The sequence below is a fragment of the Syngnathus scovelli genome, chromosome 6, assembly GCF_024217435.2.
Source record: "Syngnathus scovelli strain Florida chromosome 6, RoL_Ssco_1.2, whole genome shotgun sequence".
In the NCBI taxonomy this organism is placed as follows: domain Eukaryota; kingdom Metazoa; phylum Chordata; class Actinopteri; order Syngnathiformes; family Syngnathidae; genus Syngnathus; species Syngnathus scovelli.
Window position 1 is genome coordinate 10,990,296 of NC_090852.1, and position 131,477 is coordinate 11,121,772.

General features: G+C 40.8%; 2 protein-coding genes across 5 annotated transcripts in view; both read right to left on the reverse strand.

The window, feature by feature from the left end:
* Positions 1-32,692: 32,692 nt before the first annotated feature.
* Positions 32,693-112,445, reverse strand: LOC125971303 (neural-cadherin). The gene is made up of 33 exons (XM_049724414.1): positions 111,260-112,445; positions 85,556-85,753; positions 83,833-84,058; positions 82,703-82,907; positions 81,705-81,816; positions 79,712-79,961; positions 77,802-77,944; positions 76,487-76,659; positions 74,327-74,495; positions 73,216-73,386; positions 72,670-72,842; positions 71,332-71,499; positions 68,821-69,070; positions 65,665-65,792; positions 65,005-65,191; positions 62,828-62,971; positions 61,235-61,518; positions 59,146-60,754; positions 58,430-58,523; positions 57,391-57,575; positions 56,421-56,650; positions 55,667-55,944; positions 53,063-53,277; positions 51,040-51,167; positions 50,574-50,701; positions 48,750-48,873; positions 47,969-48,161; positions 47,552-47,718; positions 45,145-45,409; positions 44,356-44,539; positions 41,919-42,169; positions 37,385-37,539; positions 32,693-34,465 (listed from the first exon to the last, which is right to left on the reverse strand). The coding sequence occupies exons 1-33, from the start codon at positions 112,251-112,253 to the stop codon at positions 33,908-33,910; spliced, it is 8,739 nt and encodes a 2,912-aa protein (XP_049580371.1). The 5' UTR covers positions 112,254-112,445; the 3' UTR covers positions 32,693-33,907.
* A 6,433-nt stretch (positions 112,446-118,878) lies between these two features.
* mtss1la (MTSS I-BAR domain containing 2a) overlaps positions 118,879-131,477 on the reverse strand; it is a 22,041-nt gene continuing 9,442 nt past the window's right edge. Inside the window, exons 4-15 of one of the 4 annotated variants that reach the window (XM_049724415.2) lie at positions 126,413-126,497; positions 126,155-126,246; positions 125,983-126,057; positions 124,523-124,680; positions 124,290-124,397; positions 123,838-123,935; positions 123,050-123,182; positions 122,569-122,643; positions 122,238-122,393; positions 121,744-121,920; positions 121,023-121,188; positions 118,879-120,218 (exon numbers count right to left, since the gene is read on the reverse strand). In XM_049724415.2, the coding sequence (XP_049580372.1) occupies positions 119,437-120,218; positions 121,023-121,188; positions 121,744-121,920; positions 122,238-122,393; positions 122,569-122,643; positions 123,050-123,182; positions 123,838-123,935; positions 124,290-124,397; positions 124,523-124,680; positions 125,983-126,057; positions 126,155-126,246; positions 126,413-126,497 (2,105 nt within the window). In that variant the 3' untranslated portion in view covers positions 118,879-119,436. Of the gene's footprint in view, positions 120,219-121,022; positions 121,189-121,743; positions 121,921-122,237; positions 122,394-122,568; positions 122,644-123,049; positions 123,183-123,837; positions 123,936-124,289; positions 124,398-124,522; positions 124,681-125,607; positions 125,960-125,982; positions 126,058-126,154; positions 126,247-126,412; positions 126,498-131,477 lie in introns of those variants that run through there. The other 3 variants (XM_049724416.2, XM_049724418.2, XM_049724419.2) reach the window with 3 other exon arrangements.

Here is a 131,477-nt window from a genome sequence, read left to right on the forward strand (position 1 = left end):
CATGACACATGTTTATAAATAGTCACACTTCAGGACAAAAAATGTGTAATGCAGTTCAAATTATAGAGGAATGGAACCCAGCATTCAGGTATCCAAACAGAATTGACAAGAGTGAAGTGATTATGGTATGTCTTAAAACAGCTAAAACAGCAAGTTAGCTAAAAAGTTCAATAAATAGGAATATAAATACAAGAAAATAAAGAAGATACCCAAACAGGCTGTATATGTATATAAATAGTTGCGTTAAAACATGGCATACTTAATATTTGTGATATTTAAAAAAAAACAAAGATTTTCTGAATATAGAGACATTCTCTTCAAGTGCCGTTGAGGTTGTGCTCTGGAATTCTGAGTGTTGTAGAGAAGTGGGAAACAATGCAAAAGCACGGTAGATTGTCAAAGAGAGATTTATACACTGTTCAGGAGGTGCACATGGTGAGTGTGCTTTTTGTTTATTTGTTTTTTATGCTTATTCTTTACGCTTGATATCTTAGGTCTTGTACAGTTTATTATTAGCATTGGCATCAATGACTCATCCCAGCCTATATTTTACTTTTCTACGTTATCTTATGATTTCCTAACGTGGAGAAATAAAAAGTAAAATCTGGACATCGGTCTGAATCCTGGCCTTTTTTTTCTTTTTTTGCCGGACCGGTGTAGTTACGGCTTATCTGTGTATTCACGGGGGTATGTTGATGTGTGGGCGTGGGTACGTAATGCATGGCTCCGTTGAGAAGAGTGATTGCTTCTCTCCTGCCTTGTAGGTGCAATGGGGACTGGGGCTGTGTCTTTGGGCAGCTGTATGGATGGCTTGAGGAGGTCTCCATCATTCATAAAGTGCACTCTTACATGTAGAATTGATCTTGCAAAGAAGCAGGGTGGCAATAGTACTTCATCAGTCTTGCCTAACCACAAATCACCTGGAGGTGTCCCCCTCCCCAAGGAAAGAGTAGACACAATTGTCAGCATTGCAGCCCCCTCAGACAACAGAAGGGGCAGGGCAGGAACTTTCGCTCACGTCGGGGGCCAAACTGACCGGTGAAAGACAAAGAGCAATCTGCTGGCGACAATATTATTGTTGTATTTTTTGTGGTATGAATTTGAATAGAAGAATGATGCACATAACTATTCTCTGAGAAAAATAGCTAACAAGTATTCCAAATTGATTTTAATTACTTTAATTTTAATTACTTTAATTTACTTTATTACTTGAATGTACTTTTACCTGACTAAATGCACCCGTACGGCAGACAGTTAAGTCAAACAGGTTTCATAAAGTATGCATAATTAAAGCTACTTTTACACATAGTGTTTAATAAATGCCTCTCTAGCTATTAATGTACCAGGTAATTCATCTGTAAAAATCTTCAACGGATGGCACAGACAAATTTCCACTCTGTGAAGTGAATCGGGGAGATGAAGCAGTCTCCTTTGGCCTCGGCTTTGTCGTTGCGCTCATCTTACATTAAGACGCAAGTGTCTCCTGCTGCAGTACCGTTTGGACTTTTTGTCATTGATCTTCATTCTAAAATAATCTCTTATCGTTTCTCATTGTGAGCCTGCAGAGAAACCTTTTTCAAATCCCAATTCATTACCTTCACTCTGAAAATAGAACCGCTCAGGGAAAGGTAGGCATGCGAGGGAGGTTTGCAGCGAGCACCCTTAAAATATGTCCTCCAATCCACCTTAAACACTTCTGATATTCTTTAAGCTTTTTGACCAGCCGCATATTTCATCAAGTACTGCATAAGACATTATTTAGCTACTGTAATGTCTTTTTACTCCCGTGGTTTCACCCTCGCCATCAAACTACAGAGTTCGTGTCTTCATTAAATAACTTTAACATTCACAAAGTGAAGGGGTCAGACAGTGAAAAGGTCTCTTTAACATTTGCCAACGCTTCTCCGCAGACAGTCAACACGCAACTCTTTCTTCATCCAGACCGCAGGCGATAAGACACAAGACAAAGAACGTTTTTATTCATTTGGGGCAATTTATGGAAAAAATCTGATAAGGTTGCTCCTTTAGAGCAGGCAGATGACTCTACACCATTTCAATTAGCGCACCTCTGATTGTAAGGGCTGAAGTAAGACAATTGATCACGTCTCTCTCTCCCTTTTCGTGCCCAAAAGACCCTTTTAAAATATTCAGCTAGGTTATGAATGGTTACACCCCTATCTATTTATATCCACTTTATTGACAGTAGTACATTTATATGGCGTCAAGGTGGGGGGTTTAATTTAAGATGACTGCAGACCTGCTCAGAATATTTAGCGAAGGTCTGATTAAGAAACCTCATTTCATACTGTTCGCTGAAAGCTTGCGTTACCTGTAGATTTGCGATTGGAACACTTCTCAACATCGGAGTGTCTAATAATCATCAACGACCTTGTGAATGAAATTCCTAGCTACGTCTGGCACATTGCTCTTGTGATTTTCCGTCAGTCTGCCTGACTGTCAACATGTCTTTGATAGGCTGATCTCTCTCTTTGCCCTTCCCGCTCAGACGGCTAACATAAAAGGAAGGATGTTTATGATGGACGGGCAGCTTTTTTAAAGCGAGGCGTCACATGGCGCTGGATGGGAGGGATCCGAATCAGGACGGCCGTGATGTGACGAGACAGACAGGAACATCCTTCTCGTCATGTCGAGATGTCAAGCAGCGGGAGTCTTAGCAGAAAAGACAGTATCATCAGTCTCCCAAGTGAAGCAAGAATTGCAGAGAGGGCGTCATTTCTGCTGCCTTTTTCTATTTTCTTTTTCTTTTTTTTATGATGATGTGCAGTCCTCTCAAGGTGATCACTAACTGGCAGTCAGGGAAATCAGAATGAAATTTGCAACTTGTCAAACAACAACTCTAAGGCTCTGCTTAGTTAGAGTATCTTGGATAATTTTTTTTTAAAAAAGGTTGTCACCTTGACAGAGACACCAACCAGACGGATTATTTTTCATTCAAGTCTAGTATTGTTCATTACACAGTTTTAACAAAAATGGATATCTCATTTTGGCCATTTGTATGCATGATGACAGCATTGCAAGATCGGTCTGTGCATGTCCAGTATAGTACACAGTCAAAACTTTTTTAGTGGGGAAAGCAATGTTGTGTTTGTGCTAATAACGCTTCTCAATTTGAGTAAATATTAAGGTCCGATTTGCAGTACGTGTCTGCTTGGAAGGCATATCCTCTAAATAAACCAACAGTAAATGTTATGTGTTGCACAGCTCTGCAGTGCACCCAATTTTTTATTTTATTTTTTTAAACAGGAAACATTAATGCATTATTGTTGTTATAACCTTACTTATTCCACATTTTTTCAAACAGTTTATTTGACTCACAGTTTTGGGAAAAATAACCCAAACCCAAATAATTTACCTAGAAGTTCATCTCTAGTGCAGTGGCAGTCCTTTGACAATGGGCAGTGTTTTGTGTAACCATGGTGACACCTGTTCCCAAAAATGTCAGTGAAAATTCTCATTAAAAAATCATGTGATTTAAGCTAACTAAGTCTGACTAATTTGACATTTCTCACACAAGTCCACCGAAATGCACCTGTACCTCTTACAGTAGAATTTTACCTCATGGAAGAGCTGTGATGAAAACCTGATATGAAACTTCCATTAAAAGTCGAGCTATTTTTCCTGTTCTGTATGGCGTCTGTATTGTTAGTCAAATAAAAAATCTCTTCTCATATAAAATCCTCTGTAATTGATAGGATACGTATTTGTTTTTTATGTCCAGCGAGTGGACCCATGTCAATACGACACACTTTATCTCTTTCTGAAATAAACACAAACCCATGAAATAAATAAGTAAGTAAACCTACATGCTTTGCTGCTATTCTATGAATAAACAAGTGGTGTCCTTTTGAATTTGAGCCTTGCATAAATTTGCACCAATTAAAAATGCGACTCTGCTCTCTCTCTGGCCTCCCTGCCTCTTATCCTGGTTGTAATTAGCCTTTGACCATCCAGTGCTCACACAGACGTCTATAACGAAGGATGGACGTAGTTTAAGCAGTTGATTTGTCTGAGACATTTCTCATCAGGCTGAAAATCTTGAGGGCAGAGCTCTGCATTTATGACATTATGGAGTACATTAAGCAATATTATCACTTAAGAAGGGTTAGGGACGTGTCAGTGCAGAGTCTGGCTTTGGCTGTGGTTCCAACTCCATTTGCCAGGGTTTTACAGCATGCCCCCTGACACTGCCATGTGTGGATAAGCACTAGAAGCCGCTGATGGGTGGTAAGTCCCTTGCCTGTTGGCAGTGATCAGAATTCATATTAGCATCTATGCACGCTGATGGCAGCCTGTCACTCCAGGTGCCAAGTGGTCCCTCTGGGGACAGTCACTCACAGGGAGGAACATTTTTAACACAATTGCTGATATGCAACATTGGAGAGGATTTAGGCCCATGCTGTCAAACAATTTTCAAAGATAGAAATGCAAATGAAAATTATGATAATTAATCCAAATTGTATTTCTAGATGTTTAAGCTCGAAGGTGCTTTTTATTCCTAGATTCAGAAAACTGCAGTTTTGGAAAAGCAACTGCTCAATTTTGATCTTTTTCTTTTATTTCCAATGCTTCCCTGAATCCTGAAACAGTTTGATGCGAGCTGAGCCAAGTTGGCTTTAATTTTGTTTTTATATTATGCCGCAGGCCAACAACAAAGAAGCTGCAGGCCATGACTGGCCACTTTGGACACTCCTTCGTGAGGTACATATAAAAGCAAAATATAAGAATAATCTGTACATAATACAGTTTCAGTCTATACTACTACAACAAATAACTGCCCGATAAACATACTAAAATGATATTTTTGTGATCATTATTATTTTGGAAAAGCAAAGGCATTTTTTTATTAAAAAAATTATTTGAAAGTTTTCAAGTATACTTCAACTGCATCTCATTCGATTAATATGAGAGCTACTATCTTCTCTGCTATGCATGTACTGTATATTTGCAGTGTGGACTTGCCCATGATTGGATATTTGCAGCAAATCTATACAGCAAAAGTGGTCTTTCTCTAACACCAGCTGGCCATTGTTTTGTATCTTTTTTGTAATTTCAAAAGATTAATGACACTGTCACACACTTGTGAAGCATCCTTAACTAAGATTCAGCAGCATAATGTCCACTCCATCTTTGTTTCACTTCCCTCACTCAAAATGTGTTCCAATCAGCATTAGGCCATCTTGAATACCTCCTCATTCTGGCTACTGCACAGCTACGGCGTGAATGTTTTTTGCCAAACAGATGGAAAAGCGTCACTGTATTGCACACAGACACACTGACTTCCCCTTGTGATAATTCCGCAGCCCACACTGACATACAGTCATTCATTACAAACAGAATTAATGTGCCAGAGTTGTGGATTCCCTTTAAAAACAGATGTCTCGCGTACATCTAATTAAGCAACACACCAAATTCTCCACTCTTGCACCAAATCCTCTCCCCTTATTTATTGTCGGCACTGCATCGGGAGTGTACACATAAGCAGCATTTTGTTGTACGTGTGGTGCTGATGACCTTGGTGCCTGGTAACCTAAATCACATTTTAATATATTCACACAATAATGACATTGGAGCACTCAATTATGAACATTATTGCTGAGAAATGGCTCGGCTGAGGTGAAGGATAAGTCTTATCTTTGGCTGTCAGCGGGAGCATTAGTCATGGTAACGGGTCCTTCAGACCTGTGTTTAGCTTTTCATTGAGCTTTGCAAAGCAGATTTATCACAGATCGCCAGCGGATGTCGACATCCTCGCAGCCACATGTGATGACTGTCTAACTGCTTCACGATTGTAATTTAAGGGCTGCTTGGTAGGTAGGGCATCTCAAGCAGTCCGCGTAGCTCACTTGACTCAATATCAGCAAGCACGAAAAATAACTCTGGAGAAAAACAACAATCCGTATAATAATAATGATACCAACGACAAAAACACCAGCATTTTGTGAGTAAAGGACTTTGATTTGTGACTGACGTCCCTTCGTACTGTTTGACATGAAGGAGCTCTAACATTAGCTGCCTGTGTTAGCCACATTTTGTCAATATGCATGAATACATGAACCCATTTTTCATCCTACTTGCAGAGAGTTTTTGAGGGGTTTGACACGTGCTGGAATTGTCATCAGTCAATCACAGGGCGCAAAGAGGAAAACACTTATTCACACCTATAGACCTTAATGAGGCATCAATTAACACAGCATGAATGAATGAATGTAAGTGGCATTTATATTGTAGAACGCTGACAAGACCCGTGCAAGCATGAGAAAGAAGAACATCCATCGATCCATAATGATTCAAACTTCGTTATGCTCACAAGGGTCGCGGCTGTGCTGGAGCCTATCCCAGCGGTCATGCAAACTCTAAACAGCCAAGATTCAAAACCCAGACCTCAGAAATGTGAAGCAGATGTATTAACTACGAGATCACTGTGCTGTCCAATATGAATCCAAGAATTAAAAAAATATAGACCCCTTCATGGCCTACGTTACGAGACGTCACAGTGTTAGCTGGAGGCAAGAGAAACTGACGCTGGAGGCAACTGAAAGGAAGCCAGGAATAAACATCATCATGTCATCTTGTTGTGTTTTTTGTTGCCAAAACTGTAAATGCAAAAACAAAAATTTGAAACACAGCCCAACCTCTGCCAGTCAGAGAAATTGCTGTGCGATTAGGAAAAAGGATAGGATTGAGAATATCATCAACAACACTCAGTAACATTGGCAGCCACACTTCATATCAGGTATGATTTAACATGAACTGTTGAAATTGATAACCACCCATGCCCAGTACATCCTCGTCTTCTGTTCCTGACTTGGCAGAAGTATGTCCGCACGACACAAAAGTCACCACTCAAGTTGATTCATTTCTACTACTACTTGTATGTAAATAGTTAGTGTTAAAATTAATTGGCTTTACAACCATGTGGTTAACACTTGGAATGAATGATTGCAAATTTACTGATTTTGATAGGAATTGTTTGTTTCTTTGTTTGTTTTTAAATCTGCAAAATCCGAGGTTGACCGGCCGTCACAGATTGAATTAAGTTTGGCTTCAAAAGTTGAACTCTAACCAATATGGTTTAAATGTGCTGTCAAATTCCTTGTGATGACAGCCAGACCTAGGACCCACTTGGACATTAACAAAGACATTTACTGCTGCCCAAGAGCAAATGAAAACTTCACAGACAGGAAGAAACAACTTTCCATTCAAAGCAAACAAGGCAGAGGAACTAACCGTGTTTTCACTGCCATTGCTCTTTTTTCCCTGCTGCCAAGAAGCCAAACTCAATTTATGTCAAACAAGGTTTAAAGGACCTTGGGATTAAAGCCATAAACTGGCTGCTGTCAGACCTGAAGCTCTGCTAACAATTTAGTGCCAAAGCGACGTTGTTCAATATCATTTCATATTATATCATGTCACCACATGGTGACAGCTACACATCAGCCCAGTCACAGCTGGTTTGCCCTGAAGTACTCCTCCAATGTCGGCTTCAATCGAAGCTCACTCTGCTATGCCGCGATCTAAAATGGGAAATCTATCTGAAGTACTCTGCGGGGAGTCCATCCAGCTTCTGGAATGTGAACAGATTGATTCAGTAATAAAAGAAGATATTTGGATGATGCTAGGTGTGGTGTTGATGTCTTGTGCAGTAATCGGCCAGCCAAAACCTCACATTTTTGCATGGTCACCTATGCAGGCATTGAGACATGACAACGTTGCCCTAGTTGCGATTTAAATGTTTACGAAACCATATTTTTTTACCTTTTCATAAAACAGTTGCCTAACAAACATAAAATGGAGAGTTCACCGCAAATCACAAGGCAAATGTCCCTACCCACATCACACTTCAAATATTTGGATTCACACCAGTGACACAACAGCATGATTTTCAAGGGCACAGAATGAAGCAACCATTTTTACTTTGCCCCATCGGGAGAACTATCTTAGTATGCAGTCTATCTCCAACTCCGACTGCACTATGGCTAACCAGAATTTTCATTTGCAACCACCGCCTGGGACTGATTTACTAAAATTACTCCATTAAATTGCAGGAATGTGATGTGTAATAATTCATCTTGACAATGCAACAGAAGCGACATATTCAAATGTCATCTCTGGGGAAAGAAAGTCAAGCTGTCATGAAAGACAACATTTAAAAGGGGACTTTTAGGGGAGTTTTCTAGCTGCAAGCAAGATTTGAATGTAGCCTCATTTCACTCCAACCTCCACAGTCTTTGCCCAAAGACACACCCATATCAATTATCAATGCATTCAGTGATGGAAGTTGCAGTTTGCAGTGGCAGTGGTTTCATGGTAACACTACAACATCACACTGAGCGTCGTTTCATAATTTTTCTGAAACCTTCTCATGTAGCTCTTTGATTTGAAGTAAGTTAGATGATGATAGTTGGTGAATTGGACCAAGGTTTCATGTAACTAAAGGTGTAAAGTACATGGACGTAATGACAAAAAAGATTCAGTATATTTTCCAAAATATACAGAACACTACATAGACTGGGAAGACACATATTGCACAAGTTTTATATTTTATGTTGCGGAACTTTCCTTTCATACTGTAATAACCATCAGTCGTTTCTGTGGTCGGTTAAAGGTAAGATCCAGAGAAACTCTTCTGAGTCTTGCATTTCATGACACTGTTAGTTAATGTTTGTGTGTCTGTTGCTACGTATGAGTCACTGGAAATGAAATGTTTTCTGCAGAGTGCAGGAGGAAAAGGTGGGAGGCGAAAAAGGCAACGGGACTAGAAGGACAATAGGATGACTTGAACGATGGCAAACGATGGAGTGTAAAAACCTCCAAGTGTTTGATGGCTTTTAAAGACATCGCTTCCACTAACGGCCATGAAGAGGATGGCAACATATTTTGCATGACGAGTGTATTTGTGAAGGTTGTCTTCACACAACGACGTGACACTTTGAATCAATAGCAGCTATTATATCTCTTCTGGAGTGTGCAAGATTTGGGAGTGTGTGGAGTGACTCTCTCAAGACGTGACCTTATCAACGTGAAGTGGTTTACATCTCTCAATAATCCGAGGGGCTACTTTGTCCTGGGCTTTTGCCCACTTGTAAATTCACTCAAGTCAAACAAGTCTCAAGTTTGGGACCAGGACCAGGCATATTTTGCTTGAATTGCAAAGAATGTGGGTCGCCTGGGCCTCCACTACCACTTGCTAAATGGGCTGTACTTGTATAGCACTTTCCTAACTTTAGTCCTCACACTGCTCCCTCGTTCAACTCCTGCATCAGGAGCAATTGGGGGTTCAGTGTCTTGCTCAAGAACCCAAAACTCTGGGTTGGGAGACGACCACTGAGCCATTGATGGCATGCGCAACCTGAAGGGGGAAACTTGGGGTCCCCTTACCATGGGCTCGCCACAATGGGAGGGGTCAAGGGGCACAGGCACAGCAATCCAGAAGCAGGTGTGCGAGACCAAGTGGTTTGTGATGCGGTGTTGAACAGTTTGCTTCCTGGCTTGATGCCAGCCATTGTGATTCACCTCGGTGAACCTGACTGCCTCTTCGGATGGGGGGAACGGGTCCTGAATGCATTTGTGCCTATTCACCGAAATCTTTCAAATGCCCAACCTTTTTTGATTCTTTAGTGGGCACTTCAGTCCAGTACTGCTGAAGAATCTCTTGTTCTGCTCGGGAACAAAGATTAAAACTTTAGGTGGAACACTTTTGTCATACCACTTGAATTGAATTAAGGGGTATCTGATAAATTCATTCAGAACATACATTTATCTATAGCATCCTTCCCTTCACTTTTCCTGCTCAGTTTTATCAATGTGAGTGAAAGGGGGCTCTTTCTTGCAAAATATACACGGTTGTAATTGAATTCAACTCTTCAGCGTGAACCCTCGTGATCTTGTGGTCTGGCAGGTACAGATTTCTGGACACGCACTACACGCACCACTGTCGGTGTGCATTGCACCTCACTCCATCTGTTCTGCAATCTCTGTGAATTAGGTGTTAGTTGGAAGTCTTTTTTGCACTTGTTTCACACTATAATTTACAGCATTTTTCTGCTTTTATTACTTGCTCTACGTCTCCCTTGTTGATTGTTGAACTTTTTGCTATTCTCCCTATTTGATATCAGAAATTGCTTATGTTTTTTGTACTTTAGATTATTATTTTCCTCTACAGAAGCGTTTTGTTTAAAAGTTTCATTTTATGATTATTTTCACACTTATAATAATTTTCTACTTACTTGGCTTTATACACTGAAAAAATGGTGGTCGAATTAACTCAATTTTATTTGGTGGTTGCATGAAATGAAATCATCCGTATCCAGATACATTTTTCTAGTACAGATACAGTAAATGTATAGTCTAGGTATAAAATACATTTGGATTCAGATGATTTTATCTTTTGCAAACGCTTGATAAAATAAAGTTATGTCAATGATGCTGAATTTTTTTTCAGTGCATGGTACCATATTTCTTGCTTTCTCAGTAGCACCTGATGGTAAATAAACTTGGATTGATTTTTGGTCAGTATCTAATACCAATGTTCCCAAATCAATTCAAATAAACGATCATAATTGCAAATTATTGCTTTTTAAGCAAAATATTTATATTCAATTAATTACTTACCAAGACTTTTACTGAGGACTGCCAATCATTTTAAATTAATGCCCCCCTTTCAAATCATGACTAATTGCATTAAATATGCATATTGCTGTCATCCCTGTCGCTCAGAAATCATCACTTTTCAGGACAGCATATTTCTTCAACCATGAGCAAGAGCGCAAGGCATTTTCACCTCTTTAGTTTCGTCAATAATGAGTACAAATATCTGTAAGGCATGTGGCCTGCCCAAAAGTATAAATTTGTTGGAAAAAAAAAAAGAAATTTACCAATTTTTGACAAAGAAGATTTAGTCCAATTGCCAGCAATATGTAAAAGATGATACATCCTGTTACTTTCAATCCAAAACAACGTGGTCGTATTTGTTTTAACTGTGGCCGTCAGCTGAGAAGTCAAAGTGCAGGTCATGTGCATGTGCAAGTGCATGGTCATACACAGACACAATAATCACTATAGAGGAGACGCTTTTCTTCAGTGTTCAGTGGAGCAGATGATGCAAATATTGAGCATGAATGCATGTCATCGACACTTGTTCTGATATATTGTCTTGTAAATCTCAAACTGTACTGTGTCCTGAAAGCGAAAGAGGCATGTAGCGTGTGAGCCGAGTGAATTGTCCACATTTAGCCACTCACACGCATTTGAGCGGTCTCGCAGAAGCTGTCGTCAACATCCTTCTCATGTGTGGTCCTCCCAGATACAGACCATCAGCTGTGCAATGCACCATATTCCGCTGCCAGGCTAATAAATGGCTTGTGTCAGAGGCTGAGTCAGTCTATTGGTTGCTCATTTGGAGTTTGTCTGGAGGTTGAGTTTAGAACTTTGCATTCTCCGTTGCTCTGCTCAGTGACTGGCAAAGTCCTGACTTTATTGATTTCCTTCTTCAGTGCTCTTTGTCAAAATATCCAAGTGCGGCTCTTAAAGACCTCTGCCATTGCTTGACGTCTCTAGCCTCACAGAACTCCTCTTCTACAACTTGACCGTGGTGCTTTGTTTTTGAAGCAGGTGGGATGAGTGGAAAATGATTGGAGAACACAATCTACACCCTCTGCATCTCTCTCTATTGTTTTTTCCCCTCTGTATCTCTCCCTCTTTCTATTCTGACACAGAGAAAATATTGTACACCGACTGGCGTCCCATTGAATCGGCGTTGTGATTCATCGCCCAATTTCAAACTGCCAAGCAGCTAAATTGCGCCGGGTCTGCCAAAATTCATCTCAGGAACACGCAGGAGATGTGAAAAATTAAATGTCATGGCGGCACAGTGGAAAACTTTCACCTCTCGTCGGGCAGAATATGCTCGCTTCATTCTGTCCTGATGGATGATAGCCTGGGGCTATACTTAACCTACTTAGTAATGTCATGTACTGCAGAATGTGTTTACTTTTGAAAAATAGCGCGCAAACATAAACTCTATCAGAGCTTGGCATCTCAGCAGTCTTCCGCCAAATAAAGTGGCTTTTTATGTTGATGCAGCGATTTATTCCCTTCCTCGCTATCGCCGGTAGGTCACCCATTAACAAACACTGGAGGCGAAAATGAATATTAGAGAATGCCTGCATTGTTCTGTATCAAAGAGAGTGATTAAGAATGTTTTCACATGGATACTCTCTGGCTGCCAATTTGAGGTTTTATGAGGGAAAGCGACATGCGGACATGTGAGGAGATAAAGGTACATTATCGAGCGTGAATGAGAGCGAGGGCGAGGGACAATGGGCGGAAAAAAGTGGAGAAAGGATGAGGTTGGGAGGCAGGGAGAGGGTAGGAGGGCTGAGCGATGACTGGCTACTTTAGCAATTAAAATGTGGGGCAAAGACACAGAGGCTCGGTTTGACCGAGAGACTGCGCCATTCATCATCCCAGCTGCCATAAAACAGCAGTAGATGGAATCTTTGATTTGAGCTTCACAGGAACATAAATCAAAATCCAAACCATGGCCTGTCAGGGCCATCGCCAGAATAACCCATCTGAGAGAGAGGGAAAAGGCAGAAGAGGCGAAAGGTAAGGTTGGAGAGAGGAGAGGAGTTACTTTTCTGGTCCCACACACACACACACACACACACACACACACACACACACACAGATGGATGCAGCTCACAAACACACACCTGCATCCTTCCATATGTATTTGAAGTTCATCCGCAGCTGCCTCACAGCGCTGCACAATATCCCAACCCGGGGATCATTGATCAAGTGGCTGGCTCCTGTCAGTGGCCAGTGGTTTGCCTGACCTGCCCCGCCCTGCCAACATCCCCCAGCCCACCCTCCTCCTCTCCTCATACCCTCAAATACAAGGCAGAGAACAAGGAAGTGAGGTCATGCCGCATGTACACCCATCCATCTAAATAGCATGACAACGACAGCTAATAAATCATTCATTCATTGTTTAATCTATTGTCTGCCTGGGCAAAAGTCATGCAGCTGATATGAAGACAGATTTACCCCATGCAGGTGGGGCCCGTTGAAGAAGCATTTGTACCCTTTCCTTATCAAATTGTAATGTGTTCATTAGATAGCTCGGAGCAATTAAAACCAATGATGATTGAAATAACACGCAGACTCTTTTATCAAGTTAATGCCAAAGTAATTTAAGACAATTTAGTCGTACATTTTATTTTGCCGGAGGCCTCCTTCTTTGGAAAGATTATGATTTACCGGGGCACCCTTGACTGAAAGATGAATGATTGTTCGTTCGCGAGTATGCGCAACATTCTACTCCCGTGCAAATACACACTGATAACGTTTTCACCTGGGAGGTAGAGGGGTGACAATGGAAGGTCACAAAAGCTTCACTTTAAATGCAACACACATCAGTGGAAGGATGAATATTTTGGCTCATCATCCACAGAGAGCCGTGTTTAATATATGATAATTCGACCAAATCTGAGTGAGGTAACGTACCTAACATAACCCTATTATGGAGGGTTACGTTTCCCTGGTGCGGAATCATTGTACAACACGTGATCTGCAGCGGCTCGGGGGCAGGTTAATGAGGCTGCATTTGGGATATGCATCTCATTACAGTAGCCGGAGGGAAGGTTACTAAACAACATTGTTTGCATCCCCCTGCGCTTGAAAGATGTATGCGTTAATCTAGGGTGAAATGCAGAGCAACGCCGCAGTTTGGCACATTGTTAGGCTTTGAACTAAACACACAAAGCGACCCAAAGTCTCATACAGAGAGGTTATACACGAGGATGCCTCACAAGCACCATGTTTGACCTGTTGTTAAAGCAACGGTTTCACGGCAGATGAGTCTGATGGAGACTATGATTTAGAAGCCATTAAAAGCGATGAGGTAGTGTTGATCTCTCAGACAGCCATCTTCAACTGATGGATGATTGAGCTCGGGACGGGCTCGAAAGTGACAACGGGAGGTCAAGAGAAGGCGTATGTTCATTTATGTGACGGCGTATCGCAGCTAAAAGCGCTGTGTGGCACACTTGTCTGTGCCCGCATGCGGAGCGTGGCATTAGTCAGAGTGTGTAAAGCCCTAGCGGTCAGACAGGAGATGGGTTGAGGGAGATGAATGGGAGGCAGGTTCACTTTATTACTGTCACTCTGCTCTCTCCTAGGCTGCTCCAACCTTCCCACTACCACCCGTCCATTAATCACATGTTAGGGCCTCCTCTCCCGCCCTCTTTCAATGTCTAGATCTCCTCCTTCCACCCTCCTCCGCCATCAATACCGCTTTCCAAACTCTCACTTTCTATTCCCTTCCGGTTTTCATAGCTAATCTGCCTGTCTTTTCTCTGCATTGCCCTCCGGCTGGCCATACACTGCTCCATTTTAGATGTGTGTTTTTATTATTATTATTATTATATTCTTTTTACAATAGTTAAACTCGCACAGCAGAAATAAACAGCCTGTGACGGATGCTAAGGATTTATTTGCTCACATTGTACATTATGTTGATGCTGTTACACTCAAGGTGGCTCTAATGTAGGCTACATTTAAAATTGTTGGAGACTGAATAATGTTGAGAAGGCATTTTAGCCAAAAGTGGACTTAAAGCAGTGATGTAAAAAAAAAAGAAAGTGGCAATAAATCAATCTGGGGAGAATAATTTTCCGGTAAGCAAATCAGTGCCAGAATTTAGGCACGTGGATGTTATTGTAACTTTAATGTGTTGCAAACAGCCACACGAGAGGTAAATACAACATCGTCGAGTCTGGATGTAGCCTGTATCGTTCAAACTGACGTTTGTAAGATGGGACAGTATTGATGTGCGGTAAAAGGCAAGGACGACAGTACAAGCAAAATGGAAGATGTTTCTCTGCATCCGTTCTATTCTCACGAAATATCTCAACGGTAGATCGTATGCCAGTTCGATTTATTGAATGTATAGTCCAGGGCGTTTCAAGCTCTTTTATGTTCAACTTGTTTTTTGCAGAATTTCGTTTAAAACTTCTCGGAAGTACAGCATGTGCAGTATATGCTTTTTTTTTTTTTTTTTCAATCGGTGAATAAGGGTAACAATAAAGATAGAAGTCTCTTCAGTTGTTTAACAAAGTTTTGCCTCATAATTCTGAACATTATTTTCATGACGGAGGTAACTGGTGTTTTAAACAATTAGCTTACATTATTTATTTCATATATTTTGCTTTGCAGGCACAATTTGAGGCTGGTGAGCGGGAGAGTATTTATTCCTTCACCATCAGCGAGTGCTTTGCTGCTCTTGTGTAGATTTGTTGGCTCTCATTAAATATAAGGAGCCTGGTCCTAAACCTGCTCCATATGAAAAGTGCCTTGACATAACTGTAGCAGTGACTTGGTGCTATATAAATAAAATGGAAGTATACAGTACAGTATATCAGCCTGAATCAGAGAGTGTTTTGCTAGTCCATAAACATGCAGACTGAGTTGAGCAGTAGTAGCATTACCCCTGCAGCGATGCCACCAGCACTCCCTGTGGCCCAGCAGCTATCAGCCTCGCTGCAGCTCCCATGGGCCACACATCACACACCAGTGTTGTGTTGATGCTTTTGCTACGTTCTGGAGGTATATATATTTATATGCCACTGCTGCCTCTCACGGGCACCTGGATGGGCCACGTGTTACGTACATGGATACCAGGGCGGAGAGAGAGAGGAGGCCCCCGTAGGCCGGCTGCACTGCCGCTCCCCGGTTCCTTTCGGCTAATGGGTCGGCAGGGATTTAGGAAGGAGGGTGGAGGTGGACATAGACGGATGGCTCCTGACAAACTCTCACTGACAACCAGTGAATACAGGGCAGCCTAGCAGAAAGGTCAGAGCAGGCATGGATAAAGGACCGCTTGACTTTCAAAGTTCCACTCCGCGAAAGGTTTTCAGCTCGTCTCTTGGTTTTGTTTGGTGTTTTTTTCCCCCCAGATCCCTTTAATAACTTACATCCTCTGACTAAATGACCATTATTGTACTCTTCCTTTTGAAAGTCAAGCCGCATACAGTATATGCAAGAAATGGCCTTCACATCAGTATTAAGTATAGCTAGTAAGCTGAGTACTTACTTGGAGAAAGAATCAAATTCTCTCTAAATGAACTCATCTGACGTTCACCCCAGGGGCTTGGTTGCTGTGTGTTTGTGTTTGTGTGTAGGTGATGTGTTTATTGACTCCGGCGGAGGAGTGGATAAGAGCAGCGCCTCAGACGGAAGAACACTGATCCAGTCAGATGTCACAGGCCCTCAGAACTGCCTCTAATGGGGCCCCAGGGACACTCTATCTTTCCTTCCTTCACCCTCTTCTACTGTCTGTGCTTGTTTCGCTTGCTCCCTTTAACTTTAAGCCGTATATCAGGGCTCTGGCTGTCTGCTCTGTATAGTGCTAAATACAAACGCTGCTAAATCAACTATGCGATGTAATGTCAATCAATAATGTGGCGCTAACAATGATTTGCATCGTATACTTATATAACCAAGTGACCTTGGAGTGTATCCTATTGTGGATTATATGGACACATTGCAGGGAGGAATAAACAAACAAACAAACAAACAAACAAACAAACAAACAAACAAACAAACAAACAAACAAACAAACAAACAAACAAACAAACAAACAAACAAACAAACAAACAAACAAACAAACTTTGATGTCATATAATATTTTGTAAAATATCTTTGGCTGGCAATACTTTCATGTGAATTAAGAGAGCACTTGCGGTATGTTTAAAAGCAGATAGTTATTTAGCTGTAATGGACAAATAGTATGAAACCAATTTACAAAATACTTTGTAGAGGTGTGTCACATATGCCAGGTCCATTCAGTTATTGTGTATTTCCAGATAAAATTGATCAAGTTATCATTATGTTTTGCCATATCATTCTCCTCACATTTGGGCAATTTATGGCTTCATGACTTGCACAGTGCATTTTCCAGACTAAGCTATAATAGCTTATTGCATTGTTGATTTATTCACACTTAGTACAAAGCAGCCAGGACAATGACTTTTATACATATTCCAACATCTCAATATGTCCTACTTTTGAGATTCTTAACATGTATCCATAATTGGTCGATAGTTAAACAAAAAAAAAAGATACCTCAGAGTAATCCTATAATGCTCACTTTGATTGGAATATTTTTTGTTGAACTATCACTACTATTTTTATGTCTTTCCTCATCACGTTATATTGTCAGAATGTAAACTTTTGATTAAAGATTAAAGATTAAAGTCCCAATGATTGTCACACACACAACTGGGTGCGGTGAAATTTGTCTCTGCATTTAACCCATCCCCGAAGGGAGCAGTGGGCAGCAGCGGTGCCGCGCCCGGGAATCATTTGGTGATCGAACCCCCCAATTCCAACCCTTAATGCTGAGTGCCAAGCAGGGAGGCAATGGGTCCCATTTTTATAGTCTTTGGTATGACCCGGCCAAGGTTTGAACCCACAACCTTCCAGTCTCAGGGCGGACACTCTACCACTAGGCCACTGAGCTGAGGTTAACTTTGACAGTAAAAACTACTAGATGCTATGATACTTAGTAATAAGCAATCCTGATATGCTTGAATCTGTCATTGCTGCTTAAAAATAGTTTGGTATGAGTAATTGCCACGCAGATGTTAATTTTGTTCACAATGACAAGAGGCTACTGCCTGAACTGATTCTGTGTGAAAGTGTCCACACGTATCCGTATTTGATTAGCCTACTTAGCGTGAGCCTCATCATGTGCGATGAGCGAAGACATTGCCCGTCAGCGGCCCAAACAAACGGGAAGGGACAGTTCTCGGCAGGGCACCCATTCCTCCCACCGCTCCTAGAAGGCCATGCTTCAGCCATGTGTCCATCAACACGGTTGGGAGGCGTCCATTTTTGAGTCCTCATGTCCACCGTCTGAGGCACCCCTGTCTCTTTGACGAATTGTGTGACCTTTTCCCAACGTCAGGTGTCGCGCCCGGTTACGTCAGAGTGGCGGCACAGTGTCAAAATGTGGTTGCGTTTGAAACTGTACACTCCATTAATGGTTTTACCCAAAGAGCACTGCTTTGGAGTGAAACACAATTCGATAGGAGATGACAAGGGTGGGTGACATGGGCGGGGCAAGTCAGACTTTATCCAATTGGGTGGCTCTCGTGTTGCTATTATAGAGGGATTATTTAGGGTTCAACATGATGCCTTTGATTTACTACCATACAGACACTGTATGTCTCATCTTCTTCATTCATTTTTTTTTTTTAAACCGTAGTTGGAAACCCTAACCTTAATTCTAAAACCTAGTTTGAAACCCTAGCCTTAGTTTAAAACCCTAGTCGGAAACCCTAACCCTAGTTTTGAAAGCCTAGTTAGAAACCCTAATCTTCGAAACCCTAAAAGTAGTTGGAAACCCTCGTTGGAAACCCTAACCCTAGTTTTAAAAAGTAGTTGGAAACCCTAACTTTAGTTTAAAACCCTAGTCGGAAACCCTAACCTCCGTTTGAAGCCCTAATCAGCAATCCCAAAACTCGTTGGAAACCCTAGTCGGAAACCCTAACCCTAGTTTTGAAAGCCTAGTTAGAAACCCTAATCTTAGAAACCTTAAAAGTAGTTGGAAACCCTTGTTGGAAACCCTAACCCTAGTTTTAAAAAGTAGTTGGAAACCCTCACCTTAGTTTAAAACCCTAGTCGGAAACCCTAACCCTTGTTTGAAACCCTAATTAGCAATCCCAAAACTCGTTGGAAACCCTAGTCGGAAACCCTAACCCTAGTTTTGAAAGCCTAGTTAGAAACCCTAATCTTAGAAACCCTAAAAGTAGTTGGAAACCCTCATTGGAAACCCTAACCCTAGTTTTAAAAAGTAGTTGGAAACTCTAATCTTAGTTTAAAACCCTAGTCAGAAACCCTAACCCTCGTTTGAAACCCTAATTAGAAATCCTAAAACTCGTTGGAAACCCTAGTCGGAAACCCTAACCCTAGTTTTGAAAGCCTAGTTAGAAACCCTAGCTTTAAAAAAAATCAATTATTTAGGATTTGTTAAATGCTCCCTGCCCTTTTACTGAGGATGTGACAACCTATGTAATTGTTTATTCAGGGACTGAGTTTATTAGCAACAATTGCACCAAACTCATCAAGAATAATAGAGCAGTGTGGATAAAATGTTCAAACTCTGGTATCAACTGTTTCACTTGGTCATTGTCGTGTAAATCCTAAAAAACAGCTTTTGCCAACTCAGCATATCAATACTTTTGTTTTCTAACCAGCATTGCTTCCAGCACAACTTCATACCGTAAGTCTTTTTTATAGTAAAGTTACTCAAGTGAAACACATTCGTTAGTGATGTTTTTTTTTTTTTGGTTTGTTTGTTCTGGTGTTGAACGTGTTTGAAGCCTGCAACGGTTGCCGTTAATAGGGCAGAACGGCATGGGTGTTTTTGATAAGCACAGCAGCTCCAGTATGACATCCCCAGCCAAACGATGGCTCCCAGCTCTGCAAACAACCACCACACCCTCGATCCATTTTTATTGTATTTGAGCAGCAGTGTTATATTTCCTGGCCTCCCCTTAGCACCACACACACAGGGCACTCCAAACAAAAAATCCATACTATCGACCCGCCAGTGTCACCACAATTACTCTTCCCAAACAGCCATTGAGGACAAATTACATCTGCACTGCCTTTTCACCCGGTCACTATGGCTGAGGAGTAGCCCCCCTTGCAGCGCCAAGTCCTCCCCCCTCTCTCCGTCCCTCCATTTGCCACCTAAGTGGAGCTATGAATACGAGGACGACCGGGGATTGAGGGTAGAAAGTGTGTGGATTTAAGCATAACATACACACTTCCCCTTATTATTTTATTTCAGGTCTTGTGCAGCTGTCATAGAAGTTCCACTCCCATGGCAAGTAACATGCCTCCAGAAAAATTTCCTTCTGTTTATATTTTTGACATGTATCCAAATATCCTTGTCCTATGCTGTGCTTTGTATCTTTCTATACCCTTAAAACTGCTGGATTAAAAATTCCACTGACCCAATGAGTTGAATCCTTTATTTTAACACAAATTGGGACATTTTTAAGGGTGCATACACCAACACACACACGCACACACACACACACACACACGGTAAGACCTCCAGCAATGAGTGGTACGCTCGCTCTGGTGTGAAGAAAACCACATCTCGTGTTTACATGAATAGAGAAGCCCAACACCACAGAAATCCCTCCGTTATTGATTTTCGAGTCTGTATACACTGCCAAAATCATTTATTCACTATTGGCAGCGGTGCTAGCAACAACCGCCGTTTAATGCTCTTAGCTATTAAGTTTCTTTGCAAGTAATCTCCGGGAATGTTCTACCCCTCTGACATCAAACAGGGTGATTACATTTTCCTGATGTTATGATGGCCCAGGAGGACATTGAAATGATTTCTGGTGCAGGTGGTGTATACTGGCTTGTCTGCACTTGATTCTTTTTCTTTTTCCTTTTTTTTTTTTTCAAATTGGTGTGTAGGTCCCTTTTTGAATCAGGATCATCAGTCACCACCTACACATGTACGCTCAAACACACTCATGGGCAAACACAAAAACACACACGGACACCCACACACACACATGCTCACTTAGACACACATTGCCTTTCATAAAGGATGGCAGGTTCTAACACTGTTTTAACTGTGATACTGCGTAGTTGCAGTGCCATTAACGCAATATTTCTCTTCTTTGCAGCGCTAGTGCTCTAAGCCCCATGTACTCAACTTCATTCCTGGTATTAAAAGGTTATTCTCTCCACTATTAAAGCAGAGATAAACCAATTTTATGAAATCACAGATATTTCTTGTCAATTCAGATGGCAAATCTGGTGATAATTCTCTTAGCAGACATGATATATATATATATATATATATATATATATATATATATATATATATATATATATATATATATATATATATATATATATATATATTCTTATGAACGACTGACTTTGCCTCTGAACTTCATGTCATTACATTGAGGAACTTGCAGAAAGCCCACACTAACACAGGGAGGATATGTAAACACATTAACCTCTTAACTGTGAGGGCAAAATGCATGCTCCCCTGAAAATAACATCAATAAAATGTTTTTGTTTCATAGAAGACCGAGTAATATCAAGCCACATATAAATCAATATTATCAATTCTTTTTTTGTATTAATAATATATAGTATAATATATATACGTAGAGCCATGATCAAAATTAGTTGTGAGGGAAACAGTCTGTTTTAAATACGTCTTAAAACATTTGCGGTGAAATCATCATACAGCCTGTAAAGAGCCATTGATAACAGAAACAAAGCACACATTTTTGGATGTCTCAGGCAAAAAAGCAATAAAAGTGTATCCAAATAAATCCAGGGAACTCCAATTCACTTGACAACCTATTACACTCCTTTTTGAATCCCACATTAATGCACAAATCTGCATTAGAACACTAAAGCCCCACCAATCAAGACGCCGTGTGTGTGAGTGAGTGTGAGTGAGTGTGTGTGTGTGCGTGTGCGTGCGCGTGTGTGTGTGTGTGCGCGCGTAGAACATTCATGCATCTGCGAGTGTGTACTTGTATGATATATGGTGATCAGTCACAGGAGGGGTTTTTACTGCGTGATTATTTCTGCTGTGACACTAACGAGCTTTGGCTGCAGATCCACTGCAGACCAATTACACAGGAGAGGAGGCGGCTTGCTTATTACAGACAGATAATCAGCAGGTTTTACCCTGCGTGTTACAGCTCCTGCTGCATACATGAACATTTGATTTTTGCAGAACATGCATGACTGAACAAACGTCTGCGACATTTTTACATTCATGACTCTGGCGTGTGCAGAACGCAAGCCTGCTTTTTAAATGGAAAAGTAACCGCTGCCTGATGCAGTCCTCTCTATATTAAGGGCGAGTCTAGCTTTCTGATTTATCACTCCTGCATTGTCTCAATTGTATACTGGGTGCACCAATATGCCACCTCTGCACATATCAGATTGCGTCCGTGCTCAGTATGAAGGATTTGTGACTGCAGGGGCAGCTCACAAACAAGGACAAGACACATCCAAATCTCTCCCCGCTCACTTTTTGCTTTATTTCATAGGCCGCTGTCAGCACTTTCCACTAAGTGGTAAAGTTAGGAAAGGGAGACTTTTTGATTTTAATGTCCGTGTTTGCACATGATACACTGTAATCATTTTAATTATTTCCTCTAATTACCTGCAAACAGCTAATGAATTCCTCAGGAATTCTATCGTGTGTGTGCGTGTGTGCATGTGTGTGTGTGTGTGTGCTCATGTCCGCGTCCATTTGGCATGGCTGCCATTAATTTTCTCATAAACAAATACAATTAGCAGAAAATATTTCATTACATGTTCATGGTCCTGGTTTGAAGCATAAAACACACACACACACACGCACACACACGCAAACACACACACACACACGCACACACATAGTCTTTTGTTATTTTTTTTTATATTCTTTCCTACAATTTAATGTGCACAATGGAACAAGAACAGTTTAGAAGAATATGCAACGTTTGTTGTCTTGGGGGATATGTGTACCAACATGCATGTTTCCACACTTTTTTATTTGTGTTTTGTTTAAAGGTTATTTTTTTTGGTGAACAAACACCCCATTCAAGGTCGACCGCAAAAGAGGTACCTACAATAGACTCAGGCCTAGGTGGACTGATGATGAATGTGTACATTTCCTGACAACAAAAGCATAATGACCTTATTTTATAATGAATGGATTCATCATTAAAAATCTCTGGCCTGCGGCAAAGTCTTTTTTGCATATTCTGATGTCACCTCCTCTCTGCACATAACATGCATTTGTAGTGTACGCCTCTCGTGTACTTGGCGTGTGGGTGGGTGGGGTGGGTGGGTTGTGTGGTATGTCTAATAGTGTTTGCATTTACTATGTCCGTTTGTGTGTGTGTGTGTGTGTGTGTGTGTGTGTGTGTGTGTGTGTGTGTGTGTGTGTGTGTGTGTGTGTCTGTGTGTGTGTGTGTCTGTGTGTATGATTTTTTTCTCGGCTTAAGTGGTGCCACATCCGTCCTGACAGAGTTAAACACTAACACTATACGAACAAGAAATAAGAAGCCAAACATACTTGCTCCACCAACGCGGTGTTAAGTAACACTTTATTTATTGCCAAGAATGTGTGCAAAACAAACAGAGAATTCGCCGCAGTACGTCAGACTTGGTACATCATGAAAACATATTAAATTAGGGCAAAATGAGGTTGAGAAAGTAATGAATTCCAAATCATAATTAAAATCAGATGATAATAATAATAATAATAATAATAATAATAATAATAATAATAATAAATACCCAAAACCCTCAGTGCACAGTAAATGCAAGGCACAGAGCTTTGATGCATATAGTTTGCTCAGAAGCAATTATACACATGTGCCGTGTTGGGGATGAGATCAACTGCAGAGGGTTACTAACTATTTTGTGGTGTAAGGCGGTGTTTCCCAACCAGTGTTCTTTTTTCAGTTCATATGACTTCAACCAGTAGGTGCCGGTAATGCGCATTGAAGCTGGTGCCACCTCGCCGTAAATCAAAACGATGAAGAAAATGACGCACCTTCCCGTTCACGAACGAGTCGTGAATTGCATTTCCCGTTCAACAGCTGAACGGATCTGTGAGTGAACCAGTCAGTGATTTGCATTTCCAGTTCATCGCGAGAACGGATAAGTGAGGGAACGAATCCTGTCTTTCCCGTTCGCGAACGAGTCAGTGGGTCAACTGCCTTCCTTCTCGTGCATCAACGGATCAGTCAGTGAACGTGTTGCGTCTCCCTCCTGGCGTGAACTGTGTAAACCAGAATGTAGTAGATTTACGATTTGCCAAGGAAAGAAAGAAGCACTCACTGAAACACCACTTCTTTCACTTCTTTTATGCGCATTTTCTCCAAGCTAACGGCTAATTTCTTGCTTGAAGGGATGCGCCGTTATGCAACAACGGGGAGATTATGCTTCTCTTTGGGTGATCTTGATTTTATAACACTTCTAGTAGTTTTTAAATAACGTGTGTGCATATATACGCCTAAATATTGTTATCCAATATATCTACTGCAATTTCACATTGGATTATTGGTTTGAAATTTACTTTTAATATTATTATTATTTTTTTAATAAACATTCATGATAAAAATTGTCTGGTGTTTTATTCCTTGTTTTTATGTTCGCCAATTAAAGCATAAAAATCAGACATTTGGTTAACTGCTTTATATGACAATACGTGTAGGTACACCTCATGGACACTTCAACAGGTACACTACACGAGGTAAAAAAAAAAGAAGAAATAAATGAAGGGTTAATTGCACAATAAAAGTACGTTGAGGTAAATTCTCACACATGGGATCGAACCACGTTCTTGCGGAGTAAGAGCCCGTGTTACTAACCAGGCAGCTATTTCGACCTGACAGCCCATGGTCGTCTGCACTGTTTTATACTAGTAATGTGCATTTCAGTTATTAAGTGAACTGGATCTTTAGAATCGGTTCACTCAAAATATTTGTTCAAAAGAATCGTTCACCAAATCGTTCACTACACTTTCTTGGACACTCCATTAGGTACACCGCTATTTTTAAGTGTACCTAATAACAGGCCACTTTATTAGGGAAATATCATGGTCAAAGCTCACAGGTGTCAAGCTCTAGTCCTCAGGGCCGCGTTCCAATATGTTTTCCAAGTTACCCTCGTTAAACACACCTGCGTGAAAAGTTTTAGCCCCTTTTACGTTCCGCAGGAGCTAAAACTTTTCACGCAGGTGCACTTAACGAGGCAATCACACGGACACTCCATTAGGTACACCGCCATTTTCAAGTGTACCTTATAACAGGACACTTTATTGGGGAAATATCATGGTCAAAGGTTACAGGTGTCAAACTCTAGTTCTTGGGGCCGCATTCCAACATGTTTTCCAAGATTCCCTCATTAATGAAGGCCCCAAGAACTAGAGCTTGACACCTGAGACCTTTGACCATGATATTTCCTTAATAAAGCGGCCTGTTATTAGGTACACTTGAAAATGGCGGTGTACCTAATGGAGTGTCCCTGTGATTCCCTCGTTAAGTGCACCTGCGTGAAAAGTTTTAGCTCCTGCGGAACGTAAAAGGGGCTAAAACTTTTCACGCAGGTGTGTTTAACGAGGGTAACTTGGAAAACATATTGGAACGCGGCCCCGAGGACTAGAGCTTGACACCTGTGACTTTTGACCATGGTATTTCCCTAATAAAGTGGCCTGTTATTAGGTACACTTAAAAATAGCGGTGTACCTAATGGAGTGTCCAAGAAAGTGTAGTGAACGATTTGGTGAACGATTCTTTTGAACAAATATTTTGAGTGAACCGATTCTAAAGATCCAGTTCACTTAATAACTGAAATGCACATTACTAGTATAAAACAGTGCAGACGACCATGGGCTGTCAGGTCGAAATAGCTACCTGGTTAGTAACACGGGCTCTTACTCCGCAAGAACGTGGTTCGATCCCATGTGTGAGAATTTACCTCAATGTACTTTTATTGTGCAATTAACCCTTCATTTATTTCTTCTTTTTTTTTTACCTCGTGTAGTGTACCTGTTGAAGTGTCCATGAGGTGTACCTACACGTATTGTCATATAAAGCAGTTAACCAAATGTCTGATTTTTATGTTTTAATTGGTGAACATAAAAACAAGGAATAAAACACCAGACAAGTTTTAACATGAATGTTTATTAATAAAAATAATAATAATATTAAAAGTAAATTTCAAACCAATAATCCAATGTGAAATTGCAGTAGATATATTGGATAACAATATTTAGGCGTATAAAAACTTTATTATACTTAACTTTAACTTTACTTGCATACACGTTATTTAAAAACTACTATAAGTGTTATAAAATCAAGATGACCCAAAGAGAATCATAATCTCCCCGTTGTTGCATAACGGCGCATCCCTTCAAGCAAGAAATTAGCCGTTAGCTTGGAGAAAACGCGCATAAAAGAAGTGGTGTTTCAGTGAGTGGTTCTTTCTTTCCTTGGCAAATCGTAAATCTACATTCTGGTTTACATAATTCACGCCAGGAGGGAGACGCAACACGTTCACTGACTGATCCTTTGATGCACGGGAAGGAAGGCAGTTGACCCACTGACTCGTTCGCGAACGGGAAAGACGATGAACTGGAAATGCAAATCACTCACTCACTGACTCGTTCACTCACAGATCCGTTCAGCTGGTGAACGGGAAATGCAATTCACGACTCGTTCGTGAACGGGAAGGTACGTCATTTTCTTCTTCGTTTGAATTTACGGCGAGATGGCACCAGCTTCAATGCGCATTACCGGCACCTACTGGTTGGAGTCATATGAACTGAAAAAAGAACGAATCACTTTAGGAAGTGATTCGTTCACTCTCGTTCACTGAAACAAAATTGTTCCTTTGAACGAATCGTTCACTTACGAGCCAACACTAACAGCAACACACACAAAGTGAGCATGTGCCGATGCCACAACATGAAATCACAAGATTCTCCGATTTGCCACGCATGCACGATTAGCAAATGGCTGACCAGGCCTTACGCTAACTGACCTGTGGTTTGGCGATCCTGTTTACAATGGGCTCGGTATTTAATGTTGGACAATTTCCCACGGCACACATCTCTCACGGCACACCAGTGTGCCATGGAACACTGGTTGGGAAACACTGACCTAGATAGTTATGTTTATTAAAGAACCATTTCCCCCCCAACACACTAATATCTGCATTTTGTTGCATTTTATTTGGATGTATTGCTTCTTGTGATACATTTGTGGCAGTCTGCACGTATTAAAAATGAAATGTAAGACATTTTACTCCCCAAAGATGATGATCGTTAAAAATATTGTTTTTGTCACGATGTTAGATTGACAAATATTGATCTGCTTCAGATGATGTACAAGGCTCAATTGAATGCTGTGGCATTCTTTTGTAGTGTTTGAATGGTTTCCATAATTGCTATGTGATGGTGCGGTATAAAACTATTCAAGGTGATGTTATAGATGTTCTAGCCAATTTGTGAAGCTGCTGAACCTAAAATCAACCCTTAAAAAAATTGAAGAGCTTCTAGAATTTGAGGCGCACAAGCCTTGCCTTCCAGTAATATACAGAAATAGTCACTCTGTTTCAGTTGACAATGAATCTGTCCACAAAATGTGATTCCAGACCATAATCTATCATTTTTGTGTCAAACTTGTGATGGATGGACAGTTGATCTGTCAGCTCTGATGGTACAACATTAATTTAACGACATATAATTGAGGTTGAAGTTTTCAGTAGTGTCAGAGTAAATAAATTACTAATGAATATAGTTCCTCTCAACTTTCAGTGTGTTGCAAAATGGTAACATTATTGTTTGAATAATGGTATGATGTTCAAAATCAAATATGAGCATAAAGGCTAAATTTTGAATTATAGACATTGTGTGTGGCTTTCCTTCACGTCTCTAAGAAGAGACATCTAATGGCTGCACAAGCACAGCACAGATGGATTGACAGTGGTCAATTATTGGAGCCTCTCTGTACTTTATCGATCCCCGGACAAGATTAGTATCTTTGTGCGGGTTGCCGTCCTGCAGGTCATGGAACATGCTCTAACCCTGCCACGGATACAAATGGCACATGCATCTCCCGAACATCTCCAAATGTCACCTGTCAGACACAACAACACAAGGAGTAGAGGTCACCCTGTGGCTTAGGCTAAAAGCACATGTACACCGTATGCCCATTTTCTTTAAATGGCAAACTTGTTTGCATCCCCTTCTCATAGAAAGTGAACCGAACCGAATCAGCCCGTCATAAAGTAAACATTTAGTAGCAAAATCCTAATACGTTCGTGGAAGAAGAAGCCACAGCGGATGTAAGGTGCGTCAATGAGGGAAAGTTGAGAATGGTGAGCTCGCTCTCTTGTCTGCAGTCAGGTGGGATGACAGGAGATTGCTGCTGGGTGGCTCTGCGGCACCTCTGACAGCCTGTCACAGGGAGATCACTGCCACATGCTTGTCTGTCCACAGTGCTGACGGCTGACCCATCCAACACTGACTAGCCCGACGGTCATGCCATCTCTGTCTGCTGTCGGACATTTCTGACAGCTGACAAGACACCCGGGACCCGAGAGGTAGGGGGCACCGCTCTGCTACCTGTATTGACATCGGCATGGACTGCAGAAGAAAACTGTTCTGGCGAGCAAAACATGGCTGTATTTGCAAACATCCTAACATTTTAGCGCACAAGGGATGTAGCTCATCTTATTTGCAAACACAAACGCGTTATCTTTCTGTGGACAAAATGAGTTTTAATTGTGTTTGCACAAAGCGCATGTTCAAAGCACACAAGTCCCTTTTGAAGCAGAGACAAAGAAAGCTGGCGGCGAGAGACTTTGCTGCAGAAACATGTCATTTATCATGACTGCTGCTGAAGGAATGAGAGACCGTCACGAGCTTGGCATTGATCCGTGCACTGCTCCACCATTGTTCCCAGCAGCACCTGGTGGACTTCTAATGGGGGACAGACAGCCATTTATATACACATATATAATATATATGCACCACAACAATACATATATCAATAATGATTCCTTAGTCCTTGATTTGTGTGAGACATTTTTGATATGCTTGCTTTGGCATTTTATGGTCTTATTAATGTGCATGCGTTTTCACTAATGTGACCAGTGGTATATGCAAATCTTGCTCAAAACAGTGATAATTAATATTGTGGGGAAAGCACAAAGTACAAAAAAAATAGAAGATCGTTGGGTTTTTTTTTCTTCATTTTTTGCAACGTGAGGCCTTGTGCAGGACCATGTGCACTTGTATCAAAGTAAAGCCCACATGCATGTGACTTATGTTTTATTGTGTGCTGCTGTGAAAGCGGTGATATTTTCACCTGGCTTTGTTAAAAACACATTTGCTCACTCAGCATTGTCTGTCTGCAGTAATTCATCACACGAGCTTTGGGCTATTGATGGAACCAGCATCCGTTTGCAGGCCGCTGTCAATGATTCACTCACTAAGCCCATCTGTCAGGCGTTCTGTGCTCTACCCGCTCTTCCTCACCAACACTATTCTGCTCCACCCTCCTCTTCCTCGTGATGGATGGATCAAGTCGCTGACAGCCTGAAATGGCCACGATCAACATAAAAACACCTCCCAGATTTCAGTGTCGGTGGTTCATGTAATCCCTGCAAATATCCAATCCATTTTTGTCCCAAAGTCACCCGCAGCGCCATGGGGGGACCATTTACAACTTTGGAGAAAGAGAGGCTGTGTAGCAAGGTGATTTCTGGAGGTGATTGGTAACTGTTTGAGTATTCACAGCTTAGCCGGGGGGACTGATCGATAAATCAACGGCTCGCAGAATCCATCTCGATTGTGCCATTAAATGCTCTCAATACAGTCAATGATGGAGTGTAGCCTACGCATTTCTGAGAGGTGCTGCTGGAGTGCCGGAGCAATGAAGCACAGGCCAAGTGGAAACAAAGCTGAAGGTCTTGACGTGAGCACTGATCAGTGGCCTGAGTCAGAGATCAGCAGTGGCGAAGAGTGCCATCTTTGGGTGGAAAGGTGCAAACGCATGATGGTGCCCCAAAGTGGAACGCACAGATTAGTTTGGCAAAAAAATAAACTTGGCAAAATGCTTTCATAAATAAAATTGGACAATATTTCTTTTTTTTTTTGTGATGACTGCAAACCTCCAAAGTGGCAACAAATAATACTTGGTGAAATTAGTCTCCAATGTAATATGCAAATCAAATTTTATATCATACCTATATTTACATAGATTTATTTTACATTGACAGCTGGGATAGGCTCAAGCTCACCTGCGACCCTAAGTGTGCTCAAAAATGGATGCTTGGTTAAATAACACTCAGAAGTGAGCTCTATGAGCTTTCATGACAAGCCCAGGTTCCTCTAGCATGAGGGTGACAACAAAAGACCAAATGAGGTGTTCTATAGTTGCTACGTCTCCAGCTGTGTTGACATCACCGCAGCTTTCAGTCTTTCTCGTAGAGGCCGCGCCTTGAGCAGTGACCCCCTCCCATCAAAGTGGACTGCTCACGTCCTTTCTCGAATTGGAGATGTCGTGTAGGCTGTGTTGCTTTGTCACTAGACGTGTCCCACATTTGCGGTCGCCATCGCTGGCCAGCAGTATGAGTGTCTGTCAGGAGAGCTGACACGCATGCCACTTCACGGGGCGACTGACAGAGGGCCACGCCACGCTGTCACTTCTCCCACATCTATCGCCCGAGGATAAACATGGCAGCATGCAGCACACACACACACATAAAGAGCATCACATGCACTCATACGTTAATAACACTAGAGTAAACAGAGCTGGAATCATTGAGGGACTTGACTGACAAGTCTGGCCCAGGCTGAGAAGGCCGTGTAGCTGTGTCAGGCCTCATTCTTACAATATCCAGCTGTCACATCAAACATGCTGCTCCACCTCCTCACTCACGGCCACCATCACAACCTCCCCACATCACCCCCACCTGAAGCACTTGATCATAAATGCATCTTGTCATGTACCATCCAACCTATTGGTGAATAAATATCACATTTTATTGTTGCATTCCAAGATACGTGTTGGTAGAGTTTCCAGATTTAATGCATGTTCCCAAAGTGTAAATATCAAGGGTCAAGGCAGGGTATCGCAGTAGTATCTTGCATTACCTCTCCAGTGTCAAGCTATTGCACCTTTGAGGTCTCATGGCTTAACCCCATGCAAGAAACATTTAACTGTTTAGACCTAAAATTAGAGAAAGATGCAGCTAAAAATAACAAAGTTCAACCAGATTATTGGTGGGACAAAACAGCATCAATATAATTTTCATCACTCCCTCATGGTTCACGACCGTCTTTTGTCATTGTGTTTGTTTTTTTGTGTACTTTCTTTGCCACTTTCTTATATGAATATTGTATAACCATTAACAGGAATACCCATGATAAACCAAATTGTCTGATGTGTTTGCCCCCCCCCCCTTTTTTTTTTAAGTTTTACTTTTAATAGTAGTTTTTTTTTGCAAAACACTTTGGCAAAAATGTACTCATGCCAAAATTTGAAACATGAAAATATTTGTTTAAGCTGATTCCAAACACACAAGCTCTATTTATATAATGTTTTATAGGGAAAATAAAAATGAAATCGGAACCATTCGTAAATTGTTTCATCTCTCCACTATATAGTCTTCAACCGCGAGTTTTTCTATAGTTATTTTTTCCCCTATCATGATTATCTACACTTAAATTAATTGTTCAGTGAACCTAATGGAGAGACCTTTGATAATACTATTCCTAATAAAACGAATCAAAATCAAAGGTAAAATTCGTGTTGAATAATGATTATTATTATTATTATTATTATTATTATTATTATTATTATTAGTGGCGGCCATGTCTCCTCAGTCAAGCGGGTCGTTCAGAAACCGGAGGGTGAGGTTCAGTGTCGTTGCGTCCTTGGGCAAGACACTTCACACACCCTGCTTCAGGGACTTCATATGAAAACCAGCCCCTTGGCTAATTCTGGTGCAGCTACAGAAATGTTCAATGAGGTACTCTGTCCCTGTCAAATAAACAAATAAAATAAAATAAAATAATAATAATAATAATAATAATAATAATATTATTATTATTATTATTATTATTATTATTATTATTATTATTATTTAATTTCTCATTAAATTATCTTGTTTTTACAATTTGCGGTTTTCCCTTCTGTTGACTTACAGTGCCCCCTAAAGCCCTCTCGATTCATTCGCGCATTATGGAGGTCAACATTTACAGCTGCATTAAAAATGTATTATGTTTTCATTTCAATAAACAAATCATGCACTAATTTCAACAGAGTTGAGTTTATAATTGTTTTATGTGATCAGAGATCAAGCATCCTGTATTCCACTTATATCTCTTCAGTAGCGCCTGTTTAGTGTGGTTACAAATTGTTGTCAACAGAGGGCAGTATAAACTAAAAAATACCATGGCAATAGTAAAACAAACATTCGTCTTAATAATATTAATAGGAAGCAGATGTACTGTTCCATCATATCTAATCTGATATTACTTATGCATAGTAGATCCATTAATCCTAAAATGTATAAATGTAAAGCTACTTAAATCTTTCAGGGAGTAGGCCATCAAACCATCCTCTTAGCTACTTCGATCTGGCCGTATGAAGCAGTGTTCACATGAGGGTATCTACAAAGAGGCATGCATAAACTCTGTCTCGCTGAGGTTTAATGTCACGACTGCTCAAATCGAATGCTGGCAAATTAAAGGTTCGGTAGATCCACTGGGACTTCCAAGCATCGCCTGAATTTAGGCCACAAGGTTACACTGGCTTTAGATAATTCATCCTGAAATCTTTCCTTTTTTTAAAATTTTTAAATTCAAAGGTATTGTAGCCGGTAAACGATATACACTGTATTATTTGTGCTGATGCCGTTCTCAGTCATTCCCAGTAATGAAGGCAGACAGATTAACTGGAGCGGATTATTCATACTATGCAGATGATGAGATGCAGTGTCTTGTTCTTTTTGTCTGGTAAGCATTTTGCGCTTCTTGTTCAAATCAGAAGAAATCCGGAGTTGTGTAAATTTGTGTGGATCAAACTCCAAATAGTATCAAAGCTGTTCGTTTATTTAAAAGGACATTGATAAAGCAAATGAAGAAAATGATTTGCTATCACATAAATGTCTTCATGAGTCACTAATCATGAAACTAAGTATATGATGGTAAATTTGCCACTTCACTTGCAGACTTTTACGCAAACAACTTTGAAGACAAATACACTCAACAAAATCATCAACACTTTGGTTTTGACTTGCCGAGACAGATTCAAGATATCCATCCTTCTATTTTTGAGAATCGTTGTCCTCTATATGGTTCTGCGTGAGTTCCCTATCTCAGCTGACCGAGGGTGAACGGAAAAGGCAGCTGAACACCCTGGACTGGTTATCAGTCAATCACAGGGCACATAAAGACAAACAACCTTTCATATTGTTACATTGACACCTATGAGCAATTTTGAGTGTTCAATCAAGCTAACATGCAGGATTTTCAAATATGAATGGAAGCCAGAATACCCGGAGAACATGCTCAACAAGCCATTCGAACCCAGATCTTTCAAACTTTTCATCAAGGATAGTATTACATTTAGCTGGTAGATGTGTCAAGATTAGCACCCTGGACTGGTCTATGGTGTCAGTAAATTGCTTCTGTCCTGAACTAAAGCTTCAAAAAGAACATTTTCAGGAGGCAGACAACCTGTCAATGGCTGCTATGACCACCATTTGCATCATGCAGGGCCACACAGCGCGACACTTGGCTGTTCTGGTCACTGTGCTGACAGGCGCTCTGCCGATTTTAAACGTCAAGCTTTGACTTGAATAAAGCAGTTTCCTTAAACAGTATTGCGCATTTTATGCAATAATGACCTTCTTGAGGCAACATCATCTGTAGTCTCCCAATGCAAATCAACTACTTTTGTATTACCATAGTGCATCTGATTATAGGTTTGAGAAATTTAGGAACCAACCAAGAGACAGAGATGTAAGCCTTGAATAAAATCACAAAGATTGCGCTAATGTTTTTGTTGAGTGTACCTTTGACACAAGGAGCTTCCAAAAGTGCTTACAGTAGAGGCTTTACTATACAGTGCAATGCCTGGTAAACAATACATCACATGAGATCATTCATTTGATATCCAAGAACATCACGGGCTCAAAGTTTCAGCAATCCAGGACATTGATAGCAGACTTGACTCAGACCTTCGGCAGCACGCAGCTTCAGCGACCTCAGAATGTCTTCACCTTCTTTTCATTGCCCCTTCATTCATCCACTCTTTCCGCAATCCAGCTGCCCTCTGCTCTCCTTCACTTTGTCTCTCTGGCTCTCTGACGACTTGGAGTCTCCTCGAAGGTCACTGACCACAGCTCTGAAGGTTCTGAACTTCTCCATCCTGCTGCTGTGGGACCCCTGATTCCTGATATCTGAACCCTGAGATGCACTGAGGGAGCGCACCGCTGCCAGGCCGCGTTGCTTCCCAGATGGACGACGTGGTGTGGTTCTGATGCCGAGATCCTCCGGGTGCTCCATGTCCCTGATGACCTCACACAGGTAGCGGGCCAAGTCCTGGCTGGAGAAGGAGAGGGGCTTCTTGGAGCGACGGAGTGTCAGAGGGGACGACAGGGTCTCGGTCTCTGAAGGGGGTACGGCCAGACGCAGAGCTATGATGGCGCTGCCGTTCCCGTTTGGCAGCCCCTTTCCTCTGTCCTCGTGGGGGGGCTTATTCTCGGGCCGGGAGATGATGCCTTGCGGATAGCTGCAGCGGAGCGACTGTGCCGGGCTTGGATGGAGGGAACGCTGCAGCTCCATCATGTTGAAAGCGTTCTGAAAGAAGAGCAGCAAAATAATTTAATACAGTAGTAATCTTTGAGGAACTTAAACGATAATAGGAACTAATAGTGGCACATGACAGTTCTGTGGAAGCAAATGAAGCTGCTCTTGACACAGAGATGAAGATCCAGCTGGATGGGGGAGACACTGACAACAACAGCACCATTGATTAGACCATTAATTAATTATCTGATTGCTAATCGTGAAAACAGCTATTACCGGCACTACTAAAATAGTGGAATTAGCAGCCTTTTGTATGGCTCAATTTCAGCTAACTGACTTACACGCCAGTCTCGTAGGGAGTTGATAGTCGGCTTTTCCCTACAATGGGGATCGTGCAATCTTAAACTGAAAGATCCTGCTCGGGGATAAATTTGATTGTTTTACAAACATTCGAACCCCGTAACCGAAACAACACTTCAGAGGTCAGACCATCATAATGTAAGGCTTCAACACTAATTGAAAGAAATAAAAGATCCATCAACACTCAAACACAAATCTGAAGCTTCCATATATTTATGCCACCTTCTTCATGCCATTATAAAAGATTTCTCTTTTTCTGTTTGAAATCTCTATTCAAGCTCCATGTGGCCTTTATTGACTGTGTATAGTACTCACACCTCACATTTAACATTCACAAGTGTGTTGTCTTAAGTGACTTGAGTGTTACTTAATTCCTCCTCCTTCTTTCGCAGGTCTACTTAATCTCTCTTGCAGCGAGACCTGTCAGTTAGCTGCACACAGATGAACGTGACGTATCAATCATATGTAAATCCAGCATCAAGGAATTGAATGGCAACAAAGATGAATTGAATAATTCCATTAATTAACCCCATATTCATCAAAAATAATGTTCCAAACATATTTCAAAACAAAACGGTAAAACGGTTCACAGGGATTTACACATGCATCACTGTGTGGCAATTGATAGCAGCATCCTGTGGAATAATAACTCTATAAGCATGTGGATACCTTAAAATGTATTATTATTATTATTATTATTATTATTATTATTCAGAATAGGTACACGATAAAAATATTGGAAAGTAGGCAAGAGCAGAATGCAATTTATGGCATGTTACAGTAAACAAACAAACAAACAAACAAACAAACAAACAAACAAACAAACAAACAAACAAGGAAAAAAAAAGCCAAACTGTCTGCCAAATGTCACCACTGATATAAAAATCCGGAATGAAAACTGAATAAGTAAGACAGACATCAGTCAGTATGTGTCCACCTCCTACTGCTGCTTGGTGAGTCATTGCCTGCAAGCATATAACTATATTCACTTTCAGCTAAATTTACATTAACGGTCTATAAAACTAGAATAGAATAAGCAGATTTTATTTCAGGAATCATTACTGGGACCACAGACCCGACCAGTCCCTGCTTGTGAGATAATTCCACTTCTAATATGTATTAATGCATATGAATGGGTCCGCAAATCAAATTTATTTTCTTTATCCACTTAAGACACTGCTGTAAGTCAAGCTCCAATATTTGTGTGAGGCCGTCAACTCTGTTTCACTTCCACTCTTGTTGAAGACGGCAGCATAATTTTGCCCGGCGGCGTTCTGTAAATCAAAGGCAGCGAGGCTGCTCCCAATGGAGTGGAGCTCGGAATGGAAATCAGACATGCTGCCATTCAACAGGTCTGAGTCAGAGCTGACAATGCAGGTATGCAGATTTTGCCATCAGCTAGTGGCCAAGTCAGAATGAACATATCCAAAAGAATGCAACTTCTCTCCTAGATATGCTGGATTCATACTTTTTGGATGGATTTAATACAAAGCATTTGCACTGTTGAAGACAAGACCAGATTTTCTTGTTGTCCTTAACATCATGGGCATAAGCAAATGCAATGCATGGAAATTAAAGTCATGAAAAGTGGCTAACACCATAATTACAATGTTACTCGGCCAAATAAATGAAATAGCCTGTGCAGTGTATACAGCAATGCAATGTTTGAATAGTAATGGGGCCATAATCTCTGAACAACTGAAAAAGAAATTTATTGTGTTGACTTTCTCTTTATGTTGGCGACTTGCTGCTATTCTGCTTAGTAACAGACTTAGCAATGAAAAATTTAAACTAAAGTCACGCATAAAACTTTGTTTTCCATTTGGGAAAATGGAGGCATCTCTTTGTTTGTTTCCAAATGAGAGCACCATCATCTTTATTCACAATGCAATAGACATAATTAATGTGTTGGTGGACCATGCGCCTGCTGACTTATTTAGGAAGCATGACAAGGTGTTGCATTCCTCATGAGCTCTGTACCCAACCTCTGATCTACTCCTCTCATAACCTTTTTATTTGTTTGCATGTGAGTGTTTGGGTCCTTGTGCGTGGTGAGATGGTGGTGGTGGTGGGGATTTTACCAATTGAAAAGCACTTTGAGTTTTGTTAGGATGTATTCAGACTAGAAAAGTCCTTTAGTCCGCTTGTTTGGTCTGGCCCAAAGGTGGACTTCATTTTTTTTGTTTGGTGCGGTTCCTATTCAGACTGTACATTTTGCAAGTGAAGTATACGTATAGTATTTTGTAAACACATCCACGTTTGTGAATATCTGTGCTCCCATTGGACAGCAATGACCAGGGCGGCACACAGAGCACAGACCCGGAAATGGAGGAAAACATACGAGTCCTACGTGCTGCATTCCTGCCCTGCATATTTGTGTTGTTGGTTCGGATCTACAGTGTTTGTATTCACACCTGAAGCGAACCGCATCAAAGTTCGTTTCGAAGCGAATCCGCACCAGGATTCGTTTCCGTGTATTCACACCAAAGGTGCTCTTCAAATAAGGTTTGATTGATAGATTTGTCTGCTCACCATTGAGTATGCCTATGTAGAAAACCTGTTGTAATACATGCACTTCAAACAATAATGGGTAATTAAAACGCTTGCTACCTGGTCCTGCTCCCCTCCTCCTTCCTCGTCGTAATTGAGCACATTCTCTCGGATGTCCTCCCACTCGCCATGGTGCGCCGACGCGTGGTACACGCCATCTTTTAGGCCCTTGTGTCTCCTCCAGCAGGAGTACAGAAAGAGGCCCAGCATCAGCACTGAGGGGTGCCACAAAGCAGGTTAATTTTGGGTTGCACCCACCAGAGACATCCAAGAAGTACACTAAAGTCAAGGTGTGAATGAAACGCACAAGATGAGTGGAAAGTGGTGAATAAAGCGGCAAATTGAATGAAGAGTGTGTATTTCTCACCCGATATGACCGTTTTCAAGAAGCAGAAAGTACATGGCCACGTCTGAGACTTTTCAAGCTACAATTAGTCAAAAAAGACCTATAAGTGATTCCGATTGTACAGGTAGGATACACTAATAGGTCACAGACAGGCACTCGCACCCTTTACCGATATGTTCCCTGTCTTATCCAAGACAGCAGGCCCCCGGGGGCTTCTTGACCAATTCTCTACCCGTCCCTGCTCTACGTCAAAGCCTCGCTGGCTCGACTGAGAGCACAACGTGGAATCCTGCCAGAGCCCAACGCGGAAAGGTCCTGAAGCATACGTATCAATCAAAGCAATTGTGTGCTGAATTATACAACATGGTGGAGTGACCTTTAAAGTCAATTAATCGAAACCAGTGTCCCTTTCCTCACTATATATTTTATTAGTTACCACTGACACTTGTTTTTTTTCCATTTTTCTTCTCTCTGTAGTTACACTGGTGGTTTCCTCACCAAGTCATTAGTCTTTAAGTAAGACAGTACTCTTGTTTTTTAGCACCTCTCTGGCCTCTACCTACCCTTGTTTTTTCTTTCATCTCCCGCACAATATGAGAACCATTTCCAGAGTTCGAGGTGTCGGATTAATTGGACCTTGTCAGAGCAACGCGGGGTAATCACTCTAGTCTGCTGTTCCAATCTACAGTCATCACTTCAAAATGAGAAGAGCGCAGCAGCAGCAGCAGCAGCAGCAGCAGCAGCAGCGTGTTGTGGCCATGAGGTTATACATAATCAAAACAACACGCAGAAACGTCTTCCCTAATTCCAATCTACAGTATTAAGCGTGACTTCACTTTCACTCCTCTGTGCTGGATTGGGCGCTAGTTGTCTGAGGGGACACAGATAACATCACCAAAAATCTCACAATCCTGATGAGTGCCACTGAGACTTCAGATGAGCTCCTGGTTTGCTGGAAGGAGCTGATCATAAAAGAATATTATATATTTCATGCGCAATGCAGAGCTGCTTGTAAAGTATGGACAATTTTGCCATGAGCTGCCTGCATTCCCCCATCCAGGGTGAGATGTACAAAAGTTGTGTGGTGTGATCAATAATCATTCAGGGTGGACACAAACACCACAGCCATCCATCCATCTGTAATGATGCTGCCTCGTTGCCTTCTAAGCATGAGCACAGCCTGTGCCGCTTTGTGCATTATGGATGAGTGGGTGAAAACAACCACAACGTCTTGATCAAAACACTTGACCCCCGCTGGCGAGAACTGCAGTCTCAGGTTAATTAGGAGTGGAGCACCCCGAAACATCAGAGGACATACAGGGGGACGAAAGAAAATTGATGAGAAAACGGAAGGAAACGAGACAGGTGAGAGATGGGCAGGAGTTGGGAAAACATCATTTAGTTTCAGGGGATAAAACAGACACTTCCATGGCCCATATGGGAAGTTAATTTGCCCCACTCTTCGCTCACAAATGGGCAGATTTGACGACGGACTAATGAGGCTTGGCTATCCAGACATGAGCCCGACTCAGTCAATAGCGCGCGCCGAATTCACACTCCAGTCCATCTGTGATGCCTTATGTAAAGTTTAATAATGGATGATCATTTTAACTTTTAATGCTCACTGAGGCAGAGCAGGAATCCCCCCTTTAATTTAGCACCAAGTGAGTAGAGTGTGCACGGGATGTGAGCTCTTATATACGGCTGTGCTTCCTGTGGTGACAAGGTAGGCCATTAAATAGCTACATACTGTACAACCGGACGATCATTCGTTCCGTGGCATAAAATGGCTTCAATTAGGGGACTATATTTATTCACCTTGCTTTATTAAAAGGTGTGGAAATGTAATAAGTCACAAAAGACTGCTCATTCCTTATTTCATTGTCTTATATTATGCACTGGTCAGCGTTGTCTGCTTCTCTGCCAGTGTGTCAGCCTCGCTTAAATGGACAGCACTTTTTGGGAGCGAACGTGTGCTGGTAGAGCATGATTTGAATCGATTATCATATGTCGGGGTCTGCTTTATACATTCCACACTTTCAAGTGCGGCAATAAGAGTCCCAACACAAGCCACACGCCCTGGAGAACAGTCTGTTATGGAGGCAGGGGCCGTGTACCGAGCTGGCCAAGCGTTTTATAAGCCTGTCTCTGATACTAAGACTCATAAACAACCTGGTGGCCCTATAGAGACCAGTGAGAGCAACAGCATTCAAGGCACTCACACACACACACACACACACACACACGTTTGCCTTTCTGCATTTATGAGGACCAGACATATCCCAAAAGACCCCCGGAATTAACTTAACCATGACCAAAAGTGTTAGTTTGTCTTTTTAAGTGCCCTGTGTGCTACTGGGGCATCAGCGCATACATATTTAAAAAGGCAACAGCAGTGGATGTGGTGGGTTATATAATGTAAACCTTCCAAGATCTTACACAAGTTACGAGGCCATCCAGCTTCACTTTTATTGGATTGTTTTCACTGGTGGACTGTGTATCATTGCTGGGCCCTTCGTAGGGGAGAATTTATCTGACACTATACTTGCAATATTAAACACAAGAAAAATAATAATATAGAGCTGATGGTATTATTAGAATTAAACATTTTATTAACAATATGCTCTCATTTCCAAGTAAAATAACAAAGGGGAAAAATACTTATGTTATCTATTTCAATGTTATATCTACTGAAATAATAATATAGTTTCATCTGGATTGCATTGTAAATTAGAAAGTGAGCTCCCCCGCCTCTCCAAATTGATGGTGCTCGCAATGTAAACATCACATTATGGTGCCAACATAAAGTACAGTGTTAAGTATTACAAAAAAAAAAAAAAAGAAAGAAACTCAATCACTGCAGTTTTCTGTCTACACTTTAGTAAAATATATGGTCTACCGTTCTGGCCTCTATAGTTTTTGTATAATTACAATTTTTTACCTTGCACGTATATGAACTTCAATCCTCAACCTACAAGAACTACAATGCTAACGTGAATCTTGTTTGGTGGAGCAAGCTTCTCTCACCTAGTATGCATTTTCTTTCCGTCCAGATCAAGATTGATCGAATTTCTTACAGACATTTCCTAAACTCATGGCAGAAACTTTCAATTATTGTGAATTTACTGTTCAACCAAGTGATTAAGCAATTGTAATTCATTCCTTCATCATCCGAACCGCTTCTTCTCACAAGGGTTGGAGCTTTGGCCAGTATTCCTCGAGCCGTACACCCTGAACCGGTCACCAGCAGGGCACATTTAGACAACCACTCACACTCACAATCAAACCAACGGGCAATTTGATACCATTTTAAAAGTAGACTGCTATTGGGTACTGTACCATTAAAAGTATTTGTATCCAGATGCTTTTATTACAGCAACGATTTGTTGAAATATAATTGAGTAAATTCAACACAATTTCTTTCAGTTGTAGATCAGATATCACAAATTGAGTGAAACCATTTTCATTATACAGGATTAATAAACATTGTGAGCTGGTGGATATTTTTTTCTTATGGAAAGGTCAACACAAAACGAATGTTATCATATATTGTGTTATTATTATTATTATTATTATTATTATTATTATTATTATTATTATTATTATTATTATTATAACACCATAGTTCTGAAACGCCTAAAAATCTGTGATTCTCAGATCTGCTATTCCATGTGCTTTAATTAAGAGAAACTACTTATTTTGAGCCTTGCTGTACCCTGTAACCCATACATGGGACAGGACAGAAGTAAGACAAAAACATTCCAGGGAAAGTGAATGAAGCAACACTTGATGAAATGTAAGGGTGAGAGTGAAAATGACTTTTGAATCCAGAGTGTAACATTGGAACCGACAGGGCACATGGCAGAGAGGAGAAAGAAAAACAGAAAGAAGGATATTCTCTGCATACTTTTAGCATTTTCCTGTCATTCACAAATGAAGACATGCACTCTTGCTTGTTCTATTGCAATTCAGATATTTGCTTACCCTTTTGCATTATTTATAATCGATGCATCTCAATACAACAAACTGTTTTTATGTACCACATACAGACACACACGCACACACAGGGATGGCAAATTAAAACAAGACATTCTGGATAGCAGCATTAAGTTAACAAAGAAAGTGACAAACCAATTGATTATTAAGACAAGAAGGCAAACAAACGTGTTTCAAGATGAAATGATAAGACATGAAATGAAGAGATGAAGAGTCACCACAAGTAGAAAAGCACATAATCAACATAGCTACCTAGAAAGGCCATCACACAGATGCTGATGGCAAACATGGAGCTCAGGCTCAGGCTATTGCCATCTTCATTGTGGAACATGGCGAGCGTCACCTCGCAGTGCCGTCCACGGTATCCTTCGTTGCATTGGCAGGTGTAACGTGATGGTGAATGAGCCACGCAAGTGCCGTAGTGACACGGACGGCTGGCGCACAGTGTGTAGATGCATGCTTTACCCGAAGAGACCTCCTTAGTGATGTGACCTGGAGGGCACCTGTTTAGAAAGGAAATGAAAAATTAAAGACTTTAAGTTCGAACATACAGACCTGCTAATTCAATCAGTACAGTTTTGCATACATCTTGCTAGCGGTTTTAAAGCTGTTTGTTTATTTTCTGTTTGTCTTTCTCAAGGCGACTCATCTTGTTCGTGGGCCGGTGCCCTTTTGTCCCCCATTAACCAATTGCTACTGATTTGAAGGTAATATGGTGCACAACCTCATAATTATTTCTTAGTATTGTTTCTGAGATTGTCATACTTTCAATCGGTCAATATTATAAATCACGACGGGCACCACAAGAATAATTTGCGAGGCCTCTGGCATTCTCTGGTCTTTTATATTCCAGACTGAAGAAAGCTGGCAGTTGAGTGGAGTTTAATGACCTACTTTATGTCTGCCGTGTTGGTGTGTCATAATTTTGGAGATAAACATGATGATAATGATGAAGATTTGAATTTATTTCCATCTGGTAACCATGCAATGGGACCTCCAATGTAAAACCTTACAGATGTAATGTTTCTAGAAGATAAGATGATGAAGTAGGGCATCATTAAGCACGAAAAGCAAAACAAACCAATCATACAAAAACAATTCTTCAATTTAAAAAGAAGAAATGAATCTGCTAGCTCACCAGCAAATAAAGTGCATGATTGCATATTTTTCTCCTTGGTGAGTAAACATTGGGTCAGTTCAAGAACACTTTTAAAGAGGTAGATATATCATTGTCAAAGTCAGTAACCGAGAGACGCCTTCATGAATGTAAATACTGAATGTTTACTACAAGATGCAAACTACTGGTAACACTCAAGAACAGAAAGAAGAGATTACAACCTAATGGAAAACATCTTAAAAAAAGCACATGCTGAATACTGAAGTGTATTGGGCTACTTGTATCAGCGTCTGCTAAATGTTGCAAAACTGATAGGATGGCCCTCTTGAATACAGACCGATAATGACCTAAAACACACAGACTGAAAGTTTCTCGGGGAAAAGCGACAAGGTAAACAAACCGGAAGGTAGAGAAGGTCTCAGAAAGAATAAGCAGCAAGTTGGTCTACAATTTGACTGCTAATTTGACCAATTACCTTTGTTATAAATAAATTAGAGGTGAATTTATTTTTGCAAGGGTCAGATAAAAAAGTCGCTAAATGCTTTTGGAGTTTCATTCACATTCAAAGATTAGCTCTTGAAAGCAAGTCAATTGTTCACTGTCTGAAAAAGGTGGAAAGGAACAGAGAGGCAAAGATTGGCTTCTCAGCAGTTGTCCCTCATTATATTCATACAAAACCTCTGAATATTTTTCACCTCTTGTCTACACTCTGCTTGCTCTCAATGCCTTGTGCCCTGAGGCTGCGCCGTAATCACAGAATTTGGACATCCGGACACCGTGTCAAGGCACTTGCTGCTTTTTGCTGACTTTAAACGTGTTGCCAATACACTGACAACTGCTGCTTAGTGCTTCTTTTTAAGGAAGACAACATAATAAACTCTTGTGTGTCAGAACTTCTTCACTGTCTGTAGCTCTTTGAAATACGCTCATATGTGTTTTTATTATTTTTGAGCAATCTGAACAGCTGCATCAAAAGTTCAAATGTGTCAGTTTACCTCCAAGCAGAAGTACCAGGAGGTCACCTTTGATTTCATGTATTATACTCAACATGTTCTATCACGGGGATATTCAACTCATACCCTGGCAGTAGAGCATTTGCACAGACAACAAACATGCAAGAAGAGAGATCAAGAGTGAAAGTGTAAAATACGTATGCTGAACCTGAGGTTGGGTGCCTTGCTCAAGGGTACCTGAATAGTAGCCAGGAAGAAGACTAGCATTGTTCCAAAATTTTGGTAGCACTTTTCATTTTGTCCATAGCAGTACTGGTGCGAGAGAGAGCAGACCTCTATGTAGTCTGTCACTCTTGTCCATGATCCGGTTCCTCCCCATGTTTCATGGAAATCACTGCTTGTTCAATAATTCTGCTCTCAAACAGTCAGATAAATAATACAATGAAGTAAACCACACTTGGCAGAGGTCTGAACTCCCCGATTGCTGTTGTTTAGCGATAATACGGGCTGCGGTGTGTGTCTTGCTGCTAGCAAACATGGTTGTGTATTCGCCATACAAGTATAAACTACAACATGCCCGCATGTGCTAACTTCAAGGGCTGTTTGCTGTTCTTCGTACCTGCACTCATGGTGCCTCCAGAGGTCTATGCAGACCAAGGGAGGTGAGCAGGGATGTTTCCTGCAAGCTTCTGAAGAACAGCCAAGGGAGACACCCTGAGATGAGACCACCTGAAGCCCCTCTGAAGGCTGCTCCCTGTTGAGGGAAATGGATCGACCACTAAATCTCAGGTCTCGCATGCAGCCTGTAAAGGAGTAGAAACAAGTGTCACAAATAAATAATAAGACAACATACCACAAGCAACCTCTTTTATATACACAAGCCTAATCCTTTGTGAGGAGGTAACCACTAATCCACAAAGAATATAAAAAAACTAAAGTTGAGTCAATGACATACCTGCAGACCAAGAGGCTCTAATGCCCCCATGTACACAAACACACTAACAGCCCTGAGGCTAAGCTGTCAGCATTGTACTTTTTTGGACAATATTGTCGGTACTGCGCATTTTACTTCAGTGTGTGAGTAAATGAGGCCAAACACATCATCTAAATGCAGCGCAATGCCACTGACTCACTTTTGGAGAATCTGCCCAATACTGAAGGATCACTCTGAGCTAATATATATAGTGAGCAGGCATCAGGAGTGGTAACAGCATTAAACAGTCAATGAATACTCCAATTTAATTTATAGTCAACTCCTCCAGGTACACTGTGTTGTTACCAGTTAATGGCTGCAAATTAACTTGCTAAATCATTGATTGATTAGCCATAAATAATCTTATTTAGCTAACAATTAGTTCACAGAACCACTTTCCTGAAATTTGACCTCTTCTTATTAGTATCCACTTACCAAGGAAGCTTCTGTTGTGTCGCGAGGGGAAAGAGTTTCCAAGCATCACAACCGAGGGGTCAATAATTATCTCCTGACTCCGCCCAGGAGAGGCCGTTATCTCTCGACGCCCTTCGCCCCCATCTATGCGCAGGGTGAACTCTCGGCCGAAGCGATCCAACTCCAACTCATGCCATTCACCATCATCCAGGTGATGGAATGGCAGTGTCAAGTTGTAGTCTCCATCGCCAAGATTGTAGAAAACAGCCAGCAATCCCTGAACAACCTGGAATATTCAAACGCAAATGCACATTTTTTAGGGGCGGGGTTTACTACATATTAATCAGAACCGCAATTCTGGGATGGATTTGTGACACTTTGAGCCTGCTCCAACAAAATATGATCAGTTGCAGTATTTCTGTGTGAGTCAAAACGGATGACACAAATTCACCAGTGATTTCTGCCATATTGCACAGTGTGGACTAACAAACACAGAATCTGACCATGACACTATTATAAGATGCAGGGCAGTTTTTATGTATCATGGAGGGAAACACAGGTCGGGCCAAGTAATTAAAAAGCAAAAGATGGACCCTTCCAATGAACTTTCAGTGGCAAAAAAGACTGCTGCAATTTTGTAGTTGGTTGCTGCATGGCAGAAGCAGGAGTCATCCCAAAGGGAAGGTATACAAAAGCCAACAATTATCTTCAACTGTTAAGGCTGAGTGAACCCGATGGACTCAACCAATGAGGGGCTCCACAAACAGCTCCTACATGTCTGAATCTTAATTGGAAACAGTGGGGCAAGATAATTCACATTCGGCCCAGCCTGCATTAACTATTGCTCACTCAGCAGGACTTCTCAAATACCCCAGTAGAGACACAAAAGCATACTCACACTTACCAACACACATACTTACAAGTCCATATTAATTAAATTATAAATAGTTAAATACATAATAGTTATAAATGTTATCAAGTTAAAAAATACACATTAAAATGATCAATTAATGAATATATAGTTTATATATTTTTCAATGAGGATAACATTAAACTAATCAGGATTACACTTTATACATTGTTACTGTGGTAAATGACTATTCTATCTACAAACATCTCTTTTTTAATGCAATATCTACATTGGTGGATAGAGACCCATTTCCAGCAATCATCCCTTCTGTGTTCTAATGGTTCATTCTCTTTGCTAAATGTGTTAGAAGGCTGATGGATGATTACAAAACCCTTGAAAACGCTTGTGCAATTATGTTAGTTTTCATTGTCAATTCAATTGTCTGGGTGACAATTTAGTGTTTTCCAAGAAAATATTAATATATAGTATATATTAATATATAATATTGCAATAGCGAGATAGAGAGATCGAGAGATCGAGAGATCGATAGATTTATACTTGATATATCAAGTGAAATGTTCCTCATTCTCATTTTTCTCATTCATTCTTTTTCGAAAAGCCTCATTTGCATTTACAAACCATTAAATGGCTCCTACGTTTCAGTGTGCTGCTATAGACATATAAAACCTTTTATAGAAGCTCACTTCTTCCTTCAACTGTCAGTAAAGGAAAGGAGCACACATTTTCCTTTCGTCACGTAAAATGCAAAAGAAGGACAAGGCGTGAAGTCAGAACATTAAACAGCACTGAGACACAATGTTTTTTAAGGCAGGGCAGTTATGGAACTCCACCTCAATGAAAAGGATTCCTTGCATACAGCTGACCTGTGATTTTATATAAAGTGCCAGTCCAAACACCATCTGACAGCCATTTACCTCCGTACTTGACATGCCACGAAATGAGATGGAAAGCCATTAAAAAAATAAAAAATAAAAAAAATAAACTCATAATGTTCATGTCCTGTCAGCAGTTTGTCATCTGGAAGACAGTGTAAATAGATTGCATTTATGTGCTGCATTACTAGCTTGCCAAGTATTTTTTTCAACCATTATTTTCCCTTTTGGGTAGTGTTCGTAGTCCACTCCTTGCAGTGGGTTAGGTTTAGCACCCCACTCCAAAGGTGGTTTGGCAAAGACAGCGGCAGGCAATGCGAGCTCATCACTTGAAGTGAGCAGTGTCAAAACCTTCAAGTGCACTGCTCGAAACATGACCCTCAATCAAGTGTACTGTGGCCGCCAATTACAGTGCCCATGGTTTCTCTCGGAGACATTACCCAGAGAGAGAAATTGTATGTGAATGTGTCAAACCAGACCAACTCAAAGAATTTGTGTGAAAAAAATGCGTGTCAATCAGCGGCCCTCTCAGTTGCCAAAAGTCAGGAACCCTGTTATTTCTCACTCTCAGCCTGTCAAGCATTTACAGCAATCACTCTTAGGGCCCCAATCACCATTCTAACGGGACACAGACAAAACAATCAGAGCTGTCATGGTGGAGAAACACAAAGCAGTTGTGACTCACTTCTAAACGGAGGTATTCAGTCTGTTCCTGAGAGAGCAAACTGAGGATGACGCCGAAGGCGGCACGTGTTCGAATCCCAGCCTGGACTCTTATCTGTCTTGCAGGCAGGGACCATAATAGCTGGAACTGAACGTGGCTGCGTCCATCAAAGGAGAACTCTGGAGCCGCTTGTCCATCAGAAACACACAAAGCATGTTCAATTATGTTAGCTGTCATTGGGAAGTGCATGAGAATCTCACAGTGAGGCCCACTTCTGCTGAAAAGACGTTTTGCAGTGCAAGGGCAAGGCAATCTTGTCACTTGGGGCAGTGTTTTTTTTTTTTTTTTAAAGATTGTTTGCTGTGCGGTTAAACATTTTAACACCATTGCTTTTCCCAAAAGCTTCATCAGTCATTGACAGTGATTCAAAGTGCTTACACTGGTTACACTGCGACCCAATAAAGCCGGATTCACACTGGCAGCCGACAGAACTCCACTCGTCATTGCAACGCCCCATCTTGCCACAGGAGGCAGGTTGTTGTTGTTCCTCCGTGTTGGCGCAGTGGTCATCCATGAAAGAGCAGCCTGGGAAGCTGTTTACCGATTCAGCTGGAGAACCGAGGTCATAAAGCTGAGCAGAAGGTGGCAGCAGGGCAAAAAATTAGTCTAGAATACAAAATTAATAAATACAGATGTAGTTCTAAATAGTTCAGCAACTGTGTGTTTTGACATGCACAATTGCAAAGAGTCTGTCTGTCTGTCTGTCTGTCTGTCTGTCTGTCTGTCTGTCTGTCTGTCTGTCTGTCTGTCTGTCTGTCTGTCTGTCTGTCTGTCTGTCTGTCTGTCTGTCTGCCTGCCTGCCTGCCTGCCTGCCTGCCTGCCTGCCTGCCTGCCTGCCTGCCTGCCTGCCTGCCTGCCTGCCTGCCTGCCTGCCTGCCTGCCTGCCTGTCTGTCTGTCTGTCTGTCTGTCTGTCACCCTAGCAAAAAGTTCCATCACTAATATTACATTGCTTGTTGACTACAAAGACAAAACTGTTAAAAACACACTCTTCTGCTGCACAACCTTGAAAATACATTGGAAATAATTGTAACATTATTTCCTCTAACAATGATTCAAGTTAGCAAAGAAAAACAGAGTATGCGTACTTTACAGTCCAACCACCTTTTCATTCAGCACTCTCTTGTGAATTCGAACAAAGCGCTTCTACTGCTGCATTACCTTGCTGTCCAAACGTAGGTTTCTTACACATCCAATATAATGTTTGTGTTGCAGCTGTGGGTATTCATATGATATGTTCCTGTTGACCCCTCCGAGCTGTAAAACGTGACTTGCATCCAGATACCTGGGACAAGAAAATAAATAAAAGTATCAATATATGTGTGAACAGAATGTAATTTGAAAAAGGCATTGCAAACAGCAAAACCACAGAAGCTGTCAACACTGAAATGTATGGTTTCATTCTTTACTCCCTGAGCCTGTCATCACTTTTACTGCTTCCTGACAACAAAGGTCACATTTTGTTCCTGTTCTGTTTCATTTTGAAAAATGGCTGACAACAAGACCCCAAACCACAGTATTTCATAGAACTGGAGAAAGAAAATGAAAACAGACTGTATATTCTTTGTTACAGCCACTGATTATAGGGAAGGATCTATTCAGTATATATAGTTATGCATTCAGGCAGATTCCATAAAAATGAACAAAACATTTTCATTTTTAGACGTGTTTTTTCAGTAAAGGTTTTTGAAAACTGAATGAAGAATTGATTTGCAGTGATCTTTTTTACAGCTTATTTTTATGCAGCTGTACAAGAGCACAAATCAGTGCCAACTGTCGGCTAGTCCCAAGCCAAGGTAAATACAGAAGGTCAAGTGAGGAAGGGCGTCTGGTTTAAAAGTGCCAAACAATTTTGAGCATTCATCCAAAGAATTCTATACGGGCTTGGTCGCGGCTCAAGTTTACAACATCGGCGCCATTAACCTACAGGGCACCGGTGGAAATTCATCTACATTGGGTCGAAGGTGGAAAGACAAAAAGAAAGAACAGTCTTGACAAGTTTAATAATGGGACTATGACTGGAAAAGATAGGAAGTTGCTTGACATGAGCTTCAAATTGTTTTACCAAGGTATAAATGGGAACAGAAAATGGAGTCAGTGTTATCTTAAAGAAAAACATATGGTTAAGAATGTCCTGGAGGTGAAAAGTGTCACAAACTTGAAATTGAGGATATTAAGTTTAAAGTAATTAGAAATGTCCCACAGGTAGCGTGTCAATGACATGAGCGAGAGAAATTCTGGAAGGAACTCGATGAAGCAGATCTGAGCACCCCAGGTGGAGGGAGAATTTGGTTTGGTCCAGATTCTAATGAGCATGTTGGTAAAGGAAAGAGGGATGATGACGAAGACATGGGCACGTGTTATCCAAAAAAGGAACTTAGTTGCCAAAGGATGCAAATGGGTGGAGTCAGCAACTGCTTCCAGAAGAGGCTAGAACAAAAGTTGACCTACAAGAGTGGCAGCAGAAGTACGCAAGCGGAAGAAGAAAAGAAAAAGCTGCTCTTGACACCATTTTAGATTATTTCAATTTTAAGGGAAACTTGACCCATATAAGTGGGACAGAAAATGGATACATATATAGATAATGGTTTAATTCTAGCCATGTGTGTGTAGGACAGCTTGAAATGTATTTCATGAATATAATGTATCAGTTCGCAAAACTATGTTATCTTTTATATGGATTTGCCCTGACAAAGACTGCGGAACTAGACGCATCATAAATACAATATGAATACTCCACATATATGTGATGAATAGCTGTATTTTATTGCTATAATACAATGTATGTTTGGGTAATTTCTTTCTCTGTGGCCATGAACAAACAAGAATATAAACAAGTGAATGTCTGGAAGGTTTTCCGGGAATCTCTTGGTTATTCACCCGCTTACATAGTTAACTATACTTCCATAATATCCTTGAGAATACAGAGTAAATCATTTGTTTGTCTCGTGTGTTCTCTTTTATGCCGTTTTTGATAGAACTTACTTATCCCGCTTAGGTGTTATCCCTCGAATTTCACAGGAAGAGCGGTCCTCTGTCATCGCCCAAGAATCCACGCCTTCTGTCTCCATGACAATTGCAGTGGAACATCGATCCAGAGTAAAGATCACTTCCTTAAAATGGGGACATGTACAGTGAAAGCCATGCTACTGACACAATTGTAGAAATCCCTTATTTGTTTTGTTTTACCCCTCACACAGAAGTTAGAGAAATGTACTTATTAAAACACCTTCTAACAACATAGTAGACGTTTGAAAAAGGTGGCATGTGTAAAATGCATGAAATAAATTGTATGGATTTGTGTAGTCTGTAAGAGGCGGGGCCTGGTGGGATGGCCCTTATATTTAACAATCTGGAGGGAAGTTGGTTCAAGCAATAAAGAGAGCAAAAGTTTGCGCTTGACCAGCCAGTCATCTTCATGTGTTAACATCATGAATATCATTTTTCTTACTTTGCCGTTGCTCCTCACATCAAGGCGATGCCAGCGTCTGTCAGCCAGTCCAGCACGGTTTATCAACTGGAGAACTAGAGTACCAGAACCGTGGTTTATTTTCAGACTGGGAGCTCCACCAATCACCTCTGTAGGGAGGATATAAATCAACATTAATATGCATGAATAAAAACAATTATTAAAATAACAACCAGATAATAATTCCACAAGAAGGCAAGGTCAAAAAGAAAAGCATTATGAAGAAATACATGATGAACATCTTGATTATGCATGCAGGCAAAAGTCTCATGGGACGAGGGAAACGCTACACTGTATAGAAAAACAAGCATATAATTTGGAAAATGATGTGGACAGCCATGAACCACAGAGAGAAAACTAAAGCAGTGTTAGAGAAAGAGTGAAATTCTCTTGAGACTTAATTCATCCAAATACAACATACAAGAGAAATCACAAGTGGCACTACTTTGATGAAAAAAAACCCACACTTTTTGAATTGCCACCACTATTCTATTTTTCTTCTAGTATATATGGAGGCCTAAGACTTCCATTGTTAATGCATTGTTTCGAGTGGATGTAGGATGGGTACTTCAAACCTGAAACCTATTGAGGAGCAGATGGTGTGACTAATGACCAGTGAACATTGAGAAAACATTTCCAAACCATTTAACAAAAGGAAACTCACAAGGAAGCAATTTTGCACATGCCAAAAAGTGGACAGAATGAGGAAAACAACGGAGTTGCAATTAATTATAATTCGTTCTCTAAAATACTAGGAAACAGTTCATAACAGGATTGGACAATTTCATTCAGACAGCCAATGCGGTTTTAGTCAAAACATTGATGGGTTTTTTTGCAGATAATGCAAATGTTCACTGCGCTGGGGAAAATTTGCAGGAGCTTTTGGAATCATAAATGACTAAATAAGAAGTGGGTTAGCTTGAATAAATTATCACAAAATTTGAATAAAATGAAACACATGCTGTTTGGAAAGTAACAGCAAAATAAGATCAGCATATGATTGACAATGTCAAAGGTTGTATGGGTAAATGAAAATAAATGTTGCAGCATGATTTTAAACTACGCAATTTGATAGCAATTGCATGCTAATTACATCCAATCAAAGCTAGTGAAGAGCATCACTGTCATAGGGAATGCAAAACGCATCTTTGACAATAGATTAAGACACATTTATTTTGCATATATATACAAATTATTGTGTGGAACGGTGGCGTATTATCAACAAATGCTATTTAATTTTTGGGTGGTGGTGGAAGGGATTAATCAAGAGGCCACTCAGAGACAGTAAATTACTGGCCCTCAGTTGCCTTTCCATGATTTATAGCATTGTTATTCATGTCAACATTTTATATTCTGAAACAGAGGCAAAAATGGCTGACTGGTAAGCATCTCTGCCTCCAATTTCAGAGTTTGTTGGTGTAAATCCAAGACTTTCAAATGAAACCAAAAAGGACTTGCAATATTTAAGTAATAAAGCCAATTTGAGAATTGTATCTTGGAGCAACTACAGTACTTGAAAAACTAACTTTAGTTCAAATCATGAAATTTGTCCACGTACATGTGGTAAAAAAAAAAAATCGACTGCACGTAGTTTGCAGTTGTGCAAAATTGCAGTGCATCATACGAGAAGCTGTCTGATAATTTGATTCCGTCAGTTCTTATGATGCAATAAAGTTGAACACCATTAAACCACGATAAATCTCATATTGTTGAATTAATGCCACTAATATTTCCAATTAAAGTCAACTTTATTTCTGTAAAGGCACAACTTTTGGTATATATTTTTTATTGGATCTCATTCAGGTGTCGGGTAACATTTTTGAGGCCAATCAGTATGAAATGTCAACAGTGCATTGACAAAAAACTAAAATTAAAGCAACACCTCATATATGCTGAGCCCCGATACTATCCAGTTATTAAAGACTCAAACTGAAATCCAAGAGTTCAAGAAATTATGTTCCAGAGGCTCCGTGGCACACATTTAATTACTGAGACCTGCCTTTACCTATTGCCATGAAGTCTTCAACATCTCCAGGCAGAAGAGTGGCCAACGGGCCGGCATACAGCAGCAGTCCGTCATCTTCCTCTGTCATAAACTCCAGGGAAAGATGGCTATCAAAGCATGGCTTTATGGGAGGAAACCAGGCGTAGCCGTTGCCAAGGAAACTACGTCTTGTCTGCTGGCAGTCCGGACCGTCATGCTGAGGGAGGCATCGGCACCTGCAGCACCATGAAGAACAACAAATCAGAAAAACAATTGAGGTACCACATAAGGAAAGTATCTGTGTTGAAATCTTCACACCAATTTTCTTTGCCGAGTGAGACATTGTTTACACACAGACAAAGTCAACCGTGGACTTTGCCAGTAGGTGGCAGAAAACATACTCCAATCAATTGATCATTAGCCTCAGAGGGCTTTGGGGATTACATTAAATCATTAAATATTTGTGAGTGCAACATGCATTTATTCAGGTCATCACAGCAACTGGAGACAGCTCATGTGAATCAGGAGTTCTCATACGTAGTTGGTGGAGTTTAGTGTGAAAGAACTTGAGAGCCGTGATCGCAACACCATCAAACTATTTGGAGTTGAAACAAAACAGGGATTTGAGCTAGACCAGGTTATCCAACATAAATTTTGAGATGAAAATCTAACTGGTTCCATACCCACACTCTCCCTGAATCTTAAAAAATATTTATCCATTGAAATTAATGGAAAGAACCAATTGTTTATTCCAACCCCCAAACCAACAAAGATTGATAGTCAAGCCTGACATCATTCATACCCCATATACGTATATATCCGCACATTGTATGTTCACATCTCAAGTTTGATCTTGCCTTTGTTAGTGGTTCGTATCTAAAAAACAAAGGAAGTCGTGTCACTCGTCTCTCTAGGCTCTCCAGTAATGGTGTTTTGTTTTTATGTTCTCAAAGTCTAGGTTCCTTGTTAAATGACCATGTTGGTTAAGATGGATAAAATCATAAAACCTCAACCCCAGAAGAAGCATGCCTCAACGACAAACACCTCATTTAGTCACCGTGATGGAGGAGATTGACTGGTTGATCTCTTCTTGTCTCCTTCTCTGGCGGTATGTGAGACAAGGTGGCTTTGCTGATAATGTCACACTCATCTATTTCCATGCAATGCCTGAGGAGTGCTGTGTGTATTGAGGCTGTTAGTGCCACATTGATGTTTATTCTGCAGAGGGCGATACATGTCAGGAATACTGATCTTGCTCACCTATATAGATGGCTTATGCAGAGCGAAGTGTTCTGCATACATATGTTCACATCAAGCAGGACCTCTCACTCTTTTACTGCTCAGACTCATGAGAGAAGTGATACTGTAGTTTTTCACCGCCGACTGACATTATCTAATCAAATGCTGTCTGGAGCTGCTTTGCTATGTCCACGTATAACAGTAGCAAAGTTACATTTTAGGCTTTACTGCATTCATAGCAGAGCATATTCAGCGCATATAGGGTGATATTCTTTTCACATAACAAGGGCTCAATGCAGCAGAGAAGCTACAACACAGCCAAGTTAAAAAAAAAAAAAATAGATAAGAGAGCAAATGGGTTTTGCGCATCCATGCTTTGAAGAATATGGCTCTGACAAACTGCTACGTAAATGGAATTAAATGTGATTTTCTAAAGTTGTGAGCAGAGAGGCCCCAAGTTGGATTAATCCCCCTGCCCTATATTTATTTAATCTGAGCATTAGTGTTAACATGGAATGTACTGCATGCTAGAACCATTGAGTCCCAAAGAGACCACACATTTTAAAGGTTTCTCGATAATTACAATCATACTGTGGAGTTTTACGGGTTACGTCAACGCGCGTGATGCAAAGGTTACAGAACATTAATTCTTTCTGTAACATGGAAGAAGTGAACTTTGCAGCAGTAATAAAAAGGGGATGTAAATGTAAAAAATACTTTTGATGGCACAGCATTCCACTGGTTGTTAGCACATCGCTTCACAGTTCAGAGATGAGGGGTTTCATTTTGGCTTCGGCCTTGTGGTGTAGAGTTTACGTGTTCTCCACGTGCCTGTCTGAGTTTCCTCCAGGTACTTCAGTTTCCTCCCACGTTCCGATTGAGCACTCTAAATTGCCCATAGTGGTTCAAATAATGGATAGATGCATATGGCATGTTTTTTTTTTAAATCCCGCTGCTCCATATTCAATTGACGTCAGAGCAGAGAAGTTAGCAAAGTCAGGTCAAGTTGCAAGTTTTTGTCGTGGGAATTTGTGTTAGTAATTCTAGCCTCATTCATCAGGGTGTCTCACTGTTAAGCACGTATCTCCCTGAGCCTTGAGTGTTTGGCAAATTATGCCTTTTCAGCAGGGTTCCTAAAGGTTTGCAAACAGTTGTAAACAGTTTCTTCTTGTCACAAAGACATTTTGAAGATCTTCAATCAAGAAAAACTAAACCGTTAAAACTGTTGACGCATGTCTTTGAGACCAATTTGGACTTTGAATGGACCCTGGTGTCATTCGGGCCACGCACAAACCATCGCCAAGCTTTGCTGCTCAAGGAGATACGGGGTTTAGCAGATCTTAGTAGGAGACAAGAGAAGAGCAGTGACACTGGTATTAGGCTCACCTGTATCCGTTCTGGGTATCGATGCAGGTTCCCCCATTTAGGCAGGGGTTACTGGAGTAAGAGGAGCAGCTTTGATGAGTCATTTCTCTGGCTATGCAACCACAGAGGGCTGAGGTTGTCACCTTTACGGAGACTAAGGATAACTCATCAGTGTCTACCAGGGTAGGCGACTCGCTGATGGTCAGCTGCGTGGTGCAGCCACCTGCTGCCTCACAGTCAGCGTGCACGCACTCGTCCACCTGGACTTGGCTTACATTAGCACTCAACAGCGACTGCAGCTGCAGAGGAAGCAGGTAAGAAAAGGAACAATAAAGGAGACATCAATGGTTAACAAAATGATTGTCAATGAACATATGAGGTTTAGTATCTTCTGAGTTGACAGTGATGTGAAGTCCTACTGTAATGAACATGTGGGGGGTGAACGTGACTTTTGCAGCATGTCACATGAAAACATCCTCTAATCTACATACAACGTATTGTTTGAATAATCTAAAAGGGTTTGCCAAAGCAGCGGGGTATGTTTAGGACTGACAGGGTAATTAAGAAATGCAGTACCAAGCAGTAGAAAAAAGGCACTGTGATAGAGAAATTTTAAAACTGACAGGAAATGGATTGGAAAAACAAAGAGCCAATAAAAAAGACAAAGGTTTATGTGGGCAGAAATTGCCATTTTATCTCTTCCTCTCAAACCCCCAATTGTACTGTGTAGTATTCAAGCACTTTTTTCATCCATCATACAAATCAGGATAAATACCTTCTTCTTTTGTGCAGCAAGAACCCCATGCAGCTTCTCTGAGTGCATGAAGCCTGTATCAGACAGCACATAGAAATGGATGTCTAGTGTTTTCTCCTTCCTATCGGCAATGCTGAAAATGTTAATGCTGCCCGGTCTGACAGACAGGGTCTCAGACAGGAAGTCCCAGAGTGTCTCCAGCTGACTCTTCCTCTCGACATGAGAGTCGATGAAATCTCTTGAGGTTATGCCTTTGGGAAACAAAGAGAGGAAATGTTCGTGGGATATGAATGAATGACCCGTCAATGACAACTGCAGAGTAGATCAAAGTCTCAGAGCATTACATTAGCACAAGAGGAAGTCCAACATCACATACTATTGATCCACCTAAATATGTCCATATGCCAAGGTTGGCTGCAAATCAAGTGGATATGTTTTGATTCTTGAAGGAAATGTTAGTCCCTACATCAACAAAGAGTGCGCCACAAAAAACCAAGACCAATTTAAGGAGCATTTAAATTATGTAGCAAAGTCTAGTCTATCTTTGAGGCCACCTTCCAATAATATATGGAGAATATATCATCTTTAATCTTCCAAAATGATAATGACTTGTCACAGAGGCTTCCATAATAGCCTTTGAATCTGGTCCCCGATTGGCTTTTAAATGTCAAGGACTTTACCTGACACAGCCAATTTGACCTTTATAACTTTGATTTGTGAAGGCACTGACAGAAAAAATGAATACACAAACTGTTACAGCAAATTCAATGGATGGCTTCCAAAGCTTGATTGATCTTGAAATCAAATTATTAAACCTAAAAAGCATGACATCATATTAGTTTAATGTTGGATTGAAAATCTGCTATCACTAAGTGAAAAGTGCCAAAATAATTACATTTTGCTGACTCTCTCAGGATCAGCCTTAATAAGAAAATAAATAAAAAGAAACAAAATGTGAATTTTTTATTCATTGCTCCAGGACGTAAATTACCAGTCAAACGTAGAGAGGCCGATGACCGAACTGCTTTTTCCTCCAGCTCTCTCACATGAACTCTAACCCCGGATATCACGTCAGGCCACACACCATCAGACACCTCAATCCTCATCCAATAACTCCCTACGGGTGTGTTCTGTCGAATAGTCAACACTCCTGAGCTTTGGTTCAAACTGAAATATCTGCAGATTGAAAGACAAAAAATCAGGTTGAGAGGAAAATGGGATGTTACTTTGTTGTTACTAACAAGAAAATGATTAAATACACAGATAGATAGACCGATATGTATAATCCCTTCCAAAGTCCTGCTTGGAGAGAATTTCGGCAGCCGCCGCTAAATCTGCGCGCTACTGTGCACCACACTATTTGAATTTTGTATATTAGCTCTTGCAGTGATGGAAAACACCTGATGGAGGGTATCCTTAAAAGTAGTTTTTTTTTTCCTTCCTTCCTTGGAATTGCTCCTGGAGGATGAGTGTCTCGATTCATTTGAAAAATACAAAAAAAACAACATTAAGGAAATGGGAAAACAAAGGCTAATCCTTTACCCCCACAGGCTTCTAAAAGAGCTTGATTGTTGTCATGGTAGCTGTCAGACATTGGTGAATGAATAAACAAATATGGAATTGGTATTTCTTATCTGATCTTCTGGTTTTTGAATATTAAGCATTTGCTTAAGATCCCTGGAGGAGTCGCACTGAGCATATGCTTGTCACGTCTCTAAATATCATTCATTGACCGTATGCGGGCTCCAATTTCTTGTAGTTAGTAGAAAACGACTTTCTTTAATGCTAATCACGGTTGATGTTCACGATTAGTATCACTTTAAAGTGTACATGAATGTGAAGATGCATGAGCGTAAGCATTTTTCGAATTATGTGTCAAGCCAATTTATTCCAGTGAAAAACATTCAATCTTGTCTTGTGAGAAAACAGGCTGAAATCAACAAGACACTAATAACTAGCGGCAGTTAATCTTCACACACGGGATGTAGGTTTTCCTGAAGAATGCAATGATTTCTAGTGGCAGCTCTTACTTGGTTGCACTCGTCTCAAGAGTGTAGGTTTTGTTGTCCCAGTCATCAGGATCGAGCACATACACCTTCCCCAGGGTGACATTTGCCGTCCTTCCTGTTTATGGCAAACACACAAACACACATCCATTCTTTTGGGATGAGTTCTGATGATGCCCACACTTATCTCCTTATCTTGCATTCTTGTCTACTTATTATGATCAGAACTGTGGAGCCCACTGCGAGGAAGAATGGGCTCCCAGCGCTCCACTTCAGAGAGTGTGGAGCATCAGGAAGCCGGCCTATCTGAGTATGGATTATGTTATTATCAGCCTGCAGTGCCAGAGTAGCTGACTGTATCTGAGTAAACAATGGCAGCCTGGATGAGTCACAGTGCTGTTTTTTACCATTACCCACACATTCAGGCAGTTTTGCGTGCAATAAAATACTCAGAATCTTACTTAACCAATTTACACCAACGTATTACTTCTTAATCTAAAAAAGTCAAACATCGTAATGATGATTCTGCATTGAAATCGGATATTCAGAGGAGCTTTGAGTTACAAAGAAAACACAATAAACTATTACAATGCAATTGGAACTGCACACTTACAAATCCAGACTGCACAGAATGGTTATGGCAGTAAAAACCTTCACCTTCAGCTGTACCTTCATTATTGGCATTATCAATCAGTTTGCAAAGGGAACAAAACAAAGGGAAAGGGGAAAGAGCAACTCACCCCTGTGGCTATACACGTAGATATCTTTCTCCCCTGCCTGATGGGCATTGTCATTCTGGTCACCAATAGTTATTGTGAGTGTACTTGTGGCAGTCATTGGTGGATAGCCGCTGTCAGTCATAATCACTGGCAAGAGGAATTTCTGTTGCCTTTCCCTGTCGAATCTTCGCAGCGCTGTAAGTGTGGCTGAACCATTTCCATGATCTTGAAGGTGAAAATCAGCCAAATAGGCTGAAGGAAGGGAGATGATGAAAGGAGGCCCGTGCTCTGGGGTATCTCTATCCAAAATCTGAAGCAGTGTTGAGCTTGTGTTGAGCTTGACCACTTGAGGTGCCGGACTGTTTTCCCAGACTACAGGACTGTAGACTGTCTCTAGCTCTGGACCATTGTCATTTACATCTATCAGTGACAAGTAGACCATTACACTGGCAGTGAGTGCTGGTCTACCTTGGTCGGTTGCTATTACAACCAAATTATAGTTGGCCACGGTCTCTCGGTCTAGTGGCCTGGCGACTGTGATAAAACCAGATGGGCTCACTGTAAAATGTCCATATGGGTCAGACTGGGGAAGAATACTGTATGAAATCTCTCCATTCGAACCTGAGTCAGAGTCGGTAGCCTCCACTTGGATGATAGTGGTTCCTACAGCTACATCCTCGTTCAAAGGAGAGAGAAGATGAGAGCTCTGGGCAAACACAGGGGCATTATCGTTCTCATCCTCAACTATAACCAGGCACTGGATGAAGCTAGAGAAGTCGGAGTCTTCTACTTTGACAGTTAAGTTAAACCTTTGCTCCACTGGCTTCTCAAAGTCAAGCTTCCTCTTCAATCTCAGGACACCCATCTGATCCTGTCTGTGGCTAACCATGTAGAACTGCTGCTCTAGGTCTCCATCTATCACAGAAAATGCCAGTTGACCGTATGGGCCGGCATCAGGGTCAGTGGCACCCAACTCCAGAATAATAGCGTCCACATCAGCATTCTCAGGCACACGAGCACTGCACTTGTCTTCCTGAAACTTTGGTACATGGTCATTAATGTCTGTTAAGGTAATGGTGGCAGTTGCTGTACTTGTCATTCCACCACCATCGCAGGCCTCCACAACTAGCTGGTGACTGTCCACTAACTCCCGATCCAGCCCGTCAGATGCCACTGATATTGTGCCAGTGCTGGAATCAATTGTAAATAGGTCTTCATTGTTAGTGTTCTGTACATTTTCTATGATTTGGTAGGTGAGGATTGCATTTTGCCCTACAGCAGCATCATCAAGGTCCACTGCCGTCATTTCCACAACAAAGGTTCCAGGAGGAGAGTTCTCCTCTATGCTACTAAGGCAATTATCTGGCAAGCATGAGAAGAGAGGTGCATTGTCATTGATGTCCCACACATTGATAATAACATCCGTAAAACCAGTTAATCCCTCGCCCTCCTCGTCTGTTGCCATGACAACAAATCGCCAGACAGCACGCTCTTCTCGGTCCATAGTGCGCTGGGCATACATCTCGCCCGTAATGTCGTTGATCATAAAGTGTGACTCTGCCCCTTGGCCATGAATGGAATATCGTACGGCCCCCTGATCTGCATCCTTGTCTGGGTCAGTTGCTGTTACCTGCAGAGATAAAGACAAAAAATGGATTTTCATTGATTTTTACCGAGAGCAGGTTAAAAATACTTTTACCGCTGCCTGCAAAGGAGCCACAATCACTTTTAAAAAATCTCTATTATTTTTTTAAGAATGCATATCCAACATTTTGAAGATGCACAACTCTAGCAGACACAAAGCTGTTTTGAATTTGTGTGTTACATAATTCAGATAAGCATATAACGACACACACAAGTAACAAAGTACTGATCGAGGATTATTCCAGCTGTGTCGGTAGAATGTACCGTATTGTGTAGCAATCCATCTCTTTTCTATACTGATTGTAATGTGTAGGGAGGTGAGCATTTCCCGATATTACAGCAAAAATTTGGTACCACACAAGAGGAGTCACAGCACAGACAGAGACAGACAACTATTCATATACACTATACACACCTATGGACATCAATGTAAACCCTCACAACACTTGCAAGCCAAGTATCTTACCTGCAGCACAAAGACTGGGGACCCATCGAGTTCCTCTGTGACTGATCCATAATATTCATTCATGGAGAACACCGGTGCCTCATCGTTCTTATCAACCACTGTTAACACCACAGCTGCGTAATCTTCCCACTTTCCATCTGAGGCAAGAACCAGCAGTTTGTACCTCTTCTGCTGTTCATAGTCCAGTGGCTGTGCAATGAATATTGTCCCCACCTCTGGCTCTATGTCAAAAACACCACCTTTGTTGCCAGACGTTATTTGGTAGCGCAACTTGGCATTGGCACCTGTGACAGGAATGACAAAAATGCATGAAAATATGTAATGGCTGTTCTTATTCTGATGATAAACAAATGTAACTCTGCAAGAAAAACAAACTGAGGTCGCAGGAAAGATAGATTAAGATGGAATAGCATTCAGAGTAGTTTTTTCCCCAGTTGCCAATAAAGCATCTCTGCAAGACTGATGTTGTATATTTTTTGTCTGGAACAAAAATGCATTACACCTCATACCCTCCAAGATCTAAACATTAGTAGGCCAGTTTTTCATATATCCCTTTCTTGTTCTGAATACCTTATAACATTGAAACTCTGTACCTCATGTTCCGAGGTTTAACACCACATTAATTTGAAAGAGAAGACTAGACAAAAGAAAAGTCAAACCCAAACACTGCAGTGAGCTGAATGTCCATAGTGACCTCTGAAACAATTCAATCAAATGGCTTGACATTGGATGAGATAAAATAATCTCCTGGAATGTACAGCATTTGCTTTCAATCACACTGTTGGGTTAAAGTAGCTCCAATCCCATGTAAATACTCTAATCTGTACTATTAACACAACCCAAACTGACAAAGTGTGCCCAGTCCCCCACTGAGGCCTGGCAGGCTTACAGCGGTTAACCCCGGGGATGGATTTTTTTTTTTTTAAACAAGATAGACTGAGCATAGAGTGCAACAGTGTTAATATTGGGGGTTACTGTCCACAACTATCCATCATTAGTGATGTGATTCGGTCTAAGATGCACCCCCACTCATCATAAATACTAGATTAAGAGACCTAAATGTGTCTGATTACAGGATCACAGTTTACTACTATATGGAAGATGAGAAACTGCTTTATTGCTTAAATCCCACCCACCCACTGAGTGGGAGCTTGTCACTCTTTTTTGGAACATATGTGCATCAGTGCATTACCGAACTGTGAGTGCTTCTAAATCCACTACATTAAATCAGTGTCAGCTAAGTGATTTCATTTGAGTTGAGATTAGATAGTACTGATCGGGGGGCCATTTTATGGCACACTCTTTTAACTATCACTAAAGGGACTCCACACAACAGACTCCAAATATAATTGTTGTATTTTGAGGGAGTGCCATTGAAAACAGTGGTTTTCAAATGGGGGTTTGTGTACCCCTGTAGGTATGTTAAGGCACTACAAATATTTAACAGAGTACATCACTTAAAAAAAAGGTTGCTGTTCTGGAAAGTAATAAGGCGAACAAAATGGTATTATTTTTTCTGATGCCTTTGGGTTTCATTTGAGTCTCATTAAATCTTCTTTGTTCCTCCTCACCCAGTTTCCTCATCAGGCATACCTTCATCGTCATCAATAGCACTGATAGTGACAACAGCCAGACCAACATCTGCGTCCTCATCCACGGCCACTTCATAAAGTCTCTGAACAAAGGCTGGCTTGTTGTCGTTGACATCACTGATGAAAACACGAACGTATGCCGCGTCTGTACCACAAGGATAGAATGGCAAGAGAGAAATCAGAAAAATCACAGGACAAATTTAGGTTCCATTTTGACAGATACCTATGTTTATCATGTGCGTTCTTCCCTCGTTAAACTTCAAGAATCATTGTCAAACAGAAGAAATTCCATCCGACTTGACAGAATGTGACTTGTTGGCATGAAGATCTGGCACAGCGGTATTATAAAAGCGTTGACGCAAATTATATGAACTATTGGTTTTAGTATTGTTGGCTAACAAATAAATGAAGCCAAGACTTTTTTAGCAGACTCCAGATTTAAAAAAGTCTGTTAGTTAAATGTTTATAAGTTTATAAATGTTTTTGCCTCATCTGTGCCTCACTCATTCCATCCTCATTATACTGTCGACTTTTTTGTTCAAAATAGAGTACAATATTGTTGGCTAACAAATGAATGAAGCCAAGACTTTTTAGCAGACTCCACATAAAAAAAGTCTGTTAGTTAAATGTTTATAAGTTTACAAATGTTTTTGCCTTATCTGTACCACACTCATTCCATCCTCATTACACTGTCGACTTTTTTGTTCCAAATAGAGTACGTTATCTCCTCACCAAGACACATGGGTGATATGTTCATTTAAATGCGCAGGAGAAAGTGACAATAGTGGCGTTTTCACATTTTTTTTTTACAGGCCCCCTGCCTTCTACTTGTGTATCCCAGGGGTGATGAAGAGAGACAGGTAATGTTTGCAGAGGAGATGAGCCCTTCTAGATGTGGGAGATACGTCACATAAGGCAGATTGCAAATGCTAAGCAGGCCAGGCAACCCTAGAGAGAAGGCTTTCCTGTTTCAAAACATCAGACTTGACGCATAATACCATCTTCACAAACATTTGCAAAGAATCACTTTGAAATACGTCGTTTTCATGTCACTCGCGATACAGCGCGAGGATTGATAATCCTCAAAATGCTACTCATACAGTACTGTAAACAAGCACACGCTATATTAGTTGGAAAATTTTGTGGTGGAAATTATGACAGAGTGGAGACATTTCTCTGCTGTTTGCTGAGGAAAAAGCATGAAGCAGCATGGTCATGGTGGAAAAATATACATCCAATTAAAATTCACCCTTGTGAATGGGTGAAAAAGAGAAGAAAAGGAATGCCAATAAGTTATTTTATAAGGAAAAAACTCAACATTGGATTTCAAGTTTTAGGCAAAAAAACGTCTGGAACTTGCAAAGGGCAGTGGTTGATTTGGAGGTAACAGTCTTCTTAAGGGCCTTGGAATTTGACGTGTTTGTCGTATCAAAAAGAACAGATACATAATGCCTCAAGGATTTATGTGAAACAAAGTATATTTGTGACATTCTATTTATCATTGCAAGATTATGAAACTCGGTACAGTTATGTTCCCAATAATATTAGTGACTTTTAAAAAGTGAGTGAAGTTGAAAATCTTTACAATAGCATTTTTTCTCCAGAAACACAATCCACATCAATAAAAATATGAAGAAATCCATTTTCTTGTTTCTGAATAAGTGGAGAACAACAGGACAGTGAGGCTATTCATACAATATCAATGACTGCATTTTTCTTTACAAGAGCAAACATTTGTTGGATAATCCGAAAATTATAAAATTTTGCTTTTCTTGGACTCTATAAACTTAGTTATATAACCACCATGAATCCCTTCTCTGGTATGTAACAACTTCTCGCACATCCTAGGAAAAAATAAAATAACTGTAAAATACTGTAAAAAAGAATAACAACAACATTGTCAGTCTTTTTCTAATAAAATGTAATAGGTCTTCCTAGACATCACTTAACATAAATGTTTCTCTTTTTATAAATCTGATATACCTAACCTGATATATGTATCTGTTATTACTGTATGGCAAAAAAACTTTGACTATAAAAACAGATATACATACCTTCATAGGTTTTGGAGTATTTTATTTTCATTTTTACTATTTAATTTTGTCCCTTTTGTTTCAGATGGGCACATTCTAACACCCTATTAACGAGATGTCCCTGAATACATCTTACATTACCTACCTGAGTTTGGTTGATTGTTTTTGCCAGGTCGAGCAGAATCTTGTCCATCCAATGATTGGACCTCCAACAAATAGGAGCTGCGGGCCTCACGGTCAAAAATGGACTCTGTGTATATGATCCCAAGTTTGGGATCGATTTGGAACAAAAGGTGGTCACCACTGCTGTCACTGAGCAGAGAGTAGGTAATCTGTGGATTAGAGGGAATGTGGTGATTAACGCTATAGGTTGATTTTGATAAATAAATTGCTAAAGGGATCATGTATGAAGGAAAACATATCATCATACTGATCGTCTTTGTGGTTGGCTAATATTGTCACTGACAATTACAGTTACAAAGGGTCCACAATACATTAATTTCTGGAGAGATATTAGGGATGTTACAGAATTTAAATCAACATAAATTGGACATAAGTGGAGCAGTGCCTGAAATGTTTTTAATGTACCGGCGTCATTTTCACAAGTGAACTATTTTTAGAACAGACTGATAATTTATTTAAGAATTAATAATTAATAATAATAATTAATCATTTATTTACCCTATTATCTATTTATTTATTTATTCTTAACAACACCCTAAAAATGTTTAAGGAAAAAAAAAAGATAAATCTTCAATCTACTTTTGTTTACCCACATAAGAGAGTGAAGTAAAGAAGTACAAACCTCCCCATTGTGACCCAGATCTTTGTCATGAGCTGACACCTGGAGAACTGAGGTTCCTATCTGGGCTCCCTCTGTAACTGATGCTTCGTAGATGGACGATGTAAAAAATGGCACGTTGTCGTTCACATCTTGGAAGAGAAGAGACAATTACAGTTCGTTTTCAGAAAGTAGTTCAGTTCCAAAAATCCTGCAATCCTGTTCGCCTTTTAGATATTGTGGGAGTGACATTTCTTCACGTGCCTGTTTCAATGCAGGTCTACGATTCTAATAGAAAATGCTCAGTTACTTTTGTTTTTGCAACATTTATGAAGCCAAATGTTAACTTACATTCTATTTTATAGAAATTAACATAAGTGGTGAAATTGTTGCAGAATGGAAATAAAATCAAATTCAAAATTTTTTGGTGGGATTTGTTACATACATATTTGTTTTGGATATCCCAAAAAGTTGTATACACCGTTTAGCAGCTGATAACTCAAAAGTTTGTTTTTTTCTTTGCAGATTAAACCCATCGATCCAAATGATGGCAGCCAGACTAAACTTTGAAGAAAGAAAACATTTTAAAAAAGTGCAAAGACCATTTAAGAGGATGTTTCAAAAAGAACCAGAGATATGTTTGAAGCTGATGGAACTGTTCAAAAAGCAATCCGTTCACCAGACCTCACACCACTAGACTTCTTTTTATGGGGATACCTAAAAGACAAAGTCTACGCCATGAAACCTACATCAATCGCTGAATTGAGAGCAACCATTGAACGTGAATGCACGCAAATACCAAGGAAATTATTCCATGATGCGTGCTATTTCATTGCTTCGCGTTACCGGCGGTGTCTGGACCAGAACGGACAATCAGTTTGAGAACCGGCAGTGACAAAACGATAGAATGATATTTATAAATTCTTATACATGTTGAAAATTAAGCCGATAATAATAAACATTTGGTTTATAATTATTTAAAGTGTATATACATCTTTTTGTGACACCCTTTATATGCTATTTTTTTTAATTCTATTGCTTTCAGGTCGGGTCAAATAAGAATGCTGTAAAACAAGTCTTCATTGTTGGAAGGTGTTTTATGTGGAGCTGGATACAAATGAAAAAGCACAAGCTGAAGGCCATTGCTGTTATAAATGGGACAGCTATTTTTTTAACGACAAAATAATCAGCAGTTATCATGCCACAGTTTTGTTATGTTGTTAAGAGTCATTACTGACAGTTTTCCATAGGTACAAATTCCATCGACTCCGAGATTAGAACAGGGCAACTGCCAGAGAATGTCATTCTGATTGGCTCGATTTAAATTGTTCTCTGCATCATAAAATTATACAAGAGGAGAAGTGAAAGAAGCAAAATGCACTGCAAGTCTTCAACAACATAGAAGGCTCTTGAGAATATCAATTGTTTCCCTGGCCTGTTTGGTAGCTTCCGATCGACAGCAGTTACCATTGCAGTACAAAAAGGGCTGCCTATTCTTTATAGCAGCAAGCAATCTGTTTACAACACTAATCACGAAAACATTTGAAAAATGTTTTCATGGCTTGATCCATTTTTAATGTATGCACTTTTTACTGTAAGATACCTTTATTTTATAGCAATCTTGTAATTTTATTGCTCTGATTTTCATCTTTGCTTTAAATAGGCAATCATATTACTAAACTTGGATTTTTATTTGAAATTGTCATTGTTTTAATGTGTCATTCCTTCTTTCGATGCCTTTCACATCGTATATTTACCTTTTAACTCGTCGGATTGGTGTACTTTCATTCTTACCAAACTAGGCAAGGTTTTCGGCCTTGTTTTCCTGTACGTTTTCAATTTGGCAATTCAGTTAAGGTACCAACAAACTATTAAATAAAAAGGTATTGGCTCTTACCATCCTTTGTTACAACACTTTTCAAATGATGTCCCTCGATGAGAATCATAGTTAATTATAGTCCATTGTTTTTATTTACATAAAAAATATATTTTATAAATATAATATATTTTTTAGGGCGGCTCGGTGGCGCACTGAGTAGCACGTCCGCCTCACAGTTAGGAGGGTGCGGGTTCGATTCCACCTCCGGCCCTCCCTGTGCGGAGTTTGCATGTTCTCCCCGAGCCCGCGTGGGTTTTCTCCGGGCACTCCGGTTTCCTCCCACATCCCAAAAACATGCTTGGTAGGCCGATTGATCACTCCAAATTGTCCCTAGGTGTGAGTGCGAGTGCGAATGGTTGTTTGTCTCTGTGTGCCCTGCAATTGGCTGGCAACCGGTTCAGGGTGTCCCCCGCCTACTGCCCGATGACAGCTGGGATAGGCTCCAGCACGCCCGCGACCCCCGTGGGGACTAAGCGGTTCAGAAAATGGATGGATGGATGGATATATTTTTTCTCTCGCCTCTCTGGGCAGTAGAGAAAGTCAAACTCGGGTCAGAGGCTTGGGAGCTTGAGTGTTCTGCATGAGATCTTAGTTGTTCCCAGTATTGCACTCTTCTGCACGGATATGTCAAGACGTTATTCCTGGCATTTGCCGGAACCATCCACCTGGCTTGAGGGTTACTACCACCAGTGTCCCGATCACGAGTGTCACTATATTTCATGTTCCTTTGTTAGTTCGTCACTATCACATATACTGTACTGTAAATAACGAGACGAGGAGATGAAGGCCAGTCATGTGATTTAACTCTCAGTAATCAACAAGCTACACTCTTCCAAGAGCTAGTGGGACCTTCGACAGCATCATCACTCTGCCTGTCATCTAACACTGCCAGCACATGGAGGTATTTCATAACATTCTGGGCAACAAGTCGGGAAACCTGACCATTGAAGCGTAGATTGACATCTGGCCTTCTTGTTCACCTCGGGGTCACCAATTGTGGGGACCCAGAAATTGAGACGAGATAATGGCGAGTCACGTCTGTTAACTCTCCGCAAAAAATGTGACTGTTTACGGAGCAAGCTATTCCGTTTCATCCCTTTCATCGTCATATATCAGTCACTCATTTTGATCTCAAAAGTATGTATCACTCTCTTAGTCCCTGGTGAATGTCTCTGCTTGTGGGTCAACACAGTATGCTCTACAGTAAACAGTTTGTAGGTGAAAACCTACTCAGCAAAGACACATTTGTGAAATTATGTTATATAACGAGACTTGGCAAATGACAGACCAAGCAGTCATACCTGTGATGTTCACATAAACTGTTGTGAAAGCTGCAAGCGGCACTGCAGCCACGTTCTGTGCTCGCACCCGCAGAGAGAAAAAGGGAGTAGTTTCATAATCAAGAGGCTCAGACACCAGGATGGAGGCAGAGCCATCTTCCCGATTGGGGGAGAGGTAGAAACGAACTGGCATGTTAGTTTCTGGGACCATTCCATCTTCCAGATTGTAGGTCACCCTTGGGTCACCAAGCTGAGAAGTTGCCTTGATTGTCTGAATGGAGACCAAAGATAGAAGAGTCAGTCTTGATGTTAACACAACAGGAGCTTGATAAAAAAACCATAGTAAAAATCACTATAGCCTACACAGAGTATCATGTATTGATGTAATGTATTGTAATTTCCCCCGGAATCAATATACCAATCTATCTATCTATCTATCTATCTATCTATCTATCTATCTATCTATCTATCTATCTATCTATCTATCTATCTATCTATCTATCTATCTATCTATCTATCTATCTATCTATCTATCTATCTATTGTCCTTAGTCTCACTTTTTAAATGATATCTTAATGTGCGGTGAATGCTTGCAAATTTTGGGGTTAGGGTCAGGGTTCCATCCATCCATCCATCCATCCATCCATCCATCCATCCATCCATCCATCCATCCATCCATCCATCCATCCATCCATCCATCCATCCATCCATCCATCCATCCATCCATCCATCCATCCATCCATCCATCATGCTCACGAGGGTCGTGGCTGATGTCATGGAGCCTACCACAGCTGACTTTGGGCTGTAGGCATTAGTGCATTAAAATGCATTAGTTGTTTTCAACATTTTTCAGACAGCTTATCAGTGTAAAATATAGTGAGGAGCAAACATAAAGTTGTTAGTTGAACAGCTGGAGGCACCGCGAAACAGCCTTATTTCAGAGAAGTAATCAACTCTTCACTGTGTGATGATGTTGTGATACACTCTGTATCACAAAATCAGATTAGGGTCCTCAAAGAGCGATGAAAATTGTTGAATTATTGACCGACTTAATCAAAACAAGAGTTTGTTTTGATCCCAATAGAATTCAAGAAAGTGTAGAATTAAAGTGGAATTATGCTTACCCCCCAGAAACAGTGTAATTGAATCAAACAACACTTCGAGTCACATAAAATTTAAGTCTTAACCTTCTAGTTATTTTGTCTTGGGCACGTCAATTTAAGGTTATTTCAAGTCAAATCACGAACCTAGTTGAGTCACCTTGTTAATGCAGCACTTACCTGGAGTTTCTAGTCATCATAGAATGAAAAGACCAATGAAGTCACACACTGACATAGTAATTGGCAATCTTCTCTATCTTACCTGAATGGACTGTATGTAGGCCCTTCAAAATAATGCACTCACATTCAACAATATTTCAAAACATAACTTTAAAAAATCATCTACAGTAATAACAGAGTGTAAATCAGAACTTGTTTTACACTTCAAACAACTTCAGTTTTTTTTCCCAAACCCCAAAATAACCTAACAGCAATATCTATCTGTTTGCAGATTATCTCAGTGATAGCGTTACCGTTTTACAAATTGCTGCATTTACAAAAAAAAGTAAAATATGAGTTGTCTCTTCTCATTCTACTCCCTTTTCAGTTTCTGAATGATTGTTTGAACTGCAGTTCAGTACTTTTTAAATTGTTTTACTACTTTGTTTACGCAGATGTTTTAATTCACAATTTCTAGCCATATTGTATGAATCATAATCTTGACCAAAAATAGGCTTAAAAGTCAAAGCCTGAAAGTCAGCAACCCAAAACTTTGGACCATATCAAGCAAGTCTTTTAGTTTTGGCCGGGTCATGTCACAAATCATCAGAACAGCAACTTGAGTTGCAATGACAAGTTTTTGTTGTTGTGGTCCAAATAAAAATATAAACTACTTCCTACCTAAAGTCTTAGTCACATACAGTATGCTTTTATAATCTATTCATTTTCTGTACTGCTTATTCTTTTCAGGCGGGCCCATTATATAGTACACTTCCAGGGTGCACAGACGTGAGTTGGAATACACATTAACTTGTCATCAGTCAGTGTCAGAATGAGTGAAACACAAAACTACAATTGTCTGTTTAGTTAACTGTAAACCGGTATACTGTAAGCACTTCCTCAAATCGTCTGCTTTTACTCAGACTACAAAAGCACAAGCATGACCCCCACCAAGGTTAGACTGTAGAAGAGTGAAAAGTGAAATTCCTTCTTTATCCATCACTTTTTTTTAAATTAGCAGGCTACTTCATGTTTCATGGAGGATGATGTAAGACATTGGAAATGGAGAAGTGAGTGCTGTTATTTATTTATTTATTCTTGATGCTCTATACTGACACTAAACAGCAACAACAATGCAGCATTGATGTGCAGGTATTTGCACTGTTCTCAATTAACTATTTATAGCTTGATGAAGTAATAGAATGGATGGATGGAATTGTGCCCTTCTCAGGAAGGCATTGGGGTAACTAAGTACACAAAATGGCACTATTACCACTATAGGTGTGTCTCTGGCCGTGTTTTCAGGGATGGTGACATTGTAGCGTTCCTCTTCCCACTGTGGAGGTTGATTCTTTACGTTGGTGATGGTGACAGCCAGCTCCACAGACGTGCTCTTGTTGCCTCCATCAGTTGCGCTGATTTCCCGTGTGATATAGCTCCTCTGATTTCAACAGTGGCACAAGACAAAGGTCAATATCAGTAAGGAGGGTCACTGAGACATAGAGAGCTGACTGATCAATACTGACTAGTAAATAATATATTTGCAATACAATAAAATATGTGATATTCCCAGTTGTTGTTTTTTTTTATCTAATGTCAAAAAAAAAAGATTTTGCCTTTGCCATGAAGCTATTCAATGTGCAACAGCTTTTTCAATTTAACATAAAGGCAGTAAAATAAATCATCAGAGACTTTTGACACCTATGCGCTAAAAAGTATGTTGAATAATACACAGCTCTGAGTGGCTTCACAAGTTTCTGGCGAAAGAACAGCTGCATATTTGAATAAATAAGAGATTTAAACACACAGCTGGGGGAGGGGAAATGAGAAAATGTGCAATGCACCTTTGAGTATTACAAAATCAGATTTTCTGACACAATCAATAGCAAGGGCGCTGCAAGACTAAGGTGGGCTCTTGGATGTGAGGCTGGCTGCCCTTGCTTCAACTCTTGGATAATTAGACACATCATGGTTTATCACTAATATAATTAACCTTTAAAAAAAAGGAATACCGTCAACCGTTGCTGAGTCCCACATTCATCATTTTTTGAAGATTATAATTCAAACTATTCGCTGGAGAATGTACCTTTTTCACCTATCAAGCCAGAAAATAAGATATAACTGTCCTGAATATGTTCAAAAGGAGGAAAACATTATGCTGCAGTGTCTTGCCATAGTGGTGTTAATGAGAGATGTATTTTTCCTGAGTGACTGAGGTGTACTGGCCACACATAGCGCATCACATGAATAAACTAAATTATGACATCTAATGGACTATAAATGAAAAATAAATTGTTTCAACAAAAGCTATTAGCTTACTAATCAAGGTTTTGGCCAATGAGGATGATTAGCTCAGTAAATAAGTGTGTTCTATTTAAAATTATACGTCTGATTAATTGCGGTTGTATTTGTTGCAGTAAGCAATTATTTGTGCAAAGAAAAATAAACAGTTGGGTGGCTCCATGGATAACAGGAATCATTTTATATTATATTGCTCTCATTCATCAATTTTACTTCCAATTTTTGTCCAGTGTGTTGGAGCTGTTGACATAGTCAGCTGTGGGTTCACAGACAGAGTGTGTGTGTGCATATACAGACTGATAAGACTGACCTGTGATATTGGCTGGTTAACATACACCCATCCAGTGACAGCATTGACCTTCAGGTATTCCGGCTGCTCCACAGACATAGAGTAAGTGACCGCTGCATTCGTGCCAAAGTCATCATCATGAGCTGCCACACGAAGGAAACTGGTACCAACCAGAGTATCCTCTCTCAAGAAGTCTACAGTGGACGTACATGAGATGATACAAGAACTTGGTGAGGTGGGAATGTTTGTATGGAAATAAGTTGAAAGCATTGGAGCAACAAACTGTCAAACATTGAAAAGGGTTACCAGCTGTGATATTGCAGTGGGATTATTAAAATCTCTAAAATGTTCAATCCCCACATCTACAGTAATGTATTTTAGTAGCTGCTATATTTGCCTTGCAATGAAAAACTACATTCAGTCATCTTATCAGTATGACTTGACTTTGACTTGACTTTTATTTCCAAAGGACAGTCAATGGGAAACAAGGCACACTTAGGGTTTTGTGTTCCAATTCAATTTCTAAATCATTAGGAAGCATCATAATCATCGTCATTAACCACTTACACTCATAGCGCATGTTCTCAAACTTGGGGCTATTGTCATTCTCATCCAGTATTTGGACAGTGAGCTGACAGATTCCAATGAGCGGTTCCTCGGCCCAATCAGTGGCCGTCACCGTAACGGAATACTCTCTCTGGCGCTCCCTGTCAAACCTCTGGGCCGTCACAATCGCCCCTGAGTGAACAGAACAAAACAATAATCAGCTGTCAAACGCACACATGGCTATACTCATATTCCACTATACATTCCACCAATCTCAAACAATACATGTTTTTATCCATCTTCCATGTGTACGTATATCGATCAAGAAAAAAGTAAGACATAAAGTATCTTTTGACGGTTTGTTTTCAACTGTAGAATGTTCAGTATTTTAGCTACAAGATGATGAGCCTGAAAGAAAGCAAATGTTGTAATATTACGTGTTCGGACTTCACCGCACCTCCGAAACATTGATATTGATTTTTTCAATACAAACAAAATAAACATGATTCTGTCACGTGTTTGTCATATTTTTCTGTTAGTCTTAATTAAAGTTTCAAACTCAATGGGAGACCAAAATAATTGGCGTATTTGGAATGGGTAAAGTATTTCTTTTCTCAGCCCAAACACTATTGTCCAAATTTAGTCGATACAATCAAGAGAAATACAATGAAGCAGCAACCGTGTCATCTCTATCATTGAGAAAACGTTTTCTCCTAGTAAAGATACCAAGTAAACTTGATACTCGAGAAATAATGTGCCAGACGGTGTTGTATTAGTCAATTGTAGTCTTCACTTTACTAGACATTTTTGGTCTTCTCAGCATTCTCTACAGGAATGACCAGTTTCTTTCTTTCTTTCTCTCTTTATTTCTTTCCTTCTTCGTTTCTTCCTTTCTTTCTTTTGCACCTGACCTGACCTGACAACATCTGAATCAGGAATGGCTTGTGTTGGCAATTTTTGCATGTGATTTAGACACTCCCCTAAAAGTAAAAAGTCTGGGTTAAAAGGATGTGATATTCTATGATGTGCTCTCCAGTGAAGTAGAAGTCCATTAAAACTATTACAATACTGTGTAATCTGCACTTTATGTTAAATTGATGTTTTCAAGCCATAAATGTGTGTTATGTTCTACCTGAGTCTGGATGAATTCTGAAGGCAGGCATGGCGCTGTCTCTGTGCATTAAGCCATATTTGACTTTTCCATTTGCCCCCTCATCTGCGTCCACAGCATGCACTTGTAACACAAAAGTGCCTGTTGGCTGGTTCTCCAGCACTGAAGCCTGCTCACGATATTGCTGGCACTGAAATAGGTACAGTGGGCAGGAGTGACAAAATAGTGACTCAGAAACAGAAGAACTCTCACAAATGGGGCAAAATGCTGCCAGACTGAGGATCAAACAAGATAAACTAATTATGTCTTGGGTCACTGCACATTCATTGGCAAGTCCTTCACATGAAACGCAATACTGTTTCCAACCCTAACCCCCAATACCCAGTAGACCCCATCTATAGAAGTGAAAACACTTGAGTTGATCCTTTTGAAGATCCAGCAATGAGCAGCTTTGTTTTTGCCAGGACTCAATCCGTTACCTCTAATGAACATACGCCCCAGATAAAAAGCTGTGTTGAGTTTGTAATCAGTTATAAATGATTGCATCTCTTTCAACCAAATGACCATGAAAATGAGAGAGAGAGAGAGAGATGAGCGGAGGAAGAGCAATCACGTACATCTTATGTATGGGAGATGAAACAAAAAAATAATAAAATCAACCGAAAGCTTCAAGGTCCAAATGCATTGGCACAGATGGTTAGGGTCATAGCATGTGGTTAAAAGAATTGCACAACTGCCAGTATGAGCTCCAATATTGTAATAAGATTTTTTTTTTAAGAGCAATACTACGTATTGTCATAATGACCACAAAATGCTAGCTATGCATGTCCTCCTGGTGTCTTTGGGAGTGTGCAGTGGTCTTCTGCCCATACCATATTGTTTCTATATATGCACTACAATGGCTAATAAGTTAAAAAGGTAATTATTGGAAATAAAATAATGGATAAATAACATTGATTAAAATGGTTCAAGACATGTTTACAGTATTAGAGTGGTACTGTGATGTAAGAGCTTTCCCAAGCCTTTTATTTTATTTTTTTTGTGGAAACCATTGCTACATGACTGCGTTTGCACATCCATACAAAATGCTCAGCACTTGGGCTTTTTCCTCCAACAGCGTAATTTTCATTTACTCATCAAGTCACATATTTTATGATTCTTTTTTTGAAATCTGAATTAGCATTAAGTATGGCTTCCAAGAAAGTGACTGATTGTCAGCTTCTTTATCAAATGAAAAAGCTGAAATCTTTGGAATGCAACCTCCAATAAAGGAAGTCAGCAGCAACCAGTAGCTTCTATTGGCCACAAGCAGGTCTATGGCACTCACGCAGCTACGTTGTCAGGATGAATGAATGTCATTTCCATCATTTTCAATAGGGAGAGATGATTTGAGATGGAAATGACCTGAATAATTTCACGTCTCTCTCAAGGCACAATATAAGGAAAATTATAAATATAGTACAGATCAACTAAGTCTTACAGTAAGACAGTCTTGTACAGTAGCAATAGTCTTAGTACTCTGGTAAGGCTAAACATCTGGAGGCGATGTAAAGTGCATTTTTTTTCCCACTACTTTAAACACATCTCACACACACACACACACACACACGCACAGACACACACACACGCACACACACACGCACACACGAGTTATCAAGACCATCAGGCACTACAGTATATGTAAGGGTTGGTCTTCTGACAACGTGTTTCTGTAAATTCCAATTCATTAGGAAGTTAATTAAATAGCTATTGTATTGCATAGTGATAACATATTTTTTCATCAATTAATTGAATTCCCAATAGAAAGCCGCAAGATAGACTTGGTGCACAGGCTAATCAGAACTCATGAGAGAAGAGAGTGGAGGGAGATGGTGGCCAGGGAAAGAGAGAAGGCGGATAAGCGAAAACAATAGGTGAGCTGGACTGACTAGAGTAAAATGAGGCGAATGTGCATGGAGACTGAATAATTCAAGTAAGCGTAGGATGTGTCTTTGATTGCGTAGGCTTCATTCAGGTTGACAGCAAACAACATTTTCTATTGACTGAAAATAGATTATAGGTAAATGTATCTGAGGCTAGCTCAGTGGCATTTTGCAGTGGCATTTTCACATATTCTAACAGATAGAAACAGAGAGAGAGCAAGCGAGGAGAGAGATAGAGAGAGCTAGAGACATCCCTCACCTCTTGAAATATAGGTTTGTTGTTGTTAACATCGTCAACTCCAACTATAACACGTGCGGTGGATGAGAGCGGGTGCAGCCCGCCCGATGCATTGTCATCTGTGGCTGTTACATTCAGGATGTACTCAAGGCCTTGAAGCTTGGGCAAAGGTGTGGAGCGGAGTCGAATCAACCCTGCAAAGACCACAAACCCATTAAACTACAAATGATAATGAAAAAGAAGGCTGCATGACAGCAGTGGTGTCATATACGTGTATCACCTCACAAGATTTCCTGCTCCGGTGGTAAATTTACTCAACAATAACAAAAGTATTGAGAGATCAACCAGGCTCCGCAGATGCCTTTCTGTCTACTTTCATTTAGCTTTCAAGATAAAGGGTAGTATGAAAAGTTAGCCTGTGAGTTAACATCTTTTTCGTGAACAGTAATAGACTTGATCATCAGCAGTTTGAGGATGAAAAAGCAGCCTGTGATGTGCGAAAAAGGCATTCAAGTGAGAGAACAAAGGGCTTTATTCTCGTCTTACGATTGGATTCATTTCTTTCCATGTACGTGACTGAAGACACAGCATGTTGATACTCACAGATGTGAGCTCTTGTCCAATTTATTTGAGGTTCCAACTGCCCGTACAGGCTGTGCTCCTAATGGCAACGAGTGACGTTGCCAGCAATGCAGCACACATTAATATAAGAGAGCTGCGGGACCTAGTACATATTTATTCTCACAACCTAAATGTCACACTTGTTTACCAATGACATGAGCTATTTAATGAGGATGCCCAGTACGGTGAGCAGAAAGCCATGTGGAGGAAATTTCAAGATACAAACAGTATCAGCTTCTCCATTTTCTTGCTTTGACAATCCAGAAAAGTAGAGGAGATAAATATAAAACGAAGGCACAGGCGCTTGCGGAACTATGATAGCGTTGTTGTGAAATTTAATTGAAAGGGCTGGGTGACAAATGTCACAGCGATTGTTACTGGTTTCGGATTAAAGGGTAAAAAAAAAAAAATTTCTGCCGTCTATATAGGAAATCCTGGAATTGCCAGAAAATTTCTTTAAGAAAAATCCACTGCAGAAGTTTCCGAAACAATGTCATGTTTAATAGTTGTGAGAGTTATTACAGAAAGAGCAGCACTTGCATCAAAATTACCTTTTGAAATATCAACCCATATTTTTTGTGGTGACATTGAGAATAAAGGGCACTCATGCCATAGGAATTTATGAAAGAACATTGAAAGTGTGATTTGACGGATTTGACTGTCAATTGGAGTTAGGGCAAATGTGAAGAGTGCCTGTAAAACAAAGAAGTGCCACCTTTCTGGCTGTCAATGACAAAGTTTCCCTCCTCATTCCCATCCGTTATGGAGTAGCTGATCCCATCACCGTCAGGGTCTTTGGCAAGCACCGTGGCAACGAGGGTGTTGGGGCCCGCGTCCTCCGAAACAAATGTTCTATATCTGCAAAGAAGTTTAACAAGGGCAAAGGATGAGCAGGCGGATGAGACTTATAGCTGCGGATTTTTTGTGTCACTGTGATTTAACCTATCTTATCAGCTGGCCAGAGCAGGAACAAATGATAGCGTCTGGTGGCATGCTGGAGTTATTGCACAAACGGTGCTTTCACATACCAAGCCTACCGTGGGCGATTCGATCCAGTACCTTTTAAAATGTCAACAGTGATTTGCTTGCTCTAAAGTGCCAGGCAGTGAGCTGCCCAGCAAGACATGGGAGAGCGATATAGCTCTCTGGATCACACTACTCTCAGGTGGGGTTGAACTCTGCGTCTCTGAGGACGTACCAATGAAGAGAATTGGAACATGGAGCAGAGGACAAAAGAAAGCTGGCACTGATGTGACAAGCAACGTAATATGCGACGGGTGAGAGGTTCATGAGGAAAGAGGAAGGCAAGAGTGAGAATAACAAAGAAGCAGCGAGGCGCGTTTTTTTTTTTTTTTTTTCTCCCCCCTTGCTGAGTTTAACTTGACTTGTCAGCACAAGTCCTTCCTTTGTGAGATTTGGCGTTGTTTCCAGTGTGACTATGTGTGGTTGCAGGGTGATGGCAGTGGGATGTTGGTGTTTGCGGTGACAAGTCAGAGGTGATTGATGGTTTACAGAAGAACACTGATGGGTGATTCATCTCCGCCAAGCCGCAACGGGGTACGTAGCTTCATGGCTGACCTGTAATTTGTCACTCAGCTCTGAGGCAACCTCACCACAGCACTGGGGATTAAACATATAAACTCTCTTGATTCGTCTTGCTGCAGAATCTTCCAACATCTCACCCGATTGTCAGGCTCCAACAGAGCACTGTCCTACAGTTCATTAACAATCCAGAGTATTTATATGTAGTGCTCTTCCGCTCACTTGCAACTAATTTAAACATGAGCTGAGAATCGTTTGAACACAAAACGATTGTAGAGAGGGAACGAGTGGGTATATCTGTCTACACACGTGAACATCATCATCAAAACATGCAACATGTTATTGCGTGCACCTTATTGGGTACAATATTACCCTATACATGACAGGTCTTGCAACATCAAGCAAGTATATTTGTTACCGAAGTCAAGCTGGCAGGCAAGCAAGTTTGGTGAGTGATATAACAAGCTGTATCGCTGACGCAACTACCTTTCTATTCAAGACCAAAGTTTACCTGCCGTGTAAAGTGTTTCACTGAAAGATGTTACTTCAGCATCACCAGAAGGTTTTTGAGCATTGCCTTTTTTGTAGAGCATTTTCAATGAATGTGTCCACAACAAAGAACTGTAACTTTTGTTATAAAAGCAATATTCAGTCAGCTCGGATAGGTTCCAGGTCACCAAGCAGTATAGAAAATGGATAATTTGGAAGTAGGGTTGCACCCTTTCATAAATAAGGGACCCACACCACGGCATTTGGTTTATTTGAGTGATACACATGTAAAGAATTTGTTGACGAAGTGGCAAAAGTAGAGGGACCAGATTGTGGTCATAATAAATCTGACTATCCCCAGTGCCTTCTGTCTCCATGTGACAGATATTTGTACTATTAGACATGAATGAAAATACAGAATAAAATGGGCACCGTATTGGTTTAATGCAAGACGCGACATTAAATGGAATGATTCCATATTTTACTATGGAAGTGGCAACCTCATTTGGAAGGCAAACGGTGGATGTTCCAAATCCATATTTCTCTTAAACAAACATGGATGAATCATGTAAAGCACAGGTCCAACATACTCACACAAGCTGGGAGAATTCTGGGGCTTCATCATTAACATTAAACATCCTGACACGGACGGTGGCGGTTCCAGAGTGGGGCCCATCACCCCCATCCACTGCCATCACCACAAATTCATAGAGATGGTTCGGCCTCTCGTAGTCCAGCCGAGCCGCAGGAAATATGGTACCGTGGGGCGAAATGCTGAAGTCGGGGCTCAGGGTGTAATAGGTTAGCTCAGCATTTAACCCTGAGTCACAGTCAGTGGCCATCACTGTTAGCAGAGGCAAAAAAATAATAATTAGTACTTCATACAACCATGCTGATGATAGGAGCTAATGCATATTTTGACATTTGTGTAAATCGTTATGTCTTTGTAGACTATTGGAACATATACTAGATCACCTTACCTGACAGCTACGACGTATAAGCACATAGTTGCAATGTCAGAGCTAGAATCATTGCAATGACCTTGGTTTGAATATTTTGTTGTGTGTTAATTACGATCAAATAAAATTTAAATGCATTTGATGTTAGACTAAACCCAGATGAAAAAAAAAAAATTGACAGGTAATTTTTTGGGGTGAATTGCACTTCAAATGACATTTTCATGCACAAGATGTCACCAGCTCCATTTTCTTCATTGTTTTACACGTGGTATTTCCACTATGATAGGAATTGCACAAGCAGCTCGGGAATGCTCCTTTCTGCTTCCACCAAAATGCATTGAACTTGAGACTGGCAGTTATGTGCACTTAAATGACAGTCTTGAACATAAGGTATTCAAGAGCTTGGGTCTTTTGATTTTCTTTTTGTTCTAGTGTCCATTGCTTCAACCACTGATTCTTTATATCTCATTACCATCGATCTCAGTAAATAAATTTGAGAAGAGAGCCCCAATGTTCCATCCCTACATGTAGGAGGATGGAATGTCTTTTTCATGTCAAAATCTTGTCATGTAATTAGCCGTAGAGCCCCCGCTACACTTTACAATTTACTGCGTCTTTAAACAGTGTTGGTACTTTTTTTTTCTGTAGAAGCACAAAATGTGCCTCCTTCATCCAAATGATTAGGCTTTCGTCAAGAGCTATTCATTTTTAAATAATACACTGTGCAAAAGATTTGCTGTAACACTTTAATCAGTCTTTCAAGCTCTCTGAGGCCTAAATGTCTATTTTTGCTCATTCTCCAATGCTGCTTTTGCACACTGTTTTTTTTTTATTTTTTATGTGTGTCGGTGCTTGGGTTTGAAATTGTTGCCATTTCATGTCACTGCTCGCTTTGCAGTGTACACCACTGCAGGCTGTATGTGCCGTTCTTTTCAGATTACATTTCTTCAAATGTGCCCACACAGAATGAGTTTCAAAGCACAACTCTTAAGCGGCGAGGAATCACCTATGGATGGCCCACAGGGAACAGACATCCCGCCATCACTTGGACATTTGAATAAATACAAAATAACTAACTGTCTGAAATATTTAAATCTAAAATGCAGGGATGTTGGAATTAAATTTGTTTTTTGGGTGAATGTGCAAATCTGCGTTCATGTTAAAGAAACATGGACTCCATGCTGTTTCAAAATATAATTGACAAAAGCTCTTGATGTTAAGTGTAATCACAAGTGAATGTTTGTTCAAACAGCAAACAATGAATTTGATTCAAGCCCCATCATAATCAGCATTTATCTATGATATTCCCAGAGCGAATCACAAATGCCCTCAACGTCACACTATATAATCACAAGGCAATTTTATGCAAAATCCAAACAGTCACGTGCCATTACATACTGCATATACAGGGAAGGAATGCAAATAAATGCATTACATTCTTGTCGGTTCATTTCAGACCCCAAAATAATAATGAAAATGGTGAAATTTTAGAGCCCAAAGAAGTGTTATGGATGAAACCCAAGTTTTCTGACCAATTTCATGGATGAATTAGAATTTCTTTCTGATAGTTTTTGCTACACCGTGTGAGAGGAACAGGTGAACTTAAAATATTAGGTTAAGAGTCTTACCCTGCAGCAGAGACGTTGCTGTAGTTACAGTCTCTTGTACTCCATCCACACTGTATATGGACTGAAGGAACTCTGGGACACAGTCGTTCTCGTCTGTTATCAATACCTGAACCTGATAAGTGCCACAGAAAATTGCATTCTCATGTCAGTTCATCTACTACTCCATGATTCCTCTAAAGTCCAAAATAGAAATTTTCTGAGCATGTGCGAGCATTACTGCATGTTTAAGACAAAAGACCCTCAACCGCCTTCCAAGAGTACAAGCTCTATGTCACCGCTGTGTGTAAAGTGTAAAGTGACAGCTGAGAAATAGGCCTAAAATAGCTGGGAAAGGATTTCCTAGTCTCCGTCTTCTATTCCACAACATGCTGCTGAGCAGAGCAAGATTTTCCTTCTCAATCCACAGAGTAGAATAATTGCCTGGCATATAATTGTTGGGATACAAACTCTGGATTAATAATTTAAATCATACTAAATTCATGAATAGTTTATCTAGAAATGTTCTCTTTGAGAACTGCAATTTTAAACTCTGGCTCTCGTGCCACGTGTGTTCTATATTTCATGCAGTTCATCTTTAGATGATACTTTCAGCAAGAGACCTATTGTCACCCTCAAACGAAAGAGTGAAACAAAGCATGAAGAAAATAATTATTATTTAGGCCTCCTGAAGATTTGCTAGCCTTTCAACATCACTCGGTCATGCAAGGAGAAATAAAAGCTGATTCCCCTTTGTGGTGTCAGCGGGATAATGCTGAGTTCGGATCATAGCAGCCTTGTCAGCCAATTTGAACCATCTAGCGTTTGGGAGAAAACGAGTTGGTCTGCAACTTTTGCAGGGACCAACTATTAAAACAGCTTTTTCATTTCAGTGAAATTCAGTTGAGGAAGAGAAAATCTTTAAGTGACGTGTTGTAATAATGTTACAGAGTAGCTCAGCACTGGGTTCATTTTTTGTGACTCAAGTTTAGCAGCCTGGATAACTTTCTGATGAAACTAACCTCTGTGGCCGTACTCAGGCCACCCTGATCCTCATTGGCTCGCACCATCAGAAGGTACCGTCGCTGGTCACTCTCGTAATCCAGCGTCCGGGTCAAACTGATTTCACCCGACTCCTGCTGAATGCTGAAAAGGCTGCTAGGGTTGATCAGCAAGCTGTAGCTGATTGGCTGCTTTTGGAAGGAAATGGCAAGCACAGCTAGGAAACTGGAGAAGAAATACATCATGATTAGAGAACCAGAAAAGGGTCCTCAAAATTTGCTCAGAAGCGTAATTGCACATTAAAATCCAAATATTTTTGTCTTACGTCAGACTGTGTGCTGAAATGAATCCAACTCATGGCGAACTGACAAAGTGTTGAGAATCCAGGGATATTTAGTATTTGTCAAAAGTCATAATTTGATTATGCCAACATCACTGTTGATGTCTATGAACAGTTTTGCTGTCCCCAAATGGCACACATAAATGAGTCAGTATAAATGTGTGAGGCACAGGGGCAATAATGAAGCACGACGAGCAGGTGCATGCTGTCGTTGAAGTTTTTGGGCCTTCAAATTTAAAGCTAAAACTAGTTGTAGTGTTTCGTGTATGCAGATGACTTCTGGAGAAACACAGATTGGGCTGAACGATGCAGCATTGAATCATGCAGATTGATTTTGAAATCTACAATGCGTCATTGTGCTTTGAGAAAGTACATTCGCTAATTATGTCTCCTTTGAGTGTCCATAGACAAAAGATGGCAGCAAAACAGCCAGGTTTTTGTAAGATAAAGTGCAACCCATGTATAATATAATTAGTAATTACTAGACCTACAATTATATTTTAAAAAAGATGATGTGACATTTTTATGCATCATTGAAGTTATTTGTGGGTTTTAAAATGAATGAACATTCAAAAATCTTGACCTTCTACACACTCTCCCTTTAACAGAAACTTATGTTTAATAGATATGACTAAATGTATTTCTTTTAAAAAATGGACAAAAGGAATTACCATAGCATTATGTTGTTTTTCTTTTTTTTTTCAACATTATTTGGCAGAGAAGTATGAGTGTGAGTAATGCAGTTCACAGAGTAACGTTGCTTGCGTGCATCAGACATAATTCATTCTTGTTTACACATGCACTACTCACGGCTGTCCTTCAGGCGTGTTCTCTGGTATGGAGATCAAGTAGCTCGTATTGGTAAACTGTGGCGGTCTGGCTCCGGCTACCACAGAGAGCATTGCGGGCACACTGCGACCGCCCAAGCCATCAATGGCCACTACACTTAACAAGTACTCTCTGTCCCTCTGAAGCATTTGGTTTGTGGTTACTACCTGGCCTGTCATCTTGTCCACAGAAAAGCAGCCATCACCACCTTTCAGGAAATGAAATGCACAGACATGATTATAGACAATTACCTGCTGCACAATCAATAAACTGAGCTGAATTCAAATATATATTCAATATCTATCTATACCTCTTTGTGTGTGGGTGTGTGTGCGTGTGCGTGTGCGTGCGTGCGTGTGTGTTATCAGAACATTTGCAAAAAATCAAGAAAAAGCAGTCCACGCATAAATCAACCAAGTTTGTAATTTTTTTATTATCGTGGTAGCTTCAGCCAAGTCTACCACTCTTTGAATGTGAAAATTCCGCAGCATGAGTCGTGATTTGTCGTTTAAAAAATGTAATCCCACCCGTGCAACCTGATGACTAAATAATCCACACACAATCCAGAAAGACATAATTTTAATTTATTTCACTGAGATTCCCTAATACGCAGACCACGTTTAATCCATGTTTTGCTTGCTATATTTCTAAGTGTATGCATGTGTTTGCGTGTCTATGCTTGAAGGTCTCGGAGTCCACGACTTCATTTACTGATTGAGTCATCAGTGCCGCATTTATGTGAAACATCATAATCAGTGCTGGTTTCTCATTGTTGGTGGAGTAAGATAAAATCAGCACAAATGTGGGGGGCTGTTGAATCTCAAAAAGAATAAAAACAAAATCAAAGAGAATCATTCAACAGCACAGGCTAAAATAAACACAGCTGGGGCAACCAAAGCCCAATAAGAAAGCTGGCAATAAACTCTTTGCTGTTGAAATCTTAACAATGGTAATCGGTTACAATTACCATTGTATATTTGAGAAAAACAATAACAGTATTGTTCTTTTTAACTGTAACAAAAGTGGCAATAAATCACTGCAAATTGCTAAATGGACAGTTTTTGTGCACAATAGAATGGAGTCACCTGTCCAATTACTCTTGCAGCGAGTGAAAATGGACAAAAATCTGGATCTACTGTGTAACAGCTTCCCCTTCTGCCTAAGTTTGCACATAGAGTCACGGTCACAAGGGAGGGGAGAATCTGTTCCCAGATTTCCCAATTTGAAGCATACAAGTCAGGAGCATTTTGTAAAATCCAAATGGAAAGATTAGCACACCTCGGTCCCTGACATGCCGTCAACCGTCTATCCTGTTAACCATATCCCTAAACATTTGTGGGCATTGTCAGGATTGTCTGTGTGCAGCAGAGAAAAGTAGAAGATATGCAGGAGTGTTCAATAAGTGAATGAAATAAAAGTGTGAAGCCCTCTGGCTCCCAATGTGCGTGCCTATGAAAGCGAAACCGAAAACAAGCTAGATGTTATGACGGAGACAAAAAAAACAAAAAACTAATAGATGCATTCACAGTGCAAGGATGCATGAATGAATGTGTGAATGCCTGTGGCTGGCTCGCTGAGTGACTGTGCCACGGCCTGACTACATGGATTTATCCACATGATTCCATTGTGCGTCATGCACACAACTCAGCCTACTTTTTTCCACATGTTAATTTAAATGTGCGAGTGTGAGGAACAAAAATCTTACCATCAGCCAAAAAATATTCCACCTCTCCGCTTCTCCCTTCATCCCCGTCGAGGGCCTGAAGCTGATAGACAAAGGTCCCTGCAGCGGCATCAGGGGACACTCCAGCCTGGTATGGGTAAGGCTTCATGTTCCACTCAGGGACGTTGTCATTGACATCAGTGATCATCAGCTTTACCTTGTTCAGGTACCAGTCAGGGCCTGGGGGAAAGGGTAGATAGTGATGGCACTATGGCTGCTGAAAGTGACAGCTGTCATGTAAGTGTGTGTGTGTGCGTGTGCGTGTGTGAGCGTGTGTGTGTGTGTGTGTGTACAGGGTGGAAAAGCATCCAGCTGAATTTGGAGCACAGACATGCAGCCAGTCTGTCAGGGTGCATATCTGATCATAACATACAGCCATTTTCTGAAATATTGGAACAACGAGGCCAGTTTCTTCATTTTTAAACTGAAAGCATTTGGTTTGAAATGAGCAAGAGGAAAGAGACATTTCAGGACTTAGTCCAGAACTTTTCAGTACGTCTGGATCAGATAGCCAACGCATGATTTGTCAAGAAAAAACACATTTTTAAGTGAGCACAATTTACGGAATTGTTATTTATAAAGTAGTGAATGAAGCATTAGTGAGGGGCTCATGTGTACCTGTCCAAGATTAGCTCCAGCTAACCTACAACGCTAATGAGGACACATGATATACAGAATACATTTGAGTCGATAAGGCGAAATTCTTATTTTGGGACGTTTTTCCAGGTTTTCATCAATACCTCTTTCAGTTTGAGAAGATCATAGTATCATAGTCATGACCCTCATGTTGAGAAGAGGTTCAGAAGATGGATGGATGGATGAGATTATGAGATTATTCACCGACCAGACTCTGGCGAGGTCTGCCAGGTCAGAAACTGTCAGGGCAATATTATTCATCTTTGTTTGGTTGCATATTGTCACTTGTGATGAATGGGGCCTTCTCGAGACCAAACTATTAGTATGCAATCAATTAAAAAGTCAATTTTACATATTGTGTCCAGTCCAAGTCCAAGTTTAAACCCAAAAATGAAAAAAAAAATTCTGATAAGAAACAAGTAATAATTAATTCAGAATATTTTTATCTTCTTTTTTATCTGTAATAAATTCCATTTGAGATTTAATGTATAATAACTGCATTCCAACTTAAAAAATATTGTTTTGAAGAAACAAGTAAAAATGAATCCAGAATATTTTTATCTTCTTTTTGTTTTGTCTTTAATCCGTTCCATTTAAAATGTAATGGATAATAACTACATTCCAACTTGAAAAAACATTGTATTAGTAGTACTGTAAAGTACTGTATTAGAGAAGGTATGTAAAATTCTACATGAAATACAAACTATTATATCCAAAAGGATGGGAGTTGCAGTGGTCAAGAAATAATGCGATCAACTTGTGGACTGATGGTTAAATTGGACAGATGGAGGTGAGTTAGGTTGAAGTATGCACAACATTGACCCATCCATCAATTCTCAACATCACTTGCCCTAATTAGAGTGGCGGCTGTGCTTGGGCATAAAGCTGCTCACTTTGAGCAAGAAGCCGGGTACTCCATGCCAGATATATCCTCGCCAGCCAAATATAGTATATGGGACAAATTTAGAAAAACTAAATACTGACACTCACATTCATAAAATTGGAAGTCTTAATTTGTCTTAAATTGTGAGCCACTCATCAATATGCCATCTAGTATGCAGACCAAGTGATGTTATTGATATAAAATTGAATGTGAAGCGATAGGATGCTGTCTCCAATGACCAAATTGCCAAAATTATTTCAGTGAGTGTGTGAGGAAATACGTATCTACAATAAAGTTACAAAAGCGTGGGGGCAAATTCTCCCGAGGTTCACCGGGACAAAGCCTCAGCCGCAGTCTCCCCTAGCAAATCTCTAAAAAGTTACCTTTATCTCCCCGCAGGGCTGAATCAAGATACCTCATAGCTGCAGCCATTTAGTTCCCAGCTCACTTCCCCACTACAGTGACTAAGAAGATTCCCTGAATCCAATTACCAACTAGTCTGCCAGGTATGTCAGCAAAAATAAACAGCAACAGTCACATTGATGCATAGCCAGGAATCATTTTCAGGATTATCCAGCTATCTATATGAAAATGTAGTGATATGGCTTCAAAAACAACAGTCTTTTGTGTGGTTTGTTCTAAAATGGTGGAGCGTCAATTTGGGCAGATTTTTACTCAGTCACCAATATGCCAACTGTGAAATATTTGTTCACGATAACAATAGCTAAAAGGAGGTCAACTTTCATTTGCATCTTTTTTCTGGACTCACCAGGTTTTAGATGACCATGACGACCTCTACCAAACTGGTGTGAAATTGATGAATCTAATTCAGCACTATAAATATTTCAACAGCAAATGTCTTTGCACTGTGACACACCCCTCATGAAGGAATTTGAACAGGTGCAGTAAAAATCCACTCGTCTTATGTAGTTTACACCTAAGCATGCAGCCAAGGATATCTATAAAAACAGGATGTACCAGACGCATTTAAGCGTTCAGGGCTCTTGGCCCCCATGCGGGGTTGCACGTAACCTCTTGATGTTTATTATTTGATCAAAAATAAAGCGGTGTACTTTTTGAACATACTAAGTCAGGCACTTAAGGCTCTTTTGCTGGAGCCATTATAAGATTTGATGGGGCAAAAGTGCAGCAATTATTGTACGATAAGCACTACTTCTAGAAATAGCTGTGGTCTCGTGTCAATGTGGCATATTGATATGTCACATAAGGTGCAAGCTAGTTCAATAGGCATGACGATTGAAACCAGCGAGGAACACGCAAGTACACACAGACACACACACACAAGGATTAACAAATAGGGACTTGTGATGTCACACCCGCACACATTACATTATATATTGTATAATAGCTAATAAGAATGTCACTGTCTTTCTAAAAGACGAACATAATTGCAAACTAACATACTATCTTAGAATTACACACAAAGGTGAGTCACAAGAGACCTAAATGTAACTGTTGCTCTCTAATCCCATTATGTAAACAGTCACCTGAGTGTGACTGGTGGCTATATGTGTACTTTTTAATCCAAGACAAAAGTAGCAGCAGATTATGTCCTCTCACTGCCTGAAGAATGACCTAACAGGTGTGCTGTCCATGGAATAAGACCAAACGTCAAGTGTGTGGATAGATACATGAGGTCAGTATGATCACCAGCTCATTTAGGGACATATTTTCCAGTGTGCTTACGTATGCGTATCCTCCTGGGGGCTTAAAGAGGAAGTCAAGTGAAAAATTTTCTAATCTAAACACGATAATTTGAATATTGCGCTTGTGGAATATGAATTAACCAGCAAAATGCATCAATTTCCATTCATCTGAGGAGTGGCCACTTTGCCACTTGCTGTCAACACATAATGCCTCAGTGAACCTCACATCACCAAATTCTGAATTTTTACTTCACATACAGATAAACAAAAACAACAACCAATTCGACCTTATACTAATGAACCTGGTCGCATGTCACTGGCTCATGTGCACTGCAACATACGCACAGGAGCTGAGATGAGAAAAAATCCTGTTCATTCTTCCAAAACCGGTTTACAGCGAATATACACTTTGATGTGAAAACAGTATGTTACACTCCACAAAGTTCACAAGAGAAACATAATAGCTGCAGACCGTGTGACAGCTCCTAAAAGGATTGTTAGAGGGATAATAACACAGAGGAAGAAGCAAGGGGAAAAGAATTAATCTATCTGCCTGCCTAGGCTTTAAAGTTGCTCTGTAGTGAGAAAAGTTCTGTGTTGGATCCTGACGATAGTTCCTTTCAGATAAATTGCCACTGTATCGTGGGTGCTGAGAAACTAATCAATGTTCAGATGGTATCGCCTAAATGTCGACAGCTGTGGTTTATGCAATTTAAGCGTGATCATCCCGCTTCGTAAAACGGTACAATCCACTTGATAAATAATGGTACAGCATAACGATTTGAAAGCGGGGCCATTCATCAACAAAGAAATCGCAGCTCTTGCTCTTAACATTTAGTCACCTATCAAATCTTTTCAGGAAGACACGTTTCCTTCCTTATGGCTTACTGCTTGCTGTCTTTCCATAACATAGTAGTGCTGATTTTACAAGACTTCATCTAATGAGCCTGTTACAGACACTAATCAGAGTCAAGGCAGATAATTAAAGCCTATCAGTTCTGGAATGATAATGAAACACATGAGTATGCAAACAGCAAGTGAGAACGTGTGAAGTATGTCTTGAACAGCAGCAAATTCTGTCGGTATGAAATCTCTCCTGATCTAGTCATTTGGTGCAGCGGCTGTGTGTAAGTCCCCACCAAGTGCACAACCCAAGAGAGGAGACAAAAGATGGAATCAAATAACAGAAAACGGTAAAGGCTCACAGGCTTTGCTGGATTTTTCTAATGTTGAGTGTGCTATTTAGTCTTAGGGCTCAGAGTGATAAAAACACCCTCCCTGTACACAGCAAAGCCCCAAGTATAAGAGCATTTTCTAGAATAATGATGTATCATAAAAAGATGGATGACAAAGGTGCATAGTGTGTTTGGCCCGGGCTCACGAGTATGATGGGTTGTGCACGCGTGTGAATGTGTGTATAGCCTATGTGCATTCTTATCTTGCTGCAAGCCGTTCTGTTTATGTTTTCTACTGTTAATCCTCTCCTTGGGTAGTTGCTATATAAAGTTGTTAAGTGGCTTGTGGAATAAAGAGAAAAGTTGTCCCAAGCGCCTATGTGCTCGCATAGACCGCCTGTGTGCACATGGAGTGTACGCTGCCCACGGTAAAAGGACACGCACTGTGTGTGGGATGAGTGATGAGAGTAAACAGTAAAGCAGAAGATCACAGACAGAGAAACTGGGGAAGATCCACAGAGGCAAATATAGAGGCAGTGTAATATGATGCAGTGAACGTGACGTATTAGGAACATTTAATGCAGACGGCGTCTACAGTTTATTTGGAAGGAAAAAAAAAAAACCTTTGCACAGAAAGAACAGCACATGGATAATGTTATCATGGATTTTCTCACTATTCATTATAACTAATATTAGTGTATTGTAATAGATACTGTGTTCTCCTTTACCCAGTTGAGAATCATTTAAATGAACAAATATTTGCTTGGAATTAGATTATGTGCATCTGCAAGCAAAAATAGCAATAGCCCAAGTGAGACCGAAATTCAGGTTTGCCGTTTTATATGTAAGTGAACGGAAAGTTCATATCACTTCAGCGGGGGCTAATACTTTGTATCAATTAGCTTTTACACACACACGCGCGCACACACATACACGCACACTCACGTGTACATGAACAGCTCAGCCAAGTTCAATGCTTGAAATATGCAGATAACAGCTGGAGATTGAACAGCATGTGGAATACATTAATTTAGCAGCCCTGCTGCTACACACACTCAACTGTGTAAATTGAGTGTAAATACACATGCAGTATGATAATATTCTGTACTTCTTTAAATTTACACTTTGATGCAAGATGAGAGCATGAAATATGCAGTGTCACTGTCACATTAGATTGTGTATTTTATCTAATGATGTGGCAAGTAAGTGACTATTTGGACATTATACACAAGGTCTGTTATAATTCATTTTCTTAGTTTAACCAGGTACAGCAATTGAGAACAGTTTGTCATTAACAATTGTATTCATTTTATTGTTTGCCTGCTATGACTATGTTTACATTATGGTCCCTGTAGCAACGGTAGCCCAGTTTGGGTGGGATTTGGGCCATTTATTTTTGCTGTATTCATGTCTTGCCAAGTTTTCTCACAGTCTATCACGGTATTTGTAACGGGCTGGGGGAAAGGGAAATGCTTAATCCCGCAGGTTCATTAAAGGCGCATTACAGTTTCCGTTTACAACGGATGAGGGTATTTTTCCACCCGGCAAGTCACATTCAAATGGGGTCTTTACATTTCTTTGGCGAAGTAGCTTTGGAGCATGTTTGTGGCCCCAGGCAGAGTCAAATGAAACTACCCAGCCAGGCCTGGTTTCAAAATCGGAGTCAGCGCGAAGAGGAGGGGGATTAGGCATATGTTGCCATTGCGAAGATATTTATAATAGTACTTCTGTCAACAATGTATTTACTGACCCATCGCTTGTATCAAAACTTGTAAAAGGGCCTTAATATACATCCACATGGCACAGTGCATTGCATTGCCAAATGCAAGTGAGGGCTCTGTCTTTTCCAAACTCTCACACACACAGACGCGGACAACTATTCATTATGCATTATAAACAGGTATGCACCGGCAGCCATTGCAGGTTAATTAAATACACGACTTAGCGTTAGAGGAGCTGTTGGCAGATGTGGGCACTTTTCTATGCATGTGATGGACTCTTCTAAACCCCACACACCTTGTGCGTATGGTGAAGAACAGGCTCATTGATCGTCACATGTTAGAATGAGCTGACTGAAAGCAATGAAACCTCATGGCAAAATGTCTCTAAATGTCAGGGAATAAATACGTATCCTATCCAACCAAGTTTTAATACGCCCTAGTCAGGTTTAGTCGTAGTATTCACACCATTTTACTACAGCAGACTCAGTTCGTCAACTGCACCGTGATCACCGTTGCAAACATTTTCATAGCATAAAAATCTTGTTGAACCTCCATGGCAGTCACAGCCTGTCACATTTGCACATCTCATCCTCCTGCCTTGTCTAACAACCATTCTCTTTTGTCCATAGTGACCTGAAACGGCGCTGCCGTGGCCACTGGGACAGGAGTATCAATTTGGAGTGCTCAATCGGCCTACCAAGCATGTTTTTGGGATGTGGGAGGAAACCGGAGTGCCCGGAGAAAACCCACGCAGGCACGGGGAGAACATCCGAACTCCACACAGGGAGGGTCAGAGGTGGAATCGAACCGGCACCTTCCTAACTGTGAGGCGGACGTGCTAACTAGTGCTCCACCGCCAGTTGTTTCTAGCCGCCCATGAAATAACCAGAAGGCTCTAATTGTGGAAATCGGTAAAGAAGACAAATATAGGCAGTAATGTGAAAAGCAAAGGATATATTGTTGAGGAGGAACATATTTGTTCTTGATTACTTTAATTAAAGCAATAAGATGTTAAACTGGGGTGAGTGGGTGTCTATAAAATTTTAGTGGCCACTGTAGACTGAAAAATGTTTGTGTCTTTAAATTACGCAGAAAACATAAAGATCCAGTTGTAGCATATACACATATTGAAATGACGAACAAAAGAGGTATAAACGAATTTGTCAAATGCACTTTAATCTATTGACAAAAAAGCTTCCCTACGACAGAGTTGATCCTACCTGATGAAACATATTTCACTGGCACATGCTTCTACGAAAGGAGTGGGCGTAAATGCCAAAGGCGAAATAACGATGCCATGATATGTAGATTTTGATATAAGATCACAAATTAAGATGACTCTCAATAAAAGCTAAAATTGCAAATCCACGCCTTTATTCTCCATCAAGGTAGTACGCATTGGTTTTCTTACATCATGTTCTGGGTATTAAAGGTTTGATGTTGTTTTTTTTAAATGTAATACAATGTATTTGATATGCAAATCCAATCTGTGCTGCCTGCTAGACATGGAAATGGGAGGCATTAAAAGGCTCCAGACTTCTGAGCTCAGCACATGTGAGGCACCTGAGGAGACTACTGTCAACTTCCCACACACCTTCACACAGATCACCCCCAGTAAAGTTATGATGATCTTAATTGGTTTATAAAATGATATGCCGAGCTAGGAAATGTTAATTAGCCCCATGAACCCTCTGCTACTTTCAGTGTAATTGCACTACCTTCATTTTTTTATGTGGTTATCCTGGTCATTAAAAATGTGACTTATATTTTTCAGTTTATTTTTGCATTACCTCAGAGTTAGACATATTTGGGCTCACTCTCTTAATCCAACAGCACATAATAGAAGCAAAATAACAATGACAGTCACAAAATCAAAATTAAACCGGGTGCAGTTGTATACTACTAACCTGAAAGTGCAAGCCTAGGAAAAAACTTTGTGAACAAATACGTAAAAGGCACGACTCATTTTGCAAATATTGAATGAAACCTACTGTCAGCACAAGCTGTATGAAAGGTAAATAATAAGAAGGGAAAGAAAGCCACAAAGTTTGTAGAGTTTCTGAATACAAAAATGAAGCTAAAAATGCTTCTGTCATTGCAAGTTAGCCTATATTTTGATCCTGGGGTATGGCTGGAAAAAGTCACATGCACTGATCTATATATGGCAGGTGGCATAACACACTGAGGACCCACCCACATGAGTGTGATTGAATCCGGATGCTAAAGCTGCAGGTGAACCAAGCCATCTACAATAGAAATTTGTGTCATGGAGGCAGCACAAAGGAGAAGCTCGATCTCTGGGAAAGAGTTCCTGTGCTGTAAGCGACATTGGTGACAGACGCAACAGGTGGAAAAAGGGCTATATAAATTCTGTTTTACTGCTTAGTGTGATGCTTTTTATGACCACTTGCCATTAAAACAGGCCATCATTTTTCTACCTCATGGGCACGTAGACGGAAAGCAGCCCAGTTAACTGAACCAAGACCTTTCTCCTCATAACGTGTCTCTTTAAGGGTAAAATGTTTATAAAAAGGATTCTTAATGCAGCTGGCTGTGTAATCATCACAACTATTTCAAATCTGAGATGGAAGTAGTTATGTTCATCACTGTCAAATAGTAAACATTTTAATACTACTACCTATGCACTTTACTGTTGACTATCTTATTTTTATGTCTTGTCCACACCTGGGAATGTGCGCAACATAGTTTTGATCACTGTGTATGTGAAGTAATTGACAGTAAAGCTGACTTTGACTAAATTCTTTTGGCGCACTGTGAGATATTTGCTCCATGAGCGACTGCTGCACCAAAAAACATCCGTGTGTTCATTTTTGTCAGCCATATTTCACTCCCTTCACTCAAAGGTCACGTTGGTAATGCTGTTAGATTGTTGACTTGACTTGGATCTCAAATCATCTTTCAAATCAAGCGTTATTAATCTGTTCCAACCGCAGATTGTGCTCCTTCTGGTATGTGTGTAATATTAAGAGTTTAAGTGTACCCTCTTTTAGGAAAAGCAGTAGTATAGCTACAAGATGTACTATATTTGCATTTTTATTGGTTACTTTCTTTACTTTGGCAGATAACAGCATAATAAAATGTGCATATGAATTGATATTTTTTGTTTTTACATGTTTCTGCTTTCTTTAGCGCTTGTTAGTGAAAATAAATGCTGCAGATATATGCAGGATTTTACTCTGGAAGTATATCTGTCTTGCACAAATGGCTCGAATGCAAGTTTAAATTCATAGAAGCACTGCATTAATAATCAAGTGTTGTATCTTTACAACTTCGTGATATACATAATTAGATCTGATAGTGAAGCATGCTCTCTATAGTCAAATTTGTGGTCAAACAATGTCCCAGCTAAATAAACAGACACTTGATGCAGAGATAATTAGCACTCAAGCATTCGTACAGTACGCTCACGCACCACCAACTGCACTGCTTGACATGCACGTGCCAATGCAGAATCATGCACTGTCCTATACACACACGTACACACACGTACACACACGGGGTTGTTTGAGTATTTGTGTGTTGCACTGCGTACAAGTCTCTAATTAGTCAGAGGATTAGTCAGTTTTATCAGACGATGTGTAGTATGTTCACGCAAGGGTGCCTTGTGTGTGCAATCATGAATGTCAAATTCAGCAACTGTGCTTGTCGCTTGACCTCTGCATTCTCGTATCTATCTATCTATCTATCTATCTATCTATCTATCTATCTATCTATCTATCTATCTATCTATCTATCTATCTATCTATCTATCTATCTATCTATCTATCTATCTATCTATCTACCTATCTACCTACCTATCTACCTACCTATCTATCTAATGTCCTTAGTTTAGTTTTAATGAGCGGTGAATGCTTGCAAATTTTGAGAATTCGGGGTTTGGGTCAGGGTTCCATCCATCCATCCATCCATCCATCCATCCATCCATCCATCCATCCATCCATCCATCCATCCATCCATCCATCCATCCATCCATCCATCCATCCATCCATCACCAGTGATAAGAAACTGATTCTGAACAAAACTTGAGCGCATTAAGCGCATATTTAGTCAATGACGTGTATACACAACAGTATATATTGTAATTGATCACTTGGGTTTTGCCATTTTAGTGCTTCCCTTGAAGTGAGAGCGATCACCTCTGATATGGACCCAGATCATCTGCCAAAAGAGGCGAGTTACTTACAAATTGGCCACTTCTGTTTTGAGCACCGCAGCCACTGTAGGCCATACGGAGGGGATTTACTGGAGGACGAAACACTCAGATCAAATACATGGGAGTTAAGCCATCCCACGTGATATTCCTCAGCCAATCTGCATTTCAGGTGATGAACAATAACACTGACTTTACAGTGAAAAGATGGAGAGATGAAGCATGGGCGAGAGAGAGATTACTGTTCTGGAGAAATTGACAAAATAGAGGGCTCCCAGAATGAAATTCTAATGGCCAGAATCATTTCTGTTTATACATCCAATTGAGACAGCAAGTGCAAATGCAAAACGCCATTATGAGACAAAATATAAAGGCCTTCATCCTTTAGTATTGTTTTCTTAAAAATAGGATTTGCAGTAGGAAAAAAAAAAAACACACTTTCACCACACCTCTTTCTTTAATTATTATTATATTTCTAAACTTGTCACAGAGTGGCAAATCTATAAAAACAAAAGAATAAAAAGTAAAAGACCAGAAAGTGTGAAAGATTTCTGTCATTTTTCTATGAAGTCTACTGGTCCTGGCTGCAGCACACAGCTAATTCATGCTGATTATTTTCTTGGGTGGATTTTTGAACTTCAGTGAAGTTAAAAAGAACTGATTGGACAACCCTTGAGACAAATGAAGAGCAAATACGGTATACAGTATTTGACAATGGTGACATGTTGACAGCGCCGTTTCTGGGCCTGGGAGAATCACTGTCAATTTTGGCATTCTCAACAGGTGTTTGGTTAAGTTGATCACCGCTCTTCCCTCATGAATAAGCCCTGCTACCTTAGTTAACATTGGCGTGCACATTGTACATATCGCATGCACATGCCTGACGGGTGTAGCTTTGGTCAGGGATGAGACGGTGGGGCATTCAAATCTTGCAATCTCGCATGAAAATTGCAGACTGCACCTTAAGATGAAATGAAATTTTCACTTATTTACTTGCTTTTCTTTTGAAATGCATCACTCCATACTTTTGTTTTGATAGGATTCAAATCAAACTATAAGGAATTTCGTAAAATTGCAATTGTTAAACAAAACGTCGTAATAGAGAAAATAATAAGATGGTCCCTGACTTTAGTTATATCATCAAATAATAAAAAATAAATACAATTCTGCCAGGGTATGTAAATTTATGAACACAACTATATTTCGGCATTCATACACATACAGTACTGTATGTTCAGTTTTGTGTTGCTTTACAAAAAAAGAATCTCAAAAGGATTTATTATTTGATTGAAATAATTTGATTTGACTGAGCCAGGTATTGACTGCATGCAGATGTAGATAGGTACAACTAGGCTACTTAGTAAATATTACTGTATATCACAATAAATAGTCAATGAACCTTTACTTCAAGATTTTCCTCAAACTGGATTTATTTGAATTATCTGCCCTATATAAAAGTAGCCAGATGCGTTGTTGGGGAAAGCAAATGGATGAGTGGCTCCATTGCCCTCCTCGGCTCTCGCTTGTCCTGGGTTGGAGAGGGAAACATAGCTCGGAGAGATTCAGTGAAGCTACAAATAAATAACTCCTACTTCCCCAAGGGATGAAGTGCAAGGAAGGATGGCGAGAACGATGCAGGATTAAGTTTGATGTTTACCAAGAGGAGAAAGGAGAAGAAATGGCAGTTGAAATAGCAGTTGAAGCCATGATGCTCTCTTTCATTCTAGCCAGAAAGGTGCACTGCTCAAACAGCCTTTCATTCGGTCATTTGTCTCCATCAGCAGCCATCTCATAGTGTTAGTGGGTGCCTGAGAACCTATCTTTCTTTCTTTCTCTGGTTTGATGATGGAGAGGTAATTTCACTTTTGTGGCAGTGTGACTCTAATGCTGAGGTGGGCGATCACATGAAGGGATGGGAAAGAATATGTCTGGATGGGAAACAACGCTGAGAAAATGCCAGCCTCCGCAGAGGCTGTTGCTTGCTGAATCACGTATGTACAGCTTTCAAGATGCTTTTTGAAAACCCATTATCTTACTAAAGACAGATCATACATTTAGTTATTTATAGATTTTTCTTTTAGATTACAAAAAATGAAAATGAATAAAGAAATAACTCTACAACTGAAAAATAGTTATAAAATATAAATCTATATTGCCCCTATGCTTGTGCAATACACTCTCAGTACCGTGGGTGTTCATTTTTGTTCTCCAAGGTAGACATCTGTGGTGTACCCAGCAGGTTTCACAATTGGGCCCACCTTTGCACACTACTGCTCAAGGCAAAATCACACTCATACAGGATGTAATTACTGAATAGGCTGCAAATGGAAAGTAATGAAAGAGTATTTTCCAGCAAATGTGCCCTTCTGCAACTGTATTTCTCTGTAAAACTGACTGTGGAAGAACATCATGCAGAAGGTCTACACCATTCAATCTGAAGAGGTGTTGCATTTGCCAAGGGAATTTGAATGCTCGATATGCTGACTTTGCCTAACGCTGTGGTACCCCAGGATATCAGATCAGGTTCCACACAGCACCGCACGGAATGACAAAAGCATCGGCAGTGTCAACCAAGCCCAAAATCTTTTAGAGAGCCATCTTCTTCACTGGAGTGTGAAATTATTTTAGCTCCCTGCTCATTATAGGATTTTAGAATGCATTATAGTTAGGGCTTTTATAGTGTGCTGCAGCATTAATTCAATTTGCCCCATTCACGCTTTCGTATTATCACGCTCAATTCACGCTACGGGGAGAGAAAGCCTCAAAGCAGTGCACGCTGGCCTTATCTCTAAAGGATATAAACTACACTACGCAGCTCAATCAGGGGTTCCTCTAACCATTCAGACACCATTCCTCTTCCTTCCCTCCACATGCCGTTTCCTGTGGCAGCCTCCATCTTTCTTTCAATCCTTGAGCTCTCTCGTCATTTCCCTCTGAGCCGATGACTGATGGGGGTTGTCCTCAAAGCCCTTTTGATATCTTTTCATAGAAACATAAACAGGCACGCAAAGATAAACACACACACACCTGTGCACGTTCAAACACACACACAGCCAGACCAAGGCTAAGAAGAAGCTAAAGGAGCCACACAAGTTTCATAGGAAACAATGTGCGACGAGACAGAATGGATCAATCACTGTAACCAGAACTTCTGTTCTTTATTTGTTCAGTGCAGCCGGGAATGTGCCATTCCGGGAGCACCTCAAAACTACAAGTGCCGTTGTGCAAAGGTAGAGTAGTGCGCTGAACATCAGAGTTGAGCAGCAGCGGGAGTGCAGACTCTGACAGTGTCGCTCCTGCCTAAATACTGCATACTTGCATGAATGCACAGTGACAAAACACACAGGAACACGATTTATTCATTGTCTGTACTTGGCTGTACAGTACAAAAAACATGACGCATCCTCCTTACCGTACGTTGCGTGCATTGTGCTTTATATCAGTATGTGACTGATGTGTGGCTTATGGGAAATGGCAGAGGAGGAGGCGTGGATGAGGATAAAGTCCTCATTTTCACAACTAATCCGGTGAGCAGCCTGTGCTGTGAGGACCATCATCTCCTGTCATTAGCGGCCGGCAAGATTAAACAAGATCAATCTTAATGACCCTATGCGTACACAAATGTACTGTGCTATTAAAAATGCTGGGTGATTGATTCTGTTATTATCGGTCATCATAACTATAGCAATGCATGATAATATTGTGTAAATGAGAGCAAGATAAATCAACAGCATCAAATCAAGATCATGGACAGGCGTCAACTGGACATGAGCTCACATTCTTTTAACAATTTAAAGTCAAATTTATAAGCCGACACTCAACAGGAGGTGCTTTTTGAGATCGAGTTTGTATTCAGTGCATGCATGATAGGCAAAAAGATCAAAACTGAGATTTGCACATTCATCCATGGAATTACTGAAATCATTTACAGTGTTGCAGCCAAAAGGGCAGAAGTAATTATGAGTCAATAATGTGCAAATGAAAAAGAACTGGTCTGATTCCAATATCTCACATTGAATTAGATGGAAACTTTAAAGGCTTGCTAGCTTCTTCTTCCTTTGTTTCATTTCGAGTAAAGGCGCTTAAGAGGATGGCAGCAGGCTGTGTCCTCAGCTCCTGGTCTTGATCGTTAATGTGGGGCAGCGGCGCGTGTCTATGTGTTTCTACGGCAAGGCTGTCATGGCTAACGACGCGGTGGCATCCCAGTTCCGTCCTTCTCATCACATCATTGCGGTACGGACCATATGGTGGGATGGGATCATGCAATTAAAGCTCTACTCTGTGGCGGTAGAGCAACAGAAAACCATTGACGTTGGCTGGGTAAGATCTGACACAAATTAGTAGCTGACTTGAAGTACTAAAGCAAAGCCGTAGACATTTCTGAATTATCAGAAACAGAGATCGGCTCAAAGGTTGGATTACAAAGCGAGTGGAAGCAAACTTTGTCCAGCTTCCATTTTCACACATGGCATTGTCGGTTTCCCTGCTAATCAAATAGGCAGCTCTCTCACGCGTGATCAAACCGCCTTTTACAAGTATCCGAATGATGAGGAACATGCTGTCTCGTAGAAGTTGTTCATCAGTTCTGAGTGGGTCTATATTATGTCTCCTACAAGTACATGTGCTCGTCTAATCAGCAGTCATCTGGCTGTGAGGGAGCAGCAGACTCTCTCTAACCCAAAATGGATTAAATTGCTGAGCCGAGAGATGGATGTCATCTTCAAACACAATCCTTTTGCTTTCTTCAGTTGGTGCGTGATTATCAGTCAGTGGACTTTGGTAAGAGTCTTTATCTTCTCTCTCCAAAGTGTATCTGCCCAACAAAAACTCCCTTGCAGTGGGGCAATTTAGAATCATGCAATTAGAGCGCTTCTCGTCCTGCCATTTCTGTATTTACTCATATTATAGCATGTCAAATGTTGGTGCATTCAGAACATCCTCGGTCAAAGTTCAAATGGAAAACCTTTCCGAATGTCTCAGTCTCTGTGTTTAACAGCCGGCCTTTGGCCTCCTGACAGCAGAGCGCCAACCATTCTCAAGCTCAGTTAATTAGACCTTGGGGTACGAGAGATTGCAAAATGCAACAACAAATAGATAAATAAGCACAAAAAAAACAGCTCCAAACACACAGACTTCAATTTGCCATCAGTGCATTCCGGCTGAGACGTGGGCAGAGTGGTTGATTCATTGCAATGCTTAAGGATGGTCCTCTCAGCTCTTGGACTCGTGCACACCTCTCTCTCTCAGACTTTGTAAACTGACAGCAACAGTCTGTCACAGCCCATTCTGTGACATACAAATTGTTGTTTAAAATGTTGTTTTGTGAGTGGAAGCAAAACAGCTCCCGGTTTAATCGATACTGCAAAAAATCAATGCGGCTCCACTGGGAAATGCCAACGAAAGGCCGTCCAGCGAGTGAAGGTAGAGCAAAACAAAAGTTGGATATGGAAAGAGAAAATGAAGCGCGTCGAGGGGACAGTCTATCGGTAAAATTACCTTAATTGCTTTGTTCGAGGCGCATCCTTCTAATCAAAGCAAGTATGGATGCAAGTTATCAGGAAATTTGGACACAATTAAGAAATCCGTTCGACTTGCATTCTTATCTCCCTTTAAGCTCATAATTGGGGCAAGTTAATACAATGATATCTTGTCAGGTAGGAAGAATCTGGTATAAAATGAGCGTGTTGTGGTCATTTGTCACACAGGTCCAAATCAGTTTGCAAAAATGCATTATATGCTGTTAGGCCAGTGAGAAGCTTGTTGGAGAGCACCACCTGCCTCCTCACTTTCCCTGAGGTTGACAATGTGTGTGATAATGGGCATCAATAGTGGAGACTTGCATGGAGCCATGGGTTTCCTCAGCTGCCATATAGTTTGCCCGCTCAACCAGTATCCCAACGCATACACGGATATCCGTAATTGATTATTTGGGGCTAATGCTGAGGTCCCTGCACTAATGAGATGTGCATTGCTCATGCAAACACAGAGGCATACTCGCTCATTCAACATCAGCACGATTAGCTCATTGACCCCCCCCCCCTTTGGCATCTGCATGCACAAATATTTTCTCATTCTTATCTGATTTTGCTTTTACAGGTTCACCACTTTAGTATACCAAATATAATAATACAGACCTAATCAAGCTAATTTTGTATGCAGGTACCTGTTATTGTGGAAGGGCCAAAAGAGTCTTCACACAATTAAGGAAAGTTCTTTTTAAAATAACCTATTAGTGATTGGATCCATTTTTCTTCTTTCACAATTTTTCAAAAGCAATGTCAGTGGTCCCCGCAATGATGATTGAGACAAATTATACACAGTAGAACGAACACATGCCCTTTAGCCTGCTGTACAATACATACGGTATTATCCTGGACTCATCTGTTCTGTACATGCAATACCGCAGCAGTTTGTCTTTTCTGCCCTCTGAGCAATTTAAGATTATGTTTCACCAAGCTGATCTCACATCAGTCCCGTACACCTGCCCCCGCGACTAATCGAGCTGCCCTTTTCTTATCGTCTTCTGCAGAATTCACATTCACCCTCCATCTTTTTCTCTTTTCAACCTTCCATACATTTCTCATTCCCCCAGGTCGGTCCAACTTTGCCTTGCTCAACCAATTTTTTTTCCCCTCCAAGTCATGCTCTGTGACCATGCAGTCAGCAGTTAATGTTGACCTTTTGATGCCCCCAATTGCACTGCCTTGTAATCACTCTACATATAAAATCGTATGGCTCGTGGAAATGTTTACTTTAAGGGTTCCACTGTTTTTTTTCAAGGTTGTTTGTTTTTGTTGAATGTTCATTCCAGCTTGACCAGTCCATCTATCAATGTGCGGTTGTACGAGCAAAATAATAAACCCTTGAGTGTCTGCATCATTGAATTATGTAAATGCAGCTGCTTTACCAGAGGAGTAAATGCGAGGTCCACTTAATTCTGCTTTCCAAATCATAACCCACATAGGTCTAAGTGCAACATGACGCAAATGTATCAAACATACTAATAATTCAATATGAATTAATTATTTGCAGCAGTTTTTAAGCCACCGTTGCAAAGTGCTAGACAGAATATTAGAAAACATAAACAGTCGAATATAAATACAGAAATGATTAGTGAGCGCATTCGAGGAATACAAGAATGGATTTAGGGAGGAATTTCTTTTGCAATACATACATTAATTTTAGAAAAAATAAACACTAAAGTTGCCAATGTGATCGTATCACTTGGAATATGAACATCTATTTTTCTTCCCCTCAAATGTATGCCTTTACTGTCATGCCAATTATCAGACAGGTTAGGACTCAAGTAAAAAAACCTTTCCATATTTATTTATTTCCAAAGAGAATAGAAATTGTGCATTTTCCCAGATTTTTTTCTGTTCTGTTCAGCTGCTTGGTCATGTGGAATGCTGGCTGGGAATGCTTTTGTTTTATATACTGGGACAGTTTTTCTGTGCAACAGAGTTTGAAATACCCCCTCTGTGGTTGTTTCTCTTGTAGGATTTATTGAAAATGCAGTCACACAGAACAACAACAAAAATCAACAGACTGCCAGGTTATTTTGTGTGGAGGAAAAGCAGTGACACACGTTTTGAGGAGGGAATACATCAAAAAGTAAATAGGACAGGTTACATTAGCTCAGTGGCCTAGTAGTAGAGTGTCCGCCCTGAGACTGGAAGGTTGTGGGTTCAAACCCCGGCCGGGTCATACCAAAGACTATAAAAATGGGACCCATTGCCTCCCTGCTTGGCACTCAGCATTAAGGGTTGGAATTGGGGGGTTAGATCACCAAATGATTCCCGAGCGCGGCACCGCTGCTGCTCACTGCTCCCCTCTCCCCCAGGGGATGGATTAAAATCACATGGGGATGGGTTAAATGCAGAGGACAAATTTCACCACACCCAGATGTGTGTGTGACGATGATCATTGGGACTTTGGGGGGACTTTATTAGGGATAAAGACGTCCCTCGGTTTACTTGTATGGTCCGAACCAAAAGCGGACTATTTTTTTTTTTTCCCACTTGGTGCAGTTCGTATTTACGCTGTACTTTTTTGCAAGTGGATTAAGTTCTTTAAAATCATCGACGCGTGTTAAGATCGGTGGTCCCATTGGGCAGAAATGACAAAGGCACCGCACAGAGTACAGATACGGAAATTTCCTATGCGCTATATTCTTGCTTTGGATATTTGTGCTGTTATTAGCTTTTAGCCTAACCAGGTGTTCATACTGCTACCTCTAGCCTGTCAAAATAAAAATAGAGAGAATTTGAAGGTCCTTTCTTTTTTTTCCTTTACAAATTTCCTACACCATTGGCTCAATGTGGCTTGTAAAGCATCACACGTCATAACATATTCCTTCCCAGGTGGAAAGAAGAGGATTTTCCGATGGAACGACCAAAGAAAACATTCCCCACCAGAGCAAATCTGAAGTGTTGCTCTCTGTGGGTCCATGCAATCCTTCAGTGAAAGAACTGTGCGGGAGTTCCCACACTCCCTCGCCTCTAAACAGCACTAAACCTGGTTGCTGCGACTCACGAGTCAAGGCCTACTTTCACTGCTTGTACCTGTTTTTCTCACCATGCACAGCCTGTAGCAGAAAACTATCATCCTCCCCCCAGATTTGTAGTGATGTTGCAATTGCATATTACACAGCCACCAAGTTAACATGGGATGTCTTCATGGAGAAAAAACAATATCAGCATAGCACTATTAACAAGGGAAAACAAAACAACTTTCTCTGCGTGTGATGTGAATTGCTGAGATGTCAAAGCATTTGTATTTGAGCTCATCAGATTATGCAACTCTTAATGAACTACATACAGTTAAGTGCCTTTTAATTTGTAATTATTGATTAAACCAATGCCAATGAGGCTTATGCCCGTATACGTATTTATTTATTTATTTATTTAAATCCTCTGTGTAGTCATGCAGTAGACAAATGTAATCGACAAATGACCAAATAGAATTAGATAAATGTAAATGTGTGTTTGGTTTTGTCAAGAACTAAGAAATTTAAAATGTAACTATGAATCCAACTCTTGTGATAAATAAAGGTAATATCTGTTTACTGTTCAAATATATTGCCTTCAAATGTACAGACTGGTTTAATCATTTGTACTCACTAAAGGTGATCGATAATGACATAAAACTGCAGTATGTTAATGGGTAGAGTTAATGGGAAAATGCCAGTGATACATGACCAATCAGTAGCAGTGGCAAAACGTATTATTTTCTTATTCTGGGAAAGATTTTAGGATGGCAGATATAAAACAAGATCTGGTACCAAAAAAAAAAGTGCTTAAAGTAACTGCCAAAATATCCCATTATATTACTTTGTTTAATAAGTCAACAGACTACCAAGTGTGTTGATTAATCATGCTCCTGTAGAGTCATGGAGCGGAACGAAGAATGTACTGCACAGTACGTCACCGAGTATGCTCCCTGCCTTACTTTATCAGTACTGTGCCAGAACACAGTACACACCGCAAACTTAAAAACACACAAGGGGCTTTTATTTATGTAATTGATGGAAATACAAGATTGTGAGCGTGGTGTAAGCCTCCTTAGAGCCATTAGATCTTGTTTTGTTAATTTCACAGTCGCGTTTAAGTAAAAAGAGTGCGCTTGGCGCTGTTGAGGGCGTCAACACAGCCAACACCATTCACTGACAATCTAATTAGCTGCTCTCATTCCCTTGAAGTGTGCTGCACACCTATCTCACATGGAGACAACTCTGCACCGAAAATGATGCAGCAATTCATGTGTGACCCCGCATTGCTGCTGTGCTTGTGGCCTATTGTCGTCATATTTATGAATGAAGTATGATGACATCCACACATATGTCCGTGAGGCTTAGAGGCTGTCTGCCTGTGTCCTGTGCACATTCATCAATCAGCATACACCAGCACTCATGTGGCATCTAAAAAGATAGAGCCCAAGTTATCAAAATTTCCATTTTGTGACATTATGAGCAATCATTTGGATTATCAACATTTTAGTCACCCTTAAACAGCGGCCATGCATGCAGAACAATGCATTTTTGAAAGCATTATTGAAATAACACTAATGCAGTCATAGTGAGGCTGTGGGTAGCGTAATAAAAAATTTTAATGTCAAGGAAGAAAATGTTCTAACTCTGGAATGTCATCAACATAGTAGCGTGCATTAAAATGACACATTTACTATGTGGGAATAAGGAGACTGAATGGAAAAGGAAACAACCAAAGTAATTCCCTCCTTTCTTAGCCCAGTGTCCTTACATATTGGACTATTTGTAAGGTCAGCACGCAGCACGTGTTACTCGACTTGAATATTCTTCAAAATGATTGCAAAGCGCACTCTTTGGCATTCAGCATGTAGCTTGGAGCCGCAGCGACCATTTTCAACAGGCACGAGTTCAGCAGACGATGAAACACATGGGCCCATGCGAGAATAGATTTGTTCGGCCAGTTGACCAGATGAAATTAGATTTAGAAGTCATGCAGTAACAGGTTGATAGATGCAAAGAATCTGGCTATGCTTAAATTAGACATGTCAATCGTGTGTTATCCTGAAAGGTGCTGAATGGATTCGTTGATTCCAACGATTATATGTGTATGTCTTCACTGTGTAAGCACTGAGACGAACTCTCAGGAAGACACAGCAGCTCAAGAAGTATCCAAAAATTCAAAAATTCATTAAACTGAGCTAACAATCCACCCGCCAAAATACTACGCTTACAAAAATATACATGCAGTAGGGTGTTGTTCATTAACCGATGCGACTTAATGATGCTTTGAGACCTTTTAAATCCCACTGACTCCCGACGCCCACATTTTTTAACTAAACCATGGGCATATTTTTGATAGGATGTTCAACAATTAGCTGATGCAAAGTTTTCCTGTGGAATTTCCTGCAGTGATTTTTGGAATTGCTGATGAATAAATTCCACCAACAACAGGAGAGAAAAATACAAATCAGGTAAGAAAGACGGCTTCAATCAGACATCTATGTGCAAGGATTTGGCAAGCTTCCCCCCAGACAACCATCAGGATTCTACGTGGATAGCTGTAGCAAGCAGAGGACATGCCAGGCGTTTGATCAGGAAGGGAGAGTTACCTAGGTGGAAGAGATCAAACGGAGGAAGGTATTTGAGTGTCTCTCAGGATAAAGCGGCTTATTTCACCTATGCATCTGTGACAAGATATCGTCAGAAATCCACTTTGTTTTTCTCCCACCCAAAAAATTTCAGACCCCACCATGCAAAATAAGGACCCAATCAAGTATGCAATTATAATCCGGCACACACTGCACAATGAAACAGCAGCAGGCAATTCAAATGAACACTAGGTACAATGTTTCTTGCAATGAGCAGCACAATTACAAGGCATTCGTTTTTTGATCTTTATCCTCCATTCTCCTGAACATCACCTGCTGCAATATGCAAAAGAACAGCTGCCTGAACAACACACGTGAGCCCCACCTTTCCACCACTAATTTGAAGGGTTGTCAGACTCTGGCAGTGCGATTACAAATCCCTCAGTCGAGAGCGTGAACGAGAGGAGGATTAGAAGGGGTAATGCCAGTAGATGAGCGTAGGAGGGCCACAGTGGTTTGCCACTCTGCAAGGATTAGCTCCCAAAACTACTTCACAGTCCCCAACTATATCAAGCAAGCACATAATTCAGCCAGTCTACCAAAGCATAAATAAATTCGAGCAACAAATGTACCATTGAAATATCTGGGAAGGGGATTGCATTGAGAGACCATCAAGACAGACCTTAGTGTACAAATTTCCTTATTCACATTAAAATGGTGGTTTATGTTGCCTCGGGAGCTTAATCACACACCATCAACTTCTTTCGCAATGAGTGAGGGGAAACATACAAACCTGCTGCTCCTTCAAAATTGCACAAAATGTCACGGCAATCTAAAAGCTGGCATGGTATCTTAGTAATGGATCCATTATACATACATACAGTGGGGAGAAGTAATGATTTGTTCCCATGCTCGTTAACATTCTGCTCACTTATTTATGCCATAAACAAACAAAAAATCTAAATTGTAAAGTATATTGTAGCGTTTTTGAGTCCTTCCAACTCGTATGTATGAAGCACACCAAAAAATTGCAACTCTTTTAGGTTTTTTTTAATACTAAAGTTTAAAAACCACTGTTAAGTGAATATGCCAATTTTGGATTAAACATGAAGTTTTGACATCTTGGGTTTATTTCCGCTTTAAGAAAGCAGTTGGTAACACACTGATCCATAATGGAGTGAACTCTTGCAGTGGCTCCAAATTTCAGGTCTGCTTCAAATTCATTTCCAAATGACTCCAAGAAGGCTTGGGAGAAAGCGCTGTTTAGATGAAACCAAAGTTGAACTATTTGGCATCAATCAGACATGCTGTGTTTGACTTGGCAGAGAGCAAAATCAGAGTATGACCCACATAACACCATCCCCACAGTCAAACATGGAGGTGGAAACATTATGTTTTGGGTCTATTTTTGCAGAGGGTACAGAGCGACTTATCTCATGGAGGGGCCATTGAATGGAGCCAAGCGCAAGTAAGATATTGCATGAAAATCTAATTTCTTAGGTCATGAATGAGGCCTCCAGCATGACAATGAGCCAAAATATACTGCTAGGACACCAAAGGGGTGGCCGAGAAGAAGAATATTGAGCTCAAGGAGTGGCCTCGTCAACCTCCACATCTGAACTCAATAGAAAACCTGTGAAAGGAGTTGAAGTCTCCAAGTGGCAACAGAGAATCTTGAAGGAATTGGAGAATTTTTAGAATGAGCCAAAATTCGCTTCTGTGCTGCGAGTCAACCTGGTGAACATCTACAAGCAACTTTTCATCTGACGAAGAATGGTTCAAGGCAGGCTAGCAGGCCTTAAGGGGGCAGCCCCCCAGTTGGCTATCTGGCAGTAGGCTAACAACCTACTCCAGAGAAAACCCCCTTTTGTTACGAAACCAATCAGAAATAGCCGGACTGACCCCTGGAATCGACCCCCGCACGTCCCTGACCTAGGATCAATCAATCTCCGACATCCCTTCCGTGTTGCTACATGGAATGTGCAAACACTTCGACGAACAGGTCACACCACTCTTCTATCTCATGAACTGTCTCAATATAACATCTCCATCGCGGGAGAAGCAGAATGCCTGGAGTCTGGTGCAGAAAACAATAACTTCACCCAAGTGTATCAAACCCTGAGGCGAGTGAAAACAGGCCCCCAACAGAAGGCAGTCCTGGTAACGGACATGCAGGGTAACATACTGAACTCCGAGGACGACTGTATCAGCCGCTGGAAGGAGCATCTCAACGACCTGTTGCATCATCTCCCACCCCAAACAGACCACGCTCTCACCATATCATCCGTAAATGCCAGTGCAAATTACAACTGCAGCATGGACTCCATCACAAAAGAAGAGGTTACGCAAGCCCTGATCAAACTTCGAAACGACAGAGCCCCTGGTATCTGTAACATCACAGCGAAAATTATGAAAGCGGGTGGTGACAACATCATTGACTGGCTCACCCATATCATCAGTTATGTCTGGATCACCGAGCACCCCCCAGAAGACCGGACCAGAGGCATCATTCTCCCCTTCTGGAAACATAAGGGTGATAAAATGGTCTGCAACAACTACAGAGGCATTACACTCCTCTCTATCTCAGAAAAGCTCTTCACCCGCATACTTCTCACCCGGGCCCTCCCAGCCATTAGAAGCAAAAGACGCCCCCAACAGGCGGGCTTCATGCCAAACCTCTCCACAACAGACCAGATCTCCGCCCTCCGCTTCATCATTGAGAAGGTACATGAGTTCCGTCAAGACAGACACCTCTATATTGCCATTCTTGATCTCAAGGCGACTTTCGACATTGTGGACCACACCTCCCTCTGGAAAATCTCACCATCCTCGGAGCGCCAAGAAAGATTACCACCCTCTTTCAAAAGCTCTACAGTGATGCCGAAAGCTGTGTGCGTGTCAATGGTACGAACTCCACCTGGTTCTCAATCAACAGCGGGTTAAACCAGGCAGTTATACCCTCACTGATCTGGAATATGCAGATGACACCAGGCTATTTTACTCCACCCCTGGTCAGTTGAAAGGAGCCTTGGAAATCTACCAAGAGGAAGCCAACAAACTGGGTCTAAAGGTCAGCTGGCCCAAAACAAAACTGATGCACATAGGAGGCCCATCCCCTCCGCCGATGAAGATGATGATGGAGCCTATTCCAGCAGATTTTGGTCAAGAGGAGTTGACACCCTGGACTGGTCTCTAGTCACTTGCAGGGCACATTAGAAATCGTTCTCAGTGTAGATAAATAAAGGATGTAGATCATGACGAAACAAATTCATGAATTACTTCACCTGCAGAAGAAACCATCCAGCTTCAAAAAGTGTTTCGAGGTAGATTCTTTATTTTCAATGAGTTATTGCTCATCCATTTTTAAAGGGAACAAGGATTATTATTTATTTCACCTTGTCATACCTGCTGTATATTTAAAATGACTCACATCTTTGAAAAGTCAGAGAATAAGACTAAAATCTATTGTTGAATTTTTGTTCAGGGATTCAAGTAAAGAACTAATTTGACATCTTAATGAATAAATAAATGAACATTACTCTGCGTCTTCTTGTGTGTTGTGTGTATACTGTATGAGAGCACACAGATTTACACCCTCATAACTACAGTACAGTCATCCTGAAAACAATTACAGTGATTCAATTTAATTTCAGTAATGTGAGGGTATTAATATTGGTTGGGACCTCATGCACTGCTTCACCACCAAATGGTTCCCGGGGCACTGGGTAACCCCAAAGCTTCACATTAGTAGCCCATTATAGAACTAGCTTAGCAGTGATAAGACATTGTCATTTCCTAGGAATGTAGTAGAAGTGATAATGTGTAAATTAAAATATGTAAACATTTACAGGGAGCTGTCGGTAAAAAAGGTGTTGCGCATTGATATTTATCTGCTTCGAACCTTCTTAAAATCGTTGATAATTATCATTAAGTATCACTAACATGATATGTATAATATTACATTCTTACAAAATATTACATGAATGCCTCTTGAATGACAGTGTTAGCCAAAAATGAGCATTACTATCTTTGGAAAGCATAAAAAAAAATTTTTATATACGTATATATACACATCTCTTGTATTGGCTCTCCGAAGCCTGTCTGTGAATGGCTGAGCCAATGAGGTTATAGTTGAAGGCACACCTGTAGAATGAAACCTTGCTGCACTGACAGTTTGCTGTGGATGTGCTGAGCATGCCAAATATTTCAAGGGACCAATTAAGATAAGCATAGTGGCCATGCAATCTGGCGCATTTCGTGAATGCAGAAAAGCACCACATTGCAAATAATTCTCTCAGAAAGAAAAGTGCATGATGTACCTTGATTGGTGATTTGTAATACTGCAATCTTTGCATACCTTGTTTGTCCTGAATCTTAACCGTGAGCTCCACTAAAGGTTGTGACTCCCTATCCAGCCTTCTGGTGATGCTGATATCTCCACTGTCGCGACCCACGGACACGGGGGAGCTCTGTGAATCCGGGTAGATGAGATCAAAGCTGGCTGACTGGAACCTGTTGGGACTCAGGCTCGTTATGACCGAGCCAATACTGGCATCTTCAGACACGTTGAGGGAGACTAAGGCTGCCGGGTAAAGTGACGCCCTCGGTGCGCGCTTGGCCCTCTCTCGACCAGCGTTCTGCAGCCACCTGCGCGGGGAAAACGTAATGGCCACGCATTTGCTGCTGAGTGGCGGCCATCCGTGATCCGTGGCAAAAACAGAAACCTCAAACGAGGATTTGAGCCCCAGAATGGAATCGAGCAGTAAAACTTCGCCGGTCTTAGGGATGACATAGAAAGTGCCATTTTTGGGCAGTGAAGTGTACGACAAGTCTGCATTCTTTCCGCTGTCTGCATCAACAGCTTTCAGCCTGTAAACAACACTCCGAATAGCCGTGGTGTCATCTAAAGTTATGTGCACGGCTTCTGGTTGACAAAAAATCGGCTCGTGGTCGTTTGTGTCCAAAACGTTCACTTTTACCCAAGCTATATCCACAAGCAAAGAATCTGACGCGCCGGAGTGGCAGCACAACGCGACTCTCAGCAGGTATTCTGAGCGCACCTCCCGGTCCAGGATCCTGGAAGTTTTTAACAATATGTTTCCCCGCTTGTGGTGGGCAAAAGCGCGGAAATCCTGGCTCCCGTTGCCGTACAATTTGAGGTGCATTCCCGGCATTGGGCACCATTTTTGCGCGTTGATGCGCCTCACCGGAATGCTCAGTCCGTTCACTTTAGAAGCCGTGGGTGAATTCTCAAAAATATGCCCGTGGAATAAAGGCAGTCTCTCCGGTGTTTTGTGTCCAGCTGCTGGCGTCAAAAGGCAACACAGGAACATAAACACAGCCCAAATCATGTTGCCGGCAAGTTATATGAAAGCTGTCTCCAAAAGCTTCAAGGAGTGGACAAAAAAAATTAAAAAAAGAAAAAAGATTTCCCCTTATATTTAGATATCATCCTTCCAGGAGAGTCCCTCAACTTAGAGCTTTTGCATGCTGAGGGGTTCGTGTGTTGGCCCCACGCAGCACGGCGCTATGCAAATGGTCCACAGCGCTGCAGGCTGCTGGCTGTGCTCGCATACAGCTTTCAGAACCCACAGCGCCGGACAGCGCCGTGCGGTGGGGGGTGGGGGTGGGGTGAGGGTGAGGGAGGGGTTACTCCTCAGTGTGCCCCACCCTGCAAGATGGTCAACAGACAGACCCATTCTCCTCCCAGTGCACACGTAGTAAGTAAGTATGTATAAATAAATAAATAAATAAATTAAATAAATAAATAAATGCCTCGCCATGCACTCGTGTCACAAATCCGCCCTGAGATTAAAATGTTCTCGACAGAGGAGAAAATCACTCAGACTGTCACAGATGAGCAAGTCGAGCAAACACATATGTTCAGCAAAGCGCTGTCTGGACTTCTGTGCCCTAAATTTGGTTCGCTACGCCTTGCTCTAGAGTAGTCTATTAAATCTTCTGAATATACAGTACTTATTTGAAACTATTGATAAACGTGTAGGAGGCTGAAAAAGGTATTTGATCTAAGGAGAGAGCGATAATGCAGAGGCAGTAGGCCGGGGACACCCTGAACTGGTTGCCAGCCAATCGGAGGGTACACAGCCATCCGCACTTGCCCTCACACCAAGGGGCAATTTAGAGTGCTCACTCAGCCAACCAAGCATATTTTTGGGACGTGGGAGAACACCGGAGTGCTCGAAGAACACCCACGCGGGCACAGGGAGAACATGCAAAGTCCACTCAAGGAGGGATGTTTCTGGACTGTCCATCTTATTTGTGTTCAAAGGTTCTACCAGATGTTGAGGCACTCCCACCACACACAGGCGGACTGTCTCACTATCCCTGTCCAGTCTTGTCAATTAATAATTGAGAATAATTGTCAAATTATGTCTATGTGAAGCCCTTTGAGACTGTTTGTGATTTAGGGCTATACAAATAAACTTGACTTGATTTAATATAAAGCATTTCGTACACTCCACTGAATAGCTTCATGCAGGGAACTAGCGCCATATCTTCATGCAGTCAGTATGAATCACATTGTCTTACATGAAGTTGTCACACACCTAAATAGTTCATCCATCCATTTTTAACACTGCTTATCCTGTTTAGGGTCGCGGGGTGTGTTGGAGCCGATTCCAGCTGACATTGGGCAAAAGGTACACAACACCCTGAACTGGTCGCCAGCCAGTCGCAGGGCACGTATAGAGACGAACAACCAGTCACACCCACATGCACGCTGCCACTGAGTGGGAATTGATCTTACGCTGCCTGCACACAAGTCAGTCCTATGTACGGCCTACACCATCAGCAACTTACCTAAATAGCAAATATAAATTATATTTTGCCTTTCACGTCTGTGTTTCCGAAGATAGGGGTCACCATTACTGAGTGATGTCAGATTGAAGTAACTGCATGGAGTGAGGGTACTTTTTTTTTTCTCAGAGTTTGCAACTTGGACCTCCCAATTTGAGTAGTATTCAAGTGTAGAATCCAACGTCTCATTTTTCTGGAACAGGCAGTCTAGGCAAGATCTCTGGTGTTTACTCCACACCACCTAGCTAGCATTGAGCTTTAGCTGGCGACTAGTGTGGCTAAACACAATGCAGACTTGCTCCTGAGACAGTGATCATTACCTCCATGGCAGTGAATAAGGTACACTTCTGACAATTATCATTCTCACAAAGGGATTACGAGGAGTAATTAACTGAAGACAGAGAATAAATACTAATTGCTGAGCTAAAATAGACATTTAATTGTGGAACAACGGAATTAAGTGCTTAGGTGATCGATACACTTCCACTCTGACTGGAACTGCGTTAAAGTGGACCATATCCAACGTTGGACAACAAAGTAGCAGGCAATTTAATGAGCGACTGGACAGAAAATCATTCAAAATGATGCTACTCGCATTTGAACAGGACTGGTGATGATTCATGTTGTTGCAACTCACGTCGCCAGGGAGAAGCAGTCAGCAAGATTACAAGCATATTAATATTGGATATTGTGGAGTGAATATTTATAATACCACTAATGTTATTCATTGTTTAATTTCATAATACATTCCTGTATTGGTTTTTAATTTGAAGTTCTCAATATCAGATTACAATAGATCTAATCTTTTTCCTTAAAAAAATAAAATTTAGCATTGCTAAAGGAACAGCAAACCCATTCAGAAATACTTGGGTTGAACTGGAATGTATTCATGCTTTTGAAATTGCCCCACTCAAAATGTCGCTTCACAAGAAAATACCTTCTGCTTCCACTCACACTGTGAATTTAAGAAATGAAAAAATGTTGATTATGTAAAGTTTACATAACCAACATTTTTCAGCCGCTGCAACATCAATACAGAAACTGAAAAGGGCTAAAAATAAATACAATAAATTACTGTAGATGATTCATTTTCTACAATTTAGGAAGATGTGCGAGGTTGCAGTGCCTTCCCCCAACTCATATAGCCAGAAGCAAAATATCTTGGTAAAAAGAGTGACAGATTTAAATCTCACATTTACTGTTAATGTAAATTAACAGTCATATACTATATTCATAGTAAGTGTAATTACATGGACTAAATTGTCAGATGAGTGCAGGCCGAGTTGGCACGTCTGTGAATTCGACATGTCCCGTCTTCTTCCTTGACATACGCAGATCAATATTTAAATGCTTTGACAGTGGAATGTTGTACAGCATGTGAATGCACTTCAATTCCACGCAAAGTTTGACTTCATCTGTACTCGCTTTGAATATTTATCATAGTGTCAGGTGAAAACTCTGCATCAATGTAAAATTGCAATCCATCACCACAATTTTAGTAGAATCCACTATCAGCAGCAAATTGTTATTTTCAAGGCAATAAGCAGAAGTGAGCCCCTAGATATTTTCGCATCACAGGCAGCAGCTGGAGCACAAAACTCATATTGCTTCATCACTGCGATCGTTTTACATGACACAAGCTGTGGCCAATGTCACAACACAGCTAGACATCCTACTTTCATTGGTGATTTTTTTCAAGCGCTTGCCTGTAGACGAAAATTACTGCAATAACTACCGGGTCAAATATGATAAAGGCCCAATCGAAGGGAAATGACCACAAGCCAGCCTCAACAGTAGTGAACTACTAAAGCATCTGGATCAGTGTGAAATCAGCTGCTTTCTAACTTTTCTTTCAACTATTTAATAAATGACAATCAGATCGTGTCTATTTTTGTTATCTCAGCAGTTGCAAAAGTCTAATTCAATCACACAAAAAGCCTGACCAGAGAGATGGGATTGGTTTGCTTGAGAGCCATCAGAGTTGAAAGACCAACATGCACACAAGAAGTACAAAGCGTTTAGATTTTTTTTTTTTCCTTTCAAGGCGGAAAACATGAAAAGGTCTCTTCATCCGTCTTTTCTAACAGATAACGAAGAGCCAGAGGGCATAAGGCGAATATACTAGTGAGAGCAGCCCATAAACATAAAAATAGCTTCATGCGATCTTAATGAATAATTGACCAAATCCATTCCCTTCGCTCAAATGAAGACAAACATTTCAATGCCAACTTGTAGTGATAATGACGCTACCCTGTTTTTAGACATATGGGTTGAGGGTCCAATTATGTAACTGCTGTGTTTTGAGACTTCAGTAGGATATTTGTCCCCAAAAAATTATAAACACTTTGCGGACACCATTTTAATCGGGGGATGACATCATCTTTAAAAAAAATCTTTGTTTAAGTAGTAGGCCTAGAATAAAAATTGCGCCAGCCTTAAGGGGGCCACATGAAGTGCACGGGTGTGGGGGGTGGGCACTATTATTATTATTATTATTACACCGTGGTTAGTACTTTGCTCCATATTTTGGACGATCCCATAGCAATTTTACTTTATTTGCACAGCACTGCCGCACAAAGTAAATAGTCTTGAACAGCACCCCTGTAACGAAAACGTATTACCATGGACAACATAAAATAGGAAAGTCATGTGATATCCAGAGGTCCATTTGTAGATCCATGCAGCGACTGAATACACTGAAAAGAAACTCCCTCAACAAAATAAATCAAAGAGAGAGTGTCAAAAATGCTTACTGGCAAATGAAAGGAAACATTAAAGGATATAAAAATATATCCAAGTATATTTGTAGCCAGGTAACACTGAATATTTGGAAAAGTTAATCCTACATTCCCCTGCAAGGAATCATTTTGGGCGCCATCAAAACGCTGATCTGAGCAACAACACTAAAGTGTTCATTGTAGTGTTCTTGCCTGCACGAGTCCCTTAGGACATCTTTCATCAGATCCTCAGGCAAAAAGCAGTTAAGGAGCTAGATAAATATAAAGACATCTCTCCAATGTATTAGGTACGGCTAATTAGATTTGATCTGTGATCCCCCGAAGGCTTCTACCACCCACCGTAGTATTTAAACTGTGCTCGAGTCGAAAACAGCAGCGTTATGAATTATAGAGCAATGTGTGCAACCAGGTTCACAATTTACTTGGACAAATAATCGTCCAGTGCTGTAAAATGTTGTCAAAGTATCAGATGATGCACAAAAGCCGCATCCAAGCCAGACCACTTCATTATTTTGCATATACTATGTTTATGCTTATTTCAAATTGCACGTAAATAATACCCGTACTGTATTTTGTTTGCAATAACATTCTAAATGAAATAAAAGTGAAAGTGGAATGAAAGGACCAAAGACAAACTAATAACATTCAACAGACAGATTGTAAATTCACTGAAGTCAAGAGAGACAATTTCTCTTCGTGTGGTGCCCTGCAGCATCGCCTATATCGTTCACACATAAGACCAAACACATTCCCACCCCTCATTAGCTGTGGTTAAGCCATGGTTCCAACTGTCTGTGTCTCATTTAGCTTTCCATTTCTTCACAGGGAATCGTCAGGGATGAGTTGGTGTTGCTGGAATTAAAATAGATCCCCTGCGTGTTTGGGCAAGGAGGGCCACTACATTTATTTTAAACGCTGAAATTCTGCAAATTAAATTGTCTGTAACAAGATGTTTCATAATTTGAAGGATTTCTGCTCATTCAACAACTATTCATGAGTATCTTTGTGTTGTTGGTTAGCGGTTTCAAATCTGTGTCGTTTCTTCTTTATATAGGTTAGGCTGTTTTCTTGAAGCTATTCCCTCTTGACAGTTTGCGTGAACAACTTTGTGTTGTGGTTCGTTGATGTAGGCTCCATCTGATTATTTCTGCATGCTGTCACACTCCAGCAGGTTTGTATTGACAACAGTGCGGGTGCCATTCTAGGAAAGTGTACGTACATCTCGTCCTCTGTTCTTCCTTGCATCAACTGTCTTTCACACCTGCCAAACATCTTCCCTAGAGCAGTGAAGCGGCCTTGTCAAAAAGAAGATGAAGAACATAATCCTCTATCACTTGCTTTTTGACCAGATAGTCAAGGTTCTCCAGCGCCCTCATCTGTATTTTGTGAACATTGCATTGGCACCTTTAAAGTGTTACAAATGTTTGTACCTTGTTTTGTAGCTTTGCAGTGTCACACAAATATTATCATTGTATAGGAAGTACTTTTCATTCAGCCAGCGTATTAAGAGTCTCACAATGCCTTTTACCTCAATCACCAAAAGAAATGGAATTAATCAAATGTAATTCCAATCGTGCAAAATTGTACATTAGGAAAAAAAGAATGTAAGAATAGCAACGATACCTGAATGTGATTGATGTGACGTATGGAGTGGAGTCAGGGCGACCAAATGCAGCTTAGACCAGGGTTTATTGAGGAAAAGGGTGTTGGAAGGGGGGACGAAGGGGAACAAATCAAGCAAACAGGGAGACAAACTAATAGGACGGCCTAACAAAACAACAACGGGACTGACTGACCGACAGGGCTGGCGAACAGAAACAGAACTAACAGACAAAGCCAAGAGACAAGAACAACGTGACTGGGGAGTGAGAGGCAGACAGGACTTAAATACACGACAGGTAACAAGAGGCAGGTGACTGTGATTCCAATGACTGTGGGCAAACACAGGAGGGGAGGGGCGAGTACACGGAGACACGGACAGAAACCATGACAACATAGACCAGGAGTGTCAAACTCTTTTTTTGGGCGTGCCGCATTGTAGTCATAGCTTCTTTCGAGGGCCATTATGACTGTCAACCCAAATCAATGTATGAGCACCTCATATTATATACAGTAAAAGCTACAAAACAAACTGACAAATAACTCGTTTTCAAATCAGACGAGTAAAAACTGGTCAAATATTTTTTTAAATATATATTAAAAGTGAAGACAATTTGCAATTCTGGAAATGACACACCAATTTGATGCACAATTTGTCTTCGCGGGCCACATAAAATGATGTGGCGGGCCATATCTGGCCCCCGGGCCTTGAGTTTGACACCTGTGACATCGACACATAGTAGGACGACCGGAAATGAGTCGTGGCAGATGTTTTAGAAGCTCTCTGTGGATTTTGCATTTTGCATGAAAGACAATAACGCAGTTAACAGCAAAAGGCTTGTTTAATAGCAGAATATATTGACAGTAAAGTACAGTACAGCGATAAAAACACTGTCATATTGCTACCATACATGAATCACACAGCTGCTGCTCAGCTTATGAAACATAACAGTAATATTGGTGCTTGTACAGTAAAGATGGGAAACACGACACACGGAGAGGCTCACAGAGCCCTTCAACCATCACTTTCCAATGACGGGTGCATTGTTGCAGAAGAAAAGAATTTTAGATTAATCATAAAAGCAAGAGGAAACAGAGACACAGAGCTTTCATGCTTCAGTAAAGATTTGTGATAAACGACGCATGAGGGGAAAAAGGGGAAGAAGGAAAGGGGGAAGCAGAGTCAAATAACAAATCAAACAAAAATATAGCGACTACTTTTTATATGTACGTAATACGCACATGACATGAAATGATTGATGATGAAGAGTCAGTCATTGTAAATGATCCTCACTCGCATATTCCACCCCCCGTATTTTTTGCCTTAGTTTGTGTATTACATGAGTGCTGTTGTGTTTCTTCTGAATAACTCTTTCTTTAGCTACCGCAGGATCTTTGGGGCTGACCTATCATCAGTGACTGTCTTGCGCAGCTTAACACCCCGACGTATAGTAACCAACATGTCCACGCCTTCTTGAGCCTCAGAGGATGGTTCCTGGAGTTCACACTGATTTGAATCCGCTAATGACGAGCTGGGAAAGGGGAACTGACCCTCGCCGAGAGCATGAGCGCTGGCCGCCAGCTCTCCTATCTTCTCCACCAGACTATGGCGATTGGCGGCCAGCGTTGAGTCCTCCTCAGCATTATGGGCGGCCATGCCTTGGGCTTGTTGGGTGTAAGAAGTCCTGTCTGCACTTTCACAAGCCCACACTTTATCAGAGAGGCTCCTTTGCTGAGGAGAAAACCTCATGTATTCACTAGCATATGGATCATCTGCGTAGAGTAGCTCCTCACGACTTGCGCCATGCTGGGATGGGATGGCGTACCCCATCGAGTCAGGCACAGTGGGGGTTTTCACTGGCACAATGGGAGGTCGTATTGGAATGGGGCCAGATGTGGAAGGTGTGCGTCTCACCCCAGTCTTGGAGGATGGTGTCCGCCGAATAGTCGCTGTTCCAGAGCCGACCCCGGCACCGTTGGAAGCACCCTGCAGGCTCTTTCCTGCGGGAAGGCCTGCTGTGCTGGCGGGCCTTTTGGTTTGAATCATGCGGCGGTAGCTTTGGGCGATGTTACTGTGGCGCGGGATGGTGGAAGACTTGTCAAACTCTGTTTGTGCCTCAGTGTCAGCATCCCCATTAAGAGAGTAGCACTCATAATCGGAACCTAGGGAAGATGGTAACTCATGAATCACAAAACGTTTGCGATTTTAGGATTTGGGGCAGTGGTTCTTAACCTTGTTGGAGGTACCGAACCCCACCAGTTTCATATGCGCATTCACCGAACCCCTCTTTAGTGAATTTTTATTTTATTTTTTCAAGACAGAGATGGTTTTACTGGTGCACAAAATGAGTCGTGCATAAACATCACCTTGTTCAAAGAATAAAACCAACACAATGCTTGAATTCACAACAAATGACATACCAGCAAATCAGTGTGACTTCTGCTTTTGCCTTTGCGAGACCAGTTCAGATATGCGGATATATAAATCAGGTGTGTTCGGACCTCTGCAGTGGAGGGTCTGCCGAACCCCTGAAACCGACTCATCGAACCCCCAGGGTTCGACCGAACCCAGGTTAAGAACCACTGGTTTGGGGTAAATGTCAGGGTGAACTATGAAGGCATGAATCAACCAATATGTTTCCAGGGATGTCATCCACTTCCATATTTTTCTGCAAGTGACTCTTCTTGTCTCTCAAACCAATGACAGTCTGTAACACTCTAATGGTCACTCCCATCGGAATTCCATCCTGTTTAAAGCCTTAGTAGTGGTGAGGTCGTGTCGATCAATGAGTCATGGTGTAAAAATTTAAAGACACCGATGATTCACGTCATGTTGGGGATTTTACTCTTCGGCTACAGTCAATTGGACAAAAAGCACTAAAAATTGAAATTTCACTCAATAGCCAAATCTCTAATATCCCTATCTCACTTTTTGTGAGTCGTGTGTGACTGTGAGTGAAGTTTTACCTTGTGAGGGGATTGTGTCCTCAGAGCACGAGGGGGTGTTGGTCTGTGTGCTGTAGCCACTGGAATATTGCAGTGAGTCTCTGCTGCTTTTCTGCTGCTCCATGCTTAGGCCTCTGGTCAGTACCATTGCCAGAGTAGTAGCTGCTGGTGACAAAGGCTCCCCATGCTGCACATGCAAATCCCCAAAACATACAAATGTACAGCTTTACATTTAGCCATCATGGGCTCCTGTTTTTGTTGACATGCTTTTGGCATCTAGTAGCAATGTATCGCACAAAAGATAAAAAACAAAACCTCCGTTTACAGCAAACTAAATCTTTCATTTAATACCATTTTTAGATTTTATAGATTAGGAAATATTGCTACTTTGGAATGTATTACGAAGAGCACAATTTACTTGACTTTTACCTTGACTAAACACTGACACAAATCTATTAACTAATATTGTACATTTAAAATAATAAATCTTCTATTCAAGTTGCAATCTCCTGTGGCTATTTATTACTTTAAGTTTCTTTGAATGCAGACTAATCTGAACATATTCTACTTTGTAGATCATGATCAAACTATATCCACTTTTATGATGATCATTATTTTTTTGTTCTCCCCTATTGATTTTAGAGTGAACTATTGATCATGGCCTCCACTCAATGTGTGTGTGCGCGTGTGTTTGTGTGTGTGTGCGTGTGTGCGTGTGTGTGTATTCTACAAGGTTTCTTACCTTAGCTGTTATCATTCCTGGGCCAATTCTTGCTCGGTGTGCATCCTCTCCTCGGATCCCAGAATACCCCTTTGGACTGGGCGGAGCTTCCTTGTCTCTTATTTTATCAAGAGACTCTCTCCTTCTCTGCAAAGTGCTGACCAATGACGGCTCACACTGGTTTGATTTGGCCCATTCCTGGAGCAGCACATGCAACAATAAGACACCCAGCAAGCACGCACCATGTCACAGATATTGATTAAAGCTTCTGATTTGGCTCATGAATCAGTTAGATGCCGAGGTAGACATGGCCAGACAACAGTGAGTGCTGCGCCAGTGGTTGTTAAATGAGCAAGCCACCTCAGTTTACCACATCTTTATAATGACAAAGATGAGAAAACTGAACCTGATGGAGCAACAGAAGGTTAACCTAAACATGTGCAACACAAGTAGCAAAGAAGCAACCAAGTCGAAAGCGAAAGAACCCCAAAGTAAAAGTGCAAATGAAAACAAACCTTCCAGCTAGGAATCTTTGATGTGGGTGAATGGGAGTTGGATCCGGGGAAGTGGTTAGATGTGGGGGACGCAGGAAGTATGACAGACAGAGGCCTGATGGTGCCAGTGTGAGAGAAAGCAGGGCGGAAGGTGCCGAAGGATGAGCATGAGCCAAACTGCAGAATAACACACAAGTCTGTGTCAGAGTGCTCAAATGGTCCAATTGCACTGAGCCCTCCTGTGGACCTCTTTAAAATCAAACTAACAGTGACTGCACTGTATGTATTATTTGTGACTGGGTTATTAAGGTGTTTTATTTAGGCTGATTGGCGACTCGCATGCACTACTAACCGCAGTGGGGGAGTTGCACTCGCTGATAGACTGGCAGGTTTCTGAAGCCTCAGAGGAGGCCGAGCTTGTTGATTTCTGGGAAGGAACGTGGAACAGGAACAGTGGGGGAGAGATGAAAATTGAGTGCGAGAGACAAAGTTGTTGGAGATGAGAGCAAAAAAGGACAAGTTGGAGGGGACTGCTGATGAGTTTCAGGGGAAGGGACGCATTTGATACTCTGAGAGCATCTACAGACCAAATACAGTAGCTGTAAGATCATTTATTCAGAAAAGACATTTGCATCTCTTCCTATAGCGACTTGCTGCAATCTGTTCCCACTACTGAGAGAATGAATAACTTAAGGGGACCACTGCGACACAAATAACGTTACCGCATTCACAACCAAGCATTGCGTCTAAGAGCTCAGAGAACGTTTTGTCCAAATGCAAACCCAATGCGGTCTGTCAAGACCGCAAGTGTGAAATGATGGAATTACTGCTACCTGGCTGGTGATGTCAGAGGGCATGGGAGAAGGAGGCTTCGAGTGGGTGTTGGCATCCTGGGAGACAAATCCTGAGTCATGAGAGGAGACGCTGCTGAGTCGATGGGCCCCTGCTGAGGGCATCTGGAGGAGACTGTTGATGGAATGTTTGACATAAGAAACGCAAGAAAATAATTTGCTTTGAAAAATAACGTTTGATATTTCTTTCAACACATGTTCAACATGTGATTAGTGCACTTCTGTACTGTTCACTCTTTGGAACTCCTGATCATTATTAATCTCGGAACCGAAAACCAATGTTCACATAACGGAGTTGCCCCCTAAACTCTGTGGAAATTGTTTTCTGTTCACCCAAAAGGTCACAGGCATTCACAACATTTTTTTCTAGTTCATCACAAAGATATTTTGATCAGGTCAGGGCTTTCCTGCTGTTTGACATCAAACTCATCAAAGGACGCAGTTCTGTACCCTGTACCCTACCCATAACCACAAAACACAACATTTCTCATTCAAGTAATGAGAACAATCTGATAAACTGTTATCCTATTTGAGATTGAATCATGGTGCAAAAAATGGTTTATGGTGCACCACGGTCAAGGTAAGGCCAACATGGCTTTGTTGAATCATTTTGTGTTTTTTTTACTAGAGGGACAAAGTAGTATGAGTGGCAAGATGTGACAAGATGAGAATTACATGTAGGAATGTCACCATGTTCTGGTGGGGAGAATTTGCAATTTGCTCAGGAGCTCTAGAGTTGATGGATGTGCGGGTGTGTGCTTAGATTTTACCTGCACATGCTGCTCTTCCTGGAGCTGACACTGCTGGGGGAGGAGGGAGGTGTTTGATAGGACCAGGTAAAGTCAGAACCTTTGAGGTCCCGGATCACCTGTGGTAACACACACAGCAATATGGTTCTGACAACTGGAGGGTAAAGAAATCCACCTGAAAAAAAAACCTGGAAGAATGATGCACTTATGTCGTATTGGCTGATTCTTGTGTAGATAAGGTACCACTGGTAATAAAATATTGAAAAATATTGTGGCCATTGAGTGTGTGTTGTGATCTACCAGTCATTTATAAGCAGCTTTTCAATTAGTTCATGTTTGCCTTACAGGTAATTTTGAAAAATTACTGTCAGTGGAAAAGCACAGCACTGTTGGTCTTACAGAACTAAACATCACTCCAACAATGTCAGATGACAAACTAAGTGTGAATAATTATATGATTAGATGTTTTATACCTGCTCACTGGCTGCAGGAAGTTTGTGTGGGTCTTCAGTTAGCAGTGTAAGGTCATCAACGATGGCTTGTAAGTGTGTCGTCTCACCCAACATGGCAATCTCAACATTCTGCAAGAGAAAAATAGAGCTTATATTACACCCCCCTAAAACAAATTTAAAGATAGCAAGCAATTCATGAATTAATGTTCTTTTTTTGTGTGCAGAAAAGCTAAGTGTTGCTTCTGGTTCCTCACCACGACAGGCTGCAGCAAGTTAATGAAGGCACAATAGCGCCCTCTCTCTTCCAAAAGTGCTCTGCGCACAGCCTGCTTCTCCGTCTCTTCCATGAGCAAGTAGAGGTCACTGACATCCTGCATGGCGCTGTCGAGCTGTGGGCGCAGATTTCCTCGCCCTGAGATGAGTTAAGCCATGTGCACAGAGACAGATGAAGAGAGGAAGAATGGGGAGGTTGAGTAAAGAGGCAAGAGAAAAGGAGGAACAGAACAAGATGGGAAATTATGGAGAGGGGAGATAAGTGTGTCAACAGTGCAGCAAAGAAGGGGCGAGGCAAAAATGAGAAATGATTAGAAAACATAATGAGAAACTGTTTATATATTTGATGGGTTCATGTACATGGCAATGGGAGGACGATGAAGCATGTCAGAGATAATGACTTGATGCAGAGCTACTGGTGATGACTCCAAAACCCTAGAATGGATTCCATTAGAAAATTGTTAATCAAGGGCACACTTCACAGTACATCTTACTATGACACTATGATAGATGAACAGAGGCAATGGAGAATGAAAGGAGGATGAGGGAGATGCCAACAGTTGGCTTTACAGCAGACTTTGCCAGTTTCATGCATCTGAACACAAAGATTCTCTCAAAAATAAATTATAGAGCTTGTGAGTGATTATCAAATTGTTGTTGACATCACACTAATATAATTTGTCTTACCTAAGATTTATTGATGGCAGTGTCAACATATTTGACATCAAGTGCCTGTATTATTTGTGAACCTCTCTGTTTATTGTTAGACAGATTTACGTAGTACAGGTTTTATTAGATCGCTCCTAGGCAAAGTGTGGCCCGGGGTCCAAATTCGGCTCACCCACAGTCTCTCACTGGCCCTCAGTCAAAGTCAAAGTACTAATAATAGTGCCCTGACTTTTACCTTTTGCGTTAGATGTTATCAATATTTTATTTATAAGTGTCTTTGAAGTTTGTGCTTAACATAAACGTTACACATTTTCTCTGACTGGCAATGTTATAATTATTGCAATGTTTTGAACAACTACCACATGCACTGGTTATAAATTAATAGCAGCAGACATACCGAGAAGTTCTAAAGTCGGGGGGGATATATCCAGAAAAAAAATCAAAGAGGGTTGGATTGGGGGTAAGGCAGAGGGAGAGAGAAAAACAAGGAATGTTAGTAGTAAATCAGGATACATTGTCTTGGAAAAAGTTGCACCAATTTTGCAGAAAGACTGGTATAAATGAGTTATTCTCCAACCATTATTAGAAGAGCTAGTTTACTCATAGGAAGATGAAAAGTAGAGCAAAGCTTGAAAGCAGACTGAAAACATGGCACTTTTTCTCCATAGGCTTGATTTCTGTTGTAACACTTGCATCAAACCCAAGATGGTGCTAGTTCATCTCGATTCAATCGCGTGAGCCGGCAGTCAAACTCAGCTCAAGGGATTCTCACCTTTTCTTGCCTTTTTCTGAAGTTTGATGGTATCTAATGACTTTCGTTTGATTTCTTGGCGAGACCGCTTGTATTCTGTTGAGCAGGAGAGTCATACACAATGATAATCCATGAATGTCTAATATGCAGTAGTTCTTATTTTACGTAACCCTAACCCTGTCATGTTAATCACCTTTGGCATGGTCCTTGTCCAGCTGATTGGCAGTCTTCTTCCATTCTTCTATTCTGTCCTGAAGTGGCGTGACCAGGCCTTCCATTAGAGAACTATAATGATAAGATGACACTCAAAAATTGAAGGACATGTTGTAAATTGCTTTGTCTGTCTTCTGGAAAACATTCATCGAGAGATGAAGGCCAAACGAGATGGAATGGAATCTATCTAATCCAAGCCCCTCAAGGAGAAGGAAGACAAACAACAATCAGGACGTACTTAGTAAAGTGGCGTAATTTGGCCTCAATGCTGCGGTGTCGCATGCACATCCTGGTCAAAGCAGAGCCGATATCCCTGGTGGCACCTTCAAAAGAAATTAAAAAAGAAATACATTTAAAAAAAAAAAAAGCAAAGATGCATTATTAGTCCCACAAAACTTCAGACATCTAAAATGTAAGACTTTTTCTTTGGCTTTTATTTGAATTTGAAAATCAAGAATGACATTCTCTTTGAAATGTGCCCAATGATTTTGCAACAGGTTCACTGCTTATTTTCATATAAACAAGCAGGACAGAGAATGGATGGGTGGAAATTGGAGGAAGACTGTCGTCCCACAACATAATTTATTCATCCTGAGGGTTCTTACTGAGAGTTGTTACTCATAAAATAATGGCAGTAACAAACAGCAGATTGATCTTCATCTTTCGACAAATTGTTGATTATATACAGTATGACACATGGGGAATGCATTTTCAAAAGATATGATATAATGCAAGTCAGAGCTGTTTTCCCTTCACAAGATGCCTTTCTCCTGCGGCCACAAAGTAGCAATTGTAAAACCAGAGACCATAAATGTCACATTTATGTGGTGAAAGTAAATATGACACTGTCCACAAAGAAAAGCGATATCGCCTTTCTGATGAAATATACATTGTCCCTTGACATACTAAGATTGCAGATGTGATCCGCACCACAGTGCAAATGACAGCTTGTGAGAATTTCTTACTGTACTTTTCCTCTCTACAGAAGTGTAATTAAATGGAGTCTTAAGCCCTAAAGCTCAGACGGGCCAGTGTCTCACTGATGGTTCACAGGTCCGTGCAGTATGTGCCAGCATTGATCCTCTTGTAATCTGGGCCACACATTGCTAATCTTACGGTCTCTCACCACACGTACAAGGCATGCTTGTTCTTGTATGTGTGTGTGCGCACAGGTTCCCCATACAGATGTTCATGGCTCTGTATGGACAGGTGGGGCAATTAACCAACCCCCTATCCGTCCCAAAGTTTTCAAGCCCTTCTATCCCGGAGGAAAAAGGAGGGAACGTAAGGGGATATCCCTCTATTCTTCCTTGGTTGCTCTGCCTTTCCTGTTCTCTCTGTTTCCTAAACACCATTCATGCAGGGTGGAGGGACAGAAACTGACTCGAAACCTCCCTGCAAAATCAGGTCGTAAACTCAAAGGAGGCACATTGTGCTCTAGATTGATATCCATTTTCTATCCTGAATTCAAAGATGCTGTCGACTGCACCTCAGTAATTCTTGGTCATTGCCAGAAATATTTGTGTTGCATGATTGTTGGAGTTGAAATGTCATACAGATGCATCAAGTATTAAATACTATAATGCTGAGTTTGTGTTAACATATGGAACTTACATTGCCCTCACTGAGTTATTAAAAAAAAGCTGTTTGATATTTTTTTAAAGTGGATCTATATAGTGGATAAATTTTTTTGAAAGGATAAATACAATGTTCACACCACTTTACTATATCGTAATGAGCCTGGTTTCAAGTATGGTGAAAAAGGAAGCAAAATATCTGGGGAGTTTTTGGGAAAGCTGATGTATTGTATTGTGTGCATATGTGTTATGATGTGGTCTTGCTTTTGCAAAATTTCTTAATTGTTGACCTCTTCGTAATACGGAATTTAATGTGAAGGAAAGCAGACACAAGGCATATGGATTCAGGTCATGCATTTCACTCTAACATTACAAGGCATGCACATCTGTGAAATAGCTCATCACACGACAGAGGATAACTGATGTGGATTCTTATCTCGATAACTAACATTTGCAAAGTCACTGCCAAGCAGTGAGCACCCGACCCCCACCTTCATGCAGCACCCCCACCTGTGCATTCATTCCCCTTCCCTTTTTTCCCCCATATTCTTCTCAACTCATCTCCTCTCTTCCTTTCCCTCCCGGAGGAGGATCAACTGACAGCTACATCCTGGGGACGTCCAGAGGCTTCCTGGCCTATTCAAGAGCCCTTCTGGCCTCTATCCCCCACCGGATGGAGTGGGACAGTATGAATCACTCCCACAGCTCCCTCGCATGTGACAAACACACACAAGCAAGGAGAGGACTGCACTTGAGAATTTTAAAAGAATTTCAAAGCAAAAAGCCACTCAGTTATCTTTTGCTAGATGGTCTCTGCATTAAAACATACTGTTACGTCTTGTACAGAGGAGCTGGGAAAGTTATTACACCTAAATCTCAATTTTGTGCAGACTTTGGGGTGCAGAATTTGGGAATCGCATTAATCCCGAAAGCGCGTTATATAGAAAAGCTTGTTTTTTTTTGTGAAAGGCATGTTTTTAGGCACATATTAGATTAATTTAAGTCATGCATGTTGTTGGGCAGCCGAAGGGGTCCGTTTGCCGTCCGTCACCCACACACATCGAAGTCTGTTGGAAAATCGAGATTTCGGTGTATTTAATAGATCTTGCCACTTCCGGCTCAAGAGGAAGTAGGGCCAACCCTGTAGCGAACACTCACATTTGAAAGCACATGCAAGTCCAACACAAGCTGGAGTGGAGGGAAGATGTTGCGCAACTCCGTCATTTATCTTAGCACAGCAAACATCCGATAGTGACCCAGCAGCTCGTTCATGGTGGTGGTTCAAAATTCTAACTACCATCAGCTTTCCTATTGATATAACTGAGAGTAGGGGGTAGCACATGGTGGGAAAAGTGCAAATCTGCAGTACTGTGGTCCAGCAAAGTGTGGTCTAAACATTCATTGAGTTCTGGTTTTGATTATCTTCCCTAATTCCTCCGGGAAAGGGGCGTCTTTTAATAGGCTTGCTATAGCGTGGGCTCCCCTGCCAAGGAGCCAAGAGCTACGGCGTCTTAATCCTGATGTCTTCAATATGGAAGCTTTGGTGAACTATCTCACTCTTAGGTTTCATTGGGACTACTGATCGGAGCGAGCAGACCGGGAATTGCAACCAAGAATTGAAGCTCTGTACTATAGTCTGAATTGGTCACTTGTACTGTATCAACACAAAGTGCTTGAAAGGTCGAAAGGTGGAAAGGCACAGAAAACACTCCGTGGTCTACTTCCACAACAATCCCAGTCTTATTTGCACTTATTCGGCTGCTGCTGAGCTAAGGAATTTTCATCATCCGTGAGAAACAGCAATTCCTCACATTGGCACCTTGGCTGGGGGGCTGACTTGTGGCTGGAAGTCACAGTCAAGCCTGCTGCATTTAGCCTCTCTCACCCTATTAATGTGCTACCAAACACCAATTGGCTGACACACAGAGGCCTCTGTTAGGATGAAAGGAGCCGGTGGGATGTGAGAAGAGCAAAGGGGAGGATGAAAGAGGGCACAGACAAGACTTGATACATAAAGCCCTATGAATGTACTTCACCTGCCATTTTGTGAAGTCCAGTGCAAGGCTCTATAACAAATTCGGCCTCCAAAAATATTTTTTTGTTCAAACCTGACTGTGAAATACATTGATAATAACTAAAACATAGCTATCACTGAAGATAGGATGTATAGGTATAATTAATGGTACAACCTGTTTATGTAAATAATATCGTCTGTTATTTAGAATAGAATAGAATAGAATAGAATAGAATAGAATAGAATAGAATAGAATAGAATAGAATAGAATAGAATAGAATGCCCTTTATTGTCATTTTACAACTTTGTTGTACAACGAAATTCGGATAGCTGCTCCCTTCCTAGTGCAAACATACAAAATTTAAAAAAGTTTAAAAGGAAGTCTGAGAATAAACGTGAAAGATCTTATTTACAGTATAGCTATTAGTCTAAGAGGTTAAAAAATATGATTTACAGTATGTTCAATGTGGGTATATGTATTAACATAAATGAGGTTTGTACAGAAAGTACAAGTTCCTCGTAGATCACAAAAACACATAATTTCTTTGACTCTAAATTTGAAACGGCTTGTCAGTTTCAATGATTTTGTTGGAGTGAGGAGAGAATGGATGAATGACTGGATGGAGGAATTAGGGGTCAACAGTTTCTAAAATACACCTTCTGGAAAAAGGAAATGACTCAACAACGAGCGCAAAGGCAGATACAGTAATACATAACTGCCAATCATTTTGTGCAGCAGGAATTAAATGAGTATTTGGATATTATTTGAAAAATTTGGAGACAGTTCAGAATGTTACAAAATGACAGGCATGAGATGCATTCACACGTACTTGTTATAACATTTGTCATGAAGTTACGACTCAGTTTACACTACAGTTAATCATTTTCACATCCTGATATTACAAAGATGGGATGCCCTCAGTTTCAAACTTGTACAACAGTTGAGAAGATATTAACATCCTATTTAAAAAAATTCTGTCCAAGTAAAAGGCAACATTTTACTGCGCTAAACCCACTCAAACGTTTTCCTTTTGATTAAATCCTATTAATCCCAAAATTGTTTTCTAAACGAATGAGAGCAATTATGCTATTTTTACTGTCTCCAGCCTGTGCGTCACTTCCTTGCATCTGTCTTCTCTTACCAGCGGCAACATTATTGGAAGGCAGAGGAAACCACCTCCACAGCGATTGTTTTAGGGCACAGATGAGGAGTCAAGCACACTCATCCTATTGTTGTCTGGGCCAGAGAGCACGCACAGCAATTTCCACCTCCCAAGTCATGACCTGAGGCGCTCTGAGAAGCAGACAGACTTCACTTGTGCTGTTATGCGGTGTAACCATGTTCTGGAGAGTATTATGTGGAGAAGGGGGAACAAGGAGAGGGGGGGGGGGCAATATTTAGTAGGTGGAACTTCCCGTGAAAGGACATAAATGTTTCTAAAAATAAAGTCAGCCCCTTGTGTAAATGTGTTTTTCATTGAGGTTGAAAATAGGGGGGTACTATACTCTGCAATAAATCTAAGGAGCCGCGTATCCACACAGGATTGTCCACACTCCATCCCCAGATGTTTAAACATACACTGAATGACCTTTTTATGTCACAGAATAAACCCAGATGTACATTACGTATATGGACAAAAGTATTGGGTCAAATGGAAAGGCCTGACACTACCCACCTTCTGCAGATCATTTAGATTCATTGACTATTTAGT

What these genes read in the sequence shown, in the direction of transcription:
- LOC125971303 (XM_049724414.1), bottom strand. Translation starts at nt 112,253, where the DNA reads ATGATTTGGGCTGTGTTTATGTTCCTGTGTTGCCTTTTGACGCCAGCA. An exon ending in GGAATATTTTTTGGCTGATG is followed by an intron (nt 84,059 to 85,555) that starts GTAAGATTTTTG and finishes ATTTCCTGAAAG; the next exon opens with GTGGTGATGGCTGCTTTTCT. An exon ending in CTGTGTGATGGCCTTTCTAG is followed by an intron (nt 37,540 to 41,918) that starts GTAGCTATGTTG and finishes GGCACCCCTCAG; the next exon opens with TGCTGATGCTGGGCCTCTTT.